Source organism: Puntigrus tetrazona, chromosome 18 (assembly GCF_018831695.1).
Source record: "Puntigrus tetrazona isolate hp1 chromosome 18, ASM1883169v1, whole genome shotgun sequence".
In the NCBI taxonomy this organism is placed as follows: Eukaryota; Metazoa; Chordata; class Actinopteri; order Cypriniformes; family Cyprinidae; genus Puntigrus; species Puntigrus tetrazona.
Genome location: NC_056716.1, coordinates 5,364,728 through 5,490,781, shown reverse-complemented (window position 1 = coordinate 5,490,781; position 126,054 = coordinate 5,364,728). Strand labels below are relative to the sequence as shown.

Sequence of the window (126,054 nt, the reverse complement as noted above, 5' to 3'; positions counted from 1 at the left end):
GAATAGTGTACCTCTCTCGGAAACAGTTTATGACTAATATAAGCCACTGGTCGACGGCTCTCTGGAGGCCCTAGCAATAGAACAGCTCCCACTCCCCTCTCGGAGGCATCTGTCTGTACAACAAAAGGCTGACTAAAGTCATGGTTATGCAAGATGCTGTTGGTCATCAAAGCTCCCTGAATATCTTGGAAGGCTTTCAACCACTCCCATGTCCACAGTTCCAGCAACGTGCCCCCACCATGTCTGTTAGAGGAGCTGCTCTGCTAGAAAAATTAGGGACCAACCGAAGGTAAAATCCAGCCATACCCAAGAAAGATCGCAGGTCCTTGCATGTTTGAGGCACCACACGCTTCTCCAAAGCTTGAACTTTCTGAACTTGTGGTCGTACAACACCCCGGCCAATAACATAGCCCAGATACTCAGTCTCTTGTTTAGCTATAGCACATTCATTGGGGTTGACAGTAAGGACGGCCCTCTGAAGGCGCTGCACAACTTCCTGGAGATGCTGCACATGTTCCTCCCAGGTGTTACTGTAAACAACAATATCATCAAGATACACAACAGCAAATGGTAAACCACGTAATACTTGGTCTATTAACCTCTGAAATGTTGCACAGCCCCATGAAGGCCAAAGGGTAGCACCTTAATATGGAAGAGCCCATCTGGAGTTCTGAAGGCAGTCAGATGGCGAGAGTATTGAGACAGTGGGATTTGCCAAAACCCCTTAGATAGGTCCATTGGCATCAGATACATAGATTGACCCAAAAGATCAATTAAGTCACTGATACGAGGGGTAGGATAGGAATCAAACTGGGATATTCAAATTATGGGATAGTTCAAATATCGAAAATCAATACATAACCTTATGCACTACATCATGCTCAATTAGGTGTGTAAAGCCGGGGTACTCTGAGAATACTTTTGAAGTAAAGAGAGATTTTACCTGTGATTGCTGGGAATCTGTTAGATGGTTTAGTCCAAGATTTCCAGGAACTGGCTGTGGCAGATACTGCTCCTCTAATTCTTCCTATACAACTGAGCGAATCATGAGGGACTATGCTTTTTGGGGAACCCAAATGGGGAACCCACTCTTTCAATGAGTTAACATGCAAAATTCGACTGGAACGATCTTGACCAGGTATAATGACTTCATTGGTTGTAGGACCCAGGCGTTTCTTAATTTCATAAGGACACTGCCATTTGGCTAGCAGTTTACTCTCTCGACTGGGCAACATGACAAGTACCTTTCCCACAACCTCCAGATTTCTTTCTCGAGCCAGAGTATCATACCAGGTTTTTGGCTGTTCCCTGGCTTCTGCCAAGTGGTTCTGGGCAAAAGCAGTCATGTTCTGCAGCCCCAGTCCCAGTCCCGACCAGTCTCACTGACAAACATCCTTAATATTTGTTTCAAAGTCTGATTGAATCGCTCAGTCAACCCATTGGTTTGAGGATGATAGGAGGTAGTACACAGACTCGTAATAGCTGGTAAACCTCCTTCAACAAGGTAGACGTAAAGTTTGTGCCCTGGTCAATTAGAATTTCTACAGGAAATCCTACCCTAGAAAATAACTGGACCAAGTAGGTAGCTACTGATTTACTACTGATTTAGCTACTGGGTATCTGGTGTCATAGTCGGTTATCACCAACATGAAGTGGTTCCCAGAGCGACTCATTTCCACAGAGCCAACAACATCCATTCCATGTCTTTCACATTGAGTACCAATAAGGGAAAGCGGTTGTAATGGTGCTTCTGACGGATGCTTGAGGGAAACTTTCTGACAGACAGGACAGCTTTTACAAAACTGAGCCACATCTACTTTCAAACCAGGCCAGAAAAAATACTTTTTCATTCTTACAGTTGTCTTGTCAGCCCAAGGAATAGAGTGGCTTAGATGTAACACCCTCTCTCAAACACACTGTGGAACCACCAGTTGTTTCTGAGCCCTGATTTCTCGATAGAGCAACCCCTTCATTATCACGTACCTGGCTGCACCGTCCTTTAGCAGTCTTTCCCTCCCACCTGCAGCTCTAGCAAAGCACTCTGTGAGACTAGCATCTTCCTGCTGCAACTGATGATGTTAGTGGGTATCTGAAAGTTCACAGGCAAGTTAGAAATCATATTTTCAGGTAGTGTACGAGCAGCATATTTTACATTTTCTTGTCTCTTTTCCCTTTTAGTCTTTCTCCTCTTTGGCACTCCAGCCTCAATCTCCTCTTTGAAAAAAGGCAAAGTACTTAGTGTGTGCCCAATCTCCTCTGACTGGCTCGCCGTTCCTCTACCTTCCTTGGATGAAAGTGAGGCACGTCAGGAGAATGGCGATCATTAACCAGTTTCCAAGCCCACCAAAGATGCTGCTTCCAGTGCTGTTCTGGGATCTCTTTCTTGAACCCACACCTGGAGTTCAGAAGACAACATTCTCAGATATTGCTCCAGAATGATTATTTCACTCACCTCCTCCACTCATTTCTTTTTAGGCTGGATCCACTTTCCAAACAGTTCTTAAAGTGTCGCTCCTGAGCTGCCTGCTCCTGCTTTCTTGTGGCCTAACTTGTAATATTGTCTGAAATAACTTTTCTAGTAGGTTAGTGACTTCTGTGGTTTTCCGCATTGTTGGCGTGCTAGGGTGAGTCAGATCAATGATCAATGGATGGAACCGCAGGCACGTTTTTGAGATTTTGACTTCTGGCCACCAAACTGGCTTAACATGCTATTACTTAGGGAACGCATAAAAAAATTACTCTTTTTGAGTCTATTGAGGAAATGGCTGCATTAAGGTAAGCGATCTACGGGGTAGCCTCTGACTAAGACCTGGGCTAGCCCAGATGTGTCTGTTCTGGCCAAACAAGGTCTCTAAGCGACTCAGACTCCTAACAAATGATTATGTCGAAACTAGGAAGTATTATAGTTAATTAATGATCCAAATTTAATCACAACTAGAAGGATCAGCAGTTACATTTAAATAAATATAACTAAAATCAAGATTGGAGTCAGGTTTGCACTACACAACATCAGAAAGATCAGGCCCTTTCTAACAGAGCAAGCTGCACAGCTACTTGTCCAGGCCCTTGTCATTTCTAGACTGGACTACTGCAATGCTCTTCTGGCTGGACTTCCATCGAAAACCTCTACAAATGATTCAGAATGCAGCAGCACGGCTGGTATTCAATGAGCCCAAGAGAACCCATGTTACACCTCTCTTTATCTCCTTACATTGGCTACCGATTGCAGCTCGCATCAAGTTCAAGGCACTGATGCTTGCATATAGAACAACCACAGACTCGGCACCGGTCTACTTCCACTCACTATTACAAATCTACACACCCTCTAGAAGTCTGAGATCTGCTAGCGAGCGACGCCTCGTGGTACCATCTCAAAGAGGCTCGAAATCACTCTCCAGAACTTTCTCGTTCTCTGTTCCTGGCTGGTGGAACGATCTTCCCGTACATATCCGGAATGCTGGATCTCTGTCAATCTTTAAGAAACTGCTAAAAACTCACATCTTTCAGCAATACCTGACCTCATCATAAAAAAAAAAAAAAAAAAATACTCTCACTGTCTCTGTCTCTCTTCTCATCCCCCTTGTTTATTCCTTCCCTTCTGGCATGTACTAATTTGAACACTCCCTGTGACTGGGTGTTATAAGCACTTACTCTGTCTGTTTGTCTCTCAAAAAAATTAATCGCTGTTGTACTCTCAATTGTAAGTCGCTTTGGATAAAAGCGTCTGCAAAATGACTAAATGTAAATGTAAATGTAGATAAAATTATGTATAAGGTCAGGGCCTCTGAATTCCGTTCTTCAGAAAAAGGGGGACCCTTACACAACAAAACACTGCCACGAGGGGCAACAAAAAAAAAAATGAAACAGCTTAGTGTCCTTGACTGACTGAAATATCCCACCGCTGCCACCATATGTGAGGGACCGAGAAGTCAAGCACAAGGATTCCTTATTTAAAGGTGATTAAAATTCACCAGTTCTGCATAAATCTGTTCTAATAAGTGTTCTCCGGAGGGGATTTCCTGAAGATGCCAATTGGCTGGAAGGTCTTGGGAAGCCAATGATTGGTCTGATTGAAATTTTGAGTCTGAGATTTAGAGACACAGTGGGCAAAACCTAACTTACACAAACTCACATGAAAAGAACAGAAACTAAATTAAAGAAATATCAGTACTGAGACTAAACAGGCTTTCTTCTCATCATTTTTTCCTCAGTGATTAAAAGGTCTCATAAAAAATATCAGAATATTAGGAATATATAATGGGGGATCGAAGCTTGTGAGTTCTATCATGGATTTTCATGTGATGGTCCTGCTGTGCATCTCTTTGACCATTATCTTGGTTATTTGCTCAATGAGTTGGAATTATCAAAGTGTTCTTTTGTGTTAATGTTTCAAGTTGTCCTGTGACAGATCTGCATGCCACAGACGTTATCTGGTGCTAGGGTTTAATTTTTATGACATCCTGTTGTCCTAGGCCTCTTTGTGAAATTGGGCTCCTCATGTTTCAAAGTTCCGATTGAATCTTAAATTCATTGAGATGTCAACATCCCAAAGTCAGGCCTGAGACCTCCTCAATGATTCCAGTGTTACAGCATTGGTATTTGAGTTAGGTATGTCCTAATCTAAACTCTAAAGGGTGGAGCACTGGGTTCCTTTAATTGTTGTCTCTCTACTATTTAAGCCCCACCTCTGGTACTACGAATTTGTTTCCTTTTTTTAACAATAACCAGTGAGTAATTTCAAGGATGCAGATGCTCAGCCATGGAAACCCATTTCATTAAGCTCTCTGCACACTGTTCTTGAACTAATCTGAAGGCCAATCTGAAGTTTGGCGGTCTGTAGCGATTGACTCTGCAGAAAGTTGCCGACCTCTTCGCACTGTGCACCTCAGCATCAGCTGACCCCACTCCGTCAGTTTACTTGGCCTACCACTTCGTGGCTGAGTTGATGTCAATCCCAAATGTTTCCACGTTATTATAATACAACTGACACTTGACTGTGGATATTTAGGACCAAGGAAATTTCACGTTGTTGCACAGGTCGAATCCTATCACAATTTCATGCTTGAATTTACTGAGCTCTTGAGAGCGACCCATTCTTTCACAAATGTTTGTAAATACAGTCTGCATTCCTAGGTTCTTGATTTTATATCTTTGCGTCTCACTAAAAATCACTAATATTTATTCATCTTTTGGGTTTCCAATTATAGTACTGATCTTATACATAAATTTATCTGACTCCAATCCTTCGTGATTTTAGTTATATTTACTTAAATGTAACTGCTGATCCCTCTAGTTGTGATTAGGAGTTAGGAGTCTAGGTCGCTTAGAGACCTTGTTTGGCCAGAACAGACTCACGACACATCTGGGCTAGTCCAGGTCTTAGTCAGAGGCTACCCCGTAGATCGCTTACCTTAATGCAGCCATCTCCTCGATAGACTTAAAAAGAGTAATTTTTTATGCGTTCCCTAAGTAATAGCATGCTAAGCCAGTTTGGTGGCCAGAAGTCAAGATCTCAAAACGGCTCCATTCATCGATCATTGATCTGACTCACCCTAGCACGCCAACAATGCGAAAAACCTCAGAAGTCACTAACCTACTAGAAAAGTTATTTCAGACAATATTATAAGTTAACCAAGATTAACATTTATTTTGCCAGGCAAGAACAGTTTCCAAATTAGTATAATTGATAAACATTTGCACAACTTATCAGCAGTACAAAAATAACACAAAACAAATTAAAACAAACTTAAAAGCTCAGTATACCTGGTCTTTAAAAAGTACATAGTGTAGTGCATGAGAACATACACCACACTACGGGCCGATCTGGCTACAGAATCGCGCCTTGTGTTTTGTCACTTTCCTTATATACTCAGTCCAGACAAAGGGATACCAAATGTAGTTGTATAAACCTTTTGGTGTTTAGGTTCCCGTGCTCCAGTGTCACACCTGGCTGGAACACGTTCAGAGACCCAAAAGGAGGACACACCTCCTTCTCAACAGAACACAGTTCTATCAAGTTCTTAATCTTCTCCATAATATAAGTGATTACGGTGAAATTGAGACCAATTTACCAATTGCCCTGAGACCTTTCAAATGAGACCAAACATGAGAGTGAAAAACAATAGGCTCATAAGCCACATGACATATAATGCCTTATTCTTAATGAACTTTAAGCCAAGTCTTTTGGGCAGAAGAAGGGGAAGCAGGAAGAGCAGAGGTGAAGAGGGTGTCATAAACACAACAGGGGGGGTGGGGTGTTTACTCTCTTTTTGAAGTCCTTTTGTTCCTTTGGATATCCCTTCTCAGATCAGTCTTATTGCATTTACAGGTTTTGACTCACCTCCTTACACTATCAAAATGAAGTGCTACAAGATATTTAGCAGAAATTCTAATACTTTAAAGACTGCTAGTTGACAGTAGCAAAGTTGTTAGTAAAATGTCTAAAGTGGACTACCGAAATAGTGTTACCAACAACCAAACATAAACATTAAAGCCTGATAAAAAATTATTTTAGATTTTACATCTGATTTTTTTTTTATTTACTTGTTACCTGTATTAGAGAATTTGGTTTGATAAGATTTGAATTTTATCATTTATTATCTGTGAGTTTTGTGATCACTACACCACAAATTAACAGTTTCTTGTCACTAAAATAAACAGTAAATCTGATCCATATTCTATTTTAATTTTGGATAAAGTTTGTCCAAGTATACAATTACAATTATATACAACAATTATTTACATACAGTAAAACAGATTTGATTCCACTGATTTATGAAGATTAAAAACTCATCTCTACCGAACAATCTCTGTTTGAACATGCATGTTATAACTAATTCAACAGCAAGCAAACATACCCTATACAACCTCAAGCAGTTTAAGCACCCAAAACACTTGCTTTCCATGTTGACCAACAAAATTACACACTCTTGATAAGAGGTGGTCCAAAAGGAAGGCCACTATTCTTTTTGTGGCTTCATCTACAGTACTCCCTCTAATTTCTGCCACAGTTTCCAAACAGAAAAAAAAGATTATCAATATTGGAGACAAAACGCACACAAAATCACCTGACTAAATGCAATTAAATTTCCACCTGTATCAAGCAGCTATAGTTTAATCGATGATGCACTGCTGTTTTGAGTTCAAGTCTATTACTCTTGATTCCTCTGAGTTTCTTATGCAGATACCTCTGAAATAAATGTTTTATACTTGTACTCCATTTGTGTCACTTGTGCAACAAAAACTTTCTGCCTCTCTAGCAAAAATGCTACAGTGTGAAAATGTTTTAGGCCGGGTCACTGAGTATGACCTAATCAGGACAAATTTGTCAAAATAGCTTTCAGAAGGCATTTGTAGCTCAGTCTCAATGGTGGGAGTGTGGGCATGGACAAGTAGTTATCAGTGACTGGTTACCAGTTACCAGTGATTATCTGAGTAGTTAATATAAACATAAGTACATAAAATTACTTTTTGTCCTACCAATGCCATCAGGGTAAAGGCCATAATTGGAAATTTCTAAAATAGATAGTTCCACCCAAAATTATATTTCCCTGTTAATATACTCACTCGTTGTCAATTCAAGATGTTAGTGACTATTATTTTTAAGTGGGGAGGAAAAAAATTATATTCATGGCTTCTGGCAATATATTGAAGTTTTATGAATCAATAATAATATGATGCGTGATGTTTTATTTCTTGCAGAGCCCTATTTATATGATGTCAATTTCTCATCAGAAGCCAAGCTAAATATATTCTTTACTGTTCTACTGTTATTGCATATCTTGAATGGCCTGAGGGTGAGTAAATTAACTATCACTATCACTTTAACATAAATTGACAACATAAAAAATAAAGTTATGGGAAGGTGATGTTCGTATTTCAAGAGATGTCCATTTTGGCACCACCTGCTTTTTGAAAGCAACACCCCCACAACTTTCATCATAAATTAGTGAGTAAAGGTGAGTTGGTCAGAAAAGAAAGATGTGTATCATTCTAATCATCTGCATATATCTGTCCCTTATCTTTATCTCTGCAGCTTCTGTCCTCAGACCCAGTACTTGTCAGCTCCAGGGACTCTTCAGACTGAATGGGATCTACCAGGATGGAGATGTTATACTTGGAGGCCTGTTTGAGGTTCACTTATTCACAGTGTTCCCAGAGCTGAGCTTCAGAACTGAACCAGATCCACCATACTGTGAAAAGTAAGTGGGGTGAGATTTCATTTCTTTGTTTAATTATTTTTTTTTGTAAATTCAGAAAATTGTTACCCTTTTAAAACATCCTAATTTATTTAAATTATTTGTTGACAGCTGTAAAAACCCCATTTGCAATGCAATAATGCCTACTGTCTTGTAGATATCATTGCTCTTGTGTCACGTAATAAAAATATTTTTCTTCTCTATCTTGTCTTTCCTTAGATTTAACATGGAAGGTTTCCGGCAGGCACAGACCATGGCTTTTGCAATAGATGAGATCAATAAGAATCCAAACCTGCTGCCTAACATCACTCTTGGTTACCATCTTTATGACAACTGTGTGATGCTAGGAATGGCATTCCGGGCTGCTATATCTCTGGCTACTGGAACAGAGGAGTACTTCACTGACCTCAGTTGCACTGGCCCTCCTCCAGTGATTGGGATTGTGGGAGATCCAAGTTCAACCCCATCCATTGCAATTTCCAGTGTTCTTGGGCTGTTTCATGTACCTATGGTAAGACAAAAAAAAAAGAAAAGAAAAAAAGATACACAAAGTATTTTACATCAGTTCAGTTAATGTGTTTTTTTTTTTTTTTTAGGCATATGTTCTTTTGCATCTCATGCCTTTTTTTCTCTCTTTTTTTAATGATTAGATAAGTCACTACGCAACCTGCTCCTGTTTGAGTGACAAAACAAAGTACCCCTCTTTCTTCAGAACTATCCCCAGTGATGCCTTCCAGGTGCGGGCTATGATTCAGATCTTGAGGCATTTTGGATGGACCTGGGTTGGTCTTCTCTACAGTGATGATGACTATGGAATCTATGCTTCTTTGTCCTTCAAGCAAGAAATGCAATTGTTTGGAGGTTGTGTTGCTTTTTCTGAAATTCTGCCCAGTAATAGCAACCCTAAAAATATTAAACATATAATGGAAATTATTAAGTTCTCTACAGCTAGAGTGGTGGTTGTTATTTCCACTTCATCCTATGTGCTGCCTTTGATGGATGAGGTGGTTTTGCAAAACTTGACAGGCAGACAGTGGATTGCCAGTGAAGCTTGGGCCACTGCACCTGTATTTCAAACTCCACGTTTCCTACCCTTCTTGAGAGGAACACTGGGCATCGCCATCAGGCATGGGGAGATACTGGGACTTAAAGAGTTTCTGTTAAATCTCCATCCTAGCAATGATCCTAAAAACAATATGTTAAGAATCTTCTGGGAGAATATGTTTGTATGCAGTTTTGAAACAGAGGTAGATGGAGAACAAATAAAAAAGGTATGTACCGGACAGGAGGATTTGAGTGCCACAGACACACCATACACTGATGTTTCAAGGTTGAGAGCAGCTTATAATGTGTATAAAGCAGTTTATGCACTGGCACATGCACTTCATGATCTGATGCAGTGTGAGGAGGGGAGAGGACCATTCAGTAGGAACAGCTGTGCTAACATTATCAGCCTAAAGCCCTGGCAGGTAAGACCCACAGGTACAGTGTAGATTCTCTCCAAGCATATAGAAAATCTGAATATGGAAAGCAAAATATGCATTCTATAATTACAGATAAACATAAATTTGATCCAGTTTATCAAATGTGAATCACAGTATAACATTTTCCATGTACATCTGTACAGCTTGTCCACTACCTAAAGCATGTAAACTTCACCACCGGCTTTGGGGATCAAGTGTCATTTGATAAGAATGGAGATGCTCTGGCCATCTATGATGTGTTGAACTGGCAGCCGAGCTCTGATGGAACAGTAAAGTTCCAGTCAGTTGGTGTAGTAAATGAAGGTCCAACAACAGGGATGGTGCTTACATTGGATGAGGATGCAATATACTGGAACTTTGAGCCAAAAAAAGTAACATTGCATACTAATATAGTCCTTTTCCACATATATAAGTTCTAAAATATTAAAGCTATCAGAAGACAAATGACGATAAATTCATTGAAAGGCTAGCTTCATTATGTAATTATTAAAGAAAAGTGACTGATAACAGCGTCTCTTTCAGCCCCCACTATCTGTGTGCAGTGAGAGCTGCTCCCCAGGAACCAGACGTGCCACAAAGAAGGGCCTTCCTGTCTGCTGTTTTGACTGCTTGCCATGTGCAGATGGAGAGATTTCTAATTCAACAGGTGAGATGATTATTGTTGGAAGAATATAAATATAATTTGATAATAATTTTCTCTTAAATTCTACTCACAGATGCTATTGTGTGCACGATGTGTCCAGATGAGTTCTGGACCAATCCAGAAAAGAATCAGTGTGTCCCAAAAATAGTTGAATTTTTGTCCTATCAGGATCCTCTGGGCATCTCTCTGACCACTGCTTCCTTGATTGGCACCTGCTTCTGTGTTCTTGTGATGATTGTCTTCACTCTTCACCATAACACTCCTATAGTACGAGCCAACAATTCAGAGCTCAGCTTCCTGCTGCTGTTGTCACTTAAACTATGTTTCCTGTGTGTGCTGCTGTTCATTGGACGACCACAGTTATGGACATGTCGGTTAAGACATGCGGTGTTTGGTATAAGCTTTGTCCTGTGTGTCTCCAGCATTCTGGTCAAGACTATAGTTGTAATAGCTGTGTTCAAGTCATCTCGACCAGAGGGTAAAGGAGCAATGAAATGGTTTGGAGCAGCTCAACAAAGATGCACAGTTCTGGTCCTAACAGCACTTCAAGTTTTGATATGTGCAGTCTGGCTGTCAACTGCCTCTCCAACACCACATAAAAACAATCAGTATATCCGCTCTAAAACAGTATATGAATGTTCTATTGGCTCAGTTGCTGGTTTTTCTATGCTGCTGGGATACATTGGCCTGTTGGCAGCAGTAAGCTTCCTGTTAGCCTTTCTAGTCAGAAACCTTCCAGATAATTTTAATGAAGCAAAGTTCATAACTTTTAGCATGTTAATCTTTTGCACTGTGTGGATCACCTTTGTTCCAGCATACGTGAGTTCTCCAGGAAAATATGCAGTGGCTGTAGAGATTTTTGCCATTCTAGCTTCTAGTTTTGGATTATTGGTGGCTATATTTTTCCCAAAGTGCTACATTATCCTTTTTCACCCAGAGAGAAACACAAAAAAAGCCATAATGGGACGATAAATAGTAAATAAATAGATGTACATCACTTTGGTGTGAAATTGTTAATTCATTATTGTTTTGGGTTTTACTTCTGTTGACAAATATGCCCCTCTCCCTCTTTTTAGATTTATTTCCCAATAATAACAATTATAATAATAATAATAATAATATACAGCACATGGTTTCATGGCTTCTTCAAACCTAATTACAACAGCAATCTTCTGTGAGCCATGCTATATTACTGTAGCAAAACTATGTGTTAGTGCATTTATACATGTGAAAATGTGATTATATGTGATCGTCATATGTGATTAAATATTAACAAACTGTAAATATTAGCAAAAGAGTATCAGTGTCACAGTATGGTTTGCGAGAGAGAGCACTCAACGAGGAAAAATCTATTTAAACCGTTTTAATCTTCTACGAACAAAATAAACAATATATTTACAGGCTGGTAGGAAGGCAGGCCGACAATTAAACTGAAAACTGAAAACTTAAATACACACAGGAATTGACTAACAAGACACAGCTGACGACAAATTAGACAATTAAAAGAAAGTAGGTTACACTGAACACATGGCACAGGATGAAACAACAACAAAAGAGTCCACGTATGACAATCAGCAATTATAAATCAAAGAAGAAATTTCTTATATATCTTATATAGATTTTTTTTTTAAATATTTACCTAAGTGGCAAGGATCACAAACTATGGAGTGTTCAACCAGCGAATGTGTGAAAATATGTGTTTCTTGCATTTTTAAATTTTATAGTTTTCATCAAGAGGTAAAACATATATATATATATATATATATATATATATATATATATATATATATATATATATATATATATATATATATATATATATAATACATAAAATATGAGCCTTTGTAAACATAGTGTTTCATTCGTAAATATCTTGTTTATTGAAACAAGATATTTACAGTTGCAAGACTTCGTTCAGCAGCTGTGCAGGGTTGCCAGTTTTTCATAAAACCCACCCAAAACAAGCCCCAACAAAAAAAATATTTATATTTATAAATACATATTTATATTGGCGGGATTCCCCTGATAAATTTGCATTCCAGGCTTAAATATCAGGTTATTGAAGTTGCTTCAACCCACCTATAAAGGCTATGCAGACTTGGCAACACAGCTGCTATGGAACTTCAGTTCATTCAGTTGAGCTAGAGGGCGTGGAGTTATAAGGTTTACTGACAGTTTGAGCAGATCCAACAAGATTTAATCACAAGAACTTTTTAATATGTTTCATTGGCTATATTTGTAAAACAGACAGAGACTTGAAGGGTTATTAATAGCATTGATTTATAGAAGATAAAAAAATAAAAAATTAAAAAAACACCATCACCAAAAAAGGGCACTTCAGGGTGTAAGGGGAAAAAGGGCATGTGCGTAGTAGACAGACCCAGCCCTAGCTTTTCTTTGTCCGGTCCAATCTTTAAGATGCTATGCTCCTTGACAACCGGTAGATGGCTGGGGTATATATCTAGCGACCTAAGAGAATCCCGTATGTGTGCTTCAGCGGTATAGTCTTAGAACCTGCATTCCCTGGTAGTTATAATTACCTCAAAATTTTCATATGTACCTGAGGGTTGAACATATCTGGGGCACAGGAGGCTCCCAAGGGAAGCTGAAAGAGGCAGCATCCATGGCGTATTGGTGACTTGGAGTGACTGACTGAAAGGGAACATTTATAGTTTGTTCCCTGAAGGAAGGGAATAGAGATATCATGTCCCATCTCCATAGTGCTCTGAGGTAATCTCTCTCTCTCTCTCACACACTCACACACACACACACACACACACACACACGCACTCATTACTTAGCTATCGTCTACATTAATGTGCTATTAATAGATTAAGTCTCGATTACTAGGTCTAAAATTATGTTTTCAAATTAACAATGGAGGCATTGGATGAGATGCGGAAGAAATAATTCTAATCACAGTAGCGTCTGTGCAATGACTTGAGGTGTGGCAACCATAGTGTAAGGAGCGAAATCAAAAACCTGCCATGCAATAAAACTAATCTGAAAAGGGATATCCAAAGGAACAAAGGGACTTCAAAAAGAGAGCAAACAACACCCTCTCTCCCTGCTGTTTTACAACACCATCTTCTCCTTTATTAAATATTATTAAACATTAAGGAGTTACTCAAGGTGGTGACTTATGCAGTATGATCAGATTAAAGCTTATTGGCAATGGTTTCTCCCCTTCTTTGGTGACCTCCAATGATAAGAAAATTTGTTTATGGAATGAACCATATTTGTCTTGTGTTTTTGTGCCCTCATCTTTTAATTAAGTATTGTGGATTCAAGGGCACATGGTTTTATAATGATAGATGGCTAGTCGGCTCTCTGTCCTCTGGGGGAGCATCATCACTTGAAAAGTCAACACTCCTTTCCAAGCCATGTATCTACACTCATAAGTAGAGTGTTTCATGCAGTAGATCATGTTGGTGCTGCCATGCGAGACTCTGCAGGAATATCAGACTGACAATAATTGAGATCTGAGTGCAGGGAGGCAAACTGGCTCAAATAAGCTTTAAATGTTCTCCCCTAAGTGTTCTGGTGTTGGCTGTTAGCCACCTAGTCCAAACACAGAACAACCTGGTACTTTGAAGCAGATTTATGTCTATGTCTACACATTAGCCAGTGGTAATAAGTCAGAGCAGCTTTTCATATGCTATGGCTGCCATGGGACAAACAGTGTCACATTGGGTGAGTCATACTATTTCCCTAACCTACACGGAGTGTGGTCAAGCTTCGCCTCTAAGAGTTAGGGCCCATTCAAACAGGGAAGTTGCATCTTCAAGAGGTGTCCTCTTGCAGCAAGTATGTGATGCGGCAGGCTGGGCCTCTCCGCACACATTTGTCATATTATATAGTTGGATGTCCATGTTTCTCTGGGCTCTCATATCCTTGGGTCAACTATTTCCTCATCATTTGTTTCTTTGTGTTTAGCTCTGGTTTTAACAAAATTATGTAACATTTTGGAGCAAATATGCAAAACAGTAAACCAAAACTTGAAGCTAAAATTGCAAATATCTGCACAGCTACAGTAAATTTTCCAGGAGAACTGACATAAGCTGGGATAAATGTAAGCCAGACAGCACAGAATATGAGCATACTGAATGTGATGAACTTGGCTTCATTGAAGTTATCAGGGAGCTTACGAGCAAAAAAAGCTAAAACAAAACACAAGATTGACAGCAGGCCAGTATAACCTAGAACAGCCCAGAAACCTACAGCTGATCCTAAGTTACATTCTAGGATGATCTTTTCTCTGTAATAGCTAAAATTCATATACGGGAAAGGAGGGGATATTGTTAACCAAAGCACACAGATAATCACTTGTACTATTGTTAAGGAAACAACACTGAGTCTCTGTTGAAGAGGCCCAAACCATTTCATGACACTGTTACCTGGAAGTGTGGCCTTGAAAGCCATTAACACAACTATTGTTTTCCCGAGAACACAGGAGATACAGAGAACAAAAGTGATCCCAAATGCTGTGTGACGCAACATACAGGACCACTCAGTGGGTCGACCAATGAAAGTAAGAGAACAGAGAAAACACAGAGTGAGTGAGAAGAGAAGCAGGAAGCTCAGCTCTGAGTTGTTTGCTCTTACAATAGATGTTTCTTTATGAAAATAAAACAGAAAAGATACCATTGCTGTTAATAACACCCCAATGAATGAGAAAACACAAAGCACAATTCCCATGATTTCTGAATATGAAAGGAATTCAACCACTTTTAATACACATCTGTCTTTGCTTTCATTCGACCAGTACTCCGAATCACAAGGAAAGCAGTCACTAGAATCTGTGAAGAATTTTTTTTTTTTTTTCAGTATAGAAGAAGTAAACATTAGTGAAAGGGGGTTCGCTCAAGTGACAAAGAATATTAAATTTCACATAATTTAACGAGAGTTAAACAGCATATGTTATTTTACCTGTCTCATTACTGATTTCTCCTTCTGCACATGGAATACAGTCATAACAGCAGACAGGTCGACCTTTTTGAACAGCCTTCCTAGTGCCGGGGGGGCAACTCTCACTGCACACAGACACAGGCAACTATGATAAAAAATAATATTTATTATTATTATTTGTCACATAAAACCATACATAGTAATTCACAGTAATGCTTGAATTAAATTTTAAAAAATGCTTCAAATTGCTTCATTGACTTTTTTACTTCAGTCACTATCCCTTTCATGATTCAAGTAGTTATTTGACATGCCCTAATAACATTTTATATAATACACTGATGTACCTGTCTACTTCCCTCTGTCCATAGTATGTGTTCCAGATCAACCTGAAGACGTTGTGAAGGTAGTGAGCTGTCATAGAGCCCCACTTGCTCAAATTGCATACTTCCATCCTCAGCATTTTGCCAGTTTACAAGGTCATATCTTGCCACTGGATCACCACTTTCATCAAAGAAGATTTCTTCACCTGTTTTAACAGTGAATCTCACGTCCCTCATATACTTCAACACCTAAGAAGAAACACCATGAACATTATTCATATTTTAATTAGATTCAGTGAACTGAGTATTCATCACTTACCATTTGTGGTGTGGGCCATTCTCCTTTGCTGCTGTTGGCTGAGGATCTGAAGTCTTTTAATACATTATGTAATGTATATGCAACAGCATACACTGCAGTATATACCTTATTTACTATCCGTAGCTCTGATACATCAGTGTATTCATTTTGCAGCTCTTCCAGTTTCTCTGAACCAGTACAGCCATCACTGCCAGTGTTCCTGAAAGAGCACTGAAACGCTGTTTCCCAAAATTCTTTTAAAAGTTCATTGTTTGGTTCTTGATCAGGGTGAACATTCACTAGGAATTCTCGCAAGTCCACGAGTTTGGCATTTGCTATAGCAAAACCCACAGCTCCAGAAAGGAAACTGTATTCCTTTGTTTCTGCAAGAGTTCGAGAAGTGAGCCAGGATTCACTGCCAACCCATTGTATCCCCGTTATGTTGTGTTGTGAAATTACTTTCAGCAGGGGAAAAAAATCACCTAGAGCAATAAAAGCCACCACAACCCTGGCTGTGCCCTTTTTTATCACTTCCAGTGTTTTCAGAAACTGTTCTTGTGGATCGCTGCTTAATATGGCTTCTGAGTATTCAATACAAACACCCTCTTGTTTCGCAGCCTCCTCAAATGCTGCAATTCCATTATTACCATAGTCATTGCGACTCCTGACCGTCCCAACCCAGGTCCAGCCAAAGTGCTTGACAAGCTGAGCCAGAGCTCTGCTTTGGTAATAATCACTGGATATTGTTCTGAAAAAGGATGGATACCTTTTTCTGTTACTCAGACATGCGCATGTAGCAAAATGACTGATCTGCAATATAAAGAAGCAATATATAATGTGTTAACCACATAATTTTATTTGTTTTCTTTCCCCAGAGTTTTTCCAACTACATTTCAGTTGTTATTCCACTAAATAAGCATTATCCTAAAATTCAGTACATTGCTTTAAGAAGAAAATACTTAAAGCATATGTTCCAGTGGTCCATTATACTCTGATTAAAATAAACAGCAGATAAATAAGTTCTTACAACAGGTAAGTTGAATGGACCAACTACAGAAGCCAAGCCAATGGTGGGTGAAGATGTTGACTCTCCAACAATGGCATGCACAGCTGGTGGTCTAGAGCAGGACGTTTCACTCAAAGTGGCTTCATAACCATTCATCAGAGCAATGCCTGATATAATTGTTTGAGCGATAGAGCGACATGAGTCATATATCTTATAGCCCAAATAAATATCAGGTAGCAACTTTTTGCTGTTATTAATCTCCTCAATGGCAAAAATCAGCGTCTGAGCAAATTTAAACTCACGGAGGCTTAAGCTGTGGAAAGAAAAAAGAAAGAAAGAAAGAAAGAAAGAAAGAAAGAAAGAAAATGGAAGAAAGAAAGAAACACCATCAACTGTATTATATTATGAAAATAATCAACAGAGATCTATATTTAGGACCTTTTTTTTCATTATCATTATCATCTTACTCACCTGGCACATGTTATTGGCTCTGGCTTAGAAGTATAATTATGCATCTTTTGGAGAGCATTTCTATGGATTGAGAAAATTGCTCCGATGTTGATGTCTCTTTCTGCAATAAGTGAAGGTAAGGCAGGCTGACCAAGCAGGCTGCACATTTGTGATGAAGCTGGCACAAAGTTGCCATGTACAGTAAGCAGCAATAGCTGAAGTACCACAGTCCTCCTTGCCATGTATACATGTGGGGCTGGATCCTCTGAGGCAAAACAGTGCTGACATTTATCATATCGCCTTTTGTCATGTCATGTCCTTTGAGGCTATTAAGTCCTTAACTTTATTTTGCTCATTGCACTCATATTAGTTATGAAAGAAGAGATCTTTAGTGGGTAACAATAGAATACTGTTCTGTCAATTAATGACACAGGAACAAATGACTAATGCACTTCTATTAACTTTTGTTCCTGGAAAACTCATACTGTATACAGTATAATCATTAATTTGAATTTAAAATAATGTATAATTAATTCTGAAATTAAGATCATGATAATCCACAAGTAATAGCTCAAGAATGATAAAGTCCTTCTAAAAAAGCAAGTACTAAGTGAAAAGCATCATAATCTGTAATACATCTCTCTAATACTGGCTTTTGATATACTGTGCGTATACTGTGTGTGAGCGTGTGTGTGTGTGTGTGTGTGTGTATTTGGATAGTAATGACTCAAGTGTTACGTACCATTTGAATAATTAATCCAATACTTTAAAAACTTACAATACCTTAATTACCTGAATTAAATCATTGCTAAGGAGTTATCATGAGCTTCACTTATAATGCAATACATCAAATAATTAATAATAATAATAATTAATAATTTGGTAATACTTGATTATTTACTAGTTGGTTACCATAACCTTCACATTAAAATAAATTTTACATAATGCATTATTCCTATTAATGAACCTGCACACAGTATTTCTTAGTAGCTCTTAGGGTGGTATGAAAAAATAACTGTTACTGACTAGCTAATATTGAAGTATCATAATCAAATTAGATACTAGTGGTTACTATAATGCTAATTTTTGGTTAATCTTATGTTCTTGTGTAGTTATACATTATTGATGGAAATGTACACACACACACACACACACACACACACACACACACACACACACACACACACACACAGACACACTATAATCTATTTTACTACACTATATTCATTATCTGCGTTTAAAATTGAACTGTAAATTAAGTGCTGGTCGTCTGGCCAGAGGAAAACTGGGCCCCAACTGAACCTGGTTTCTCCGAAGGTTTTGGTTCCTTGCAGCTGTCGCCTCTGGCTTGCTTAGTTGGGGACACTTCATTTCTAGCGATTATATGATTACACAGACTACCACTATATTACATAGACTATCACTCTATTCTCCTATTTGTTTCTGTTCAGATTGACACTGTATTGTTAAAAGCGCTATATAAATAAAAGTGATTGATTAATTTAAATTATTTTTTAAATTGTTACCATTTAGTGGTCTAATGAGGATGAAGCTGGAACCTATTTTTATTTGTACTTATTACTTCATTGTCTTTTATGAATAAATTTTTTTGGCCTCATACACAAATCTGACTTGGATGTACTCTAGTGTATGTGATTACAATTTCTATAATAGAAAATGACATTTGGAATTTTGACATTTTATGGAAAGAAGTAAACAATGGAGTTACATTTTGTTCCAATGTGTGGTTAATTAATTTTTTAATAAAAATATAATACAGTTATATGTTTTAATGAAGCTATTTTTCTCCATGTACTCTAAATAAGGAACTAAAGATTCCAGTAGCTAAAGCAAAAGTCCACACAAGTCCATTGGTTCACACAGTTAATTCAAATGTAGATTTAATCAGAAAGGAAACACCATTGAGTGTTGTTTAGAGATACACAACGGTTCTGTGTTCTGGAAATAGGTTATATTTCCAATGGCAAAATTAAGCAAAAACAATGCTTAAATGTTAGAACCACAACCATCACAATGGAAATTATCCATAACAGTTATGCTAAATTCCATAACATGAATATCAAATACAAAAAATATCAAACATACAATAATATACTTAATATACAAAATATGGTGTTATTTTTCTCAAAAAGGTATTTATGAAGGTCATAATCTTGCATAGAATGCTATGGAAATGGCTCAGTAACTGAAGGTGAAATGTTAATGTAGTCCAAGTCCTCCAAAGCCACAAAGTCATTAAGAGAGTGGGGGCACAAGTATCATCAGGTGGTTTTCATAAATCATGCACAATGATGCAAAAAAATGTAAAAATCTGAATACTAACTTAAGTAACAGCCTTTTGGTGTCAGGGATTGGCCGTAGCCTGTTGTGTTTGTCTTGTGTTTTGTTGTCCTGAAGCACATGGCCTTTGTTTTGACAGCTTGCCATGTGCTTTGCTGTTAACTCCTCCCCTCTTGTTAACCCTAATTGTTTCACACTCCTGCACCCCATTTCTGTTCATTACCCTCCCTACTTAATCTCCTTGTGTTTTCTGTCCTTTGTCAGTCCGTCGTTTGATATTTGTTCATCCTGACTCTGAATACCAATTTGATAGTTTGACCAGTTTTTGTTTGTCCAGTCTTAGTCCTGTTTTCAGTCCAGTTAGTACCATTTTTGTCTTGTTGATGTTTTATTTGTTAGTTTTTTTTGTTTTCCCCCTTTCTGGCTCCATCTCTCTAGCTCACCTTCTACCCGGCTCAGTACTCTCCTCTCACAGACTACCTTTGGGTGCCAGTACCCGTCTTGGTCCTCTAGCGGGTGGATGTTGAACGTGGCTACTGCGTGAGGCTCCCCAGTTACCGCCTCGAACGGCCACCTTATTCCCGCCCCACCGGTTGGGTCCGGTTCACCCTTCGTCTCATCTACTGTGTCGGTTGATGAGCCATCCTCCACCTCGTCTGCAGCTGGGATTGAGGCTGGAGTCGACTGCCAGTGGTTTTACCATCTTATTGGACAATTACTCAAGAACCTTTGTTTGTCAAATAAACTCTTTTTTTTCTTCTGCAATTGGGTCTGCTCGTCTGTCCTGACAGTACGGACTGACCAACATGGACCCAGCGGAAGAAGACTACATCCGTACCGCTCCTGCCCACCAGGGGGTTATGATTGATTCCCTCACCTCTCAAGTGGCTAATTTAAGCGACTGGGTTCGAGATCTTCAGCAGGAGATACCAGTCTCATCCCACATTCCTTCCAACCCTGAGCCACATGCCAAAAACCCACCTCCTTATGACGGGGACCCGAACTCTTGCCAAGCCTTTCTGTCCCAATGTTCTTTGGTGTTTGCACTTCAGCCATGTCGTTACGTCTCTGAACTAACTAAGGTGGCTTACGTCATCACTCTTCTCACCGGCAAGGCTCGAGCGTGGAGGACAGCCGTGTGGGATGCTCAGTCACAGATATGCTCCAGTTTTGTTAAATTCAGCACTGAGATGAAGAGGTTGTTTGACCGTTCCGTCAGGGGAGATGAGGTGGCTGCTAAGCTTGTTCGACTCTGCCAGAAGAGTCAAACCGTCACCGACTACCTCATTAAGTTCAAGACACTGTCCGCCGAGTGCAAGTGGGATGAGGGTGCCCTGCGTGCCTTGTTTCGGGAGGGGTTGGATCCTCAGATCCAGGATGAGATTGCGGCTCAGGAGACCCCGGCAGATCTAGAGGATCTTATCGGCTTGGCATTGCGCATCGAGGCCCGGATCCATCTTCGCTGAAAGCGTCTTTTCCCATGGTCAGCAAGGGACTTCACCAGGGACTCCCAGAGCATCGAGTGCCTACCATCCCTGCCCTCCAGTGACCCTGAGCCAATGCAATTAGGTCGTCTCCACCTCACGGCTCAGGAGAAACAAAATCGTCTGGCTCGGGGATTGTGTTTGTACTGTGGCAACTCCGGACACCGGGTCTCTACGTGCCCTTTAAAGAAACACCAGGGCGTCCTAGTGGGTTCGTCTCCTATGCCCTCCTCCTATTCTCGCACCCTCCTTCCAGCAGTAATCACCTGTCTATGAACCTCTCACAGCTGCGAGGCTCTGGTTGACTCCTGGGGCGAAGGCCAACTTCCTCGATGTCCAGACTGCTAAAAGTTGGGGCATCCCGGCCATTCCACTCACCTCCCCTGTTCCTGTCTGGGGACTATCTGGCCAAAAACTTTCCACAATCACTCATTCCGCTCCCTGTGTAAGTCTTGTCGTGTCAGGCAATCACTGTGAGAGCATCGTGCTGCTTCTCCTGGACTCCCAACAGGCTTGTCTTGTTTTGGGGCATCCATGGTTGAGGCAGCATGGTCCTCGCATTGATTGGTCCCATAATTTAATTCTGTCCTGGGACAAGTCTTGTTATGTGTCTTGTTTGGGTGCTGCTTCTCCTGTCTCTGTGTCTCCATTTCCTCAGGATCAGGAGGTGGATGTCTCCGGCGTTCCGGTGGAGTACCACGATCTGGGTCGGGTGTTCAGCAAGTCCCGAGCTCTATCCCTTCCTCCCCACCGACCCTACGACTGTGCTATCGACCTTCTCCCAGGCACTTCTCCACCCAGGGGACGTTTATTCTCCCTGTCTGCTCCTGAACGAGAGGCTATGGACACCTATATCCAGGAATCTCTCCGTAATGGACTCATTCGCCACTCCTCATCTCCCGCTGGTGCTGGTTTCTTCTTTGTTAAAAAGAAGGATGGTTCTCTGCGTCTCTGTATTGATTTACAGGGGACTCAATGACATCACTGTTAAGAATAGGTACCCCTTACCCTTGATGTCTTCTGCTTTTGAGCTCTTGCAGGGAGCTAAGGTCTTCACCAAGTTAGACCTCCGCAATGCCTACCACCTAGTGAACCCTGCTGAACGGAATTACGACATCGGCAACAGGGAGCTGCTGGCACGGGTCGGTTGTTTGTTCCTGTACTCCAAAAGGGTATTGGCAGGTGCCTCTCTCCTAATCGGCTAAACCTAAAAGCGATTTCTCCACCCCTACTGGACACTGGCAGCATCGGACCCTTCCCCTCCATAGGTCACCAGCCACCCTCCAGCGAATGACGGACATCATCTTATGACCCCATCAGACTTACGCCGCCGTTTACCTGGACGACATAGTGATTCACTTGGAGGCATGGAAGGATCATTTAGAGCATTTGCAGCGGGTGCTTCCGGAGCTCCAGAGGGAGCCAATCCCCACAAATGTCAAGAAGCCAAGTACCTGGGGTTTCAATTTGGGAGTAGAAGGTGGAAGTGGTCTGAGAGAAAGTACGCAGTGGTGGAAAAGGAGGCCCTAGCCATCAAGTGGCCAGTCCTGGAGCTGCGTCACTACCTCTTGGGTCAGAATTTCAACCTGGTCACTGATCATGCCCCCTGCAGTGGATGGCCTGGGCCAAAGACACCAGCGCCAGGATGACCTGATGGTTCCTTGCACAGGACTTCCACTTCATTGTGCGTCACCGAGCTGGAGTGGCGAATATCCACTCTGATAGCCTCTCTTGGATATCGCTGGCCTGTCAGGGGTCACTCCCCACCCACCCCCATTTCTCCCCTGCTGTTACATGTTGTTACAGGACCAGGACAACGCTTAGGGGGAAGGGGTGTGAGCGTCCCGAAGGATCATCAGCGTCACCCTGGAAATGCACAAAGAGCACCTGGTCAAACCCATCACCAGCTGATCGGTCACAGCTGCTCCTCATTAAGAACTGGCTTTATAAGCATCACAAGGCACGCCAGTTGGTGAGCCATGACTCCAGGAGTACTGAAGCTAACATTTGTCTCTTGTCCCCTTCAGATTGCAGCGTGTGACCTATCAGCCTCACTTCCCATGGCATGGACCCACTGCACCACTTGGTGAAAGAGAGACAACACTCCTGCACTGGAACACAGTTGGGACTTTGGCACCTGTTTGTTTTGTTTTGCTTTTGTTAATAAATATACCCTCCAGGGACATTTTTTTAGCTCTCCTTGTCATGTGATTCACACTAGCTATAATTAATTATAAATATTCCCCCTTTTTGAGCTAATTTGTTACAGATTTATTGGTGGAGAATGCGGGCATATTCACACTTGTTTTGTGAGCAAACTCAGTATTGAATTAATTTGTGTTTTATTATGTATGGTTAGAGTGAGGCAAGTTGCAATGTAAACTCATTTTTTGACTGGATGGTTCAAAAGCCACCTCCAGTACTGTACTTTAACAGCCACTATTTGTTGAACATCTAGTCACTGTTAATAGTTAAAATTGTTCTGTAAAGACGAAGACATTTCTTACACTTTAATCACTAGATTGGAGTTATTTATGCTGCAAATTTCTTTAGACTAGATGAATGTCACTCTCTTAACGTATGAAGGGTTGCCTAGTTCAAACATAATCATATCTGATTGGTGTGTAAACGAGAGTTCCAATTTATAATTTGTCTAACAACAGCAAAGAAACCCTGTTCCTGGAAAGTGTTACTGTGTAACTGGCAGCAAAGAAATCCTGCTACACTAATGTTTTCAAAAAAGTGCATTAACCGGTTAGAGTCAAAATATATTGTACTTGTGATCTTGCAGTAGATCAGCCGCTAAAGTGAGCGCAATCACACGAGACACGCTCAGTTTTAATCGCAGTACCTTTTACTAACACTAGAGGGCTGACTAATTAAGGGGGCGGAAAGCCTAACCAGCAGAGGGAGCCCTCACCTGAGTACTAGCAGGGCTCAGGCTCCTCTGCTTCTTCTCCACCTACTTCCTGTTAGAGCGCTTTAAAAACAGAGGCTGTCCACATGACTGATGCAAAGTATTGTCAGTTTGACTGCCTTACCGCGTAGGCAATCAGGTTGAACGCTCAATCAGCTTAAACGCTCGGTAAGGCAGTCAAACTGGCAATACTGTGTATGACCATTGCCTGTTTGCCTCATTCACATCTCTTGGATTCTGCTTAACTGTATTGTTTGCCTGTTTGGATTGATAACTTGTTACCAACTCACTGCCTACCTGCTGACCCTGTACTTCGAACTACCCTTGAACCTGTTTGCTGTTTGGACTGTCTGCCAGGTATTGACCCTGCTTTCCATTGACCATAACTTTGATTATTGTATTGGTATTTTGCATTACTAAAGCCTCTTTCTCTCTTGTTTTAGCCACTCACTTCTCTTATAATTTAGTTCAAACAGTGTTTGAACATGAAATTAAAATTAATCTCTGTGTTCTAGCCATTTGTGTTTACTTATAGGTAACAATCACCCTAGTGCTTTTACGGCAGACCACAGCAAACTGCCATGGCCCTGGACCATCACAATCCATCACTAAGCCTGGTCCATAGAATACTCACCCATCTAGCTAGCGAAACCCCGAATCAGGCCTCTCTTCAAGAGACCAAACCTTTCTGAGAATCATCAGGAAAGACGCAACAAGCAGCCAAAGTCTTAAGATGAACACGTTGTCAACTACCATCAGTTAGGTCCTTAGGTACAACAATTAAACCCACCTTGCCATTGACCGCTGACAACAGGTGCCAGGTCTAACCACCATTAACTTTTAGTAAACCTCAGACAGATTATATAGACAAGTCTTAGTACTATTGCCACAGTTGTTAACACTGTTAGGACTTGCATTGGCCTTTTGTCATTGGTTCATGTCACCCGTCAATCTTCATCTGCGTTGACGTCACCCATTCTGCAGTCTCCAATCACTCAAGACCACCTCAAATAAAAAAGCTCGCCAGACGACCCACAAGACCCCCATTTTGTTTTGCTGTTGTGCTCGCTACTTGCTTGATTACTTGTTATCATTGTATATTGCGTTTGTTTGATGTTTGTTACTTGCCACCCTGTGTATTGTTTTTCCATTCCCTTTTCTGCTCATACTGTAAGTCATCATGCGTTGTGTGTTATGAGGCCGAGGAGAAGTGGACAGGTAAGAACGTCACGTGACATACATTACAACATGTAGGAATCTGTCTTGTATAGTACATCAGGTTAGGGGTGCGTGCCACCCCACATACTCTTGTTTTGGATAAGCGAGCGTAGTTTAGTTAGGGCGTCTCGGACGCTGAAGACATTTTCTTTTCATAGAGTTTCTCTTGGTAGATAGCTTAGGGGGAAATTAAGTAGCTGGAGACTGTTTTGATTTATTTTGTTTACTTTAGCACCGCCCTCGTCTCTTCTTCCCGTTCCCTCCGTCTCGTGTTTTTGTTCATGTAAAAACTGTAAATAGTGTACATGTATATACCTTTTTGTTCTATCCCATCTACACTTTTCGTATTTAATAACCACCAACAAAAATAAAAGCACTATCTTGCATTTTAGTTTGTGGTGTTTTCTTTGTCCCACACACTGTACGCACGTTCTTTAATGTCTGTCTTTTTAAATGTTATACCCCAGTACCCCTAGACCTACGTGGGGTCGTAACAGTGCTGTTTCTCCCTCTCACTCTCTCCCCTCTCTCTCTCACTAGTGAGCCAACATCTCTCGATCCTCCAGTCCTGATTCCCACTGGGATCGCCTAGAGGTCTGACTGAGCACCCTGACTAGTAACTTTTCCCCAAAGCCATCGGGACCTGCAGAACCTGAGGCAAGAACAGCTCGACGACAACCTGAGCGCCTTGATGGCCCACGATCCAATACAAGACTACAGGATCGTTGGATCACTGGCCCATAACCTCCTCAGCCAGGCAAAACTGGATGTGGCAAGCAGCTACCACCAGGAACAGGAGGCAGCAGCGCTTAAACTCTAGGCTGAGGAAGCTCTGAGACATTGGTGTTTTTTCTCAACAGCAGCTGGACCAAAGTGTCCTGGCCGAGTTTCATTACTCTGGCCCAACAAAGAGACTTTTTAAAAGAACTTGACATGGTTCACAGGGAGCTCAAACGTGCATATAGACTGCAAAGTGACTCTGAAAGGGAGATGCACCCCCTGACCAGCAGACTGACACCTCCTCAAAATATGCCCATTCAGAATGGGGTAAGAACCCATGGCTCAAGATATAACAGGCCAGCATCCGAAAACCCCCATCAGCAGCAAGGGGGTGAGAGCCCTTTCAAAGGCTATCTTTGATTCTGGCCTGCCCATGGACAATGTCCAACCAACAGCTGAGAGACTTGACCCGCAAGGGCTATGCCAAACAAAGAACTGCTTCTGAAAAGACAACAACCCACCATCTATCCTGTCACTAACCAGAGTGCAGAACATGCACTAGAGGGCAGAGAGCAAAACCACAATGACAACAGGATGTCAAGACACTTTTCATCCAGCAGAGGGCAGCGTGGCCATGGTGGCACCTGGCCCAAGCACCAAACTAAGCACCCTGAAAGATCCTGAAAAGATGCACAGCCACACTTTCTCTGACCTTCAAACAGAACCACCATAGAAGAAAAACAGAGGCAGAGGCAATGTTGAACCTGACCAAGGTTAACACCCAAGCTGAGGATTCAAAGGCCTAGGAGCATCAGGCACCACCTGTCGTCCAGTCTTTCCTTCTATCTCATTAGCTTAGTTACTCTTTATTTGCTTTAGTTAGACACTAAATGCTTATTTTAATGTCTATGAGTGTATCTCTACTTTTAATATCTTCTTGAGGGTTCTTTCTTGGTTTCAAAATGATTATCTCTTTATTTCCCAAATTATGATTTACTCCATAGAATCATGAGGTGCATCACACAATTTTTTTCTGTGTTTTGGAATAAAGCTACTCTAACTTTCCAGACCAACAATAAAGATGCCAATGGGCCATAAACACAAACAAAGAAACTTTCTCACTGTAACCCCTAGCCAGCAGAGGGAGCCCTCGCCCAAGTACTAGCTGGACTTACCCTCTGCTTCTTCTACCTTCATTTCCTTTTTGGAGGCCTTTATAACCAAAGTCCCTCCATATAGACAATCTGACGTATTGCCAGTTTCACCTGCCTTACCAAGCATTCTTTATCTCTGCCCATTGCTGTTCCTGTGTATAATATCTGCCTGTTTACCTGTTTTACGACCCTTGGATTTGCCCTTCTGTTTGTCTGCCTGTTTGTATTGCTGTTCTGTTTCTGACCACCTGCCTGTCTCCACGTTTATGATTATTGTCTCACCTCTTAATAAATTACCGCATATGGATTCGAACTCACCCTCCGCATCCTCGTTAAACTCCCACTGAAAATCCATGCCTCTGATTGGCAATTTCACCCAAACAGTGGGTGCGTCAGGGAACTATCAAAAGACCCTAAACCAGACTATTCAATGCTCAAAATCTTGTTTTCTTTGAGACTGATACTCTACAAACTCAACTCTTGGGTTCAACCTTCTGGTAGTTACCTTTAAACAACTTTGTCATCTCGCTGTGTACTTTCCTACCTTCAAGAGGAACCAGAGGAAAACCTCCAGCCCACACCTAAAGCGTACCGCTTTAGGATTCTTTCACAGTAACAAAAACCAATGCAAGTAACTTCTATAACTACTTGGATGCATGTTTAAGTTTCAGCCCCTTTTAAGGTGAATTTTGATTCTTCAATGATTGTGGTTAATTGATGGGAAATACTGCCATTCTTTTGCCTCCCTCTCTCTCTCTTCCTTACTTTCCTTTGTCCTATTTTGTTTTCTTTAAGTTGTTGTATGTTATCTATAGCCTAATTTATTAAATCCCTTATATTCACAATTGATTGTCTCTGTGTGCTGCTCACAATTTGAAGTCACTGAATGCATCCCTTGCTACATGCTAAATTACTGCTAGTACTGAAGAGTAGGAAAGCTATTCTTCCTTAGCCAGGAAACTAACCTTTCCTAAAACTGATAAAAAAAAAAAATTCTGCTTGGTGGACAAACAGATCAAATAATTGTAATGTTAATTCTGCTACAGTTAGTTCTAAGATCTAATCGAATCCCCCCCCACCCCTTGAGCTAATTAGTTACATCTGTGACATTGAGACTGACAACAGAGTTTGGAATCCAAACAGAGTAGTTCAAACAGGCAGGGCAAACACCAGTAAAACCAGGCAGATACATGCAATCTGTTCAAACAAACAAACATCAGGGTAGGCAGCAAACAATCAAGAAACTTGGAACAGTCCGAGGTCAAAACACAGGGAAACTAGGAAACACTGAACTAGGAATTAGGTGGAATCCAAACGGTGGGCAGTAGTTCGGGAAACATGGAACAAGACACATAAAACACATAGAACAAGGGAACCAATCAGAACAGGACACATGCAACCTAGAAACAAATGAGAACACAGACATGGGTAGAAAATGCAATAAAGTCAAACAACGAGTCCTGGGTTGCCCTCTAAAAACATGGGAACAAACATCAGAGACTGTGGTGAGGCCTTTAAGCTAACAGATCAAGAAACTTGTACAGTAACAGTAAAAATGGATTTTAATCAGTGCTGTACCACAATTGGATTGTATTTTGCAGGTATTTTTTTATTCAAATAAACTATACAGTAATTATACTGTAAATTAAAAATACAATAATAATCCTGTAAATGATAACAGAGAAAATATATTGTTGTACTGTGGATTTAATTAAAGCAATAATGTAAGTCAGTTTTGTAGCTTGAGTTTATTTATTTAGGGTATAATGTTTAAAATATGCATATGAATCATGGAATCACGTACATGAATGTAAATAATTGAATAATTGAATGCAATTAAGGCATTATTAACTGTAAAAATGTCAAAAAATGCTTGTTATCAAATTAAATTTCCATTTCTTGTTAAGTGAAAAAAGTCAATGTCATTTTTTATCAAAAAGAACATAATGCAGGTCCAGAACATGGCTGTGATGGAGATGGTCACTGAGAATCCACTGTGTCTAGTGCTGACCGGGCATACACGACAGAGCCTGCCACAGCCTGTGAAAAGCAAAACTAATGGGTCAGAAACCCCTGGCAGTAGCACTGCAGTGTAGGCATCATCACATAATATGACATAGGAATACAGAACACAGAGTTCAACAGAGTTCATGTATGTATGCATATATACATCCTAGAAAATATCTGAATTGGATCAAAACCTTTCATCAAATGCCCTAAAGACTGACGTAGAAACTACTGTATATACTATATATACTTGACTGATGAAAATATTAATAAAATATTAATAAAAAATGTATGTATCTACAGTATCTATCTATCTGTCCATCTATATATCTATCTATCTATCTATCTATATATATATATATATATATATATTAGTTTTTTTCTCGCCATCTTTGTTTATTTAATTATATTTTTAATCATGAATTTCAAGAGCTTTAAATTAAGCTTTCACCATCATTTGTTTCTTTGTGTTCTTCTCTGGCCTTAGCAAAATTATGTAACATTTTGGGGCAAATATGCAAAATAGTAAACCAAAGCTTGAAGCTAAAATTGCAAATATATGCACAGCCACAGTGAATTTTCCAGGAGAACTGACATAAGCTGGAATAAATGTGATCCATACAGCACAGAATATGAGCATACTGAATGTGATGAACTTGGCTTCATTGAAGTTATCAGGGAGCTTACGAGCAAAGAAAGCCAAAACAAAACACAAGATTGACAGCAGGCCAGTATAACCTAGAACAGCCCAAAAACCGAGAGCTGAACCTAAGTTACATTCTAGAATAATCTTTTCTCTGTAATAGCTCAAATTCTTATATGGGAAAGGGGGGGATATTGTTAGCCAAAGCACACAGATAATCACTTGTATTAATGTTAAAGAAACAACACTGAGTCTCTGTTGAAGAGGCCCAAACCATTTCATGACACTGTTACCTGGAAGTGTAGCTTTAAATGCCATTAATACCACTATTGTTTTCCCCAAAACACAGGAGATACAGAGAACAAAAGTGATCCCAAATGCTGTGTGACGCAACATACAGGACCACTCAGTGGGTCGACCAATGAAAGTAAGAGAACAGAGAAAACACAGAGTGAGTGAGAAGAGCAGCAGGAAGCTCAGCTCTGAGTTGTTGGCTCTAACTATAGGTGTTTCTTTATGAAGATAAAACAGAAAAGATACCATTGCTGTTAACAACACCCCAATGAAAGAGAAAATGCAAAGCACCATCCCCATGATTTCTGTATAGGAAAGGAATTCAACCACTTTTAATACACATCTGTCTTTCCTTTCATTCGACCAGTACTCCAAATCACAAGGAAAGCAGTCACTAGAATCTGTGAAGGAATTTAAAAAATTTAAATAAATATATAAATAAAAATTATACTGATTGTATTATTAAATAATTTGACTAATTGACAGTATTTCACTTGACGTTATCTCATTGTAATAAGAGTTATCCAACATTCACTATTTTACCTGTGCCATTACTGATTTCTCCTTCTGCACATGGAATACAGTCATAACAGCAGACAGGTCGACCTTTTTGAACAGCCTTCCTAGTGCCGGGGGGGCAGCTCTCACTGCACATGGACACAGGCAACTATAAGAAAATGATTTATGTTTTGAATCATTAAGTTGCTTTAGACCATTGAACATTTTCCCCAAGAATTTTACCACTCTATTTTTCATAATTAAATTTCAAATTCTTGTATGAGTGTACCTGTCCACTGTTTTCTGCCCATAACATATGTTCTTGATTGACTTGAAGACGTTGATGTTGTTCTGAAGGCAGTGAACTGTCATATACACCTACATGCGTAAATTGCAGAGAACCATCCTGGGCTGGCTGCCAGTTAACCAGGTCATATCTCGCCACTGGATCACCACTTGCATCGAAGAAGATTTCTTCACCGGTTTTAACAGTGAATCTCACATTCTTCATATATTCTAACACCTGAGAGGATTTATCTATCATTTTAATTTGTTTTATTATTTTTTTATGTTATTTTATGTTCTTCAAATACCTTTTGTGGTGTGGGTTGTTCTCCCTTGCTGCTGTTGGTGGATGATTTAATGTTTTTTAATATATTATGTAGTGTATATGCAATAGCATACACTGCAGTGTACACTTTATTTGCTATTCGCAGCTCTGATACATCAGTATATTCATTCTGGAGCTCTTCCAGTTTCTCTAAGTCAGTACAGCCACCACTGCCACTTTTTCTAAAAGAGCACTGAAAAACTGTTTCCCAGAATTCTTTTAACAGTTCATTTTGTGGTTCTTTATCAGGGTGTACATTCACTAGAAACTCTCGCAGACCGACAAGTTTGGCATTTGCTACAGCAAAGCCTACTGCTCCAGAAAGGAAACTGTATTCCTTTGTTTCTGCAAGAGTTCGAGAGGTAATCCAGGATTCCGTACCAACCCACTGCAGTCCTGTGATGTTGTGCTGCGCAATTATTTTCAAAAGTGGGACAAAATCTCCTAGTGCAATAAAAGCCAGAACCACCCTGGCTGTGCCTTTCTTTATCACCTCCACTGTCTTCAGATACTGCTCTTGTGGGTCAGTTCGAAATATGGCCTCTGAGTATTCAATACAAACACCCTCTTGTTTCGCAGCCTCCTCAAATGCTGCAATTCCATTATTACCATAGTCACTGCGACTCCTGACCGTCCCAACCCAGGTCCAGCCAAAGCGTTTGACAAGCTGAGCCAGAGCTCTGCTTTGGTAATAATCACTAGGTATTGTTCTGAAGAAGGATGGGTACCTTTTTCTGTTACTTAGGCATGCACATGTAGCAAAATGACTGATCTAAAAAAGAAGTAGGCCTATATTAACCACATGCATTATCCAACTTCTCACATACTGTTTTTACATTTGTTCTTCCACAGTGACATTCCACAGTGTATTCTTCCACTTTTTAATTATACACAATTCTATACAATGCCGTTAAAACTGCCTGTTAAAATTTATGTCCTTTTTACTATGTAATTATATATTTAAGTAATATTGAAATATATGTACTCGCTATATGGTTAGGGTTAAGATTAGGGTTTGTATTAGGGTTACTTGCATGTAATTATGCATACCACATTAGATTATGTATGTGCAACATGTAACACAAACCTTAAAATATTAAAATGTTATAAAAATGTCATAAAGTGTTAGCAAAATGTATTTTTATTATGATAATGATGATATTTTTAATTACTCCATTAGTTTATCAGAGTTCTTACAACAGGTAAGCTGAAAGGTCCAATGACTGATGCTAAGCCAATAGTGGGAGAGGATGTTGACTCTCCAATAATGGCAAGAACAGCTGGTGTTCTAAAGCATGACATATTATTCAATATCTCATCATAGCCATTCATCAAAGCCATGCCTGATTGGATAGTGTGAGCTACAGAGCCACAGGAATCATATATTCTATAGCCCAAAGAAACACCAGGCAACAGCTCTGTGCTGTTATTTATCTCCTCAATGGCAAAGATCAGTGTCTGAGCAAATTTAAATTCACGCAAATTCAAGCTGTGGAAATGAAACATAGTTAGACTGTTACATTCTGCAAATAAAAACCACAATGTTAGATTCAACTACAATATCATCATACAGACCTAACACATGTTGTTGGCTCTGGCTTCGAAGTAAAAGAATGAACCTTTAGCAGAGCATTTCTGTGGATTGCAAAAATCGCTCCAATGTCAATGTCTTTTTCTGCAGAAAGTTGAGGCAGGGCAGGCTGACCAAGCAGATAGCAAGCTTGCACTAACCCAGTGAGATAGATACTGGCTACCACCATCAGCAGTGACAGCAGGAGCAGAGTCCTCTGTGCCATGTCAATATGTATGCAGAGTAGGAGCCTCTGAGGCATTACAGGGAAATCGGTACCTTTTATTATATCTTTAAATACTCTAGGGCTAAATTATTGACTCATTATGAAAGAAACAGTAGGGTAGCCACATATTTAGATATTCAAGCATAGAAGATGGTAAAACAATATTGTTTTAAATAGTAGAAGTTGCTTTAATTAGTACATTTATGTACAATGAAAGTCAGTAATGTTGCTATATCTCTTAAGGTAAGTTAATGGTAAAACTTATACAAAAAAGAAAAACTACACTCAATTATATGCACTGATACCTTTAAAAAATAGAGACATTTTCATAGCTAAAGAGTAGCCATTAATTTAAATAATAATAATGATAAGAATAAAGCTGAAAGCATGATTTCCCCACCCGTTCAGTGTGCAATTAGAACCAGTCAGAAAACTTAAATCAGGTGTGTGAAAATATTTCTCTCTTTATCTGTCTTTTCTCTTTGCAGTTTATAATAAGAGCATTTAGTAATCCATATATGGGGTATTCACAGAAGGAAGGCAGGTAACATATAAATAATACAACATTAACATGCATTCAGTACTGGATGAGGGACAACTGAACAGGTTGGAACTAAAGTATGGGTGCTAATGAGGGGCATACAGGTGACAAAGGTCAATTTAACACATGGATAAACTGGGTCAAAAAAACAGGTAGAATGGACAAAGGGAGGAGGGTTTGAAACAGGGGCAAGATAGTGGCAAACAGCAGGTAGGAATGTAGACAGAAGACCCTGGAAATCGGATGACAGGAGGGTCCAGGGAGAATACAGGAGAAAGGAGAAAGGAGCCAGGTGGGACCCAAATCCCAACCAGGATGGTGGCTCACGGTGGAACAGACAGAGGGAGGAGCCATGGTGTAATAAGGGCTGATGACTCCTGGTGACAGAGCAGTTGGAGGTGGTGCCCGAGGCAGAGACGGGCAGCCTAATAGCCAGGATGAAAGGAATGATCCGCAGGGCCAAGGCAGAGTAGATGGCTCTATGTGGATCTGAAAGGCAATGTTGGTGTGACAGGGCCATTGTGGAGCTGGAGAGAGCCTGACAGAGCAGAGATGTTAGACTGAAGATAAGCAGGAGACAGTAGAGGCAATGGTGCAGAGTGGACTGGTGCAGAGGTGGTAAGAGAGGGAGGCTGGACAGGAGTTCTGATTGGTCTATTGTTTTCTCAGCAATGTATGGCCAAGACAATAACAGACAGACTTTTTAAGGCAAATGTCACAATTATGTCACAGTACTAGCTGGAGGCAGAACAAAGGGAAAACTGGAGGTGGCAATTCAAACCAGCACAGATTCAGAAACATGAGGAACCTAAAATATCATCTTGATGTGAGCAAGTCTCCTTGTTAGGAGCCAGAATTGACATAATACAGCTTCAAATTAGAAATCTGATTGCACACTTGCTGCCACTGCCAGACAAAAAAACCCCACAACAGCTGTGGTTAAACGCAATAAAACAAGCAAATTGGATAGGAACTTTAGTAAAAAATGCTTGCATTGCAGTGCACATCAGAAAGGTTTCAATAAAGCATTATTTTTGTTGTTATGTGCACGTCGAAGTTTCTTTTGCATCTCTCGACTAGGCTGTATGTGAAATAATGTCTGTGTGCATGTGTGTAAAACAATAATCTCTTGATTTTTATATAAGCATTTGTAATTGTTTATACATTGTTGTAATTAATTGTGGCTGGAATACTGTAAAAATAGTTGCCTGCTGAAATTGAAATGTTTGTAGCCTACTTATTTACTTTGGCTAGATAGACACTATACACATTAAATGTGATGCAACCCATTGTAACAATTCTGTCAGATCATCCATCCTTTAAGTTAGCTTGTAACATCACAGGTTGGCTGAACTGATTTCGTCCATTATAAGTTAAATATTTTTGACATGGTTCTGTGCTGCCCTGCAATGGCATGGACACAATGTTGTTTGGGGTTTTGGCAGTGGGCGGTGTAGATTATTATTGAAGATGTACAGCATGCTGATGATGATGATGTGGAAATTTATGTCTGCCCTATTGTCCCTTGTCCCTTCAGCTACAGATCATGCTGACTCACCTGATGTGATTGTTGTTGACCTTCCAAACTGTTCTGATTCCAGATTTCTTGGTCCAGTCTCCTCAGGAACGAGCCATGCTTTGTCCGCCTCGACATGCTACATGGGATCAAAAGCGGTCTGTGCCTCCACAGCGCCCTATTTGGACTATAAATGAATTCCCCCTGACTTTGTGGTTCCTCTCCTCACCCCAGAGTTCCTGCTGGTTCCGTACAGCTAACCTGCTGCCAGAGGGGTCTGCAAGTCTCCAACAGCATTATAGCTGGAGGAACCTTCATCCACCTTTCTCCTGGCAGTCCACCAGCTCCTATGGGCTCCCTTGTCCCTCCGGCTTCACCTTGGTCAGTTGTTGACCTTCCAAACCTTCCAGATTCTTGGCGTCACCCTGGCTCTACGGCCCTCCATCTCCATCTCAAACTCCTCATCTACCTGAACAGTTTGAACTCTCTGCACTGGCACGACTGCCTGAACTGTCTGCACTGACTTGGTCGCCTGAACTGTCGGCACTGCTGTGGCTGGCCAAGATTCCTGATTGATTTACTCTGTCGCCTTGACCCATTACTACAACCACAACTCGTAACACCAACCAGGTCTGATGTATTTTAAAACACTGCATAAATGTGTTGAGGCAAGTTGGAGCTAAACTCTGCAGGACACTAGACCTGAAAGTTTGGTGACCCCTGTCTTAAGGCATCTGAATTAAAGAGATTTTGTTATAGTTATGATAGCCCTTACAAAAAAAAAAAAAGTTTATTATCCTTTTTATGTATTTCTTAGAAATGGACTTAATGTGCTTCTCAGAAATATATTAAAAATGACATTATATTGTACTAAAAAAGGTTTAAATATATTTGAGCTATACTTGTGCTCCTATGATGTGTTAGGGGAAGCTACATCTTCTGTACAGAAGTTCCAAAAAAAACACAGCTAAAGATGAAACCTGGAAAAAAAGAAGATGCTTCCATTTGTAATTTCATAAAAGAGTAAATAATAATACAGACAATAATATGCATGCATGAGACAATTAACAGGAGACAGAAAGTAGGGCCCACAGAGCACATGGGACATGAAAAACTAATATCCCAAGCATGTGACAGTAATCTAACATTATGATCTGACAAAAAAAAGCATACAAACTGTGCAGTGTTATGGAATAAAATGTTGACCCATGAGTGGTAATAATGAGAGTCAAGGTGTAAGAGGACCAACGAGATGAGAGGCTTAAAAAGGTTTAAAAGGTTTTAAGGTATAAAATGCTTATATTATGTTAGTTTTATAACTTGTTATGTTTCATCAGAATGCAAAGAAATACAGAACTGAGTGACATCAGTAGCAGTGAAAACTATAGGATATATGTTTTATTAAGATATTTCCCAAGGGTAGCATGCAAAGCAATGATCCTAGTACAGAGCCTTGTGGTACTCCATTTGTGATCAAATATGACACCTTTTATGTAGTGCTATGAACTGATTACGGAGAGATAACCATAATTTAGATTTAACTATAATCAGATGATAAGAACAAATTATTTGTAACTCTGATGTGCAGTTTCAGTTCTATGAAATGGTTTAATTGAATGAATGCAACAAAAACAATACTGGAGCATGTATATTGGAGGATGAAATCGAATTAAATGACTAACAAATTGCTAATATAAATAATTTGACCTTAATCTGCAGTTTGCATTTAATGTCATATGTATCAGGCATAACATAAATACATATAAGATGCATAAAATAACTATTCAATTAAATTTCAATTTCTTGTTAAATGCAAAAAGTCTATGTCATTTTTTATTAGGAAGTATATAATGCAGATCCAGAACATGGTTGTCATGAAGATGGTCCCAGAGAGTCCACTGTGTCTAGTGATGACCGGGATTACACGGTAGAGCCTACCACAGCCTGTGGAGAGCAGAACTAATGGGTCAGAAATGCCTCAAAATACTTCTGCTTTATTGCTGTGAAACATGGAAATCCATCTGTTTAGTGACTAACTATGATTTCCCCATCATTTGTTTCTTTGTGTTTTTCTCTGGTTTTACCAAAATTATGTAACATTTTGGGGCAAATATGCAAAATAGTAAACCAAAGCTTGAAGCTAAAATTGCAAATATCTGCACAGCTACAGTAAATTTTCCAGGAGAACTGACATAAGCTGGAATAAATGTAAGCCAGACAGCACAGAATATGAGCATACTGAATGTGATGAACTTGGCTTCATTGAAGTTATCAGGGAGCTTACGAGCAAAGAAAGCCAAAACAAAACACAAGATTGACAGCAGGCCAGTATAACCTAGAACAATCCAGAATCCAAGAGCCGAACCTAAGTTACATTCTAAAATAATTTTTTCTCTGTAATAGCTTAAATTCATATACGGGAAAGGAGGGGATATTGTTAACCAAAGCACACAGATAATCACCTGTATTAACGTTAAGGAAACAACACTGAGTCGTTGCTGTACAGGGCCAAACCATTTCATAATATTACTTCCTGGAAGTGTAGCTCTGAAAGCCATTAAGACCACAATAGTTTTCCCCAAAACACAGGAGATACAGAGAACAAAAGTGATCCCAAATGCTGTGTGACGCAACATACAGGACCACTCAGTGGGCCGACCAATGAAAGTAAGAGAACAGAGAAAACACAGAGAGAGTGAGAAGAGCAGCAGGAAGCTCAGCTCTGAGTTGTTGGCTCTAACTATAGGTGTTTCTTTATGAAGATAAAACAGAAAAGATACCATTGCTGTTAACAACACCCCAATGAAAGAGAAAATACAAAGCACCATCCCCATGATTTCTGTATATGAAAGGAATTCAACCACTTTTAATACACATCTGTCTTTGCTTTCATTCGACCAGTACTCCGAATCACAAGGAAAGCATGCACTAGAATCTGTAAAGGAATTTCAAGAAAGGATTATTTGAATGGAATATTAATCAGGAGGTTACTTGACCAATGTTTAAACTTCACTTTATTGCACTTTATAGCAAGAGTTATCCCGCATGTACTATTTTACCTGTCTCATTACTGATTTCTCCTTCTGCACATGGAATACAGTCATAACAGCAGACAGGTCGACCTTTTTGAACAGCCTTCCTAGTGCCGGGGGGGCAGCTCTCACTGCACATGGACACAGGCAACTATAAGAAAATACATTTTCAAATAAGCCCAAATAATGATTTGATTATTTACTTATTTCATCCTGCTCTAATATATTTTCAGGTATACTGAAATAAATAATATATAAATAAGTAAGTACCTGTCCGCTGTTTCCTGTCCATAGCATGTGTTCTTGATTGACTAGAAGACATTGTTCTGAAGAAAGTGAGCTGTCATAGACACCCACATGCTTAAATTGAATACTTCCATCCTCAGCCGGCTGCCAGTTCACCAGATCATATCTCGCTACTGGATCACCACTTACATCAAAGAAGATTTTCTCACCTGTTTTAACAGTGAAGCTCACATCTTTCATATATTCCAACATCTGAGTAAAAAATGGCACATACATTATTAATTTCAGTTTTTTTTGTTTGCTTGTTTTTATATTAAGGTATCTTTATTACATGGTAATTATACTTATAATAATAATAATAAATAATAATAAATATGTGGGGTCAATGTTATGTTCAGGGTTGGTTCATCTAGTTATGCATAACTGTTACAATGTATATATATATATATATATATATATATATATATATATATATATATATATATATATATATATATATATATTTCTTCATGCTCTTACATACCTTTTGTGGTGTGGGCCATTGCCCTTTGCTGCTGTTGGTAGAGGATCTGAAGACATTATGTAATGTATATGCAACAGCATACACTGCAGTATATACCTTATTTACTATCCGTAGCTCTGATACATCAGTGTATTCATTTTGCAGATCTTCCAGTTTCTCTGAACCAGTACAGCCATCACTGCCAGTGTTCCTGAAAGAGCACTGAAAAACTGTTTCCCAAAATTCTTTTAAAAGTTCATTGTTTGGTTCTTGATCAGGGTGAACATTCACTAGGAACTCTTGTAGGCCAATAAGTTTAGCATTTGCTATAGCAAAACCTACAGCTCCAGAAAGGAAACTATATTCCTTAGTTTCTGCCAGATTTCGAGAGGTAATCCAGGATTCACTGCCAACCCACTGTATCCCTGTGATGTTGTGTTGAGCAATTACTTTCAGGAGGATTACAAAATCTCCAAATGCCATAAAAGCCAGCACCACCCTGGCTGTGCCCTTCTTTATAACTTCTATTGTCTTCATAAATTGCTCTTCTGGATCAGTTTTAAATACAGCTTCTGAATACTCAATACAAATCCCTTCTTGTTTCGCAGCCTCCTCAAATGCTGCAATTCCATTATTGCCATAGTCACTGCGACTCCTGACCGTCCCAACCCAGGTCCAGCCAAAGCGTTTGACAAGCTGAGCCAGAGCTCTACTTTGGTAATAATCACTAGGTATTGTTCTGAAGAAGGATGGATATCTTTTTTTGTTACTTAGGCAAGCACATGTGGCAAAATGACTGATCTACAGCAGATATGAAAAAAAGCAGAGCATGTTAACTGCATGCATGTATATTTTCCATTTACTTTTTCATTGTCTATTTTTATTCTATTTCTGTATCATAAAAGCACAATTTTACTAAACAGACTGTTAATAAACCAGACACATTGCTTTCTATATTTACTTGAACATAATAACACACTCTTACAACAGGTATGCTGAATGGACCAACTAAAGAAGCCAAGCCAATGGTGGGAGAAGAGTTTGATTCTCCAACAATGGCATGAACAGCTGATGGTCTAGAGCAGGATGTATCGCTTAAAGTCTCTTCATAGCCATTCATCAAAGCCATGCCTGAGAAGATAGCCTGAGCTATTGAGCCACAGGAATCATATATCTTATAGCCCAAAGAAACACCAGGCAACAGTGTGCTGTTATTGATCTCCTCAATTGCAAAAATCAGAGTCTGAACAAATTTAAATTCACGCAAGTTCAAGCTGTGAAAAAAAAGCATCAGCTGAATATGTTGCAAATAATCACTGCATGTTAATTTATTATCATTAACATTATTATTATTACTACATTTTGTTAACGACATGCCTTACACAGTCATTATCATACAGACCTTCCACATGTTGTTTGCCCTGGTTTGGAAGTGAAATTATGTATCTTCAACAGAGCACTTTTGTGGAGTGAGAAAATTGCCCCGATGTTGATGTCTCTATCTGCAGAAAGTAGAGGAAGGGGGGACTGACCAAGCAGACTGCAGACTTGTGCCGATGCTGGTAGACAGATGACATACACCACCAGTAATGTTAGCAGCAGTGACATAGAGCTCTTAGCCATGCCAGTATGCATGCAGGGCAGGGACTTCTGAGGCAGAACAAGAGTAATGCTGCCTTTTATCATATATTAAAATGCCCTTTGGGCGTGGCATCATAAATCATTCACTCTCATTCACTTCTAGCACTCAAAAAAGGAGTCTGAAGAGTTTGTTTCCTGGACAGGGTTCAAGCATCATTCATATAACAGCCCTTAAACCATGCTTCTTGGAAAATTTTGTGTGATCCCAATTTCTTTCTTTCTTTTAAATAAATATCATATCAAAATCTTTTACAATATCTTTTGCCTCAAAAAGTACCATATTGTTAATGTTTAATGTTTTTTATATACTTTTTTTTTTTCTTCAGTAAAACATTATTTCAGTAACATAATAATTTCAGTTCAGACAGCCACAACCTAAAAATTTGGTAACTTTCAATAGACAGGTTTTCAATGGCTTTTGTGTGTGTGTTTGTGTATAGAAAAGTAAAAATAAAAATTAGGAAAAGCTAAAGTCTTGGCTAAAGACTTAGCCAAGTCTTGAACTTCTCAGATAGCGACCCGGACCTATACATTCAGCACAGATGGATCTCTAACTGCTGCATTAGCAAAAAAAAAAAAAAACTCTCTTGATATATTTTAAAAGCGATCACAGAAGAATAAAATAAAGCTTATTTCATTATCTTTTGAAACTTAAAAACTTTGGTTGCTATGATATGGAATATCCACAGCAATAACATATTACTAGTTTCTCATTTTGAAGAATATTACTGAATATAAAAATACAGTAACCAGCAATAGTAAATTAAATGAATAAAATATTAATCTATTTTTGTTCAGTTTGTGTAAGTAGTCTGACTAATGGGTGTATTGTATGATTTCTGCATATGTTTCATCAATAAAGCTTACTGAAAATGTTGTATAGGCTCAAACCATCATTTCTGTGTATGTTTGATTTTTTGGACACAATTTTTTCAACCATATTTTTACATTTTTAATTAAATCATCTTTTCAAATCATCTTGTTCAAGTGGCAAACTTATGAAAAGTAGCTAAGTCTTGAACCTTGGTTATATTAAAGAGGTCATATGTGTCAGGCGTTCACCAGAGCCACACTCACCCGTCACACTAACTTCCAGTTCAAACTCACCTGAATACTAATCATCGTCACCTGATCTCAATCAGCTCCACCCTATATAAGCTACACTCAGTCATTCCTCCAGTGTCGGGTCTATTGTTCACATCCCTATGTTGTTCTATGGTTTCCTGGACTACAGAATGTGACCTGCACCCCACAAATGGACTATGTTTGCTATATGTTTGATACGTGCTTTCCCAGTCAGATAAGGATTGTTGATCATTCATTCTCCAAGCCTGTTGTTTATATCTCTCTGCTGTTTTCGTTAATCCTCATTGTACTCCTCTACCTCTGCCTTTGGTTCCAGTTTATACACAACATGACAATATGATATTTTGTGTATTTAGTATAACATAATATGTTGACATGCTTTAAAAAAAAAAAGCATTATTTTTAAAATACTTTACGTTAATGTAGGTCCTTTATCCCCCGTCTCTCTCAAACACATCTTTTTTCTACAAAGCCTGTCTTTCCAACAAGCACAAGATCTGCTCCAATTGGCCAGCTGAAACTAACTGGCATTGTGATTAGCCGAACAATGAAGTATGCGTCAGAAATTAAATGCTCCTTACCAAAACCTCAATCTTAGCATTTAAAGTAAATATAAAGAAGTTAATAATGTCCTTGATTTAACCAAAAGTCATGTGACAGACACACCAGTCAAATGTATTTACAGTACAATACATTAATTTCAATGGCATGCACCGTGTGAGCACAAAACTCCACATTTGTCTATAGCAAATACTTCAACTATTCAAAACTGACCGATTTCTGTGCCTTTGCACAGCTAGCTTTTTACTTTCTGGGGTTCACAAAACAAGACTGTCCTGCATTTTGCCTCAGACAGTTTTTGGTATTAAGTAGTGGATTACTTATTATTTGTACTTTGCTGTTGTCTTGTTTCCCACCTGTGTGAGTCGTATGGACTAGTCCGATTGTAAAAATGTGGTTTTGTTGTCGTTTGAGAGCAAGGGTTCCTCAATTGTGCAGATTAATTTTTGCCAAAGTTTATTAAATATCCACATATATTTGGAATACATTCTCTGTGCTTCTGATTGCCTGGCTCGGTCCCTCACAGGACAGAAGGAAGAGAGGGGTGTGTCAGCATTGGATGTGGTTGGTTAATTGGAGGTTGTGTGTGTGTGTGTGTGTGTGTGTGTGAAGCTGAGAACTGACTGCTAAGTGTGCTGGTTTTAATAGCTGACGATTGCACCACATTTTTCACTGTTATAGAAGTGGTGGGAGATGGTGGACCGGGACAGACTTAAATGTTCTGAAGAGATTACGCATGAGCATCTGGAGCACTGCTGATCTTGTTGCTCAAAAAGATTTTGCAGTGTGGACATCAGCAGAGAAAGATCTTTTGAGGTCTGACGGATCTTTTGATTGCTACAGTTTTACTGCACGAACCATGGATAATTTTCATAAGAGTAGAATTTAAAAAAAAAAAAAAAAATGAATGTGCCGCTGTTCACCAGATCATATCTGCTACTGGATCACCACTTACATCAAAGAAGATTTTCTCACCTGTTTTAACAGTGAAGCTCACATCTTTCATATATTCCAACATCTGAGTAAAAAATGGCACATACATTATTAATTTCAGTTTTTTTGTTTGCTTGTTTTTATATTAAAGGTATCTTTATTACATGGTAATTATACTTATAATAATAATAATAAATAATAATAAATATGTGGGGTCAATGTTTATGTTCAGGGTTGGTTCATCTAGTTATGCATAACTGTTACAATGTATGTGTATATATATATATATATATATATATATATATATATATATATATATATATATATATATATATATATATTTCTTCATGCTCTTACATACCTTTTGTGGTGTGGGCCATTGCCCTTTGCTGCTGTTGGTAGAGGATCTGAAGACATTATGTAATGTATATGCAACAGCATACACTGCAGTATATACCTTATTTACTATCCGTAGCTCTGATACATCAGTGTATTCATTTTGCAGATCTTCCAGTTTCTCTGAACCAGTACAGCCATCACTGCCAGTGTTCCTGAAAGAGCACTGAAAAACTGTTTCCCAAAATTCTTTTAAAAGTTCATTGTTTGGTTCTTGATCAGGTGAACATTCACTAGGAACTCTTGTAGGCCCATAAGTTTAGCATTTGCTATAGCAAAACCTACAGCTCAGAAAGGAAACTATATTCCTTAGTTTCTGCCAGATTTCGAGAGGTAATCCAGGATTCACTGCCAACCCACTGTATCCCTGTGATGTTGTGTTGAGCAATTACTTTCAGGAGGATTACAAAATCTCCAAATGCCATAAAAGCCAGCACCACCCTGGCTGTGCCCTTCTTTATAACTTCTATTGTCTTCATAAATTGCTCTTCTGGATCAGTTTTAAATACAGCTTCTGAATACTCAATACAAATCCCTTCTTGTTTCGCAGCCTCCTCAAATGCTGCAATTCCATTATTGCCATAGTCACTGCGACTCCTGACCGTCCCAACCCAGGTCCAGCCAAAGTGCTTGACAAGCTGAGCCAGAGCTCTACTTTGGTAATAATCACTAGGTATTGTTCTGAAGAAGGATGGATATCTTTTTTTGTTACTTAGGCAAGCACATGTGGCAAAATGACTGATCTACAGCAGATATGAAAAAAAGCAGAGCATGTTAACTGCATGCATGTATATTTTCCATTTACTTTTTCATTGTCTATTTTTATTCTATTTCTGTATCATAAAAGCACAATTTTACTAAACAGACTGTTAATAAACCAGACACATTGCTTTCTATATTTACTTGAACATAATAACACACTTACAACAGGTATGCTGAATGGACCAACTAAAGAAGCCAAGCCAATGGTGGGAGAAGAGTTTGATTCTCCAACAATGGCATGAACAGCTGATGGTCTAGAGCAGGATGTATCGCTTAAAGTCTCTTCATAGCCATTCATCAAAGCCATGCCTGAGAAGATAGCCTGAGCTATTGAGCCACAGGAATCATATATCTTATAGCCCAAAGAAACACCAGGCAACAGTGTGCTGTTATTGATCTCCTCAATTGCAAAAATCAGAGTCTGAACAAATTTAAATTCACGCAAGTTCAAGCTGTGAAAAAAAAGCATCAGCTGAATATGTTGCAAATAATCACTGCATGTTAATTTATTATCATTAACATTATTATTATTACTACATTTTGTTAACGACATGCCTTACACAGTCATTATCATACAGACCTTCCACATGTTGTTTGCCCTGGTTTGGAAGTGAAATTATGTATCTTCAACAGAGCACTTTTGTGGAGTGAGAAAATTGCCCCGATGTTGATGTCTCTATCTGCAGAAAGTAGAGGAAGGGGGGACTGACCAAGCAGACTGCAGACTTGTGCCGATGCTGGTAGACAGATGACATACACCACCAGTAATGTTAGCAGCAGTGACATAGAGCTCTTAGCCATGCCAGTATGCATGCAGGGCAGGGACTTCTGAGGCAGAACAAGAGTAATGCTGCCTTTTATCATATATTAAAATGCCCTTTGGGCGTGGCATCATAAATCATTCACTCTCATTCACTTCTAGCACTCAAAAAAGGAGTCTGAAGAGTTTGTTTCCTGGACAGGGTTCAAGCATCATTCATATAGAAGTGGTGGGAGATGGTGGACCGGGACAGACTTAAATGTTCTGAAGAGATTACGCATGAGCATCTGGAGCACTGCTGATCTTGTTGCTCAAAAAGATTTTGCAGTGTGGACATCAGCAGAGAAAGATCTTTTGAGGTCTGACGGATCTTTTGATTGCTACAGTTTTACTGCACGAACCATGGATAATTTTCATAAGAGTAGAATTTAAAAAAAAAAAAAAAAAAAAAAATGAATGTGCCGCTGTTGCTAGAAAAATAACAATGCTAAACACTTTAGCTAATTACACTTATGACTGTATAACGAGTTTATAGTTTATAGCATGACTTTGAATATTAAGAAATGTACATTTTATATAGAGTAAAAGGACTGTCAATTGTTACATCTTGATGTATTGCATTGTGTTTTTTTTTTGCTTTGCTGTTTTTGTTTTTCTTTCCAAGTCTGCTGCTGTCTATGACTTGATTGTCTTCACCTGTTGCTGTTTTACTACCTGGGCAACACTACTCCACTGATTGGCTGCACTCGGAAGAAAACCAGCATATAAAGCCAGCATTTTCCCAGAGCAAGCGGAGAGGGGGAGATGGTTGCGGATTGCTGCTGAGGACCTAGGCCTCTTGTCTCTGGTGCCAAAGTGTTTGCCATTTAAACCTTGATTATTGTGGCTAAAGTGGGAGACTTGTAAAACTTTATATTTAAGTTTTCTTTATTTTGTAAGGAGTTTGTAGGGAGGGGGTGCCTTTTTATTTTAATTACTTTTTTCTCCTGGTTTTTGGGTTAGTTAAGGAGTTAGGGTAGTTAATTTGTCATTCTTTTCTTTTTTCTTTTGGTTACGGTATAGGTAAGTTAGCTTTAATTCTTATTTAGATTATTTTTGTTTGTTATGTTGGCCTTTGGCCTCCTCCTGAAGTTTGTACTCTTTTTACTTTGTTCCTTATGCTTTGAATAATAAAAAAAAAAGAGCTTCAACTCATTGTTGTTTACTCTGGTGCTATTTGGACTACAGACAAGAGGTCTTGGTGCCTTCCCTCTCCCATTCTAGTTATTTGCTGAGCCTAGTTCCCCTGGACTAGAAACTGGCTAGCATGTAACAAGTGGGGGCTCGTCCATTTGAGTAAAAGTTGACGGTTGTATAAATTGTAAGTATCTGCTCATTTTCTTGTTCTGTTTGGCTGTTTTCTTTTGGTGGAGGAGAAGGCCTCTGTGGTAGTGGGAATTATGGAATTTGATTTGGTTTCATTTACTCTTTCTCCTACCATAGAGGTTTTTGAACGTTGCAGGAAGGTAGATTTATTTTTAATTGCAGATTTCTTTAATATTGAGGTTTCAAGACAAGATACCAAGCAAGTTATTAAAGAGTTTCTGCGACAAAAGTTAGTTGATGAAGGCATTTTGCCAGAGTACTCTGTCACTGGGGCCAAGGAACCATCTGGGGTCACAGCAGATGCTGTGAGAGGTGAGGTTCTTCCTGGGCCAGAGACTGAGTCTTTGGGTGAGTCTTTGTTAGCTGTTAAGCTCAGAGAGTTAGATCTTCAAATAAAAAAACAGGAGTGTGAGGGTCAGAGGATCAGGCTTCGTGCTATAGAGGCTCAGGCAGATAGGGATATTAAGATGCGCGAGTTAGATTTGCGTGCGCAGGAATTAAATCGAGGGCCAGTTCCTATGCCTCGCTCTAGAATCCCCTCAGTTTCGTCTTCTGACTCGTCATCTGCTGTAGGTGTACAACAGGCTAGTGATAATTCAACCTCTGAGCCGGAATTTGATGTTGGCAAATACCTTAAACTCGTACCTCCCTTTAGAGAAGCCGAAGTAGACTCATATTTTGTTGCGTTTGAACGGGTGGCTATGAAATTGCGCTGGCCAAAAGATGTATGGGCTCTGCTTTTGCAGTGCACACTTTCTGGCAAAGCACAAGAAGTTTGTTCGGCACTCCCAATAGATCAATCCCTTGATTATGATATGGTAAAATCTGCAGTTTTGAGAGCGTTTGAATTGGTGCCAGAGGCATACCGTCAAAAATTTAGAACCCATGTGAAAACAGCCAAACAGACGTTTGTTGAATTTGCGAGGGAAAAGAGAACCCTTTTTGAGAGGTGGTGTCTCTCCAGTGCGATCATGACTCTTCCTCAGCTTCAGGAGCTGGTCTTACTGGAGGACTTTAAAAACTGTGTACCAGAAAATATAGTTGTTCACTTAAATGAGCAGAGAGTTACAAATCTTTCTGATGCGGCTGTCGTAGCTGATGAGTTCGCCTTGACTCACCGTAGTGTGTTTTCCACTGCACGTCGTGTAAATGTGCCACCTTCTGTTGATGAATCTCCTGATGGAGAATTCGCTTGGGGTTTTCACGTTTTGGGAAAAGTGAGACCCCGTTAGTAGTTCGTCGGAAAAAGGCTTTAGGGGATAAACGTGTTTGTTTTTATTGTCTTGATTCTGGGCATTTAATTTCTGATTGCGAGCTCTGGAAAGAAAAGAATTCTGCATCCAAATTTAAAAGTGTTGCGCTCATGCAGTCAGTACATGAGGAGACTTGTACAACCGATGCGTCGTATCATCCTTTCCTTTTGTCAGGGTCAGTGTCTGTTCCGGGGGACTCTGACTGTAAACCTGTGACTATTTTGAGGGATACGGGCTCGGTTCAGTCATTTATTTTAGAGGAGTTACTACCTCGCACTATTGAGACTTATTCTGGTACAGACGTGCTTATACGTGGAATTGGAATGCAGTGCATCAATGTTCCTCTCCACAACGTCTTTTTGAAATCTGACCTTGTGACAGGGACTGTAAAACTTGGGTACGCGTTCTCAGTTACCTGTTAAGGGAGTAGGAGTCATTCTCGGAAATGATCTTGCAGGCGGAGAGGTTTTTCCCCGGCCAATTGTGGTTCATAATCCAAGTGTGGATGAACAAGTTGATTTGGCACAGAATTTTCCGACTGTTTTCCCTGCGTGTGTTGTAACTCGTGCTCAATCTTCTAAATTCAATGACATGATAGACCTCTCGGAGTCATTTTTGGTTTTACCATCTTCTGGGCAGCCGGCGGAGGATGACTTGTGTGTAGAGCCAGAAACCTGTGTTGGTAGTGAGGATGGAGAACTATTCCCTTTGAAAGTTGGTAGGGAACAGTTGACAGCAGCACAGAAATTAGATGCTTCGTTAGTAAAGTGTATTGAGGCTGCTGTTCCCTTTAGTGAAGGGTCAAAAACTAACGTAACCTATTTTTGGGAAAATTCTGTGCTCATGCGTAAATGGAAAGGTGGTGTCCATCCAGGTTCGCAAGTTGCTGTCCAAATTGTATTGCCAGTTGGTTATCGAGAGCATGTGTTAAAACTGGCTCATGAACACGTGTTATCTGGACATCTGGGTGTCACCAAAACTTTTCGACGAGTTTCCCGCTATTTCTACTGGCCCGGACTAAATTCCGATGTGTCAAATTTTTGTAGATCGTGCCCTGTTTGTCAATTGGCTGGGAAACCAAATAAAAATATACCAGTTGCCCCTTTACAGCCAATTCCGGTAATGAAAGAACCTTTTGAGCGACTCCTCGTTGACTGTGTTGGTCCATTACCTAGGTCCAAGACTGGGCAGGAATATATATTAACGATCATGTGTACTGCTACACGTTTTCCAGAAGCGGTACCTTTGCGTTCCATTAGGGCTCAGGTGGTAATTAAAGAGTTGGTGAAGTTTTGTACCACCTTTGGTTTGCCCCGTATTGTACAAACTGATCAAGGATCGAATTTTACATCCAAAGTGTTCACACAAGCCCTTGCTGAGTTAGGGATCAAACACCAGCTCTCAAGCACCAATCACCCAGATCTCAGGGTGCGCTTGAGAGATTTCATCAAACCCTTAAGTCAATGTTGTGCTCCTATTGTGTAGCCCATGGGAAGGACTGGGCTGAGGGTCTTCCATATCTTATGTTCGCTGCCCGTGAAGCAGAACAAGAGAGTCTTGGTTTTAGTCCAGCAGATCTTGTATTTGGACACACTGTGCGTGGCCCTTTGAAGTTGCTTAGTGAACAGTTATTAGCTAAAGACTCTCCTCCTGTGACTGTTCTTGACTATGTAAGCACTGTTCGTGAACGGTTGCATGTGGCCTGCAAGGTCGCTCAGGAACATTTGACCATAGCTCAGTCAAGAATGAAATCCCACTACGATAAGAAAAGTGTGAATCGTAGTTTTCAACCCGGTGATTCTGTCCTTGTTCTTTTACCTGACCCTGGTTCTGTATTTCGAGCTAAATTTTCAGGCCCTTATGAAGTCAAAGAGAAGGTCAGCGACACCAACTATGTTATACATACTCCTGATCGTCGTCGTAAAACCCGTATGTGTCATATAAATATGTTGAAGCAGTTTGTTGTGCGTGGAGAGAAGCCAGTTTCGCCTGTTTCACCCGTAGCTGTGGCTACAGTGAGTGATGTGTCTGAAGAAAAGGTTCTTAAAACTGCTTCAATCGTTGATAAGAAACTTAAGAACTCTGCTATACTGAGTGATTTGCCGAACTTTCTTGCACACCTTGGAACAGAGCAGGGGGAACAAGTAGTTAAATTAATTGATGATTTTCCTTCACTCTTTTCAGATGTGCCAGGTAGAACAACTCTGCTGACACATGATATTGATGTCGGTGAATTTTGTCCAGTTAAACAACATCCCTATAGAGTAAACCCAAGGAAACGCGACATAATGAGATCTGAAGTTGAATATATGCTACAGCATGACCTGGCACTGCCTAGTCAGAGTCCTTGGAGCTCGCCGTGTCTGTTAGTGCCTAAGCCTGATGGCTCTTATCGTTTCTGCACTGACTATCGTAAGGTTAATTCTCTGACAAAACCTGATGCCTTCCCCCTACCTCGGCTGGAAGACTGTGTTGACCGAGTAGGCTCTGCTAAATATGTTACTAAATTAGATTTGCTAAAGGGTTATTGGCAGGTGCCTTTAACCCCACGTGCTGCTGAGATTTCCGCCTTTGTCACCTCTGATCACTTCCTTCAATATAATGTTCTAGCTTTTGGTATGCGAAATGCTCCTGCCACCTTCCAACGCTTAATGCAGCTGGTGTTGTCAGGTGTTCCAAACTGTGATGCATACCTAGATGATGTTATCATCTACTCAAAAACCTGGGAGGAACACATAACGATTTTGGAGTTGGTATTCAGTCGTTTGGCGCGGCCTCCTTAACCTTGAATCTTGCTAAATGTGAGATTGGTAAAGCTGTAGTAACATATTTGGGGAAACAAGTGGGCCTGGGTTTTGTTAAGCCGGTTGAGGCTAAGGTTGCAGCCATACTTGAGTTTCCTACACCCCGTAATAAGCGAGATCTACGCCGGTTTTTGGGAATGACTGGCTACTATAGAGGGTTTTGTTGTAACTTTTCTACTATTGTGTCCCCTCTTACCGACCTTCTTAGTACCACCAAGAGTTTTAAGTGGAGCACCGACTGTGATAAGGCCTTTCAGGCTGCTAAGGATCTTCTCTGCCATGCCCCTGTGTTGTCTGCTCCTAATTTTGATCTGCCTTTTAAACTCCAAGTAGATGCAAGTGCTACTGGTGCTGGAGCAGTTCTTCTGCAAGAGGACTCTTGTGGTATTGACCATCCTATTTGCTATTTTTCAAAGAAGTTCTCGAAATGTCAACAACGCTACAGCACGATTGAGAAGGAAGCCCTTGCTTTGCTGTTAGCTCTGCAACATTTCGAAGTTTATTTAGGAAGCAGTGTTGTGCCTATTGAGGTCTATACTGACCATAATCCACTGATCTTTCTTTCCCGCATGTCTAACTCCAATCAGCGTTTGATGCGCTGGGCTCTGGTTCTCCAGGAGTATAACTTACATCTTCAACACATCCGTGGTAAAGAAAATCTGGTGGCAGATGCTCTGTCTAGGACTGCAAGTGTTGAGACATAAGTGGGTTTATTTATTACTGGAGTTTTTGGAGTACAGTAGGTGATTTTTACCATCTTTTGGTTGTAAAAATCTTTTTTAATGGTGCGGGTGTTACATCTTGATGTATTGCATTGTTTTTTTTTTTGCTTTGCTGTTTTTGTTTTTCTTTCCAAGTCTGCTGCTGTCTATGACTTGATTGTCTTCACCTGTTGCTGTTTTACTACCTGGGCAACACTACTCCACTGATTGGCTGCACTCGGAAGAAAACCAGCATATAAAGCCAACATTTTCCCAGAGCAAGCGGAGAGGGGGAGATGGTTGCTGATTGCTGCTGAGGACCTAGGCCTCTTGTCTCTGGTGCCAAAGTGTTTGCCATTTAAACCTTGATTATTGTGGCTAAAGTGGGAGACTTGTAAAACTTTATATTTAAGTTTTCTTTATTTTGTAAGGAGTTTGTAGGGAGGGGGTGCCTTTTTATTTTAATTACTTTTTTCTCCTGGTTTTTGGGTTAGTTAAGGAGTTAGGGTAGTTAATTTGTCATTCTTTTCTTTTTTCTTTTGGTTACGGTATAGGTAAGTTAGCTTTAATTCTTATTTAGATTATTTTTGTTTGTTATGTTGGCCTTTGGCCGCCTCCTGAAGTTTGTACTCTTTTTACTTTGTTCCTTATGCTTTGAATAATAAAAAAAAGAGCTTCAACTCATTGTTGTTTACTCTGGTGCTATTTGGACTACAGACAAGAGGTCTTGGTGCCTTCCCTCTCCCATTCTAGTTATTTGCTGAGCCTAGTTCCCCTGGACTAGAAACTGGCTAGCATGTAACACAATGAAGAATGACAAAATAATGACTAAAGTGTAATACAAACTAATAAAAAAATGTTAATTCAGCTCTTACTCATTAGGTCTTGCTCAAAATGCAGCATCACAGTCACTATTTTTAAAGAGCACTGACACCGTGTGGTGAAATCGGTAATGTTACATTGAATTTAAAACAAGTTCTGTTGAATTTGGAAAATTCTGTGCACAGTATATGCATAACCAAAAGAATCGATACACTGCTTTGATGTGCACTTCAACATGGCAGCACTAGAAACTAATGTGGTGGGGTGTGGTTTTAAGCTAGGCATAAAAGAATAGTTCACCCAAACATTTTAATTTCTCACCCTCGAGTAGTTCCAAATCTGCATGAATACATTTTTTACAGTTTATAACATTGATGAAGTTACAGTTATACAGTCAAAATAAATTAGTATATATTTAATATTGATATGTATGAGGTTCAGTGTTCATATAAATTAATAACATTTGTACGAGCTAAATGCTTAACCTATTTATATAATCTGCATTCTATAAAGTGCTATATAAATAAAGGGAATCCTTTTAAATTGATGCATGGCTATATTGGTAAAGCTAAAAATGCAGGAAACTAAAGAAATTAATTCATGGAAAACTTCTGTTTGTTGTTAATTGCAAAAAATCTACATCGTTTCTTATTAAAAAGTACATAATGCAGGTCCAGAATATGGCTGTGATGGAGATGGTCACTGAGAGTCCACTCTGTCTAGTGCTGACCCGGCATACACTGCAGAGCCTTCCACAGCCTGTGGGAGAAATGTATTTGATACAGCTGGCTATGTAGGCCTTTAATCAGTTTCAAAGAGTTGTAGATGAAGCTTTCCCCATCATTTGTTTCTTTGTATTTTTCTCTGGTTTTAGCAAAATTATGTAACATTTTGGGGCAAATATACAAAATAGTAAACCAAAACTTGAAACTGAAATGGCAAATATCTCTACAGCTACAGTATATTTTCCAGGAGAACTGACATAAGCTGGAATAAATGTGATCCATACAGCACAGAATATGAGCATACTGAATGTGATGAACTTGGCTTCATTGAAGTTATCAGGGAGCTTACGAGCAAAAAAAGCTAAAACAAAACACAAGATTGACAGCAGGCCAGTATAACCTAGAACAATCCAGAATCCAAGAGCCGAACCTAAGTTACATTCTAGAATAATCTTTTCTCTGTAATAGCTTAAATTCATATACGGGAAAGGAGGGGATATTGTTAACCAAAGCACACAGATAATCACCTGTATTAACGTTAAGGAAACAACACTGAGTCTCTGTTGAAGAGGCCCAAACCATTTCATGACATTACTTCCTGGAAGTGTAGCTCTGAAAGCCATTAAAACCACTATTGTTTTCCCCAAAACACAGGAGATACAGAGAACAAAAGTGATCCCAAATGCTGTGTGACGCAACATACAGGACCACTCAGTGGGTCGACCAATGAAAGTAAGAGAACAGAGAAAACACAGAGTGAGTGAGAAGAGCAGCAGGAAGCTCAGCTCTGAGTTGTTGGCTCTAACTATAGGTGTTTCTTTATGAAGATAAAAAAGAAAAGATACCATTGCTGTTATTAACACCCCAAAAAAGGAAAAAATGCAAAGCACCATCCCCATGATTTCTGTATAGGAAAGGAATTCAACCACTTTTAATACACATCTGTCTTTGCTTTCATTCGACCAGTACTCCGAATCACAAGGAAAGCAGTCACTAGAATCTGTGAAGGAATTTCAAGAAAATAATATAAAATATATATAAATATATTTTAAATGGAAAATGCATCAAGAAATTACATGACCAATGGACAGTATTATGCTCCGTATTTATCATACTTTAATAAAAGTTAACCAGCATGTGAAAATTTACCTGTCTCATTACTGATTTCTCCTTCTGCACATGGAATACAGTCATAACAGCAGACAGGTCGACCTTTTTGAACAGCCTTCCTAGTGCCGGGGCAGCTCTCACTGCACAAGGACACCGGCAACTATAAGAAAATGTTGTTTTAATAAGTTGTCCAAATAATGGTTTGACTTAGTAATTATATATATATATATATATATATATATATATATATATATATATATATATATATATATATATATATATATATATATATATATATAATATACCTGTCCATTCTTCCCTGCCCAAAGTATGAGTTTCTGATTGACTTGAAGACGTTCCTCTAAAGGTAGTGAGCTGTCATAGACACCCACATGCTTAAACTGCAAACTTCCATCCTGGGCTGGCTGCCAATTCACCAGGTCATATCTTGCCACTGGATCACCACTTGCATCAAAAAAGATATTCTCACCTGTATTCATAGTGAAGCTCACATCTCTCATATACTGCAATACCTAAAAGAAGGTCAGAGACATCATTTATTTAAGTATGATTTTTCAGCTTGTTTATTCATTATTAATGTTCTTACTTTTTTTGGTGTTGGCAGCTCTCCTTTGCTGTTGTTGGTGGAGGATTTAAAGTCTTTTAATACATTATGCAGTGTGTGTGCAACAGCATATGCAGCAGTGTAAGCTTTGTGTTCTATTCGTAGCTCTGATACATCAGTGTATTCATTCTGCAGTTCTGACAGTTTCTCTAAACCAGTACAGCCACCACTATCAGTGTTCCTGAAAGAGCACTGAAATGCTGTTTCCCAGAATTCTTTTAAAAGTTCATTTGTTGGTTGTTGATTAGGGTGAACATTCACTAGGAATTCTCGCAGACCCAGAAGCTTGGCATTTACTACAGCAAAGCCCACTGCTCCAGAAAGGAAACTGTATTGTTTGGATTCTGCAAGATTTCGAGATGTTATCCAGGATTCACTGCCAACCCATTGCAGCCCTGTAAGGTTTTGTTCTGCAATTACTTTCACAAGGGGGGCAAAATCTCCAAATGAGATAAAAGCCACCACTACCCTGGCTGTGCCTTTTTTTATCACTTCCAGTGTCTTCAGAAACTGTTCTTGTGCATCAGTTCGTAATACAGCCTCTGAGTATTCAATACAAACACCCTCTTCTTTTGCAGCCTCCTCAAATGCTGCAATTCCATTATTACCATAGTCACTGCGACTCCTAACCGTCCCAACCCAGGTCCAGCCAAAGTGCTTGACAAGCTGAGCCAGAGCTCTACTTTGGTAATAATCACTGGGTATTGTTCTGAAGAAGGATGGATATCTTTTCCTGTTACTCAGGCAAGCACATGTGGCAAAATGACTGATCTGCAATATGAAGAAGCAGAGTACATTAACCTTATTATTTTAGATCCTTGTTAATTCAATATAAATCATGATTATGCAGTTAACATATTTATTTATTTGTGTACACATGCTAACTAATTTAAAACACTGATTTCTATATTTATATTTATTTTATATTTTCACTTGTTGCCGTGCTTAATCAGTATAAGTAAGAGTTCTTACAACAGGTATGTTGAATGGCCCGACCACAGTAGCCAAAGCTATGGTAGTAGAGGATGTTGACTCTCCAACAATGGCCTGGACAGCTGGTGATCGAGAGCAAGATATATCTCTCAAAACCTTTTCATAGCCATTCATCAAGGCCATGCCTGAATCGATAGCCAGAGCTATAGAGTTACAGGCATCATATATTTTATAACCCAAAGAAACACCGGGCAACAATTGTGTGTTGTTATTTATCTCCTCAATAGCAAAAATAAATGTCTGAGCAAATTTAAATTCACGCAAGTTTAACCTGTAAAATCAAATCATCAGTCTTGTAACACTTCAAAGATTTATCTGTCATGCTGTTTTTTTTTTTTTGTTTTTTTTTTTAGATCATACAGACCTGGCACATGTTGTTGGCTCTGGTTTGGAAGTGAAAGGATGCATCTTTAGCAGAGCACTTCTGTGAATTGAGAATATCGCTCCAATGTTGATGTCTCCTTTTGCAGAAAGTACAGGTAAGGCAGGCTGACCAAGCAGACTGCAGGGTTGTGCTGAAGCTGGCACAAGGGCACCGTGCACCACCATCAGCAGTAGCAACAGTGACACAGTGCTCTTTGCCATTCCAGTAGTGTGTATGAAGGACAGGAACCTCTGAGACAGAACTGCAACAGTGCTGCATTTTATCATACCTTAAAATGCCCTGTGGGATTGTCACTTATTTGTTTAATTACAGAGAAAAAGAGCATTCAGGGGAAAAGGATTTGATTTTCAGAAAATAATAACTTCCCATTTTCCCTGGGGGTGTTTTTATAAAAATATTTTTTGTATTAACACAAACTACCTATCTACGGGTCTAATTGTTCTCGTAGCATATATATCTGTGAGGATAATTGTTGTTAGTATCACCAAGTAAGTGATGTAAGTCTCATCGTAAAAATCACTCTTGTGAATAGACATACTGTAATTACTATACTTAGTTGAGTACACATACACAAACTGAGTACAAGAACTTTACATAAATACTGTACATGAGATTGAGAAGAAATATTTGTGCGTGAAATGGAGAAAAATTAGGAGCAGCACATAGTGCAAAGGATTTTTGTAGTGCAATGGAGATGAGATGTTCATGAGCTCTTACAGCCTGGAGTAAAAAGCTGTTGAGCATTCTGGCAGAGCAAGCTTTGAAACTCTGGTGTCTTCTACCTGATGGCAGGAGCAGGAAGAGATTGTGGGTGGGTATGGTCCTTCACAATGCTGAAGGCCTTGTTGGAACATTGTGCAATGAAAATGTAACGGATGTAGGGAAGAGTCACTGATGAGATTTGTGGCAGTGTTCACTGTCCATTGTAAAGTCTTGTGGTCAGCAGCACTGCAGTTCCCATACCAAACAGTGATACAGGTGGTGAGCACACTCTCAATGGTGCCCCTGTAAAAGGTGGTGAGGATGAGTGGAGGGAGACTTGTCCTTGCCCTTTTTAACCGGTGGAGCAAGTGTAGGCACTGTTGTCCCTTGTTGTTGAGTAACGTGATGTTGGTGGACCAGGTGAGATTCTCTGCGATGTGTACCCCCAGGAATTCAGTGTAGGCCGACTCTATCAATCATATTTATAGTTTATAGTTTTTGTGAAGTTTAGGCTTATAATTAGTCTATGTTGCTTGTACATCAGTGTCATTCATCTAATAATTTCTCTGATTTTAGGCATTACTCATGGGTAAGATTAGGTTTAAGTGTAGAGATATGGTCAAAATTTTCTTTTTTGAATAAGATTTTGTTCCAGGGACACACAGAACTAAATATCAGGACATGTATACACAAACAAATGGTTCGGTACATACCTCAGTTGTAATGGTTCAGTATGATATGAAAGAAAAAAAAAACATTCCTTTGTAATACATTATTTCTTTCACAGAATGACCAGCTGAACCTTAACCAAACAGTTTTCAAAAGCTGTCATTCAACAATAGCAATAGCCTTTTCCAAATCAACAGTTCTCAATCACAGGCTGCCTGGCAAACAACTCAGCATGGATGAAGAAACATCACCTGCAGCTTAACCTGGCAAAGACTGAGCTTCTTGTATTTCCTGCAACTCCGACTGTACAGAATGTTTTCACCATTCAGCTAGGTTCATTAAAAAATATTATTTGATGACCAGCTGACCTCCGAGAACGAAATAGCATGACACATAGCATGCTGCACAACTTCTTGTCAATACCCTTGCCATTTTTAGGCTAGACTATTGAAATTCTCTTCTGGCTAGACTTCCATAATTCACAATAAAACCTCTACAAATGTTTAAGAACATAGCAGCATGACTGGTTTTCAATAAGCCCAAAAGGACCCATTCAACATTTCTCTTTATCTTCTTGCACTGTCTACTGGTTACAGCTCAAGACATTGATGCTTGTGTACAGAACAGCCACAGGCCCTGCACCCTCTTACATCCCCTCTAGAAGCCTGACATCTGTCTGTTCCTGGCTAGTGGAATGATCTTCCCACACCTAAAGTAATTAACAGAACACCCAACAGATTATCCATGATTGGCCTACCTGTCTTCCTCTGGATCTTACTTATACTGCACCTAAAACAAAAGTATTATTCCACCCATTACATCTAATATTACTTCAACTGCATGTATCTGCCAGCGTTCACTGTGCTCAACTGAAAGTGATGAATATACTTTTGAGTTACAAAAGTAGTTCAAAGTTTAGTTTTGAGATGCTACAAGAATACTGTGGGTGGGGGTGATTTAACCCATGAAGAAGTAACTATGCTGGAAAAAAAGGGTGAAATTGCAGACACAGACAGAAGATGTTTGCCACCCTATGAGCCGCTTCTCTCTGATAATGGTCTGCACGCTTTCTGCTTTGAGTGCTTGGGGGTAAAACATGTGATCCTCGGGCTGGAGGGAGAATGTGAGCACTGCGATCTACTCTTAATCAAAGTGCTTTGTGCAGCTCACCTTTTTAAAGGCAAACAGCGATCCGATGCTACCTCTACGCATTGCTGGGGATTGTGTGCTGATCTGGTCGAGGCGTGTGAGACGTGTCCACCCCTTTCTCTCTCACTTTCGCCAGATTGAGTGGCTCTTCTGTCTGTTTCTCAAGAGCACTCCAGTGCTTCTTGTGAACAGGCAGAGAAGTCTTCTTCTCTTGCTCTTGCCAAGATGGAGAGCGCCACCTCAGAGGGCACCTCTCCTGATGAGAGGGCATTTGAAGAACTTTTCGAGGTGGTTACTCGGGTAGTCGAACACTTACATCTAGACTGGCCGCCGGAGCAAGAGACCCCCAAGCACTGGTGGGTCCATCGACGAAGAGGCATTTTTAGAGCCGAGCCACAGATCTGTCTCTCCATGCAGCCGTGCCATTGGCCACTCCATGGCTTGAGGCTCAACTCTCACAGACATCAAAGCACCTTTGCCCTTGATGCCCCTATCTTACCTTCCTCAACACCGTCGCCACTAGGTTTCGGGAAGCAAAATGCTATGAGGAAGCATTTGTAAGGTTTCTTCCCCACCGTACTCAAGAGTTGGACTGTCTGCCACCCAGTTTCGATGAGGTCTGGTCACTTTGAGGCTTGAGAGTGTGGCGAGTCAAGCTCCCCCCTATAGGGACTGAGGAAAGTCTTGCCGCATTTCACAGTCTGCCTTAAAGAGACTACCAAGGACCGAGGTGGCACCCTCAGGAAGCCATTGTTTTATCTCCACCACCACTGGTGTTTTGGGGAGCAGTCGTTTCCAATGAAATGTTGAAGTGTTCGGTCGGCTCATGCCACGATTCAGGACATCCAAGATCTAATATCCCCTCATCTAGCCAAAGTTCCAAAACTTGTGCCACTTTCAGAGAAACTAGCAGAATTCAAGCTACTACCAAACATATCTCCTTGAGTACAAAGGACTGCAGGGAGAGGCTACAGGATTTAATTTGCATATCGTCCTCTGCGGTTTAATCCTGTGGTTCCCACTTCTGTGAAACCAGAAAGAGTGCATCTGTCGACACAAGAATTGTGATTCTGCTGGACAAAGGGGCAAGAGTGTGTTCCCCTGTCAGACAGAGAGTCAGGCTAAGTCCAATTCTAGATCTTTGAGGGCAAGTTCAAGATGTTGACAATTTGGATGATTGTTTCTCAAATCCAGCCAGAGTACTGGTTTGGGACAATCGACCTGAAGGACACATTGAAATATTGCCACAACACAGGAAGTTTCTGAGGTTCGCTTGGGGATGAAGCTTACCAGTAGCGGGTTCTTCTGTTTGGACTAGCCTTGTCACGCTGCACATTCTAAATTACATAGATGACTGGTTAATTAACAGGATGTCGCCCTAGCTCATTTCAAATCTCTGGGGCTGACACACAATGCCAAGAAAAGTGTTCCCACTCCTGCTCAGACGACAACATATTTATGGCATTTGGTCACGATGCTGGCACAACGGTCTCTAGCATGCATCGAATCCATTCTACAATCCATTCGACACCCTAAAGGAAATCAAGCTAGGTCAGAAAGTGATTGTTTATTACTTTCAGAGACTTCTAGGTCTCATGGCAGCTGCATTCATGGTGATACCCTTGGGCCTTCTGCACATGAGACCATTCCAGTTGTGGCTCAGAGCCAGGTGATTTCATCCAAGGGCAGGATATCTCTGTATGTCTGTATCTTTCTTAAGACTGATAGTCTTTCTCTTGAATTGACAACAATGACTCACTCTGGAGCAGCTCTGAATTTGATTAATAAAAACATTGTCACAAAATCTCCACCCAACCAAGAGCCCACATATCAAGATCATTAATAACATTAATGACACCCTCATACAGACTAAAACCCTCACACTCAATGTTGGCCTACTCTTTTTGGAAGCCATCACCTTATACATCTGTTGACTCACCCAAACTAGACGTTTTCCAGGGATTTCCTGTTCTCTCTGTTCATGACTCCCAGATTTCCTGTGTCAACGATGAACTGACTCATTGGTCAATGTTCTGTCATAATCACTGTTTCTGCACGAAACCTAAACCCTGTCTCACAACCAGCATTGAAAGTCCTGAAACACACAAACTTGTGAACCTGTACCAATGAATTCCCGAAGTCTTCAGCAAAGAAAAAAAGATGTACAACTACCTCCTCACCAACCTTGGGACTGCACAATCAACCTACTTCCCAATGCTATGCCCCCACTCTCTATAACAGAAAGTCAAGCGATGGAAGAATACATTGCAGAAGCTCTCAACTCAGGCTTCATCCATCCCTCTATGGCCCCTGCCCCTGCTGCTGCTGGATTCTACTTTTGTCTAAAAGAAAGATGGGGGACTGAGACCCTGTGTAGACTACAGAGGATTAAACAATGTTACTGTTAAGTTTTGTTACCCTTAATGGCCTGGTGGAGAATCAAAGAGTAATGAAATGAGTATATTAAATGAGACACACCTGAACACAATCAAACAAAGGACAGAAACTAGGTCACAAATGGCAAATCAGAAATGAAAACACAGTCCAGGGGTGTGACATAGACATATGCTAATCTATATTTTTATTCAGTATACAGTCTACTAGAGTTTAAAAATCATCTACAATATTACCTGTAAAACATGCCGAAGCAGTGTGATGATTTTCATTGGCACTGGGTTACTGCTTTATAGTAATGACGTGACAGAAGAAAGAAGCAACCAAAGGAACTCAACAAAGGAAGTGTATAGAGATATACTGTCAGTCAAATAAAACAAAGATGATTGGGCAACACCTCATAGTTCAAATGGATGATGACCCAAAAGCAACCCAGGAGTTTTTGAAGTAAAAAAGTAATTTGCAGATTATTCTGCAAAGTCAATCTCCTTCTGATCTTCCTTGAAAGAACAAACTCAGAAGGAGAGAATGAGAATAGAATGCATTTTTGTGAGAACTGAGTTTCAGAACTGAGTACTGCATTCTTGCTAAATAGACCTTACGGTTTTAGCATAAGCAGCGGCCAATGAACAATAAATATAACATTACAAACAAATGTTAGAACTTAAAACATTTAATTGTATTATAGATAGCCTATTATTTTTATTTAATTGTATATCATTTTATTTTACAGCGTTTAACTATGGCTGTTAAGATTAATTTTAATATGATACAATTGCTGCTGACTTTCTTCAGGTCTTGTTACATTATTTAACTTTTTTTTTTTAATTAAGCAAAATAAAATGATAAATGTTTGTTTTAAAAGCCATCAATTATTTGCAAGGTGTCAAAGTTTAAAGGCTTCTGTACACCAGTTGCCACCAGAGTTTCTGGGATTTGTAATGATTTGCACTTCAATCATCCTTGAAGTGCAAGAATAAATAAATGAACTAAGAATAAAGGATTCATGTTTTCTAACTGTATTAGAAAAAAAAACAGTTTTAAAGGTCCAACAGATTCTTCAGTTAAAATAAATAAGTGCCATCATGATGATAATAATCAACATAACTTTAAACAGGGGGGCAAAAGTAACAGTATATATTATGTTTTACACAATTACTGTGTTTTGATGTTACACTCACATGATTCTTGAGGGTTATTTACCCATCAGATGTTTTTTAGAGTTCTTGTCTGGTTTTAATAAAATGATATAGCATTTAGGAATAAATATGCAAAATAACATTCCATATGTGGAGGCTAAAATGGCAAATATCTCCACTGCCACTGTGAATTTTCCAGGAGAACTAACATAAGCTGGTATGAAAGCAATCCAAACGGCACAAAATATGAGCATACTAAATGTAATAAATTTGGCTTCATTAAAATTATCCGGGAGCTTCCGAGCCAAAAAAGCCAAAAAGAAACATAGAAAAGCAAGCAGTCCAATATAACCTAACACAGCCCAGAAACCCACAACTGATCCCACATTACACTCTAGTATTATCTTTTCTTTGAAGTACTTAAGATTTTTAAATGGAAAAGGGGGAGATATTGTTAACCAAAGCACACAAATAAGCACTTGTATAAGAGTAAATGCAAAAACACTGAGTCTTTGTTGAGGAGGCCCAAACCATTTCATGACATTACTTCCTGGAAGTGTAGCTCTGAAAGCCATTAAAACCACTATTGTTTTTCCCAGAACACAGGAGATACAGAGAACAAAAGTGATCCCAAATGCTGTGTGACGCAACATACAGGACCACTCAGTGGGTCGACCAATGAAAGTAAGAGAACAGAGAAAACACAACATCAGTGAAAACAGAAGCAGGAAGCTCAATTCTGAGTTGTTGGCTTTCACTATTGGGGTATTTTTATATTTGAAAAATATGACTCCAATTATTATTGTTATAAATGCACCAACAACTGAAATAGATGTGAGCAAAATCCCCATGATCTCCTCGTAAGACAAAAATTCTGTTTCCTTTTTAACACATCCATTGTTTTCCATATTTGACCAGAAGTCTTGATGGCACCGCAGACATGTTACAGAATCTGTATGTAATAATTAAGAACAGGAGATATAAAAATATAATATTAAATCAAATATTATATATATATATATATATATATATATATATATATATATATATATATATATATATATATATATCTGTGTATGTGTGTATGTATGTGCATGTTTGTCTTGTTTTCTTTTTTAATTCTTATGGATATAGTGATTTACTTTTACCTGTAGTGTTACTGATCTCTCCCTCTGTGCAAGGAATGCAGTCATAACAACATATAGGTTTTCCTTTCTTCACAGCCTTCCTAGTGCCAGGGGGGCAGCTCTCACTGCACACAGACACCGGTACCTACGAAAAATATATACATAGGCATTTCCATTTACCGTTCCATTTATAGAAACTGATATTCTGAAAAGACCTTTTTCTTTTTTTGCCCTTACATTTGTGGAATTATTAGCCCATAAAATTGAAGGCATATTGACAGCTAAACGATCTCGCCCCAGAAAAGAAGCATCATAAAGCCCAACGGTAACAAATTCATAGTGTTGTTTTTTACTTGGCTGCCAGTTTATAATGTCATATTTTGCCACTGGATCACCATTTTCATCAAAGTAAACTTCCTCACCATCTTTCGTTTTGAAATGCACCTTTCTCAGGTGCTTCAGAAACTGAAGGGGAAAAAAGACAAAACATTCACTATATAAAATGTTTGACACGGCAAACAGTACATCTCAACAAAATGACACATGTACAGTACATAGGGAGCAAATAATGAATTGTTGAATGTACTGTTGCTTATGTATAACCTTAGAGAATACTGAACTATATATAGGAGTAGAAATAAAATGTTAAGTGTAAAGTGTTAACCCACTGTTAAGGGATCAGGCTGTTTATTTGAGACACATTTTTCTTTGCATCCCAGAAGGTCATGAAGTGTATGAGCAACAGCATACACTCCTTTGTACACATTGCTGAAGATGGGCATGAGTGACATGTCTGTAAATAAATTTTGCACTTGAGACAGTTCCTCATTGCCAGAACATGGAGTTGTGGAAACAGAATCACTTTTAGTTAAGTATTTACATTGAAACAGTTCTTCCCAGAACTCAGTAAAAATAGCACCTCCCGAAGACTTGAGTGGTTTTATATCTAAAATAAATTCTTGCAGACCTGTAACTTGTGTTTTGGGTATAGCCAGACCAATTGCTCCTTGAAGAATGTGGTGCTTATCCAGACTGGCAATGACCGAATCGGATATCCAGGCTTCGGTTCCTACCCACTGGTATCCAGTAATATTGTATTCAACAAATTTATGCAGCAGAACCTCCAAGTCCCAATGAGCAAGAAATCCTACAATCACTCGTGAGGTAGAGCTTTTAATCTGTTCAATTATCCTTATTACTTTATCTTCAGGGTAGGTTCTGAAAAATGGAAGAGAATATTCCAAACAGATACCCATCTGTTCAGCCACCTTAGTAAAAGTGGCCATTCCACTGTTACCATAATCATCATCTGTTCTTAATGCTCCAACCCAGGTCCAGCCAAAGTGTCTAACCAGTTCTGCCAGTGCTCTACTCTGGTAGTGATCACTTGCAATAGTTCGAAGAAATGAGGGATATTTGACTTTGTCACTAAGACATTCACAGGTGGCGTAGTGGCTGATCTAGGAGATAGACATAAACAGAAGCAATATGTTTAGACACAACATCCAATATAATTACATTAATTGCATTCAGCGGCATCTGTTATTTCTACAAAATATAGTTTAAAATGTTCATATAATTTAAGCACTCTATTGTGAGAAACTGTAAATTGTGACATTTTAAAGTCATACCAGTGGAATCTTGAATGGTCCAATACCCTTTGATATCGCCATGCAAGCTGAAGAAGTTGTATCCCCAATAATGGCTTGCACTTCAGCATGCTTTGTGCAGGGCCCTTCAACAGACATTTTCTCATACCCATTTGCAAGGGCCATAGCTGCTCGAACCCCAACTGCCACTGATCCACAGGTGTCGTAGACCTTGTAGCCTAATGAGACCCCAGGTAGCAAAGTGGAACTGTTATTAATTTCCTCTATTGCGAAGAGCATGGATTGTGCGTACTGGAAGTCTCTAAAATTAAGACTTGTTAAAAAAAAAAAAGAAAAAGAAATCTTTTAACATAGCAGTTATATTTACAAAATCTTATCGTACTATTTATTTCCTTTTACTTACCTGATGCACTTCAGTGGAGGTGGCATAATGGAATATGTCAGTTGCCTGATTTCCCAGCTGCTATGGAAAGAGAAAACCCCTCCAACTATAATATCCCCATCTTTCCATAGCTCAGGGTGTACAGGCTGCCCTCGCAGAGTACAAATAGTTTTGTTAGCTTTGGAGAAGGTTGTGATGGCTATTACCATATGTAGCAATGCAACCAGTGACTCCATTCACCCATTTAATAGATACTATCATATGTCAGTTCTGTCAGCTCTCATATTTCAGCTAATAGAAGGACTTTGAGAGTTTTATAGACCTCTTATAATCTGCAGGGAAAATACACGTGTTGATCTCATTTGAAGGAGGTGCTACATTTTGCCTGATCACTGTATTGCTGCCCCTTTGTACGCTGCATAGTCTTAGGTTGATACCAAGGTATGTGTCTGTGTGAAAATGATTTACTTTTTAAACATTTTTAATGACATTTGGCATTTCACAGCTCTGTGAGAGTATTTGAGGATGCACGTTACTGCAATACATTTACACAATAGAAATGCATATTTTAGTGTGGAGTTGAAACCATGCAATGCATTTATACATATTTTTTCATGAGTATATTTAAGAAGCATATTTTGAGAAACTCTTTATGTTGTACATTTTCAAAGCTCAAAAAATTGCTCTTAAAAGTGAAGCACAGTTTTTAATAGAAATGTAAGCAGCTGAACATTTTGGCCTGAGGTATGCTTAACTTTTCTGCCTGCTGTTATGCATGGATCTAACCATTTCATTTATGTTCCACAGTAAAAGTTCAAAATAAATATATAAAGTACTACTAACTATAAGTCACTTTGTAACTACATGTTAACTACATGTCAACTGATTCTCAATATATTTCAATTATATGTCTACTAACTCTCAGAGTATACTGTTAGGGTAGGTTTAGGATTAGTATAATAAGTTGACACATACTTGCAAGGTTTCTCATAGTCAGCATGTTGTGAGTCAGGGTTGCCCAACACTGCTCCTGTTGTAAGCCTATCAAAATAAAGTTTTAAAAGTTATTAACCAGACAGTCTACTAATACTCTAATGACTGCTAGTTGACATGTAGCTGTAAAGTTACTTAAAGGGATAGTTTTCTTTGAAACAGAAATTTTGAGTTTAGAGCTTACCCCAAGGGCATCTAAGGTGTAGGTGTTTATTTTCGTTAGATCAATTCTTTTTACATTTTTAAAACAAACCATTGTCTTCTTAATTAAACCATAACCCATTGTAAAGATACATTTATGGCCTTAGACACGAAACGAGACGTTTTTGTTAGAAAATGTACAGTATTTATATAGCTTTTTTTTTTACCTTTTTGTATACCCCCATGTCCAGGAATGTACACACACACGTCATGCACCGAAGGTGTGCACATTCTCAGATTATTTGGACATGGTGGTGTACAATAGGTAAAAAAATTATATAAATAATGTGCCTTAGGGCATTAATGTATCGTTATGATGGGGTATGTTTTATTTGGATTTCTCTGTGCATGTTTTTTTTTTTTTTTTTTCTCTCATAGAAAAAGTTCCCTATACCGATCATTATATGACTGACAGACTACAACGGTTTGACAAAATGGATCTAATGAACTCAAGAGTTGACTCATTGAACTCAAAATGAAAATCAAAGTGACCTATCCCTATAATGTAAGCAAAATGTCTACCAAAATAAAGGGTTTTCTTTAGGGATGCATCAGTCCAATGCTCAGGATCAGTATCAGGTCAGATACAGTCATTTTCTGTGGATTTGGAATCGATCAGACAAGATGGATCCAAATTGTCGAGCCCCAGGATTTGCCTTGGGATTCCTCTCCTCCGGCTTCACCTTGTCCCTCCATCCCTCCGTCTCTGTCAGGCTCCTCCATCCCCCGGGCTCCACCTCAGTCCTCTGTTGCTCTGGCTCCACCGTGTCCTTCTGGTTCTCTCTCTCCGCATCATTCGCCTAGGTCCTCCAGCTCCTCTGTGTCACCCTGGTTCTTCGGCTCTCCTTCTCCATCTCTGAATCCTCCAACACCTCCTCTGCCGCCGTCGGTGGGCCTCATGGAGTCAATGGTCATTCTTCCTCCATGGCTCCTCCCTCTATCAGCTCCATTGTGGGCCGTCATGGCTGTGCCCTGGATCCCACAGATCTCCTCCTGCTCCGGATTCCTCCTGTCTCTTCCCTGGCTCCTCCCTCCATCTGATCCTCCCTGGACTCCTGTTCCCGTTTTATGTTTCCAGTACAAGAAAGCACCTTCCAGGATGGGGGCGATATGCAACATATTTGGACTCTTGTTTTTTTTTTCATGTCCCATGTTCATGTCTTCAGTTAATTGTGTCATTATGTTCAGATGTTTCCTGTTAATTAAGTAATTTACTTTCTGCTTTATAAGTTCGAGTTTGCCCATGTTACATCGTCCGGTCTCATCTTTAATGTGTGTAGAAGTCTGCCTACCTGCCTGCTTGCCTGTATTATTAGTTGTTCTTGTGTAGAAGATTAAAACTGTTAAAGTTATATTCTCGTCAAGTGCTCCTTCCCTCAACCACACTGTGACAGAACTAACGACTAAATTAGTTTATAGTAGTATTTTTGTCATAGATTGACTAAATATTTTTTCATTTGTTATTTTTTTTATTAACTGTGTATCTGATATCGGAAACCGTTATCAGATTGGATTGGTATTGGCAGATACTCAAAATTTTCAGGCTCAAATTAGTTCTTGTTAAATAATAACTTCTTTTAGGTCCAGTTGTTCTCGTAGATAACTCTAGAAGGATTCTCAATCTCAGATGGTGTTACGAGCAAGGAAAAACACAGAGACGTATAAATCCTTACTCCAAAGTTTATTCCTGAATATAATAGTTTATATAGGCATTTCCAGAGGGGAGTTTTACCCCTCTAGCCAGTGAAACAAAATATGACATATGTTGTATACATGCCAAAAAGTATGTGCTTATAATAAGGTGGAGATATCAAAAGGAAGTTATGAACATACAAGGAATACTTTTGGACACAGAAAAACACTTCTTATTGCCAAGTGTCAAAATGCATTTATGTGTAGCGCAAACCCATTCACCCCAATGCTCAGAGTAGCGTACACACCAATGACCATCTGAAACCCTTCTAAGATCTGGATGGATGTATGGGTGAGAGATACTACAGAACAGTAGAGGGAGACAAAAGGGGGAAAAACAAGTCTGTGAGAAAGAAAAATGAGCAGACAGAAGAGTCCAAGCAGGGAGAGTGTGTTAAAATCTTAGAGATTCTGAAAGAAATGGTATCGCTGCATCCCTAGTTACCTTGAAATTGTCTCTGACCGCTGCTGTTATTGGTTGTGGAGAATCTTTTTTTCTGTGCAGTGTAAATGTGTCTAAAAAGTGCAGTTTTTTTCATTGACATCATTGAATTAGACATTATAAAACATTTTTCATTTATCGTAATATCCCCTTTATTTAAACTCAAACAGCTAAACTTGTGGTTTTATTTCTTGCAAATAACATGTACACTATAGTATGAAAATGATAGCATAATAAAATGACTTACCATATTTTCAGAAATCCTCTGTTCTTCTTCTTTCTCCAGTTAGCAGCACTTGTGTTTTGTTCTGATATTCTGTGTTATGTGACATAAGGAGGCGCGCCATTTACAGCACTTCTGTGTCATCGCATGCTACATTACAGCCAGGCTACAGCTAGGTTACAGCAACATTAAAATATACTGTACAATGTTTATATAGATTATGGTAATTTACTGTAATGCATGAATGTGGTATCATACAGTAGGTTTTTACAGTAATGTGCTGCAAACTGTACAGCGATTTCTAACAGTGTATACTACAGCTAGCTTATGGTTCACTTGACAGCTTGCAAAAAATAATATGCAGAGGTTGTCTAAGTATTCGATATCCTCCATATGGCTGTTTAAAATCATATTTATCATAATTTTTTTTCTTTTACAACTGTAATATTGTTAATTATTGTTTCTGTAGATTCGCATGTAAGCATGACAAGAATTTTTAAGCACTGACAGCTCATATTTGATACATTCCCGAACATCAAATTATGTTTGTTCCATGGATTTTTAAAATGTTTTTATTTGTAACTATACATCAACATATACTAAATAATAAATATGTATAAATAATAATTTTAAATCAGATAACCCTTGAAGAAGCTTTACCCATCAAAAGTTTTTTAGAGTTCATGTCTGGTTTTAGTAAAATTATGTAACACTTAGGAATAAATATACAAAACAACATGCCGTAACTTGATGCTAAAATAGCAAATATCTCCACAGCTACAGTGAATTTTCCAGGAGAACTGACATAGGCTGGGATAAATGTGATCCATACAGCACAGAATATGAGCATACTGAATGTGATAAATTTGGCTTCATTGAAGTTATCAGGGAGCTTACGAGCCAGGAAAGCCAGAATGAAACATAAAATAGCCAGCAGGCCAATGTAACCCAGAACTGCCCAGAAACCAACAGCTGAGCCTGGATTACACTCAAGAATAACTTTGTCTTCGTAATTACTCATGTTTTTGTAGGAAAATGGCGGTGATATTATTAACCAAATTACACAAATAAGCACTTGTATAAGAGTAAAAGCAAAAACACTGAGTCTCTGTTGAGGAGGCCCAAACCATTTCATGACATTACTTCCTGGAAGTGTAGCTCTGAAAGCCATTAAAACCACTATTGTTTTCCCCAAAACACAGGAGATACAGAGAACAAAAGTGATCCCAAATGCTGTGTGACGCAACATACAGGACCACTCAGTGGGTCGACCAATGAAAGTAAGAGAACAGAGAAAACACAGAGTGAGTGAGAAGAGAAGCAGGAAGCTCAGCTCTGAGTTGTTGGCTCTTACTATTGGCGTATGTCTGTGGTAAAAGAAAATCAACCCAACTGTGACTGTGAGACATCCTCCACACAAAGAGAATGTCACTAGTACATTACCCATTAATTCTTTAAATGTCAGGAATTCAGTGTTTTTGAGTTCACATCTTGTTCTGTTTCCATTTGATTTGTACTCAAGTGGACATGGAGCACATGTTACTGCATCTGAAAGCACAGACAATTTAACAAGAGGGAAACAACATTATTTTAAAACAATGGCATACAGTCAACCATACAGACTAGGCTGACTAGAAAGAAACATCAAAGAAACAAAAAGAGAGGAATGTCCATCTCACTTGTGGTGTTGCTGAACTCTCCATCCGCGCAGTCAATACAGTCAAAGCAACAAATGGGTTTCCCTTTCAGAAAGGCTCTGCGAGTGCCTGCAAGACAGGTCTCACTGCAAACAGACCGAGGGACCTAAAACATACATACACAAAGCAAAAAAATACATACACAGTCAGAGAAAAAGTAGTGTGCACACAACTACTAAACAAAAAGCTTACTATATTTATGTATGTATGTATTTATTTATTTCCATACATAGCTACATACATACATTTCTCTGGTTTCCTGCCCAGATTGGATCAATATTATCTTTCATTTGAATCTGTTGTCCTTCTGGCCTGGATGCATCATACAAGCCAATTGATTCAAATGTTATTATTCCTTCATAGTTTATCTGCCAGTTAACCAGAGTGTAACGTGCAACTGGGTCACCACTCTGATCAAAGTAAACGCTTTCTCCATTTTTGGTTGTAAAGTTCACTTGGGTCAGATAATGCAGCACCTGTGCAGAATGGTGATATAATAATACCCATTGCCTTTGAATACCAGTTTTATATTACAGATAATTACAGAGAAGAATTTCAAAAGAACACACCTGCCAAGGCTGTATTTTCCCTTTCTCTGCACATGTTTTGTTGGGGAATGGCCCTTTCCCATTGTCACAAGTCAGCAGTCCCTCTATAGCATGGGCAACAGCATACACTGCCTTGTAGACATTGTTTAGCAGACTAGCATCAGACACATCTGTGAAACGTGTGTTTGTGTTTGCTAGAGATTCCTGGTCATTGCATATATTGGAGGCATTATCTGTGTTTGGATTCAAAATGCAGTTAAAGACACTTTCCCACAGCTCAACCAGTCCTGTGTTACCTGGCCTTGAGGAGGGACGGCTGTTCGCAATAAATTCCTTCAGTCCAGGAATATATGCATTTGGCACAGCAAAGCCTATTGCTCCCCCTACCACAGCGTAATTCATTGGGGTTGCTACATATCTGTATGTGATCCAACCCTCACTTCCAACCCACTGATAACCAGTTACATTTTGGTAGTAAAGTTCTTTTATGAGAATGTCCAAATCATTGCCATCTGCAAAAGCCACTATGACCTTAGATGTTGATTTTTTAATAATGTCTATTACTTCCAAAAACGTTGCTTTTGAATCCGTTCTGTAAATGGCCACAGAGTATTCGACACAGATGCCCTCTTTCTCGGCTGCTTCTAGAAAAGTGGCCATTCCATTGTTGCCGTAGTCCCCCCTGCTTCTCACAGCCCCAACCCAGGTCCAGCCAAAATACTTGACCAGTTTAGCTAGAGCTCTGCTCTGGTAATAATCACTGGGGATTGTCCTAAAGAAGGATGGATACTGTTGTCTATTACTGAGACACGCACAAGTTGCTGAATGGCTAAGCTGAAAAAAAGTTGAGAATAATATTAAAGTTAAGAGTTAATTTAAACACAGTAAATTGTTATTAGTTCAAGAAACATCTCATTCATCACTGCATCCAGCTGTGCTTTATTTAATACAAAGAAAAATAAGCATTAAGCATTTGACTTACCACAGGGATTTTAAATGGACCCATGGTCCTTGCAATGTCTATGGTGGATGTTGATGTAGTTTCTCCAATCACAGCTTGTACAGTAGAGGGACTTACACAGCTGTCCTCTGCTTCCATTTGCCCATTCATCAGAGCTAGCGAAGCTCCAACAGAGAGAGGGATGCTTGGGCAAGAGCCGTAGACACGGTAGCCAAGCACAAAGCCAGGAAGAATATCTGAGCTGTTGTTTATTTCCTCAATGGCAAAAATCATTGTCATTGCATACTGCAACTCTCCTGGATCAAGTCTAATAAAAGGTGATGTATATATTACAGCAAAGTCTTTCATCACATTACTTGTTATTCTGTCATTAAATTAAATTACAATCTTTCTAAATAAGCATTTAAGCATTTCGCCTCAGGTAATATGAAATTAGTGTATTTTCACTATCTTACCCGTTACACCGGCTGTTTCCTGGATTGCTCGTAAGCGTTGGATTTACACCAACTGGATTTTGATGGAATGAAAAAATGCCCCCGATAGAGACATCACCTTCTTTCGAGAAATGAAGGAGTTCATCTGTCCCATAAGCTTTACATTTCAGTTGTGCAGCACTCACAGTACAGGCGATAATCATCATAATGTCTGCAAGCAACAACATGACTCTGCAGTACACAAATGCTTTGCTTAATTTGAGGCTGTGTTGATGAATACAATTGGTTTATGTATAACCCAGTGTGTAACATTTGGCTTCATATAATGCATGTTTAGCATCCCTGGCCAATAATACAAGTAATTAAGATGATTGACAGGAAAAGAGTTCAATAAACTTTGTTCTTCTTGGGTCCAATCCGAAACCTCCTCCTTATCCATCAATGATTCCAAAAGGACAGAGGGAAAAAAATAAAACAAAATAATAATAAACATTCATCTTAAAAATATATACTAAACGAGTAACAGCTGCCTTATTTGTAAAGAAGATGTACACGTTTTAACCTTTTTTTACACCTAATCAATATATATTGTATTAGTACCATAACAATAAATGTCACTATCACATACATATTGCTACTGTAATATTGCTAATATATGCACCCTTTATTAATTTTAAAAGTAAAACTGGTTAAGCAAACTGCTTTAACCAGTTAAACTATGCTTTACTTAATCAAATATTAAAAAGGTAATATGTTGTTTTTTAATGAATAAAAGTTGAGTAAATTGCTTTTCTTCTTGCATTTAAACAGCTTTAACCAGCAGATGTCCCCACTGCCCTTTGAAGCAGTGAATCAATTCGCAAATTAATTGGTTCTGCAATAAAGTATCTGGTTCCTGTTTCCTGACCATCAGAATCTAATTCATTTTTATGAAACTAAAGTGCTGAAAGGAGAGATACATTTTAATTTTAATAATTTAGTGGAAGTTTAGATCTATTTGAAAACATGAATTAGAGTGAACTTTGAAAGAAAATAATTAGACAAAAATACATAAACTAAAGATAAAGACACATACAAAAGCTCAAACACATTCCCTGTTATTTCCTGTCCTCATATCTAATAGGAGTGTATCAGCTAGGGGAATTTTCGCTGTATTGCTCCTCATATGTGTCTTAAGTCATTTTCAGCCCCAGTTTCACAGTAGAAAAGAGTTGACCAACCCAGTCTTTGAACATCTGTTATGAATTACAGAAAATTACAGAGTGGAAGATCAAAAGAACACCTGTCAAGGCTTTTACTATCTCTTTTGTGCACGTTTAGATTTTTTTGTAAAAGACACTTTCCCACGATTCAACCTGTCCTGTATCACCTGTCACACCCTCAACATAAATGGTGAAATAAATATATTTTCACAACATTACACATGATTTTTTTTTTATTTATATATCAATAGAAAGAACAGAGCCTCTGCTTTAATGTATATATATATATATCATCCATCATTGTATATGCATAATGTTATGACCGCTTGAATGTAAATAGGTTTTATCAGAAAACAACTTTTTGGACAAAAAGCGGAGAAAATTTCATTTCATTAATAAAAGCACTGCATATTTCAGATATCTTATTCTTTCACCTGTAAATAATTATGAATAATTGACATTGCATTCGATATAAAGACCAAAAACAGACACACACAAATGTTTTCATTACATACATAAATAGTTATAAAACACACACACATATATATATATATATATATATATATATATATATATATATATATATATATATATATATATATATATAATATATACACACTCTATTTATTTAAAGATCATGCACACACACGTTCATGTTCGTTAAAATACATTAAAGCCTGTGTATGTGTGATGAAGGGTCAGAGATGTTCAGAGCCATTTGCAGCTTTTATTAAGGTCTAGGCAGTGAATCAATAATGGCGTCAGGAATATCACAGGGAAAACAGAATTGTAAACAGTACCAGGCTTGGGTCATGGCAGGCAGCAAGCAATCAGAGTCGAAGTGTATTTCAGTTATATTGCTGTCTATGGAGAGTCAGGTGGCTGACATGTTTACAGTCTTTGTCAATAGCATAAGCAATCTCAAAACTCCTTTTGGCCTATTCCTAACTTACTTTATTAAATGATGTAACATTTCTACTGTGTTTATGTTTTATGTGTTTTACGTAAGGAAGGATTTTTAAAGTAAAATAGTCAAAATCCAGGTAAAATATTAATGTATTTTACTTTTCATGATCAGTTTAGTGGACACCATGCAGGGCATATTTGTTCCAGAATTCTGTTTAGCTCTATTATGACAGTGTATGCAATTAAGTGGTAAAGTAAACAATGTAATAAACATTTTTATTGTAAATTCCAATGCCTATGTTTTGTCATTTAAAATTACAATTATAGGGAGTAGAACAGATATATGGTACATAGTGTATTCTTTGTGTTTGGCTGTGGTTTATTAATTTTCTTATTCTCTTACTATAATAGCCATCGGTTTATCATATCTCCTAATGCATGGTGACTATATAGGCCCTGCTCTAATAATAATAATGATAATAATAATAATCATCATCATCATCATCACCACAGAAAAGCACAAAAGCTGTAGTTTTAGAGTATATTTTTTTCAATCATAGATAAATAGTTAGGGAATTTACATAATACTGTGGGAAGGGTCTTTCATTTGTGAATTAATTCTTTGAAGTTATTTTATGTATTTTTAAATTTAGTGAATAACATTATTCATTTATGGTATTTTTATGGTATTAAGGTGAACTGCCTTGAAAGTGGCAGTGAAAGTTTATTGTGATTTATTATTGGTTTTGCCCATGATATGTTTTCTTGTGTTTTGCTCTGGCTTGAGTAGGATAACGTAGCATTTTGGTGTAAATATACAGAATAACAAACCAAAACTTGAGGCTAAAATGGCAAATATCTCCACAGCTACAGTAAATTTTCCAGGAGAACTGACATAAGCTGGAATAAATGTGATCCATACAGCACAGAATATTAGCAGACTGAATGTAATGAATTTGGCTTCATTAAAATTATCAGGCAGCTTTCGAGCGAGAAAAGCCAAAATAAAACATAGGACAGACAGCAAACCAATATAACCAAGCACAGCCCAGAACCCTATAGCTGATCCTAGATTGCATTCAAGTATTATTGTATCTAATGAATGGGTAATATTTTTATACGGTATTGGAGGGGCTAATACCAGCCACAGAGTGCATATTATTACCTGAAAAAAAGTGCAAAAGAAAACACCAACTCTTTGTAAGGGCAATGTACACTGAGGAACACTCGTCCCAGGCACTGTAGCCTTAAAGGCCATTACCACTGCTATTGTCCTTGCCAGAACACAAGACATACAAAGAGCAAAAGTGATCCCAAATGCTGTGTGACGCAACATACAGGACCACTCAGTGGGTCGACCAATGAAAGTAAGAGAACAGAGAAAACACAGAGACAATGAGAAGAGAAGCAGGAAGCTCAGCTCTGTATTGCTAGCCTTCACAAGAGGAGTGTCTATGAAGTGGTAAAACATCAGTGCGACTGCAATTGTTAAAGATACTCCGGTTAATGAAAATGCAGTCAAAAGTATTCCCATGTTTTCCTCAAATGAAAGGAACTCCACTTTCTTTAGAACACACATACTGTGATTTTCATTTGACCAGTGCTCTAATGGACATTTGATGCATTCAGCTGAATCTATAAAAAAAGACAATTAGAGCATAGCATTCTTACACACATGCATTTTATTTATTTATAATTATTTAAATTAGATAAACACAAGAGCACATCCTATTTTTTTTGGATATATATATTGTGTTATACTCGTAGTTTTTGATTAAAAAAAAAGGATTGTATCTTTATGTATCAAAATGCTTGTCATCTCACCAGTCGTATTGCTGATTTCTCCAGAAGGGCACCGCACACATTCAAAGCAGCATACTGGTCTCCCTTTGATCACAGCTTGTCTGAAACCTGGCTGGCAGCTCTCACTGCACACTGAACTCGGTTTCTGCCATGTTTACACATTCTTACTTTGTTGCATTTATTTTTAATTTCTTTCATATCACTGATTTATTAAGTACTCAACATATTGATGTTATGCTGTACATACCATGTGACTGTCTCCTGCCCAAACTATATTGATAGAATTCATGACAAACTGCTGTTCACTGGCTAGGGAGGCATCATAGTGTCCTACAGTAGTAAAGGTTATTTCCCCTGCTCCATTTTTCTGCCAGTTTACTAGCTCGTATCTTGCCGTAGGATCCCCATTTTTGTCAAAGTATATCATTTCACCCGAGGCCATTGTGAAGTTCACATTTTGAAGAGATTGCATTACCTGTGACCATTTCAAAACACTGTTTAAATGCTTTATATATTAATAATGTATTAAAATAATAATAATAATAATAATAATAATAATAATAACAGTAGTTAATTTATAGTATATTTAAAAATATATATTTACAAGATTTAGTTACTTGGTTGGAAACAAGTAAATCCTTTGTTCCACATGTTATGTTTTCAGGAGCACCATTTGAGTTTTTGCAAGCCAATGTGTTATGCAAAGCATAAGCTATAGCATAAACTGCCTTATATACATTATTTGAAATCCTTAGCTCAGATACGTCCGTAAACTCATTATTCACGTTACTCAGATTTTCAGACCCATTACAAAACTTCTCATTATCAGTTTTAGGGCTGAATGAAGAAAAGAGGCGGCATCCAAAAACCATCTCCCAAAATTCCCTCAGAACAGCATTTGAAGGGTTTTGAGATGGATTGACCTTAAGGAGAAATTCTTTCAAGCCTGGAATTTTTGACTTGCTAATTGTAAAGCCAACTGCACCACCGAGGACTTTTGAAACAATTTTGGTTGCCAAGTATCTTGCAGTAATCCAGGATTCACTGCCTACCCACTGTAGACCGATCACATTCTGTCTGATGATCTCTTCCAGCAACACATCCATTTCACCCTGTGCCAAAAATGCCACAAGAACTTTAGCAGTGCCCTTTTTTATTACTTCAACAACTTTAGCAATCTTCTCTTTGGAATTTGTTCTTGATATAGCTTCTGAATACTCAATGCATACTCCTTCTCTCTCTGCTACCTCTACAAAAGTCGCCATGCCATTGTTTCCGTAGTCATTATCACTTCTCACTGCTCCAACCCATGTCCAACCAAAATGTTTGACCAGTTGGGCTAGAGCTCTGCTCTGGTAGAAATCACTGGGAATAGTTCTGAAGAAAGAAGGAAACTGTTTTCTGTTGCTCAGGCAAGCACAGGTAGCAAAATGGCTTATCTGTCAAACAAAACAGATGACAATAACAAAAACATATTTAATTTTATATTCAAATATTCTGAAAACATTTTTTTTTACTTTTATTTCACATTTAATTTGTTTATTTAGTCCATGTATTTCACCACAGGAATCCTGAAGGGCCCCGTTGCTCTGGACAGCACAATGGTTGAGGAAGACTCAGATTCTCCAATTATGGCTTTTACTGCTGTGTTTCCAGAGCAGATGTGTTCTGCTGTCAACTCCTGACCATTCATCAGAGCCATTGATGATCTCATAGAGGCTAATGTGGAACCACAGCTGTCAAATATTTGGTATCCAATCGAAATGTTTGGGAGTAAGCTTGTCTTGTTGTTAATCTCTTCAATGGCAAATATCATGGTATGAGCAAAACGGAATTCTCTCAAATTAAGGCTGAGAGAGAGAAAGAGAGAGAGAGAGAGAGATTTTGTATTATGGTTTGTCTTGTTGCAGCTGTACAACTTATTGGAAACAGTAACAAACATATTTATTTCACAAAATAAAATCTATTACATATGTCATATATATTTAAACAGTAAAACACAGAAGCAGAGATGTAACAAACCTGGTGCACATTAGGCGATGGGGCTTCTCTGTAAAGGATGGAATGTCCAAATTTATTTTGCTGTGAATTGAAAAAGCTCCTCCGATAATAATGTCTCCATCCTTGGACAGCAGAGGGTACTCTGGTTTCCCTATCATGCTACAGTTAATCTTTGTTTCCCCTTTTGTTTTAATGCTGCAAAGCAGCAAGAGCCCAAACACAAGCATCACAGAGACTCGAGGCCCTCCCTCACTCTTCTGTTGATGATGAGTTTGTTTATATACTGTTTTTAGACTCATTATGAGCACATCATAAACAAAGTTATGCAATAGTGGGGTCTAAATCTATCAAACCCCAGTGATGTCATAATGTTGTACAGGTAACCTTACCCTTTCGTTTACAATAGATTTTTTCACGTTGCAGACTGAACTGTATGGTAGAATGTTACAAGGTTGTCTCAAAATCATAAAAACCTGCTTTTATTTAAAGTAGCAATGCAAATGGAAAAAAAAATTATAAATTCATGTGGTTTACAGAAGGCACGTTTGACTAGAAGCAGTGCTGCTCAGTATGAATCAAAGTACCGCGACAATGATTCGAAAGCAGAAGGATCTGTCTTCTCTCTTATAACTCTCACGGTACTTTGATTACTCCACAGACATAATATATATTTTATTCACATAGCATACCCTAAACCCTTAACATACCTTACACAGAAAGCTACAGGCTTTTTTATGGGACTCATAGAAGTAATAACTTATGACATGTACCAGGAAATCTTTCAAAACCTGAATAAAACGCACAAACGTTTTGACCGAATAAAAAGTGAATAAATTAAATAATAAGTTTTGTTTATTTAATAATTTTATTATTGTTTTCTTCAAGTTCTCCAAAGTACATGAATTATGCAGTGCTAACATATGCTGCTAACAATATAAAAAAAAAAAAACTATTCTGCCTCATTCTGTGACAAAAAGGTCTTTGTACAATTAAATCATAAAATTGTTATTTAGGAATATATATGATAAATATTACAAATTTATTGTCCAATGTATTTGATTCCTTAGCCAATAAAAAAAGAGAAAGTAATAATAATTGCATTCTCACTTCTCAAATTATGTCTATGCACCATTATGGTATGGTAATGGTTTTTATACAGTATAAAAATCCACATTTTAGGGTTTCAGAAGAATTAGGCCACAGGAATGTTCACTTACATTTGGAATTTGCCTAAAGGTTAATTTCCCCAATCACTAGGCTTGTTTGAGCGGCGTTTTATTTTGAATATAGAGAGCAGACAGCCAACTCTGACAACAATTCTGACTTGTAAAGGCTCAGTCTACACCATAAAAAATGAATTTTACCTCATTTATATTAACGTATTTTGTTGCTAATGAATGGAAACTCAAATTTTCAATACCAGTGATTTACTTTATACAAAAGTATGTATTCCATATCCATTCTTAGTTTGACAAAGACACAATTTTTTAGAACAACCCACCTAGAGATTAGGTTGTAGTGCACTGTTTTAGTGTTTGGGAATATTCATGCATAATTTAAACACATGATCACAAATGTCAGCATGACAGTTTGACATCAGTTGGAAATATTTCTAACTGGCATGTGTTTTGCGTGATTGATTCTGTTGTGAATTTGCTATTAAAGAATAAACATTTGTTTTCAATACATTCACTGTAAATCATTGACCATTCTGAATAGGAGACAAATCCGGACTTCAGGCAGACTAGTATAGCACATTCACTCTGTGTCCACAGAAGCATATTGTAGCATGCAGATTGAGACCTGCCATTGTCTTGTTTTAATAACCATGGACTTCTCATTAACAACATCTCTACGTCTCTACTGCCTCTACGTCAATGGCACATTCGCACATATGCCAGTCACACATACCATTTGCAACTGCAGACATTTTTTATTTCATTTGTTGCTAATGAAAGTCTGGATTGTTCTTTAAGGTCCTTGAGACTGAGCCGATTTGTATTTTCCAAGAATCAAGATGGAACATAGACTCATCTGACCACAGCATACATTTTCAATGTCTTTTTGAGATCTGAGATTAGCTTAGTGGACATGCTATTTAAGGTCCTGTGATTTCAATGTTCAATGTTTATTCACAACTCGTGGCTGTAGTAAATGTGTTGAAATATTAAACGACACTGCAATGCACTGGACCAGCATCCCATGTGGAAAGTAAATGAGCAAGGAGTGTGCAATATTTATTGTGCACTAATATCTTAACTGTTGTTTTAATCATATGCGAGCTGGCATATTGTAAGAGTGCAAAAAAAAAAACTAAATCGAAACGAGGGTTTCCCAGTGCTAAATTCAGTGGCGAAGTTTGTGTATATGGTAGTTGCCATACCCTAGCCTAGTCCGGTGTGCTGTAAAATAATCTCCATACTTCATATCTCTTATAATTCGTCATTATTTTAAATCAGAGGGTTTGTAAACTGTTTAAACAAATGGCAATCATTTAAAAGAGCTTGTCAGCCTTGTTGTTTTTTGTTTTGTTTGTTCATGTAATGACCTTCGCTTGCCTCTATTTTGCTCCATCTTGCCTCTCTCTGGATACTGGATCCTCACTAGCTCTCTGGATTATTCTCGTGTCTTGCCTGTATTATACTAGTTTCCCTGTTATCTCGACCCCGCTTGTACTGCCGACTTGTTTTCCAATAAAGGCTCAGACTCATTCATAACAATTATGAGAAGTAAATGCCCCCCTATTAGTTTTGATTAGAAAGTAAACAATGCAAGTCAAGAATATGGCTTTTAAGATAGAGATTGAGAGTGTTGACCCAGGAGAGTCAGTAAAACTTGACAATATCACTGTCAGTTCAGAGGAGAGAAATATATTTTTTCTGTAAGTTAAAGCAGCAATATTGAACCCTTTCCAGTTTTTATGAAGGCTATTTAATATTCAAAAGCACAACGCCTTTGACTTTCTTCATGACATTCTATTTATTGTTTACAAGACATTCAAATCTTATGTCGATATCCTCAAGTTCAGTTCTCAGAGAGAAAAGGCTATTTTCTCACTGCATAGGTATTACTACACTTAAAGGGATACTCCACCCTAAAATTTAAATTTTGTCTTTAATCATTTATCCCCATGTTGTTCATTCAAAATATCTTAAATTGTTTTCCGAGGACGACTAAAGCTGTTACAGATTTGGAAAGACATATGAGTAAGTGATTCATGACAAAATATTCATTTTGGGGTGGAGTGACCCTTTAAAGAGCTGTAGATGACTATTTCCTCATCATCTGTTTCTTTGTGTTTTTTTCTGGTTTTAGCAAAATTATGTAACATTTTGGAGCAAATATGCAAAATAGTAAACCAAAACTTGATGCTAATATTGCAAATATTTGCACAGCTACAGTAAATTTTCCAGGAGAGCTGACATAAGCCGGGATAAATGTAAGCCATACGGCACAGAATATGAGCATACTGAATGTGATGAACTTGGCCTCATTAAAATTATCAGGGAGTTTCCGAGCAAGAAAAGCTAAAACAAAACACATGATTGATAACAAGCCAGTATAACCTAGAACAGCCCAGAAACCAAGAGCTGAACCTAAGTTACATTCTAGGATGATCTTTTCTCTATAATAGTTCAAATTCATATATGGAAAAGGTGGTGATATTGTTAACCAAAGCACACATATAATCACCTGTATTAACGTTAAGGAAATGACACTGAGTCTTTGTTGAGGAGGCCCAAACCATTTCATGACATTACTTCCTGGAAGTGTAGCCTTGAAGGCCATTAAAACTACTATTGTTTTCCCGAGAACACAGGAGACACAGAGAACAAAAGTGATTCCAAACGTTGTGTGACGCAACATACAGGACCACTCAGTGGGTCGACCAATGAAAGTAAGAGAACAGAGAAAACACAGAGACAGTGAGAAGAGCAGCAGGAAGCTCAGCTCTGAGTTGTTTGCTCTTACAATGGATGTTTCTTTATGAAGATAAAACAGAAAATATACCATTGCTGTTAATAACACCCCAATGAAGGATAAAATACAAAAAATCATCCCCATGATTTCTGTATAGGACAGGAATTCAACCACTTTTAATACACATCTGTCTTTGCTTTCATTTGACCAGTACTCCAAATCACATGGAAAGCAGTCACTTGAATCTGAGAAGAAATGATCCCAATATATAAAATAGAAACATCAATAAATAAAAGGTGCATTGTAAATTCACTTGATGATAAGGACATTATTACACGTAACATTTATATAATTTAATGAGAGTTATTCTGCATTTACCTGTCTCATTACTGATTTCTCCTTCTGCACATGGAATACAGTCATAACAGCAGACAGGTCGACCTTTTTGCACAGCCTTTCTAGTGCCGGGGGGGCAGCTCTCACTGCACACGGACACAGGCAACTATAAGAAAATAAGTTGTCACATAAAACCTCATATGATCCAAGCAGTTATTTGATATTAATAATTAATTCTATAATATTAATGTACCTGTCCACTTTTCTTTGCCCACAGTATGTGTTCCTGACTGACCTGAAGACGTCCTGAAGGTAGTGAGCTGTCATAAAAGCCCACTTGCTCAAACTGCAGGCTTCCATCTTTAGCAAGCTGCCAGTTAACAAGGTCATATCGTGCTACTGGATCACCACTTGAATCAAAAAAGATTTCTTCACCGGTTTTAACAGTGAATCTCACATCCTTCATATACTTCAATACCTAAAAAGAAATATCAGTAACATATATATTCCAACATTTCAATATTAAGTAGCTTCAGTATGAAACTATGTACTCATCATTTACCATTTGTGGTATAGGCCATCCGATTTTGCTTCTGTTGGTAGAAGATCTGAAGTCTTTAAAAACATTATGTAGTGTATATGCAACAGCATACGCTGCAGTATACACTTTATTTACAATTCGTAGCTCTGATACATCAGTGTATTCATTCTGCAGCTCTGCCAGTTTCTCTGAACCAGTACAGCCACCACTGCCAGTGCTCCTAAATGAGCAATGAAAACCTATTTCCCAAAATTCTTTTAAAAGTTCATTTTTTGGTTCTTGATCAGGGTGCACATTCAATAGGAACTCTCGCAGGCCCGTAATTTTGGCATTTGCTATAGCAAAACCCACAGCTCCAGAAAGAAAACTATATTCCTTCGTTTCTGCAAGAGTTCGAGAAGTGATCCAGGATTCACTGCCAACCCACTGTATCCCTGTGATGTTGTGTTGCAAAATTACTTTTAGGAGGGGGAGAAAATCTCCTAATGCAATAAAAGCTAGCACAACCCTGGCAGTGCCCTTTTTGATCACCTCCAGTGTCTTCAGAAACTGTTCTTGTGGATCATTATTTAATATGGCCTCTGCATATTCAATACAGATGCCTTCTTCTGTTGCAGCTTCCTCAAATGCTGCAATTCCATTATTACCATAGTCATTGCGACTCCTGACCGTCCCAACCCAGGTCCAGCCAAAGTGCTTGACAAGCTGAGCCAGAGCTCTACTTTGGTAATAGTCACTGGGAATTGTTCTGAAGAAAGATGGATATCTTTTCCTGTCACTCAGACATGCACATGTGGCAAAATGACTGATCTGCAATATAAAGAAGCAATAAATAATGTAATAAACCACATAGTTTATTAAAACATACATTTCAGTTCTTATAGCACTATATAGATATGGTGCTCTACACAGTTCAATACACTGATTTATATTAACCACAGATTTTTTCAATTTTCAACATTTGATTTGAGCATATATATTTCAAGTTCCATTTCAAGTTCCAAACATTCATCATATTCTGATTACACTAACCAGCAGCAGATAAGAAAGTTCTTACAACAGGTATGCTGAATGGACCAACTACAGAAGCCAAGCCAATGGTGGATGAGGATGCTGAATCTCCAACAATGGCATGCACAGCTGGTGGTCTAGAACAAGATGTATCACTTAAATTGTCTTCATAACCGTTCATCAAAGCCATGCCTGAGAGTATTGTTTGAGTGAAGGAGCGACATGAATCATATATCTTATAGCCCAATGAAATACCAGGCAACAATTGTGTGTTATTATTAATCTCCTCAATGGCAAAAATCAGTGTCTGAGCAAATTTAAACTCACGCAAGTTTAAGCTGTGGTGAAGAAAAGCATAAGCTGTATTACATTCTGCAAAGAATCATCAGAGAGTTATATTTAACTTTTTTTATCCTTTTCATCATACTGACCTGGCACATGTTGTTGGATCTGGTTTGGAAGTATAACTGTGTATTTTTAGTAGAGCATTTCTGTGAATTGAGAAAATTGCCCCAATGTTGATGTCTCTTTCTGCAGAAAGTGAAGGGAAGGCAGGCTGACCAAGCAGGCTGCAGACTTGTGATGAAGCTGGCATAAAGACACCATATAGAATGAGCAGCAGTAGCTGCAGTGACACATTCCTGTTTGCCATGCCAGTATGTATATAGGAAAAGATCCTCTGAGGCAAAACAGTGCTACCTCTTATTATGTCTGCCTTTTGTCATATCCTCAAACGTCCTTTGGGGCATATTAAATTCATAAACCTATTTTGCTCTTTGCCCCTATGTTTTATTATGGAAGAAGATATATTTAGTGGTCTAAGGAAGAATATTGTCAAACTTTGTATTGCTTTTGTATTAGTTTTCTTCATATTTACTGTAAATACTGTAGTCAATATATAGGAGATAAAAGCATTAGCAATTAATCACAACTTGAAAAATGTGATACCATAATATACATATATGTGTGTGTGTGTGTGTGTGTGTGTGTGTGTGTGTGTGTGTGCATATTAATTGCTAATACGTTTTAATTTTATACTATTAAATACTGAAATGAGCTAAAATGAATTTTCATTGGTAGTTTGTGTTATCTAATGGACCCTTAATGTATAATATGACTGAACAATAAATAATTAAAACACTTCCAAACAATATAGGGCATTTTGTAATCCTGATTAAAATATATAAAAAGCTTGAAAATAAATTGTCAAAAATGTATTTGGCACCGTGTTTAACATAGAATATCTATTTAAAACGAACTCCCTGCAATCGGCTTCCAAAGTGACTACGATCTGGACTTTGAGGTCTGTAGGGGTGGTCCATAGTCAATGAGGTATTAAAGCACCCTACCTCGGTGTCATGAATCTAGAATCTCTCGTACTTGATAGCCCTACTTGCAGTCAATGATGATCGGAAGGGTGCTCTCCTCTACGGCCTCTTCCTGGTCCCTCTCTCTGACCACTGGAGGGCTTGAGCAAAGAGACATGAAAAGTGTATACAATAATACAATTAGAGGGTAACGCCAAACAATATGATACAGGAGTTATTTGTATAAGGATTTTGAATTGACCCACGTTGTCACGTGTTTGGACTTTGTTATTGTTTCTGTCTCGTGCCATGTGTTTCGTGTGACCTAATTTAGTTTATTGTCTTCAGCTGTGTGTTAATTTAGTCATTTACCCGGTGTATTTAAGTCCTGTGTTTTCAGTTCCGTTTGTCCGATCTCGTCCTTATTTTCGTGTGGTTTTGTTCAGCCTGCCTGCCTGCCTGCCTGTATTTGTATCGTTTACTTTCATCTCCGAATGTGGATTAAAGCGTTTATTTTCATTTACTCTCGTTGTGAGCTCTCCTGCCAACCACACCCATGACAGAAGATCAGACCGTACAAAAGTACAAGAAATAGTATAGCAGCGTTTTTCTTTTATTTTGAAAATGTTTTCACCCTATCAAGACCCGAATTTCCTCATCCTCCTGCTGGAGCAGGGGGACTGCTCTCTCGAGGAATATACCGAGCTATTCCTCCACCTGGCCAACGACTCCCGTTACCCGGACAGCTTTCTGTGTGGAATCTACTTCCGCGGACTTAACAACTCCAGTCAGGCACAGCTGTCCGGGAGCAGTCCTCGAGAGAGCATCGCTGCTTACGTCGAGTGGGTGCTGGTGCCGTGCAATTCGTCGATGACTGTTGCGCTGGAGGAGACCGACACCAGCCCCACTCAGGATCCAGAGCCCAGCTCATCCCTTCACCGTATGGTCGAGCCTCAGCCTGAGCCCACCGCTGACACGGGGGCGGAGTCGAGTGTGACCACGAACCCATTGCCAGAGAGAGCGACAGAGCCGTGGAGCGTAACAGGACCCGAGCCGAGTACGTCAGACTAGGTGTGAGAGCCGGCAACAGCGCTCACCACGGTGGAGCCAGCCGACTGCAAGGAGAGCGCGGAGTGGAGCTCTGCCCACTACACATCGGCTGAGGGTGAGCTGATTCCCCACCTAGGGCTGCTGGATCCCCAAAAACTCCCTCCATTGCCCGCGCCTCGTGCGCTCCCTCCAGTGCCCGCGCCACGTGCGCTCCCTCCAGTGCCCGCGCCTCGTGCGCTCCCTCCAGTGCCCGCGCCTCCTGCGCTTCCAGTTTTCCCACCCTGGTCATACGCCGCCGATGGATCCCAGCAGCCCCTGCGCTCACCCGCAGCTCACCAGCTGGAGCTCGCCACGGGTCTCCCGGTCTCCATCGCCGTCGAGGGTGAAGGATCCCTCGCCTCGCCGTCGTGCCTCCGAGTCCCAGACTCTTCCTCGGCTCGTAGACCCGTCGGCTCCCCCTGGGCTCTTAGCTCCCACCTTTCCACCGTGGTCCGTCAGTCCACCAGCTCCACAAGGCTCCATCGTCCCTCCGGCTCCGCCTTGGTCTGTCGTCGACCATCCGTCGCCTCGGGATTCCTCTCCTCCGGCTTCGCCTCGTCCCACCATCCCACCAGCTCTGTCAGGCTCCTCCTTCCCTCCGGCTTCACCTCAGTCCTCAGTCGCTCTGGCTCCGCCGCGTCCTTCCCGTCCCCCATCTCCGTGTCAGTCGCCGAAGCCTGCGGCGTCGCCTTGGACCTCCAGCGCCTCGACGTCATCCTGGCTCTTCGGCTCTCCGTCTCCGCCTCAGTCTCCTCCACCACCTGCTCCGCCGCCGTCGGTCGGCCCCATGGAGTCGATGGCTACTCCTCCTCCATGGCTCCTCCCTCCGTCGGCTCCACCCTGGACCACCATAGCTGGGCTCTGGATCTCCTCCTGCTCCGGACTCCTCCTGTCTCCTCCCTGGCTCCTCCCTCCATCTGCTCCTCCCTGGACTGTCTGTCTACTCCCTCCTGGGGGCCGTCCTCCACCAGAACCTCCTCCCAAGACCCAGTATCCCCAATTCCTAGTCGTTTTGTTTTTTATTTGATGTTACTCTTTAGGTGCGAGGACGCACCTTCCGGGAGGGAGGGGTAATGTCACGTGTTTGGACTGTGTTATTGTTTCTGTCTCGTGCCATGTGTTTCGTGTGACCTAATTTAGTTTATTGTCTTCAGCTGTGTGTTAATTTAGTCATTTACCCAGTGTATTTAAGTCCTGTGTTTTCAGTTCCGTTTGTCCGATCTCGTCCTTATTTTCGTGTGGTTTTGTTCAGCCTGCCTGCCTGCCTGCCTGTATTTGTATCGTTTACTTTCATCTCCGAATGTGGAATAAAGCGTTTATTTTCATTTACTCTCGTTGTGAGCTCTCCTGCCTACCACACGCGTGACACACGTACCTAGAACTATGTTTTTTGTAGAGAAGATTTCTGGTGGAGAGCCAAATCCACTCTCCAGTGATAAAGCTGGGACCTGCTCTGTGATGGCAATTAGCTTGTTCATTGACTCTTTGGACCGCCCGCTGTGAGTGTACATGTGCTGAGATCCATGTCCCCTTGCTTATCCGCAACCATGTCATTGACTGCTAGTAATTCAGATGGTTCTCCAAACCAGGGGAATAGAAGGAACACATTGAAAAGTGGTCAGCCCAGTTGATTGTTTCTTGAGTGAATTTTGGGAATATTCTGACCATATCATTACATTTACATTTAGTCATTTAGCAGACGCTTTTATCCAAAGCTTTTATCCAGACGCTTATATCAGGAAGCGGCTCCAGTCTGACAGGTGGTTGTGGCAGTATGAGGGGAGAAAGCATGTGAATTCATCAACATCAGTCTCTCTACATGGTCACTGGATCATGTAGAAAGACTGAACTGGATGTTCAGTTGTTGGCAGAATGCTTTGCCAGACTTGAAAGGTGACCTATGGTCCCCTGTCTAAGACAATGTCCTTCGGTAGACAGTAAAACCTAAAACAAACTGTTCCAGTAATGCCTCGGCTGTCTCAAATGGTGGGGCGAGCTTGGTGAGAGGAATTAAATGGCAGAATTTGGAGAAGTGATCGATGATGGTGAGTATGGTGATGTAGTGGTTGGAGATCAGTGGCACAGTCCATGGCAATGTCTGATCATGATCAGTGAAGAATTGGTAGAGGCTGTAAAAGACCTGCTGGTCAGTGATGGAATCACTTTAAGATATTGCAATTCTGAACAAATTGAGGCAGTTTTTTCGACAGAAGTCAGATAATTGCAGAATATGTTGTGTTGTCCATGAGTTGTGTTTCTCCAGCCAGGTTAAGACGATGACAGGTTTCTGGGGTGATAAGGCACACCCTGGTGGTGATTAGTTCTAGGTACGGGGTGAAAAATGTAGGTTGAATTAATGTTAGTACTCAGGAGATGGCGCCCTCAAGTGTTGATAACAGAGAGCCACAAAGGCCTAACTTGTGACACTGGGGTTTTAGTGTAATGGCTGCATTTCTGCTGTTCAGCACCATCTGCTATTATATTTGTTATATGTTCTGCCATGCTCCCATGCTTGTTTGCATCAGAGTGTGCATGCTATAGAAGAGGCTCCCATACCACACCACCAGATGGATGACCTTGATTACACAAAGCAGATTTCCCCTCAGGGAGAATCCCATGGTCTTGAGCCAGCACTCTAGTGGTCTCGTGTTCCTGGCCAAGAGATATTATATTGGACGCAGCTGCTATCAGACCCAGCACCTATGCAATAAGTGACAGCCTTTTCACTCTCTTGCCATATGCTGTCAAAAACACCCCAACGTGCTTCACATTAGAAAGGCTGATAAAGGAATAGGAACTAAAGAATAACCTTTTGATGCCAATTCTCACAGACTCCTGTATCCACACAGTAAACATGGGGTTAGAAAACATGTGTCCAGACCTACTCATTGTCGAAATGATGCTCTAGATTTAATATTGTCACATGTCACAACAGTCAAATAACCAGGCAAGTAAGAACAGTCTGGTTGTAAATGGTCAGGTTAATAGCTAACTGCAATGTGACACAAGCCTTTTCTTCCCTCAGGAAGCAGGGTTTCATAACTTCAGCAGCAAGCTCTTATTCAAACCATGATCACAGTAGCCGCCATGCCTCAGCAGCAGCATGAATGTAACCACGTGTTCGCAGGCACAGACACACTCCTCGGAGCATGCGAGAAATTAGATCAGCCCCATCGAGAGCTGACAGCGCAACTAGAAACACTGCTCATAATGATTTCATTCATAATATGCTGGAAATAACATGCTTGTGAGCAAGCAAACTAGATCTGGTGGGGAAGGAAGATGGTGTAGCTGCCGCCTCAATTTTGCAGACTGATGCTGCGTGGAATGCTGGTGAAGGCTCCCTTCCTCAAAGAGAACCCTCAGAGAGCAAAGCATAAAAGACAAAATAACGAAACAAACCAAGACAAGGAGGTGAGTAAAATGATAATGATGTTTATTTACAGCTGAAGCAGAGGAGATCAATGGTGGGTGAGTAAGGGTCCTTTTAATGTTTAAACTGATGAAGGCTGGAAGTTGACTTCATGTTCTTTCTTGCTAAGGACTGGGAACTGGACACAAAGAGACAGGATCACTGGCGAGAAGATAAGTTGCACCGGCACCATGGTGGATTGCTATTTACGTGGCAGAATTTGTTGGCGGAAAAGCTGAACACTGTTTTATACTGGTTTATCAAGAACACACCAAATTGAGTATTGTATTGTTTTATTAGATAAGGATTCATGAGAAATACAGAATTAGTATTAATTGTATTAAATAGTAGAAAGAGAGACCATGCATAGCATTGTATTTAACATTTGTTTATTTAGAAAAGACTAAGAAGACATCAGTGGAAAAAATGGGGTGTTTTTAAGGATTTTAAGGACAGCTGAGACCGGTCAGCCTGTGACGAGTGGGTGCACATACTCCTCGTCGGTAACCAGGGCGAAGCTGATAGCGGCTCGGGAAGCTCGTCACACTCCCCTAAGTGTCGTCCTGGTCCTGAAACGAAACGTGCGGTCAGGGGAGAAACAGGGTGGTGGGTGGGGAGTGATCCCTGACAGACCTGTGAAAGCCGCCCAGATCCAAGAGAGGCTGTCAGCGTTGGCGTTCGCCACTCCAGCTCGGTGACGCACAATGAAGTGGAAGTCCTGGAGCGCTAGGAACCACCGGGTCACCCTCACGTTGGTTTCCTTGACCCGGGCCATCCACTGCAAGGGGCGTGGTCAGTGAGGAGGGTGAACTTCCGAGCAAGGAGGTAGTATCGCAGCTCCGTCCTGCCCACTTGACGGCCAGGGCCTCCTTTTCTACCACTGCGTAGTTTCTCTCGGTAGGGGACAGCTTTCGGCTGATGTATAAGATTGGATGCTCCTCGCCCTCCTGGATATGGGAGAGAACTGCCCCCAACCCCGTATCGGAGGCATCTGTCTGAAGCAGGAAGGGGCAGCTGAAATCCGGCACTCGGAAGACCGGTTGCGACGTCAGCGCCTTCTTGATCAACCGGAAATCCTCCTCTGTTTCGGGTGTCTACTTTATCTTCTCAGGCTGCCCCTTCCTGGTCAGGTCCGTCAGGGAGGCATCTAAAAAGGAGAAGTTGGGGATAAAACAACGATAGTAGCCCACCAACCCCAGAAAGACTCGTACCTGGGTTTTGGTGAGGGGCCTAGGGGCGTTCTGGACCGCTTCCACCTTGTCTTCTTGGGGCCAGATAAGGCCCCTCCTGACTTGGTAACCCAGGTACCTTGCTTCAGACAGTGCCAGGTGACATTTCCTGGGGTTGGCTGTAAGCCCAGCCCTCCGGAGTTCAGACAGCACCCTCCGCAAGTGCTCTAGGTGGTCCTCCCAGGTCTCAGAGTGAATGACAACGTCGTCTAGATGTGGTGTAGGTCTGGTGGGGCCGGAGGACAACGTCCATCATGCGCTGGAAGGTTGCAGAGGCCCCGTGAAGTCTGAAGGGAAGGGTCTGGTACTGTCAGTGTCCGCTGGGGGTGGAAAACGCAGTTTTAGCTTTGGAGGATTTTGAGAGGGGTACCTGCCAGTAGCCTTTAGTCAGGTCGAGTGTAGAGATATACCGGGCCCTTCCCATTCAGTCCAACAACTCGTCCACGCGGGGCATGGGGTACTCGGAGACCTCGTTCAAGCGGCAGAAATCATTGCAAAAGTGGTCCCGGACTAATGGCATGACACGGTCTATCCGGTCCCTCATCTCCTTGATGTGCACCACGACGGTGCGGTTGGCTGCCGGCTGCTGCTCCCAGGCCTCCTTGGTGACATCCAGGGGGCACTGAGGGTGTCGGCCAAAGAGGAGTTCAAATGGAGTGAAACCAGTTGAGGCTTGGGGAACTTCTCGGATGCCGAAGAGTATGTAGGGTAGCATCAAGTCCCAGTCCCGCCTGTCCTCGGCCACCATGCATCGGAGCATCTGTTTGAGTTTCTCCTCCCCCCTCCGCTGGGCGACGCAGTACGAACATTTTCAGGTACGCTTCTGGATCGTCGTGCGCAGACATTTTCCGTGCCATGGGGTGCAGGCTGGCCGGTCTAAACGCTGCTTTCTGCAGGGGACAAGTGAAGAGCCGTTAGTAATGGCGATCATGGAGGCGAATGCTCAAAGTCAGCATGCCGCATGGCCTTATTGTGCCAGCTTGCTGATGAGCGGCAGCTTAGACTGGTCAGCCTGTGACGAGCGGGTGCACGTGCTCCTCGTCGGTAACCAGGGCGACGCTAATAGCTGCTCGGGACGCTCGTCACTATATATATATATATATATATATATATATATATATATATATGTGTGTGTGTGTGTGTGTATTGGCACAATTGTTCAATTTCATTTGTCATTTTAAGTAGTAATAGTGTAAGGAGGTGAATCAAAACCTATAAATGCAATAGGACTAATCTGAGAAGGGATATCCAAAGGAACAATAGGACTTTAAAAGGAGAGTAAACAATCTGGGCTAGTCCAAGTCTTAGTCAGAGGCTACCCCATAAATCGCTTACCTTAAAGCAGCCATCTCCTCGATAGACTCAAAAAGAGTAATTTTTTATGCGTTCCCTAAGTAATAGCATGCTAAGCCAGTTTGGTGGCCAGAAGTCAAGATCTCAAGACGGGGCGTGTTGTTTACTCTCCTTTTGAAGTCTTTTTGTTCCTTTGGATATCCCTTCTCAGATCAGTCTTAATGTATATACAGGTTTTGATTCACCTCCTTACACTATTGAGGAAATTGTTGCATTAAGGTAAGCGATCTACGGGGTAGCCTCTGACTAAGACCTGGACTAGCCCAGATGTGTCGCGAGTCTGTTCTGGACAAACGAGGTCTCTAAGCGACCCAGACTCCTAACGAACGATAAGTCGAAACTAGGAAATATTATAGTTAATTAATGATCCAAATTTAATCACAACTAGAGGGATCAGCAGTTACATTTAAGTAAATATAACTAAAATCACGAAAGATTGGAGTCACATAAAACTATGTATAAGATCAGTAATATAATTGGAAACACAAAAGATTAATAAATGTTAGTGATTTTTAACGAGACGCAAAGAAAAGACCGAACACGCATTGACCTTCGACCAGGGCCTCTGGATTCCGTTCTGCAGGAAATGGGGGACCCTTACAATAGGCTGAACTGCAGATAGATAGGCTCAATGCGACCTCCGACTTTGTTTGCATGCAGATTAATTTAATCGAGATTAATCAAGAGTGCTAAATGCCTGAACCCATGCCAAGCCTGCTGGCCCTTATTCTTCACTCGCTTCCAATTCACGGTCACATATAGACCCGGCCGTAAGAATACTGCCTCTCCAGGCATCATGATCCTCACACCGAACATCTCAACCCTGAACCAATACTTCTGCTTTCCGTCATCCAAGCTCAAGTCTCCTGGGACATTATGGAGGAATTACAGCAGGCACAACAGCATGAATCACTGCCAGCTCACTGTTCCCCTAACAAGCAGCATGTGCCCTTTGGCTTATGACAATGCATCATGTAGTTGGTCCACACATTCCTCAATGCAGGACATCGCCCATATCCTCCCTACCAACCAGGACAACGGGTCTGGCTTTCAATGAGGCTACCCAGCAGGAAGCTCAGCACAAGGTATGTTGGCCCTTTTTAAGGTTATAGAAATAATTAATGAGGTCACTGTTGTATTACAAATTTATACACACAGATTCCAATATAACAGTATATGCTGAATGTGTATTGTGATTTACATTCTAAGAGCAGGAAGCCCAAGCCCTGAGACAGTTATCTTTCAGTTCTTGAACATCTGGTATGTGATGCGGTGCCAAGCACTGGGATCGAACATGAGTCTCTCGGTTGAGGGAATGTGGTTTTTCTCACTGAGCCATAGCAGACATGTATTTTAGTTGGACCCAAGAGCAGAGGAGTAACATTTAAAAGGCTTGGATTGCTGAACAAAAAGGTGTTTACTGGGTATTTTACAAAGTACAACAAAACTCAGAAGCCGAGCTTCCACAAAAGATACAGAAAACAAAAAGGCAGCAGAATATTTGCGTAAATCAAAAAACAGCTTTTCTCTGGAACAAAAACATCCATTGAAGGTCCAAGACTGAACACAATTGACTGAGAGAAGCATGCTTAAATAGACCAGTCCACAGGTGTTACAAATGAACCTGATTAGCATTAACACAAAGAACTGTATACACCACTGGAACCACCTAGTGGCTGGGGGAGTCACTGCATGCTAGAGTCTTACATGGTAGGTGTCCTAAGTCAAGTGTGAATGCTAATCCTAAGGTACAACTGTGATTATGTTTCACCTATGCATTTGAATGACACTTGTATGCTAAATAGATCAAGGACCTCTGTGTACTCCTCCCCCTTGAAACATATAAACTTCAACCTAGCATGTTTTAATTAGATTTTTTTCTTGGAGATTTCTTGAAGATATTCTTGGAGATTGCTTGACGATTTTCTTAAAGATATCTTGAAGACTTCTTGCAGATGACTACAGCAACAAAATAAAAACAAACTCTTGCTTTACCAAGAATCTTCTGGTCTCTTCTTAAAAAGAAGCTAAAAAAAGTTTCCAACATCACTTACAAATTAGAGCTTCCTGCTAATTACCATATCTCTCTGTCCTTTCATGTCTCCCTCCTCAAATCGGTCCACCTGGATGCTGACCCCGGCCATGAGGCCCCAGAACCACCACCACCCCTGGATATTGACAGGACTCCCGCTTATTAGTTGACTGAGTTGCTGGACTTGGGTCAAAGAGGGGGTCAGCTCCAATATCTGGTAGACTGGGAGGGCTATGGACCAGAGGAGAGACCACGGGGACTACCATCTCGAGCTCCAGTAGTCACTCCTAGAGAGGGGGGTTCTGTAACGCCCAACCCTCACCCCTCACTTCCACGTTCTGACTTTCTGCCTGGCTACTCGTATCTGTTTGTTGCATCTACTCTTAATAAACAACCGCACATGGATTCCAACTCTGTCTCAGCATCCTCGTTACAGAATAAATCTTGTATCTTTGATAAAACATGAATACCATGCGTCAACTACGCTCTGTCCTGCCCCAATACCGTGGACACACTGGACTACACATTAATCTCCTCAAAAGAATAATGTCACGAATGAGGGGTCTGAGGCGTGCGGATCCATGTGCAGGCTTTTATTAAATGAAGGCATGGTCAAAACAGGCAGGCGTCAAACAGGGCAAACAGATGTATCAGAGACGAGGCAAACACAAAATCCAGAAACAGGCGAAGGTCAGGTCAGGCAGCAAACAATCGGAACAACGGAAGACAGGCAGGGTCAAAACGAGGGAAACCAGAAACAATAATCCAATGGCAATCTAACAAAGAAACAGGCGAAACAATGCAACCTGCAGTTGAGTGGCTTGCTGCAGTATTTATAGTCCTGGGACAGGAAGTTGTCGTAGAGGGAGTGAATGCAGATCACCCAGAGGTCAGGGCTCCCTCTGCTGGCTTGGTGACATAGCAAACAAAACAAACAAAATAAAACAAAACTGGGAGCTTGGGAGGGGGTTCCGGGAGGGAGTCAGCAAACGGAGTCCAGGGCGGAAGAGACGGAGGGAGGAGCCAGGGAGAAGACGGGAGGAGTCTGGAGCGGGAGGCGATCCAGAGCCCAGCCATGAAGGTCAGTGGTGGAGCCGACGGAGGGAGGAGCCATGGAGAGGTAGCGGCCATCAACTCCATGGGACCGACCGATGGCGGCGGAGCAGGTGGTCGCGAAGACTGAGGCGGAGGCGGAGAGCCGATGAGCCAGGGTGATGCAGAGGCGCTGGAGGTCCTAGGCGACACCGCAGGCTTTGGCGACTGATGCGGAGACGGGGGACGAGAAGGACGCGGCGGAGCCAGAGTGACAGAGGACTGAGGTGAAGCCGGGGGGAGGGAGGAGCCTGACAGAGCCGGAGGGATGGAGGGACGAGGCGAAGCTGGAGGAGTGGAATCCTGAGGCGACGGATGGTCGACGGCCGACCAAGGTGGAGCCGGAGAGACGATGGAGCCTGGTAGAGCTGGTGGACTGACGGAGCACGGTGGAGAGGAGGGAGCTAGGAGCCCAGGTGGAGCCGATGGGTCTACAAGCCGGGGTGGAGTCTGGGACTCGGAGGCGGGACGATGAAGCGAGGGATCCTTCACCCACGGCGGCGATGGAGACTGGCAGACCCATGGCGAGCTCCAGGTGGAGGGCAGAGGATGAGTGCAGGGGCTGCTGGGATCCATCGTCGACGTGTGGCAAGGGTGGGAGGGTGGGTTAACTTGAGGTGGCGCACGAGGCGCGGGCACTGGACGGGGCGCACGAGGCGCGGGCACTGGAGGCTTTGCACGAGGTGCGGGCACTGGAGGCTTTGCACGAGGCGCGGGCACTGGAGGCTTTGCACGAGGCGCGGGCACTGGAGGCTTTGCACGCAGGCGCGGGCACTGGAGGCTTTTGCACAGGCGCGGGCACTGGAGGCTTTGCACGAGGCGCGGGCACTGGAGGCTTTGCAGGGCAGGCGGCCATCTTGGGAAGCGGCGCTGGGCAGGCGGCCATCTTGGGAAGCGGCGCTGGGCAGGCGGCGACCATCTTGGGAAGCGGCGCTGGGCAGGCGGCGACCATCTTGGGAAGCGGCGCTGGGCAGGCGGCGACCATCTTGGGAAGCGGCTCTGGGCAGGCGGCGACCATCTTGGGAAGCGGCTCTGGGCAGGCGGCGACCATCTTGGGAAGCGGCTCGGGGAAGAAGCGGCCATCTTGGGCGGCGGCTCGGGGAAGAAGGTGGCCATCTTGGGCGGCGGCTCGGGGAAGAAGGTGGCCATCTTGGGCAGCGGCTCGGGGAAGGCGGCCATCTTGGGCAGCGGCTCGGGGAAGGCGGCCATTACTGGATTTGATGCGGTGTCCTTTTCCTCCTCAACACCCAACGTGAAAGCTGACCCCACAGTCACTAAACCGAACTCAATAAACTGAGCAAGTGACTCACGTGGACCCTCACGAACAAGTTTTGTCTTGAGTGGCTGATTTACTCCCTCATGATACAACTCAATCAATAAACAGTCGGGTTTGTCAGAGAGGTAAGCCATGTCCAAAAACTCTTGAGTATAAACCTCAATTGATCGGGTGCCTTGCTTGAGGGCCAATAAACGTCTAGCGAGGGTCCTACCTGGCCATGGATCAGGTGAAAAGCCGCTGGATCCTGGTGTGAGGTTGCATTCTGTCACGAATGAGGGGTCTGAGGCGTGCGGATCCATGTGCAGGCTTTTATTAAATGAAGGCATGGTCAAAACAGGCAGGCGTCAAACAGGGCAAACAGATATATCAGAGACGAGGCAAACACAAAATCCAGGAACAGGCGAAGGTCAGGTCAGGCAGCAAACAATCGGAACAACGGAAGACAGGCAGGGTCAAAACGAGGGAAACCAGAAACAATAATCCAATGGCAATCTAACAAAGAAACAGGCGAAACAATGCAACCTGCAGTTGAGTGGCTTGCTGCAGTATTTATAGTCCTGGGACAGGAAGTTGTCGTAGAGGGAGTGAATGCAGATCACCCAGAGGTCAGGGCTCCCTCTGCTGGCTTGGTGACAAATAATTACAAAAAGTCAAATATAACAATTTATTATTCTTAGTCCAGTAAAGTTGTGTCATGCCAATTACAAAAAAACATTTAGAAGCCAATTCAGAGTTACATTTGTGTGAATACAAAACATCTACAGAATCGCGCCTTGTCATGTTTTGTCACTCTCTTTATAAACTCAGACCAGACCATGTGGTTTTCGGATCGTTTGAAAAACTATAAATATACTTTTTGGTTTTTAGTTTCCGGTGCTACAGGGTCCCAGTGTCCCAATTTACCAATTGCACTGAGATTTTTAAAATTAGACTAAACATGAAAAATAAACAACAGGTTAACAACACATATAATGAACTTTGGGGCAGAAGTAGGGGAGGCAGGCAGGTCAGAGGAGGAAAAGGGGTGTTGTAAACAAGAAGGAGAGAGGGTGTTGTTTGCTCTCCTTAAAATCCTTTGTTCCTTTGGAGATCCCTTCTGCGATTAATTTTATTGCGTGGCAGATTTTTGGTTTCAAAAAATGTATTTGCTCACACACACATTCATACAAGTTGCATGAATAGAGAAACTAAGAAAATAATGAGTTTACGAGAATAAAATGTAAAATCCCAAGTTTACAGCAATATGTGCAATTGCATAGACTTGAACAAACATGAGTCGTTTAATTAACCCTTGTTTAATTAACCCTTCCTGAAGTTAAAATTAATATTAAATTCACCAGCTCAGCATGAATCTAAAGGTTGTACTTGCATTGCCTTTGTGTCATGGGATTACATTTTAGTGTCAGTAACATCATTAACCATTAACTTTGTTTATTTGCCTCAGAATTTGACACAATCTTTCCTGAATTGGGATTATCAATAAGTGTTCTTTTGTTTTAGTGTTACAAGCTGTTCAGACTGTGGAGTTGGTTGGTTAAGCTTACCTCAGACTAGAGCTCCTTGCTGCCCTTTTCCCTAGCTCTGGCATCAATTAAGTATATGGGTGACTTGAAAGCTCTGTCAGTCAGCACTTCATGTCTTAAATTCAGAGCTAACGACTGTAAAGTTGTCTTGAAACCAATATACGATTGTGTCCCCAGGTGATTACTTTTTTGTTCAGACAGTCTGAGCAGCTCTTTGTATACTTCGAAGGCCACCACAAGGCATGCCGGCAAGCACATTATAGTTTTAAATGTTTAAATTATTCTTTGTTTTAATATGGTTTTCAGATTACCTATAATTTTAGTTTAGTTTAAATTAGTGTGACGAGCGTCCCGAACCGCCATCAGCCATCAGCACCTGGCCACACCTTTTGTTTGAGCCCTCCTTGCCGTGTGTTTCTTCACCCCATCACATTAGTTTGATTAATGATTGTCTTAGTTTTAGTTTAGTTTTTATTTATTTATTTTTTTTTATTAACACTTTTCTATTTAGCTTTTAGATTTTAGTTTTAGTAATTATAGTTTAGCAGAGTTAATGGAACACTTCCAGTGTAGAACAAAACAAGACATAAAATTTTAGAAGGTGAATGTTTGCACATGTAACCCTTAGCATTTTTCATTGGTTAAGACTACTTTGTTGAAATTAGGTAGCGCTCCTTTAAGAGGGTGGGGTAACGCATGCACTGAAAGTAGGAGATTAGGCGGATTTAATGAGACTACCCACTGCATGTTAGGGTCTTTATTTTTATTTTTTAATTTTTTTTTGGTAAAGAATTTTGTATTTCTGTGGTGAAGGATGTTCATATGAATATATGTTTTTGTTGCATAAACTGAGCAAGAGTTGCTGAGATTGAGGAAATACTTCTCGTGATTTTATATATATTTTATATATATATATATTTTGTCCTTTCTTCCCTTCTTTCGTTGCAGTATTATGTAAAAAACAAATACCAGTCAGAATGTGTTTTGTATAGAAGGAAATGCAGTTAAGAGGTGTGTGACTTTGACGTAAAAGTTGATAGAGTAGCTAGGCGGTTCTGTGGTGCTAGCTTTGCTAAGCGTGGTGAGCACGAGGTGTCTGATGCTCCATATAACTCATTTTCTTTCTCCTATGTGTTTAAAGGAACCTGTTAATTATTCATATGTAATTTATTTTGTTTAATTGAAATGTATTTTGATTTAAGTGTTGCCACAATGTGTGGAAAGGAAAGAGTTTAAACCATTATTGAAAGAGTTATTTTTTTTGTACAAAACAAAATGGGGAAAAAGGATAAGACTATATACAAAATACAATTCAAAAAGCTGGAATGATATAAATGTTCTCATGATGTTGTTGTTATTAATTTGAGATGTAAACTTGTTGCAGACTCTCATCTTTGTCTTTCAACTCTTCAGTTCTTAACTCAATTCATCTTTGATAAACTGAATGCCATTCCAAATGGAGCGGTAGGACTGAGACATCTCCTTTTACACACCAACACCCCCAGGAACTGAGGTTTTTAAAGATCGGGACTTTTCATTTATTTCATAACTTTTTTTTTGTTGAACTGGTTCATTAAATCTTATTGTAATCATTCTAGGAATTGCATTATTTGTTTTTTTCCTCCCTGAATTCTGATACTTTAGTTTTTCCTAGTCATGTAATATCTGCTGTGTCGGTCTACAGGACAAAACTAAGCTCTCTAGGTGAACCTGGATTAATAGAATCAGATCATACAGCCCTGTTATTAATAGTGAAGCCGGGGTTACGCACAGTTCACAGCTAACTCTTGTGCAAACCACTCTTAAAGGGATCCCCGGGTATTAAAACATTTATAGTTTAATATAACTTAAATTTTGTCTCTTACTGAAATATGTAATAGAAACCCATGAAAGGTGTATGTTTTTAAAAACTCAACAACCGTTTCTGGTCTATGGGGGGCCTCCATTATCATAATTATCATACCATTACCATATTGTGTAATTTTTGGTTATAATTTTCAGGCAAATGGCAACAATAGAAACGTTGTATGACTTTCCTAGCCATTTTCTTAGTGTTACAAAAGTAATATGAAGATATCTGTAGATTAATAAAACTTTCTAAAGATGCATTTCTTTGTCCTCTCCACTTTAGCTGTGATGCCCGTAACTCTTTTAGTAGACCACAGCTACCAAAATAGCTTACAAACGGCTGATACAAGAAATGCTATGCCATCACGTTAGAATGTTAAATATACTCATGCTTATTACGCCAGAGAAATTTCTTATCATGGATTTCTCTCAATATCCAGGGCATTTGGACTTCTTGTGGGGAAAAAAAACCATGGTACAGCATTTTTTCAATTTTATGCTTATATCCACTGCATCCTATAAGCTCTTTCACACACTGTGGTCGTTCTGAGTGGTCTAGCTCACCGAGTGCAACCATTTTATGTCATCAGAATAATGGCACCACACGGTCCAAAATATGTATAAAATTAGGTGAATATTTTAATCCATTAATGGATTTTCTTCTACATATTTCAGTAAAGGACATAATTGAACCAAAAATTAATATGTTACTAATTTAATGTTGTTATTTTTTTACATGGTGTGCTAATACAAAAAGATAGGTATCCTGGGGATTATTGAGGGGCACAATAAGAACCTGGGGTTGGTGGGTTTTATGGAGATGGACACTGAGATTTCTGAACCAGACGAGTTAGAAAATTAGACAGACTTGACAGAAGTGCCCACATTTATTACTCATGATGACTGTCATGAACGAGGGGTCTGAGGATTGCGGATCCATTTGCAGACTTTTATTGGACAAAGGCATGGTCAAAGCAGGCAGGCGTCAAATCACAGCAAACAGGAGTATCAGAGGCAAGGCAACAACAGAATCCAAAAACAGGCAGAGGTCGGGTCAGGCAGCAAACAATCAGGGTCAAAACCAAAGAAGCTAAGACTCAGGAAACACAAGGAAACTCGGAAACAACAAGCTAACAATAGTACAATGCAACCTGCAGGGGCCTGCTTCAGTATTTATAGTCTTTCAAACAGGAAGTAGCAGCAGAGGGAGTGATCACCGATCACCCAAAGGTAAGGGCTCCCTCTGCTGGCTTGGTGACAATGACATGGGAATCCATCAGTTTTGAGGACAACTTTCAAATTGTATTAAATTCAGTTTCAGTATGCAAAAGTGCAAAGCCTGTAAAGCAAAGCTTAAATGTATTATTTATTTTCTTTTCTTTTACACACTTAAGCATTTTAGATATGTTGTTTTCCTCAAGTTCAAAATGCAGTTTTACATTAGCACTGCTGAGCTTAAAGAGCTATAGATGACTATTTCCTCATCATGTGTTTCTTTGTGTTTTTCTCTGGTTTTAGCAAAATTATGTAACATTTTGGAACAAATATGCAAAATAATAAACCAAAACTTGATGCTAAAATTGCAAATATCTGTACAGCTACCGTGAATTTGCCCGGAGAACTTACATAAGCTGGGATAAATGTAAGCCAGACAGCACAGAATATGAGCATACTGAATGTGATGAACTTGGCTTCATTGAAGTTATCAGGAAGCTTACGAGCAAGAAAAGCTAAAAGAAAACACATAATTGATAGTAGGCCAGTATAACCTAGAACAGCCCAGAAACCAAAAGGTGAACCTAAGTTACATTCAAGGATGATCTTTTCTCTGTAATAGCTTAAATTCATATACGGGAAAGGAGGGGATATTGTTAACCAAAGCACACAGATAATCACCTGTATTAATGTTAAGAAAACAACACTGAGTCTCTGTTGAAGAGGCCCAAACAATTTCATGACATTACTTCCTGGAAGTGTAGCTCTAAAAGCCATTAACACAACTAGTGTTTTTCCAAGAACACAGGAGATACAGAGGACAAAAGTGATCCCAAATGCTGTGTGACGCAACATACAGGACCACTCAGTGGGTCGACCAATGAAAGTAAGAGAACAGAGAAAACACAGAGACAATGAGAAGAGAAGCAGGAAGCTCAGCTCTGAGTTGTTTGCTCTTACAATAGATGTTTCTTTATGAAGGTAAAACAGAAAATATACCATTGCTGTTAATAACACCCCAATGAAAGAGAAAATACAAAGCACCATCCCCATGATTTCTGTATATGAAAGGAATTCAATCACTTTTAATACACATCTGTCTTTGCTTTCATTTGACCAGTACTCCAAATCACAAGGAAAGCAGTCACTAGAATCTGTGAAGAAATGATTCCAATATATTAAAAATAAATGTTAGTAAATGTAAAGCGTATTATAAAGTTACTTGACAAAGAGGAGAGTATTATGGCTTGTTTCCACTGAGTGGTACAGGTTAGTACAGCACAGTATGGTTGATTTGGTACAGTCTGAACAGTACCCTTACTTGATAGGCATGGTGTATGCAGCAATAGATAAAAAAAGCGTGATAGTAAGCACAACTTTTACTCTTTTTGTCAGTTTGAATAATTATAGCAATTATATATTATATAATTGCAATTAAAAGTATAAGAAGCTTAAAGATAAATGCAATGTCAGCGCTGTACTGTGGTAAAGTTCAAAATAAATATATCAAGTTAAATGTAACTTTGCGCTTAACCAAAACTACATGATTAGGAACAAATAAGAGATGCATTATACGAAGAATGTCTCTTGAATATAACATTACACAGAACTAATTGTATCTCATGTTTAATCACTACAGAGAAGTCACAACAAATGTCAGAAGGACTAACCAAACTCGAGGCTGCTCTAAGCAGTTAAATAGGCACTGAGCGCATAGTGATCACATGGAGCTCAGAAATCAGCATGGTACATTTTCAAATAAGTGCTATCTTTATAAATAAACAGCAGATTTGAGTATTGAAAAACTACATTCTCTTAAAACTAGATTTCATGACAAAATAATAGTAATATTTAGAAAATTAGCTGGTTTTCAAGAAAAAAAAAAAGAAAATACACTTCACAAGTCCAGAAAAGAATGCATATTAATAAACTGCTATTGTCTGTGTGAAAATATAAAATACACTGTTATATATTTGTGTGTTCGTGCACTTAGGTGTAAATAAGCCAATGTAAAGTTAAATAAACCAATCAAGATTCTGTTGTGCTAGGTACCAAAAAATTGGGTACAGTCCTTTTTGTTTTTGGTGGTACTATTCACAACTTTTGACAATGGAAACAAACATAATTGCGTACCATACCGTACTGTACCAACCATACTGCTCAGTGGAAATAAGCGATTACACTATTACTATTTTACCTGTCTCATTACTGACTTCTCCTTCTGCACATGGAATACAGTCATAACAGCAGACAGGTCGACCTTTTTGAACAGCCTTCCTAGTGCCGGGGGGGCAGCTCTCACTACACACGGACACAGGCAACTATAAGAAAATAAGGTGTCATATAAAACCTCACAGTGATCATAGTTTAAATTGGCAAAACAATTTGTCTTCAGTAATGACTGAAAAAATAATGACTGAATAATAACTAAGCATTCACTTTGGAAATCATTATAATGCCATTGCTTTTTTACATATTTTTGTCATAAGCAATTGACAGTTTTTCAGTCACTGCCAATTTAATGATTCAAACTGTTATTTATGTACCTGTACACTGTTCTCTACCCATAGTATGTGTTCCTGATTGACTTGAAGACGTTGCTGTGAAGGCAGTGAGCTGTCATAGAGCCCCACTTGCTCAAACTGCATACTTCCATCCTCAGCATATTGCCAGTTTACAAGGTCATATCTTGCCACTGGATCACCACTTTCATCAAAGAAGATTTCTTCACCTGTTTTAACAGTGAATCTCACATCCCTCATATACTTCAACACCTAAGACGAAACATCAGTAACATTGTTTCTATATTAAATTGTTTTTGTATGCAAGTTCTAATTTCTAAGTTCTCATTTACCATTTGTGGTGTGGGCCATCCTCTTTTGCTGCTGTTGGAAGATCTAAAATCTTTTAATACATTTTGAAGTGTATATGCAATAGCATACACTGCAGTGTACACCTTATTTACTATCCGTAGCTCTGATACATCAGTGTATTCATTTTGAAGCTCTGCAAGTCTCTCTGAACCAGTACAGCCATCACTGCCAATGAGCCTGAATGAGCAATGAAAACCTATTTCCCAAAATTCTTTTAAAAGTTCATTTTTTGGTTCTTGATCAGGGTGAACATTCAATAGGAACTCTCGCAGGCCTGTAATTTTGGCATTTGCTATAGCAAAACCCACAGCTCCAGAAAGAAAACTGAATTCCTTTGTTTCTGCAAGAGTTCCAGAAGTGATCCAGGATTCACTGCCAACCCATTGTATCCCCGTTATGTTGTGTTGTGAAATTATTGTCAGAAGGGGCAGAAAATCTCCTAATGCCATAAAAGCTAGCACAACCTTGGTGGTGCCCTTTTTAATTACTTCCAGTATCTTTAGAAATTGTTCTTGTGGATCACTGCTTAATATGGCTTCTGAGTATTCAATACAGACCCCTTCTTCTTTTGCTGCCTCCTCAAATGCTGCAATTCCATTATTACCATAGTCATTGCGACTCCTGACCGTCCCAACCCAGGTCCAGCCAAAGTGCTTGACAAGCTGAGCCAGAGCTCTGCTTTGGTAATAATCACTGGATATTGTTCTGAAGAAGGATGGATACCTTTTTCTGTCACTCAGGCATGCGCAAGTAGCAAAATGGCTAATCTGCAATAAAAAAGCAGTGTAGAATGTGTTGACCACTTTTCTCAAATAATCATGGAGCTCTATTTCAACACATTGCTTTTTTTCAACAGTTTCTTTCAATTTTCAACATTATTTTTATTTTTTTTATCAACATCAGTTTTATATATATATATATATATATATATATATATATATATATATATATATATATATATATATATATATGGTACATGTTCCAGTGGTTTATCACAGTCTGATTACACAAACCAGCAGCAAAGTGAGTTCTTGCAACAGGTAAGTTGAATGGACCAACTACAGAAGCCAAGCCAATGGTGGGTGAAGATGTTGACTCTTCAACAATGGCATGCACAGCTGGTGGTCTAGAGCAGGATGTATCACTCAAAGTGTCTTCACAACCGTTCATTAAAGCCATGCCTGAGAGTATTGTTTGAGCAATAGAGCGACATGAGTCATATATCTTATAACCCAAAGAAATACCAGGCAACAACTTTGTGCTATTATTAATCTCTTCAATGGCAAAAATCAGTGTCTGAGCAAATTTAAACTCACGCAAGTTTAAGCTGTGGTAAATAAAAAGCATAAGCTGTATTATATTCTGCTAAGAATCATCAAAGAGTTAAACTTAACACCTTTTTATCAGTATCATCATACTAACCTGACACATGTTGTAGGATCTGGTTTGGAAGTATAATTGTGTATTTTTAGTCGAGCATTTCTATGGATTGAGAAAACTGCCCCAATGTTGATTTCTCTTTCCACAGAAAGTGAAGGTAAGGCAGGTTGACCAAGCAGGCTGCAGACTTGTGATGAAGCTGGCATAAAGACACAATGTAGAATGAGCAGCAGTAACTGCAGTGACTCGGTGCTCTTTGCCATGCCAGTATGTACGTTGGGCAAGATCCTCTGAGGCAACACAGTATCGCCTTTTATTATGTCTTACCTTTTGTCATATCTTCATATGTCCTTTGGGGCATATTGGATCCTTCAAACCCTATTCTGCTCTTTGCACTCATATTTCATTATGTAAGAAGAGATATTGATGGTGAAACTTATTGTGTTTGTTTTAACCTTTTTTAAAAACTGTGCATGTGTGTGTGTAAATAAAATAAAATCCGGTTGTGCTGTAGTAACTGCTGTTGCATACTATTCTTTAACAGTTGCCTGACATTTTTTAATTTAAATAACATGTTTAGTGTCACCTTTAGGTTGTTTTGTAATAGCTTTTGGAGTAATGTCGCCACCATGTTGTGACCACAGCGAGTGACGTCACGGTTGTTCAATGGTTCAGTATTCTTTTCTTTACATTCTTTAAGTTAAAGCAATTGATATAGTGATTTATTGTGTATTTCTGTACACCCACAGCCGTATGATGCTAGCAACGGATGCGTTCCTCACTGGTTGGGGAGTGGTCATGAGTGGCAGCTCAGACTGTGGTCTGTGGACCGGTTACCTTACTTGGTACATCTACTGCCTGGATCAGCATTGAAGCACCTTCTCCCAAACCTGAGAAATCATCATGTGTTGGTTTGCACCAACAAAACAGCGGTGGTTTCTTATATCAACCACCGGGGGGGCTCTGTGTTCAACTGAATTTAAGCAAGTGTCATTAATGTCCTCTCTGTCCTCATACACAATTAAGTCATCCAAGTAGGCTTGGACACCACTCACCTGGAAGTTGTCCAGTTTATGCCAACCCATTCACAAACCAACTTCCAAAACAGCATCATCTTTTTACCAGTCAAAGGCCATTTCATCCCTGTAAATCAGGCAAAAGACCGGTCTCTTCCCCCGTGCATGCACGCTGGTGTCCTCGTGGGTCCAGGAAGGGTGTGTGAAGGAGCTTGTCCCGCCGCTAGAAAGCGCGTCGTGGGACCCCGTATAGTCCAGGCGACGTCCGCACCCGGATATGGCTAACTGGCCAGGATGCTGAGCCGTTGATCCCCTAAAACCCTGACGACCGGAGGAAAGAAGCGACGGAGATGCCGCGGAAGAAGCCGCCACCCCTCGCGCCCCCGACCAGGAGAGGGGAGCGCGTGCGGCCGCCGGACTCCGCCCCTTACCTGGACGCTGCCCCCCCCTTGGAACACTACCTTACCTGGCACTTTCCCTGCAGCACAACGAGGGCACCAGTTCCCCCTTTTTATTTGGATACTTTCCCCCTGGACACTTTATTTTGTACCCATTTTGTTTAATAAAAAGCCTCTCCAAGGCCTGACGCCACGCCCACTGTGTCTGTCGTTGGCTCCTCCCATGACAGCAGATAATAACTCTGTAAATGCTACATCAAATACAAGATGATCCACTTCCAAGAAACCCACCAAAGTTTTGCTAAATGAAAGCCATGTTAAGCAGTTACAAAACTTTTATCAATGCCATCCTAATTAGGAGGATCACAAACTGGTTCTAATCCCAGATTGAGTAATCAAAAAAACTGAGCATAGTAGAGTCTGATTGTACTGTACCCCATCACATCGTCTGATAACAGGCGATGAAAAAATAAATGGGTGAATTCTGACTTTGATCTGGCAATCTGGTGTTTCTGAATCACCAACTTACAGTGTTGTTATTTAGTTGTGAGTTCCGTGCTCTTGTGGCAAAAGCACATTGAAATGCATGGGTTTCAAAGTGCAGTGAACTCATTGTGTTTTATGTGTGTTTGTGTGCCTGTGAGAGTGTGCACAATTGTCTGTTGATTGTACCATAATTAAAAAGGGCTTGCTTTATATTACAGCTTGTGGATGTCACACTTAAACTGTAACTTCACGTAACAAGAGGGTGACAAGGTTTCGCTTTAGATTACAGCCCAGAGATGTTTCACTTACACAGTAACGTCTTGCTGACCGATGAAATGGGATCTTGCTTTGAGAGACCAACCCCATTTGAGTGTATTAAAATGAGCCAATTTACATTGGCATGAGATTGCATTAAGCTGCAGCTGATCACAGCATGAGTATAAATGAGCAGCTGATGTAGCGCATATTTGAGTTTTCGCTAAGCAGCTGAGCTTGTGACCCAGCTGCATCCACTATCCAGTGGGCCATACTAGATACAGCCTAGATACAGCATTCCCTTCGTGCTGGCCTCTGTGACAGACAAAGAGCTGGTCTGAGGTCCTGAAGCTTTGTTTCCAGGCAACGTGGCATCTTAAGGCATGGACGGGACAGAGCAAATCTAGAGCCAGGCTCTGTCTTTTCCGTGCAAAGTGCTTGCAGGCTCACCACCTGATCTCTGAAAGAAAAGGTAGGGCACATAGCCAAACCAGAGCCTCACAGCCACCTTGGAATAAGCCGACCCAAACTCTAGGCACGATTCGTAGACCAAAAATGCCTGCAGATCATCTACCCACTTGATGGAGGCCAGTGCAAGTAGTAGCAGAGTCTTCACAGTTTACAAGAACTTCAGCTCAACTGCTGGCAAAGGCTCGAATTGGGCCTGTTGCCGTGCACTTGGCACTAGCGACAGGTCCCAAGAGGGTACTGTGGGCGGCCATAAAGAATTTAACCTTGTCACCCCCCTAAGGAAGCTAATGATCAAGTCATGCTTCCCCACAACCTCCCATCTATGGGGTCATGGTTAGCGGCCACATAGACTTTTAAGGGTGAAGGGAGACAGCCTACTCTCCAACCCTTGCTGCAGGAAAGACAGCATGGCTCTGATTGGGCATCTCCATGTGTACTTCTCTTGAGAAGAACACCACTCGGTGAACAGGTTCTATTTCAAAATGTAAACACGTCTTGTTAACAACGATCTTGCTGAATTGATAGTGTCAACAACCTCTTGTGGTAGGTCTCCTACAACCTCTGCGTCCTGTCCAGGGACAAGACATGGAGTTTCCAAAGGTCTGGACACAGGTGCCAAAGGGTGACATGTCACTGAGTCAGAAGGCCTTCCTCAGAGGAATCAGCCAAGGAAGAGCTGTCACAAGGACCATCAGTTCTGAGAGCCAGGTCCGGATGGGCCAATAAGCGCCACTAACAGGACCTGTTCTTCGTCCTCTCTAGAAGGCTCACTTGGGGATGGATTCTCCATTCTCCAGGAAGTGCAGCCCATGACAGCTTGTGGGCTGCCTGGCTGCACATACTGAAATGTGAATGGCACAAAGTGACCTTCTGAAATCATAGAAGGAGTTGCCGGGCGAGTTGCTACATGCCATGGGAATGCAGACCACCTTGTACACAATGGTCGCTGTGTTGCCCGTGTGAACCAACACATGTTTGTCCTGAAGACATCGCTTGAGACGGCCCAGGGCAAATCGCACTGCTTGGCTGTTGATGTAACAGTGCAGTTGGATGTTGACTCTCCAGTAATGGCAAGAACAGCTGGCGGTCTAAAGTATGACATATTATTCAATATCTCATCATAGCTATTCATCAAAGCCATGCCTGATTGGATAGTGTGAACTACAGAGCCACAGGAATCATATATCCTATAGCCCAAAGAAACACCAGGCAACAGCTCTGTGCTGTTATTTATCTCCTTAATGGCAAAAAATATGTGTCTGAGCAAACTGGAGCAAAGCTGTGGAAATGAAACATAATTAGACTGTGTAACATTGTGCAAATAATAATGACAACGTCAGATTCAACTTTAATATCACCATACAGACCTAACATGTGTTGTTGGCTCTGGTTTGAAAGTAAAAGAATGAACATTCAGCAGAGAATTTCTGTGGATTGCAAAAATCACTGCAATGTCAATGTCTTTTTCTGCAGAAAATTGATTGCAGGGCAGATATCAAGTTTGCACTAATGCTGTGAGTGAGATACCATCTACCTAGAATCCTCTAGTGTGAATATGTATGCAGAGCAGGAGCCTCTGAGGCATTACATGGAAGTTGTTTTATTAGATCTTTAAAATGCTCTGGAGCCGAATCATTGATCATTATGGATCCATCCTTTCAGATCTGTCAGGCTCCTCAATCCCCCCGGCATTTTTAGGTGAGAGGGCGCACCTTTCTGGGAGGGGGGCGATATGTCAGGTATTAGGATGTTTCTGTTGTTTTTTATGCCCCATGTGCTCTGTGTGTGGCCCAGTTGATTTGTCTCATTGTGTTCCGGTGTGTCTAGTTAAGTTATTTCCTTTGCCCTAAATAAGTTCCTGTTTGTTCCATGTTTAACCGCCCAGTCTCGTATTTGTATACGTGTGATGCCTGGTTACCTGCCTTCTTTCAATTGTGGATCATTAAAGATTGTTCAAAGTGAGATTCCTCGTTGAGTGTTCCTTCACACTCCCACACACGCCTGACAGTTGAATTCAGGGCAGGATAAGGATTTGGTTCAGGGTGCAAAAAAGTTGTTTGGTGGTCTGGAAACATTTATTCACAAGATACAAACTTGCAATTGCCATAAGAAGTCAAATTTACGAGTTTATACAAGTTTATTAATCACAATTCTGTCTTTTTTTCTGAGAAAATAATTTCTCAGTGTATTTCTCAAGTTTTTTCACAGATTCAGTTTATATATAGGCATGTATAACACAACATTAACATGCATTTAATACTGGACGAGGGACAATTGAACAGGCTAGAACTAAAGCAGGATGAGGACGATCAACTGAGGACAAAGGTTAACTAACATAATCAAACACATGGATAAATGGTCACAGAACACATGAGTAATGAAAACACAATAAAAGTCCAAGACAACTAAGAAGAATGGAATATAGATGTGACTGCACTTCCCCGTCCTCAAAGTTGCGGCTTCGCACACAGGTAGGATGGACAAAGGAGAGTGGGATTAAATTTGAAACAGGAACAAGGCAGTGGCAAACAGCAGGCAGAAGACCAACATGCAGATAGCATAGGATCTGAAAGGCAATGGTGGAGCTGGAGCCACACCACACCTCTCTGCCTGACGACCTACCTCTTCCAAGGTTTTTTTATCTACACATTTATATCTGGACAGTGTGTTAACTTATTTGTCAATAAGATTTTTAACCTAAGGAAACGAGACAATAACAATGCAATGCAACCTAATTTTAAATGAAAAAACTATAACAAAAATCTATATTTTCGTCAACTTATAAAAAACAAGACAAAATATTAGAAGAGAAAATTTGGGATAAGATTCATTTAGAATGAATCTGCTGAGTGGTTCAGAGGTTAGATTTGTAACTTAAGTTTCACCATAGCCTATAGATCTATCCTGCAGGACATAAGCTAACATACACTTGCTGTACATCTCATAAAACCTTAAAAAATTTGGGTAAATAATCATTGTTATTATACTAAAAATAAAACCATGTTCTTGTTCTTTGAGAAGTGGTCATATTTAATATAATGGCATGTTGTGTGGCAAGTTCAATCAATGTCTATCATGATAAAACCTAAAGAGCATGGAAATTTTTCAAATCATATGATATAAAAACTAGTTTAACTAAAAACAATTCAGATGACTAAAATAAGACTAAAACTAAATGGCATTTTAGTCAAACTATGACTAAAAATAAATTTGCTGTCAAAATCAACACTGCATTGTATCTTAAATTATCTTTATCTTTAAATTAAACAGATTTGTCTTTGTTATTGAATTATATTCGCATCAATATTTTGCATTGCAATTTTTTTTTTTGTTTTCAGTCCAAATAGCATAAGATTCTTAAATTGAGAAGCATTTAGCAGACAAACAAGAAGTAAAAATTTATCTGCCAGTGGGGTAAGTGAAATATATTTTAATAGGAACAGAAAACAAAACTACTATATTTATTACTATTAATCACTATTGGCAGATTTTTTTCCCCCACCCAAAATGCAAGACAATACTTTACTTGCTTGTCTAGTAAATAATTATTGATCACCAATTTTTAGATATGTGGAGCAGAAAAAAGAATAATAAATAATAAAAGCATTTTTTTGGTAGTGTGATGTCATCTTGTTTATCTACTCTTCACCTTCCATCCATTTTATAGAGACAACAAAGTGCTAAGGTCCACAAGGCACTTTCTCTCATTTTTGAACAGGTACAGCAATATTTGAAAGATTTTTTTAGTGAATGTCAACATATACAGTATATTATGAGAACTTGAACTATTCAAGTTACCATCCAGCTCAGCTGAGATTTTATATAAGTATACAGTTAAATAGGTGTCCCTAGGCAACAAAATTAATTAATAACTAAGCCAGGCAGAGGTGAAAATGGCAGAAAGAAGAAAGGTTAATTTTATTTATTTATTTTTTACGATTTTAAATTTTGTGTGTTTATCTTCATTATAGGTCTGCAGTCATTTTTGTCAAGATGCCAGTAAATGTGGGGAAAGGTATCCTAGCTCTAAAATATTTGTGAGATATAGAAAATATTTACTATTTACCTTGCACAAGAAACAGTTTTTCCTAATTTTAATTGTTGTCATTCATGAATAATAAAGTGAACAGCACTGCAGAGTTTCCATTCATGGATAATGGTAATTATTTTGTATATTTATTTGTTTATTTTTTACATTATTTTACTGCTAATGTTCTGAATAAGTATGTAAATTGTGGCAAACAAGTGGAGAAGGATTTGACATCTCAGTTGAAGTTTGCTTTGGAAAAGCTCTTTTAATTTACCATATTGGAAGACTCATCTGAACCCACAAATAAATGCATTCATATACAGAAAAAATTATCTGGCTACATGAGACAGGGAAGCCTCTTTTCATGTGTATGAAGAACAGGACAGGTAGCTTTTACATGCAAAGAAACATGGAGTGGACATGTCCTGGTAAATGCCAGCTTCAAGGTACAGCCTAGAGAGCCTACCATAAAACTGTATGCAATAAAATATGCAGTTCAAATAGTTTATTAATGTTCATAGCTTTTAGAGCTGTATCTTCTTTTTTTAGGAGATGCTGCAGTTGGTGATGGAGTTTCCAGGCCTTTTTTTCAGTTCTTGAAAAACTGAAATATGGTATGATGTTTTAATAGTTGCACAGCAAAATTAATATTTGGAATAATTTTTGATGGGATTAACCTAATGCTGATTTGTAATTAACAGGCAACACTGCAGTTACTTGGTTCTCTGAGGAAGAGCTAGACCACTTAGTGCCTTAATCTTTACTATTCCTTATTGAAAGTGATCTCTTCCTAGTAGCAGGGAGAATGCTAGGCCATTCGTTTCTGCATGGCGGCTCATATCTTGCAGGGCTCAGCAGAGCTTTTGTTCATGTTTTGCTTCAAGTTTCTCAGGACACAGCCAATTTACAATTGGAAGATTGCACAGATGTTTTATTGAATACAGTTGTTTTATACTGCTAAATTCTATCGAACGTATGTCAGGTTCCAATACAGGCCTGTTGATTCTTCCCATCACCCACAACTGGTTAGGAGTCATACAACTCTCTGTGAGTTTTGTGTAATTGTCCCAAGTGTTTCGGAAAAGGTCACAGATGCCCTAGCAACTTCTCTTCACCCTTGCCCTTTCTGAGGTCTGTGCAAGCCGCTGGTCTAGAGCAGTAAGGAATTTTGTATTAAGCACCCATTAGAAAGCAAATACTTTAAGAGCTGATAGAAAGGGAAAAGAAATTATTTTGATTAAATGCACAGCCCTAAAATAACATCCTACAATAAACAACGAACACTGCGTGTGCTGATAATCAACTCACTGCTTGCTGCACTCTACTAAAAATACCTCTTTTGCAGATAAAAGAGATGAGAAAGAAACTGAGAAAGAAAGATCTACACCCAAACTGAATTCGCTAACAAAGGCCAGCTTTTAACACTTCAATGATTGCAGCTATGAGTTCTATGAGTGGCTAACAGATAGCACCGACTCCGAGCAAGTTTTGTTGGCCATGTTGGCCAAGGAATGAGAGACTTATATGGACTTTGTTTACAGGTGACAGGTGAGTGGGTTATTATTCGTTGATAATTTTACATTACGTGTGTCACACGTGGATTCTGTGTTTTTGTTTTTGTCGTGTGCCATGTGCCCTGTGTGACCTTCTTTTAGTTAATGTCTTATTGTCTTCAGCTGTGTCTTAATTTAGTCAATTACGTTGTGTATTGAAGTCCTGTTGTTTCAGCTCTGTTTATCTGATCTTGTCGTTGTTTTATGTGATTTAGTTTAACTGCCTGTCTGCCTACCTGCCCGAGGTATTATTCCTTTATGTGTGCATGATTAAAATCGCTAATGTGTGCGGATGTCCAGCATTTAGAGTATCTTATCGAGTTGGTTTCTCGACATTACATTTGGGTAAAACTCTATTGCTTTGCAATAGCCATTGGAGTCTAAGCATTTGCATGATTGGCTGGCTCAGTCATTATATAAGCAATGTCATGCACCAAAATAACTCCTTTAACTGGAGCCTGATTTAGCCATTGACCTACTTGACTAGAGTGGGTGATATGCACAGGGTATGGAGGCAGCAGAGAAAAGAGGGTATGCGCGACTGTCTCCCTTTGAGGACAACATCACGGCTTTGTTTATGCAAAGAAAGAAGGTTGAACTATTATTCTCAAGTATTCTGAAGCTGTTCTATAATTTAATGTGAGGTACAGATGAATATTTAACTAATCCATTAAATTCAAGTTCACATACACTCTTCCTTACACTGTGGCTTTCTGTCATCCTCCATTCAGTACTCAAACTGCACATCACATTTGGTTGCTACAGTCAAAACAATTAAACTCTCTTAAAGAGTGCAATAAGAGATTTAAAGCTATTAAAATAAAGCATTGTCCAGATTTAATACACTACAACTCAGTGTCTCTTCCTTTTCACTTTTCTATGCAGACCTGGAGGGCTGTGCAGTCTACACGCCGTGACTCTGTGTTGCTAAAGTGCATCATCATTTTGCTGGTGATTTGATTTATTCAATCTATTCGTTTAAATTACTGATTCATTCAAAGAAGAAGCAATTGAATTGAAAAGAAAAGATTGGATTGCTAACTCAATATCAACCCACTGTCTGTCTACTTACTAAGCCTCTCTAACTGCCCTTGAACTTGTCGACGGATTGGACTGCCTGTACGTTACTGACTATCTGCCTGCCTTATCACTTATTTCTATTCTCTTGCCCTCTAATAAACTTGCGCATATGGATTCTACCTCAGCCTCAGCATCCTCGTTACAGAATACTTTGTCTACCATAAATCCATCGGAGGTTTCCAACCTGCAGGCGGCATTCGCTTACCAAAGTGAAATGCTAAAGAACCACCAAGAACAACTGACCAAGTCCAATAACGATCACCTGATGCGCTTCATTCGTTCACTTCCTCCAACTTCAACTACAATTGTAAGCTTTGAACTTCCTAATAAATGTGATGGTGCTGCTGATCAGTGCAAAGGATTCATCCATCAAGTTTAATTGTATCTTGAGCACCAAGAAAGTAAATTTGAGTCAGAGGAAATGGAATCTGATGACGCTAAATCACAGGCAAAGTTATTGATTTGGCTGTATCAGTCTGGGATTCAGATGGCAAATTAGGATTATCCCTTGACTCCAACAACTTTGTGATGTGTTTGAATATCCTGCAAGGGTGAAGGATATTTCAACCCAACTTTTACAACTTTCCCAGGAAAAGAGGTCAGCCGCTGATTATGCCATTGAGTTCAGGATGCTAGCAGCACAAAGCGGATGGAATGACGTTGTTTGTCACCCTAACCATAAAGATCAACAATCTCATGAGAAAAACACCCAAAACCAGAACCACAAAGCACAAGCAGTGTCAACCAGTGTTCAAGACCAAGAACCTATGCAACTGGGTTGTTTGAGACTGACTGAAGGTCGAAAGAGAGAGGCGGGCAAGTTAACCATCTATGTTTCTACTGTGGGGCCACGGGACATCGAAGCATCAGATACCCACACAAAAACCCTGCACCACAGGTGAATATAGCACATTTTTCACTCCTTACCAATAAAACCTTCACTCTGCCTGTATTGTTAAAAACTAACTCACTACCCCTTGACCTAACAGCCATGATAGATTTGGGATGTAAGGAGGTGAATCAAAACCTGTAAATGCAATAAAACTGTAAGTGTCCCCCTTTTCCTGCAGAACGGAATCCAGAGGCCCAGGTCGAAGGTCAATGCGTGTTCGGTCTTTTCTAAAAGATCACAAAGACAGGTTAGCAATTGGAGAATTTGTATTTGTGAATATAAAATAATTTTATACTAAATATATATATATATATATATATATTATTTAGTGGGGTTGAAATCAAAATACTAAAATATATTATTTCTCAGTTGTATAGAAAATTCTGGCAAAATCTTCAACCGAACAAAAGCACCAATATCAAAAGCTGAAAGCCTTTGTCGATATTAGGGATTTCCTGGAGTGTCAAAAATTCTGTATTGAAGCCTGTTTCCGACACTGAATAAAAAAAATGGAAAAGTTTATTGCGACTTTTTTTCTCAGAATTGCGTGATCCAAACAGAAGTAGGTACTCAGAATTGTGAGATACAAAATTAGAATTGTAAGTTATAAAGTCAAAATAGCAAAATATAAAGTCGCAATTGCAAGATGTAAAGTGAGATAAAAACTGAGAACATATTAATCTTTCTTTTCGCTCAAAATTTGACTTCTATCTCACAATTCTGATAAAAACAGTCAGAATTGCGACTTTATATAGCTCAATTGTGAGTTATAAAATTGAAATTCCAAAATACTCAATTCCAACTTTATATCTTGCAATTGCAAGTTTATATCACACAATTCTGACCTTATAACTTGCAATTCTGACTTTGTAACTCCAAATTGCGGGTTTATATCTCACAATTCTGAGAAAAAAAGTAAAAAAATTGCAAATTAAATAATGGCAAGTCCAAAAAAGTTTTCATAGCAAAAAAATAACTAAATCATATACAATATCATCTGTAAAACATGGTGAAGCAGTGTGATGGCTTTCATTGGCACTAGGTTACTGCTGTATAGTAGAGACATGACAGAAGCAGTCAGAAAAATCACAAAGGAGAAAACCTTTCATAATTCCAAGAATGCAGAAAACAGACTTGTGTCCGACATAGATATGTTTAACTATGACTATGTTAAGATTCATTTTATGATAAAATCACTATAGACTTTCTCCAGGTCTTTATTTAACATTATTTAAATCAAGTAAAACAAAACAATAAATGTTTGTTTCAAGATCTGTAAAGTATTTATGAGAGTTTATTTAAAGCTTATACGCTTCCATACACCAGTACATAGTTTCTGGGATTTCTAATGATTTGATTCTCTAAAGTCTGCACTTAAAGCACTTGCACTTGCATGCGTCCTCTGAACTTGTGTTTTTGAGTACTGGAAATTAATTTTAATGATGATGTAGAACGAGAGCACAAGCACACAAGAACACTGAAGAACGCATATTGAGAAACAGCCCCAGTCTCTGGTGAAGTTTATTAGTTCCAGACAGTCATTGCCTGCAAAGGATTCTCAACAAAATATCGAAAATGTCCTTTTTTTCCTTTTTAAAGATTGTATTTATTTGTCCAATTACATTTTAGCCCATGGAAATGGGGGGTCTAAATATAAAAAAGTTTGGTTTTGTGCAGTCCCTTGAATTAAAGCTTAAAGTTTGCACTTTAATTTCATCTTGATTGTTTCATTTTTAATTCTGTTCTGGTGGCAGACCCAAAATTATATATAGTGCTGCTTAAATAAAAGTATTTGTCTATTCATCGTTAAACTGTCTTTGGCCACTGAAATAAGTCAGTGGAATAAGTAAATGAAATAAAGAATAAAGAATTCATTCATGTTTTCTATTTGTATTAGGAAAAATAGAGATGATGTTAGATTTAATTGTCCATCATGATGATAATAATCAACATAACTTAAAACAGGGTGGTTAATGTAACAATGTATATTATGTTACACACAATTATTGTACTTTAATATGTTACACTCACATGGTTCTTGAGGGTTATTTACCCATCAGATGTTTTTTAGAGTTCTTGTCTGGTTTTAATAAAATGATATAGCATTTAGGAATAAATATGCAAAATAATATTCCATATGTGGAGGCTAAAATGGCAAATATCTCCACTGCCACTGTGAATTTTCCAGGAGAACTAACATAAGCTGGTATGAAAGCAATCCAAACGGCACAAAATATGAGCATACTAAATGTAATAAATTTGGCTTCATTAAAATTATCCGGGAGCTTCGAGAGCCAAAAAGCCAAAAAGAAACATAGAAAAGCAAGCAGTCCAATATAACCTAACACAGCCCAGAAACCCACAACTGATCCCACATTACACTCTAGTATTATCTTTTCTTTGAAGTGTTTAAGATTTTTAAATGGAAAAGGTGGTGATATTGTTAACCAAAGCACACAAATAAGCACTTGTATAAGAGTAAATGCAAAAACACTGAGTCTTTGTTGAGGAGGCCCAAACCATTTCATGACATTACTTCCTGGAAGTGTAGCTCTGAAAGCCATTAAAACCACTATCGTTTTTCCCAGAACACAGGAGATACAGAGAACAAAAGTGATCCCGAATGCTGTGTGACGCAACATACAGGACCACTCAGTGGGCCGACCAATGAAAGTAAGAGAACAGAGAAAACACAACATCAGTGAAAACAGAAGCAGGAAGCTCAATTCTGAGTTGTTGGCTTTCACTATTGGGGTATTTTTATATTTAAAAAATATGACTGCAATTATTATTGTTATAAATGTACCAACAACTGAAATAGTTGTGAGCAAAATCCCCATGATCTCCTCGTAAGACAAAAATTCAGTTTCTTTTTTAACACATTCATCGTTTTCCATATTTGACCAGAAGTCTTGATGGCACCGCAGACATGTTACAGAATCTATATGTAATGAATGCAATGCAATAATTAATAACATATATACACACACACACACACACATACATACATACATACATACATACATACATACATACATATATATACAGCATATATATACACATATTATGGATATACAGTATATATACACATATATTATGGATATAGTGATTTACTTTTACCTGTAGTGTTACTGATCTCTCCCTCTGTGCAAGGAATGCAGTCATAACAACATATAGGTTTTCCTTTCTTCACAGCCTTCCTAGTGCCAGGGGGGCAGCTCTCACTGCACACAGACACCGGTACCTATGAAAAATATATACATAGGCATTTCCATTTACCATTCCATTTCTAGAAGCTAATATTCTGACAATACATTTTTTCCTTACCTTTGTGGAATTATTAGCCCATAAAATTGAAGGCATATTGACAGCTAAACGATCTCGCCCCAGAAAAGAAGCATCATAAAACCCAACGGTAACAAATTCATATTGCTGCTTTTTACTTAGCTGCCAGTTTATAATGTCATATTTTGCCACTGGATCACCATTTTCATCAAAGTAAACTTCCTCACCATCTTTCGTTTTGAAATGCACCTTTCTCAGGTGCTTCAGAAACTGAAGGGAAAAAAAAGACAAAACATTCACTATATAAAATGTTTGACACGGCAAACAGTACATCTCAACAAAATGATACATGTACAGTACATAGGGAATAATAAATTGTTGAATGCACTGTGTCTTATGTACTAGCTTAGAGAATACTGAATTTTATATAGCAGTAGAAATAAAATAGTGTTAACCCACTGTTAAAGGATCAGGCTGTTTATTTGAGACACATTTTTCTTTGCATCCCAGAAGTTCATGAAGTGTATGAGCAACAGCATACACTCCTTTGTACACATTGCTGAAGATGGGCATGAGTGACATGTCTGTAAATAAATTTTGCACTTGAGACAGTTCCTCATTGCCAGAACATGGAATTGTGGACGCAGAATCATTTTTAGTGACAGAGAATTTACACTGAAACAGTTCTTCCCAGAGCTCAGTAAAAATATCAACTCCCGAAGACTTGAGTGGTTTTATATCCAGAATGAATTCTTGCAGACCTGTCACTTGTGTTTTGGGTATAGCCAGACCAATTGCTCCTTGAAGAATGCGGTGCTTATCCATACTGGGAATGACCGAATCAGATATCCAGGCTTCAGAACCTACCCACTGGTATCCAGTAATATTGTATTCAACAAATTTAGGAAGAAGAACCTCCAAGTCCCAATAAGAAAAAAAACCCACAATCACTCGTGAAGTAGACCTTTTAATCTGCTCAATTATCCTTAATAATTTATCTTCAGGGTAGGTTCTGTAAAATGGAAGAGAATATTCCAAACAGATACCCATCTGTTCAGCCACCTTAGTAAAAGTGGCCATTCCACTGTTACCATAATCATCATCTGTTCTTAATGCTCCAACCCAGGTCCAGCCAAAGTGTCTAACCAGTTCTGCCAGTGCTCTACTCTGGTAGTGATCACTTGCAATAGTTCGAAGAAATGAGGGATATTTGACTTTGTCACTAAGACATTCACAGGTGGCGTAGTGGCTGATCTAGGAGATTTACATACACAAATTGATATATGTTTAGACACAACATCCAATATAATTACATTAATTCAGCAGCAACTATTATTTATTTAAAACAGTTTGAAATGTTCATTTAATTTTAAAGCATAAAATCATACCAGTGGAATCTTGAATGGTCCAATACCTTTTGAAATCCCCATGCAAGCTGAAGAAGTTGAGTCCCCAATAATGGCTTGCACTTCAGCATGCTTTGTGCAGGGCCCTTCAACAGACATTTTTTCATACCCATTTGTAAGGGCCATAGCTGCTCTAACCCCAAATGTTACTGATCTGCACGAGTCGTAGACCTTGTAGCCTAATGAGACCCCAGGTAGCAAAGTGGAACTGTTATTAATTTCCTCTATTGCGAAGAGCATGGTTTGTGCAAACTGTAAGTCTCTAAAATTAAGACTAAAAAAAAGAAAAAAAAAGAAATCTTTTAACATAGCAGTTGTATTAACAAAGTGTTATTGTAATACTTATTTGTTTTTACTTACCTGATGCACTTCAGTGGAGGTGGCATAATAGAATATGACACTTGCCTGATTTCCCAGCTGCTATGGAAAGAGAAAACCCCTCCGACTATAATATCCCCATCTTTCCATAGCTCAGGGTGTACAGGCTCCCCTCGCAGAGTACAAATAGTTTTGTTAGCTTTGGAGAAGGTTGTGATGGCTATTACCATATGTAGCAATGCAACAAGTGACTCCATCCACCCATTTAATAGATACTATTGTATGTCAATATGTCAGTTCTGTCAGCTCTCATATTTTAGCTAGTAGAAGGATTCTGATATTTTTATAGACATCTTACAATCTGCAGGGGAATTGCATTTGTTGATCTCATTTGAAGGAGGTGCTACATTTTGCCTGATCAGTTTATTGCTGCCCTTTTGTAAGCTACAGTCTTAGGCTGAACCATGGTATGTGTCTGTGTGATATTCTTTGCTTTTTAAACATTTTAATAGCATTTCACAGCTCTGTGAGCACAACAGTTGTATCATATAAGTTTTTGAGGATGCAGGTTACTGCAAATAGCAGATGTGCATCAGGCACACAGATATGGTCAAAAAGCTACATATACACAATAAGAATGCATATTTTATTAGTGTGGAGTTGAAACCAATAAATGCAGTAAATTCACACAATTCATGCACTTGTATATTTAAGGCTTGAGGCTGCTCTCAGTGAATCATTAGTTACATACATGACAACATAAGCATTGATCGGAATCGCCTGGAACTATGAAATCGGCATAGAAATTTTTAAATGGGCGCTATCTTTAGAAATAAACTGCATATTTGAGTTGCATTAAAGATGCAGTTTGTATATTCTAGTGGCATCTAGCAGTTAAGATTGCGAATTGCAACCAACTGCTCACTCCACTGCTCACCCCTCTCATTACGGTGTACTTAAGGCAATCTGAACAGTGCCCAAGTGCGTTTGACCACCAAAGTGTTGTTTGTTTAACTAGTGTGAGTGCTACAAACTGTGCTCGGTCCTGGTTCGCTTGGAAGAGGTTGGCCAGAGCACGGTCCAGTTGGACTCGGGCACAGTTTATATTTAGTGTGAGAGCTAACTGCGCCAGAGCACGGAACAGATACTATTGTATATATATTGTGACGGGCGTCCCGAGCTACCATCAGCGTTGCCCTGGGAATAAACCACGATCACCTGGAAAAGCCACTGATCACCAGACTCGCCGCAACTGGAGCTCGTTTGCCGGTGGCCAGATAAGCCACGTCAGGCCCGCGCTCCAGTGAGCTACCACACTCCCACATGCTGTCTCTGACTGTTGTCTCTTTTGTTCGCTTTCTAGAAGCCAGTCCTTGAACCGCGACAAGGAGCTAATTCCCCCAGGATTCGCCGCTGCCGTACTCACTGACTGCGCTGAGCACCGAGCACCCAGAAGATAACGCCACTGACAGCGGTTGTGCACCGGCTCACGATTCACGTATCACTTGTATTGTTGAATAAACGTGCCCTCCGGGGTTCAAACGCCTCTGTTTGTGCTGTGCTTCATCCGCCCCGTGACAATATATATATATTGTGACAAGCGTCCCGAGCTGCCATCAGCGTCGCCCTGGTAACCAACGAGGAGCACATGCATGCACTCATCACAGGCTGACAGGTTTCAGCTGTCGCTCATCAGCGGGCTGGGATAATAAAGCCACGCGGCACGCCATCACTGGGCATTCGCCTCCATGATCGTCACGACTAACGTCTCTTCTCTTGTCCCCCTGCAGAAAGCAGCATATAGACCGGTCAGCCGGCACCCCACGACACAGACTCACCTCGCACGCTGAAGAAGAAAGAAAGGAAGAGGAAGAGAGAGAGCACGAGTACCCTCACAACACGGATTGGCACGATCACCTGTATTTGTTTGAGTTTCTTTGTTAATAAAACGACCCTCTGGGGTTTTGATTTGAGCCCTCCTTGCTGTGTGTTTCTTCACCCCGTCACACTGGTGGAGAATGCGGGCAAGAGTGTGAAGACTGGCACTGGCAAGTGATGGCAAGTGATAATTCAAGATGGCGCCGCGAATGGCAGCCTCGGTGCTTCGCTCTCAAGTGCTCGTATTGTTTTTGTTAGTTTTTCCTGTTTTTTGTTTATCAAACACCATCGTTTTTACCAGGGATGAACTGCTGAACATTCGGCAGACCACTCCATAAAATATTTCACGGTCTTTGATTATTCCAACGTCTTGTTGAACATCGTAGTTAGCGGGCAGCGGAGCTGGTCAAAAAGCCTAAGGCCGCATGAGACGGGGAAACGGGCCGGGCGCTTGTGAAACTCAGACAACGCGGACTCCGAATGCCGTTGCCCAGCATTCACCTGGCGAACCTCCGCTCTCTACCCAACAAAATGGACGAACTTCTTCTGCTTACCCGGACTAACAGGGATTTCTCAAACTCTGCTGCTCTGTGTTTCACGGAAACCTGGCTAAACGATGCAATTCCAGACAGCGCATTAAGTCTGCCAGGCTTTCAGCTGTTTAGAGCGAATCGTGTCACAGAATTAACGGGGAAATCGCGCGGTGGCGGGACGTGCTTTTACGTCAATTAAAGGTGGTGTACAGATGTAACTGTGTTTAAGAATATGTGTTGCACCGATGTAGAAGCACTCTTCATTAACTGCAAGCCTTTCTACTTGCCGCGGGAGTTTTGCTCGTTTATTCTGGTGTGTGTTTACATCCCTCCGCAAGCGCATGTCTGGCTTTACAAAAACTCGCCGATCTGATCACAGAGACTGAGCAACAACACCCGGACTCTGTTTTAATCATTCTCGGGGACTTTAATAAAGCCAATCTCTCACGTGAACTGCCAAAATTCAGACAGCATGTTACCTGTCCAACCAGAGACCGTAACATACTGGATCACTGCTACCGTAATAAAGGATGCTTATCATTCCGTCCAACGAGCTGCCCTGGGACTTTCTGATCACTGTTTGGTCCATCTCATACCGACCTACAGGCAAAAGCTGAAATCAGCTAAACCTTTTCTTAGGACTGTAAAAAGATGGACTAACGAAGCAGAGTGGGATTTACAAACCTGCTTTTCTCTCACTGATTGGACTGTCTTTGAAGCTGCTGCCACAGATCTGGACGAGCTCACAGAAACGGTAACATCATATATTAGTTTCTGTGAGGACATATGTATTCCTACCAGGACTTATTTAACTTACAACAATGACAAACCATGGTTCACTGCTAAACTCAGTCAGCTCCGTCAAGCCAAAGAAGATGCTCGCAGGATAGGGGACAGAGCCTTGTATAAGCAGGCCAAGTACACACTAGAAAAGGAGATCAGAGTGGCGAAGAGGAATTATTCTGAAAAGCTTCGCACCCAGTTCTCCTCTAGTGACACAGCTTCTGTTTGGAAAGGTCTGAAAGACATCACCAATTACAAGACACCATCCCCCAGCACTGTGGCAAATCAACAACTGGTAGACAACCTGAACGAGTTCTACTGCAGGTTTGAAAAGGAACCATTCTCACCTCCTGTAATCCCCCTCTCCCCCACACCTGCCCTTCAACTCAGAGAAGATGACGTGTGCCAGGTCTTCAGGAAGAACAAAAGAAGAAAGGCACCAGGCCCAGACGGTGTTACTCCAGCCTGTCTGAAAACCTGTGCTGACCAACTGGCCCCCATCTTCACTCAGATCTTCAACAGATCATTGGAGCTGTGTGTAGTACCTTCATGCTTCAAACGCTCCACCATCATCCCCATCCCAAAGAAACCCAAAATTAATGGACTTAATGATTTCAGACCCGTGGCTCTAACGTCTGTGGTCATGAAATCATTTGAAAAACTGGTTCTGGGTTATCTGAAGGACTTTACAGGACCCCTACTGGACCCCCTGCAGTTTGCGTACAAAGCAAAACAGGCCAGTGGACGATGCAGTCAATATGGGACTGCATTATGTTCTGCAACACCTAGACAGACCAGGGACTTATGTGAGGATCCTGAAGTTTGCAGACGACACCACAGTCATCGGCCTCATACAGGACGGTGACGAGTCTGCTTACAGACAGGATGTCAAAGAGCTGGCTGAATGGTGCAGTCTGAACAACTTGGAGCTCAACACACTCAAGACAGTGGAGATGAAAGTGGACTTCAGGAGGAACCCCCCTGCACTCCCCCCACTCACCATCATGGACAGCACTGTGGCAACAGTGGAGTCATTCAGGTTCCTTGGCACCACAATCTCCCAGGACCTGAAGTGGGACACTCACATCGACTCCATTGTTAAAAAGGCCCAGCAGAGATTGTACTTCCTTCGCCAGCTGAGGAAGTTCAACCTGCCACAGGAGCTGCTGAAACAGTTCTACTCGGCCATCATACAATCCATCCTCTGCACTTCCATAACTGTCTGGTTCAGCTCAGCTACCAACTATGACCTCAGAAGACTACAGAGGGTAGTCAGGACTTCTGAGAGAATCATTGGTACAACCCTCCCCACTCTACAAGAACTGTACCTATCCACATTAAACAAAAGGGTTAAGAAAATCACTCTGGACCCCTCACATCCCGCACACTCTATCTTCAAACTGTTGCCGTCTGGTCGCCGCTACAGAGCACTGAGTACCAGGACAGCCAGACACAGGAACAGTTTCTTCCCCCAGGCAGTCCATGTCATGAACACTTGAGGACACTTATTTATTTTACATACAGATTTGCACATAACACTGCACAATATAATTCCTGTTACACTTGAATGTTTATAGTGTATATTTTTTATTTTTATTTTTCTATTTTTATTTTTGCTGTGTTGCACATTTTATATTTTGTATATTGTACATATTTCTCTTTATATCTGTCTTGTCTTGTTATCGTGTTGCACTGTAGAGTTTTTGTCACTAAAACAAATTCCTCGTATGTGCAAACATACCTGGCAATAAAGTGATTCTGATTCTGATTCTGATTCTAATCTCGTCTTCACCACCTTATTTTTTTTCTGTCTCCCCTTTTAGTTTACCGCGTGGTGTAGCGCTCCTCCCCCGCCATGGAAGAACTGCTACAACGGCTCACCGAGGTTAGCGTCCACCAGCAACAAATCGTGGAGCACCTGGCTACTCGACATGGCATAATGGAGCAGGAGCTCGCCACCGTACGATCTGCCGCTGCCCAACAGATTCCGCGCCTTGCCCCACTGGCTTCTTGACGGGACCCCAACCGCGGGTCAAGTGGCGGAGCGGCCTCTCCACGCGACAAACCCATGCCGACGGAAGATCCGGCACCCCCTGCACCCGCGTGGCTGGCCGGCTGCATTGTGCACCACGAGCTCCGGAGACAAAAGTCCAAGTGAACGGGAAACCCTTCCAGTGCAGTCACCCTGGTGCGCACGAACATCCTGGCCCCCCGTACGGAGAAGAAGACGTTCCTTCCCATCACCT

The 126,054-nt window shown here is 40.0% G+C and overlaps 11 protein-coding genes and 1 pseudogene across 11 annotated transcripts; 1 reads left to right on the top strand and 11 right to left on the bottom strand.

Moving 5' to 3' along the window:
• The first annotated feature begins 7,980 nt into the window (after positions 1-7,980).
• On the top strand, positions 7,981-11,297 carry LOC122322896 (extracellular calcium-sensing receptor-like). Its single transcript, XM_043216495.1, has 6 exons — positions 7,981-8,201; positions 8,418-8,709; positions 8,849-9,667; positions 9,826-10,053; positions 10,205-10,328; positions 10,399-11,297. The coding sequence occupies exons 1-6, from the start codon at positions 7,981-7,983 to the stop codon at positions 11,295-11,297; spliced, it is 2,583 nt and encodes an 860-aa protein (XP_043072430.1).
• A 2,931-nt stretch (positions 11,298-14,228) lies between these two features.
• On the bottom strand, positions 14,229-17,549 carry LOC122322930 (extracellular calcium-sensing receptor-like). Its single transcript, XM_043216540.1, has 6 exons — positions 17,329-17,549; positions 16,879-17,170; positions 15,873-16,661; positions 15,578-15,802; positions 15,255-15,378; positions 14,229-15,124 (listed from the first exon to the last, which is right to left on the bottom strand). Exons 1-6 carry the CDS (start codon positions 17,547-17,549, stop codon positions 14,229-14,231), a joined length of 2,547 nt encoding a protein of 848 aa, XP_043072475.1.
• An 11,998-nt stretch (positions 17,550-29,547) lies between these two features.
• LOC122322890 (extracellular calcium-sensing receptor-like) lies at positions 29,548-32,949 on the bottom strand. Its single transcript, XM_043216489.1, has 6 exons — positions 32,729-32,949; positions 32,351-32,642; positions 31,137-31,925; positions 30,833-31,066; positions 30,589-30,712; positions 29,548-30,446 (listed from the first exon to the last, which is right to left on the bottom strand). The coding sequence occupies exons 1-6, from the start codon at positions 32,947-32,949 to the stop codon at positions 29,548-29,550; spliced, it is 2,559 nt and encodes an 852-aa protein (XP_043072424.1).
• A 4,093-nt stretch (positions 32,950-37,042) lies between these two features.
• Positions 37,043-40,409, bottom strand: LOC122363145 (extracellular calcium-sensing receptor-like). Its single transcript, XM_043265108.1, has 6 exons — positions 40,189-40,409; positions 39,772-40,060; positions 38,808-39,587; positions 38,309-38,536; positions 38,066-38,189; positions 37,043-37,941 (listed from the first exon to the last, which is right to left on the bottom strand). Exons 1-6 carry the CDS (start codon positions 40,407-40,409, stop codon positions 37,043-37,045), a joined length of 2,541 nt encoding a protein of 846 aa, XP_043121043.1.
• Positions 40,410-41,787: 1,378 nt separating this feature from the next.
• On the bottom strand, positions 41,788-44,966 carry LOC122322951 (annotated as a pseudogene).
• A 7,715-nt stretch (positions 44,967-52,681) lies between these two features.
• On the bottom strand, positions 52,682-55,908 carry LOC122363154 (extracellular calcium-sensing receptor-like). Its single transcript, XM_043265123.1, has 6 exons — positions 55,688-55,908; positions 55,303-55,594; positions 54,313-55,101; positions 54,011-54,238; positions 53,745-53,865; positions 52,682-53,595 (listed from the first exon to the last, which is right to left on the bottom strand). The coding sequence occupies exons 1-6, from the start codon at positions 55,906-55,908 to the stop codon at positions 52,682-52,684; spliced, it is 2,565 nt and encodes an 854-aa protein (XP_043121058.1).
• Positions 55,909-61,817: 5,909 nt separating this feature from the next.
• Positions 61,818-65,116, bottom strand: LOC122363149 (extracellular calcium-sensing receptor-like). Its single transcript, XM_043265114.1, has 6 exons — positions 64,902-65,116; positions 64,520-64,811; positions 63,557-64,348; positions 63,126-63,353; positions 62,910-63,033; positions 61,818-62,713 (listed from the first exon to the last, which is right to left on the bottom strand). The coding sequence occupies exons 1-6, from the start codon at positions 65,114-65,116 to the stop codon at positions 61,818-61,820; spliced, it is 2,547 nt and encodes an 848-aa protein (XP_043121049.1).
• Positions 65,117-69,065: 3,949 nt separating this feature from the next.
• Positions 69,066-72,298, bottom strand: LOC122323107 (extracellular calcium-sensing receptor). The gene is made up of 6 exons (XM_043216761.1): positions 72,093-72,298; positions 71,659-71,944; positions 70,698-71,510; positions 70,374-70,604; positions 70,111-70,234; positions 69,066-69,979 (listed from the first exon to the last, which is right to left on the bottom strand). Exons 1-6 carry the CDS (start codon positions 72,296-72,298, stop codon positions 69,066-69,068), a joined length of 2,574 nt encoding a protein of 857 aa, XP_043072696.1.
• A 2,605-nt stretch (positions 72,299-74,903) lies between these two features.
• On the bottom strand, positions 74,904-78,219 carry LOC122323013 (extracellular calcium-sensing receptor). Its single transcript, XM_043216623.1, has 6 exons — positions 78,005-78,219; positions 77,544-77,832; positions 76,600-77,421; positions 76,230-76,457; positions 76,004-76,127; positions 74,904-75,814 (listed from the first exon to the last, which is right to left on the bottom strand). Exons 1-6 carry the CDS (start codon positions 78,208-78,210, stop codon positions 74,904-74,906), a joined length of 2,580 nt encoding a protein of 859 aa, XP_043072558.1. The 5' UTR covers positions 78,211-78,219.
• A 3,034-nt stretch (positions 78,220-81,253) lies between these two features.
• On the bottom strand, positions 81,254-84,444 carry LOC122322940 (extracellular calcium-sensing receptor-like). The gene is made up of 6 exons (XM_043216550.1): positions 84,224-84,444; positions 83,839-84,130; positions 82,803-83,591; positions 82,494-82,718; positions 82,283-82,406; positions 81,254-82,149 (listed from the first exon to the last, which is right to left on the bottom strand). Exons 1-6 carry the CDS (start codon positions 84,442-84,444, stop codon positions 81,254-81,256), a joined length of 2,547 nt encoding a protein of 848 aa, XP_043072485.1.
• Positions 84,445-101,429: 16,985 nt separating this feature from the next.
• Positions 101,430-105,687, bottom strand: LOC122322926 (extracellular calcium-sensing receptor-like). The gene is made up of 6 exons (XM_043216536.1): positions 105,467-105,687; positions 105,080-105,371; positions 104,026-104,811; positions 103,718-103,945; positions 103,369-103,492; positions 101,430-102,325 (listed from the first exon to the last, which is right to left on the bottom strand). The coding sequence occupies exons 1-6, from the start codon at positions 105,685-105,687 to the stop codon at positions 101,430-101,432; spliced, it is 2,547 nt and encodes an 848-aa protein (XP_043072471.1).
• A 3,130-nt stretch (positions 105,688-108,817) lies between these two features.
• Positions 108,818-120,697, bottom strand: LOC122322947 (extracellular calcium-sensing receptor-like). The gene is given in 8 exon segments (XM_043216556.1): positions 108,818-109,138; positions 117,952-117,974; positions 117,977-118,546; positions 118,726-118,849; positions 118,933-119,160; positions 119,350-120,144; positions 120,279-120,570; positions 120,657-120,697. Coding segments are annotated over 8 exon segments (2,379 nt in total). The 5' UTR covers positions 120,683-120,697.
• Positions 120,698-126,054: the final 5,357 nt, after the last annotated feature.

Coding starts and splice junctions, on each gene's coding strand:
- LOC122363154 (XM_043265123.1), bottom strand. CDS start 55,908: ATGGCAAAGAGCACTGTGTCACTGTTGCTACTGCTGATGGTGGTGCAC. Junction 55,595..55,687: donor GAGCCAACAACATGTGCCAG/GTCTGTATGATC, acceptor TTGATTTTACAG/GTTAAACTTGCGTGAATTTA. Junction 54,239..54,312: donor AGCTGCCAACACCAAAAAAA/GTAAGAACATTA, acceptor ACCTTCTTTTAG/GTATTGCAGTATATGAGAGA.
- LOC122363149 (XM_043265114.1), bottom strand. CDS start 65,116: ATGGAGTCACTGGTTGCATTGCTACATATGGTAATAGCCATCACAACC. Junction 64,812..64,901: donor CCTCCACTGAAGTGCATCAG/GTAAGTAAAAGG, acceptor TTTTTTAACAAG/TCTTAATTTTAGAGACTTCC. Junction 62,714..62,909: donor AGAGATCAGTAACACTACAG/GTAAAAGTAAAT, acceptor TATTACATACAG/ATTCTGTAACATGTCTGCGG.
- LOC122322890 (XM_043216489.1), bottom strand. CDS start 32,949: ATGGCACAGAGGACTCTGCTCCTGCTGTCACTGCTGATGGTGGTAGCC. Junction 32,643..32,728: donor GAGCCAACAACATGTGTTAG/GTCTGTATGATG, acceptor TCATTTCCACAG/CTTGAATTTGCGTGAATTTA. Junction 30,713..30,832: donor GGGCAGAAAACAGTGGACAG/GTACACTCATAC, acceptor ATTTTCTTATAG/TTGCCTGTGTCCATGTGCAG.
- LOC122322930 (XM_043216540.1), bottom strand. CDS start 17,549: ATGGCAAGGAGGACTGTGGTACTTCAGCTATTGCTGCTTACTGTACAT. Junction 15,803..15,872: donor AATGGCCCACACCACAAATG/GTAAGTGATGAA, acceptor GTTTCTTCTTAG/GTGTTGAAGTATATGAGGGA. Junction 15,125..15,254: donor AGAAATCAGTAATGAGACAG/GTAAAATAACAT, acceptor AATTCTTCACAG/ATTCTAGTGACTGCTTTCCT.
- LOC122323013 (XM_043216623.1), bottom strand. CDS start 78,210: ATGCTTGTGTTTGGGCTCTTGCTGCTTTGCAGCATTAAAACAAAAGGG. Junction 77,422..77,543: donor GGCCCTTCAGGATTCCTGTG/GTGAAATACATG, acceptor TTTGTTTGACAG/ATAAGCCATTTTGCTACCTG. Junction 76,458..76,599: donor ATTTACTTGTTTCCAACCAA/GTAACTAAATCT, acceptor AAATGGTCACAG/GTAATGCAATCTCTTCAAAA.
- LOC122363145 (XM_043265108.1), bottom strand. CDS start 40,409: ATGGCTAAGAGCTCTATGTCACTGCTGCTAACATTACTGGTGGTGTAT. Junction 40,061..40,188: donor GGGCAAACAACATGTGGAAG/GTCTGTATGATA, acceptor TTTTTTTCACAG/CTTGAACTTGCGTGAATTTA. Junction 38,190..38,308: donor GGACAGGAAACAGCGGACAG/GTACTTACTTAT, acceptor ATTTTCTTATAG/TTGCCTGTGTCCATGTGCAG.
- LOC122322896 (XM_043216495.1), top strand. CDS start 7,981: ATGTGTATCATTCTAATCATCTGCATATATCTGTCCCTTATCTTTATC. Junction 9,668..9,825: donor TCAGCCTAAAGCCCTGGCAG/GTAAGACCCACA, acceptor ACATCTGTACAG/CTTGTCCACTACCTAAAGCA. Junction 10,329..10,398: donor AGAGATTTCTAATTCAACAG/GTGAGATGATTA, acceptor TTCTACTCACAG/ATGCTATTGTGTGCACGATG.
- LOC122322940 (XM_043216550.1), bottom strand. CDS start 84,444: ATGGCAAACAGGAATGTGTCACTGCAGCTACTGCTGCTCATTCTATAT. Junction 82,407..82,493: donor GGGCAAAGAAAAGTGGACAG/GTACATTAATAT, acceptor ATTTTCTTATAG/TTGCCTGTGTCCGTGTGCAG. Junction 82,150..82,282: donor AGAAATCAGTAATGAGACAG/GTAAATGCAGAA, acceptor ATTTCTTCTCAG/ATTCAAGTGACTGCTTTCCA.
- LOC122323107 (XM_043216761.1), bottom strand. CDS start 72,298: ATGTTGTTGCTTGCAGACATTATGATGATTATCGCCTGTACTGTGAGT. Junction 70,235..70,373: donor GGGCAGGAAACCAGAGAAAT/GTATGTATGTAG, acceptor TGTATGTTTTAG/GTCCCTCGGTCTGTTTGCAG. Junction 69,980..70,110: donor AGAGTTCAGCAACACCACAA/GTGAGATGGACA, acceptor CTGTGCTTTCAG/ATGCAGTAACATGTGCTCCA.
- LOC122322926 (XM_043216536.1), bottom strand. CDS start 105,687: ATGGCAAAGAGCACCGAGTCACTGCAGTTACTGCTGCTCATTCTACAT. Junction 103,946..104,025: donor GATGGCCCACACCACAAATG/GTAAATGAGAAC, acceptor GTTTCGTCTTAG/GTGTTGAAGTATATGAGGGA. Junction 102,326..103,368: donor AGAAGTCAGTAATGAGACAG/GTAAAATAGTAA, acceptor ATTTCTTCACAG/ATTCTAGTGACTGCTTTCCT.